The sequence below is a fragment of the Anomaloglossus baeobatrachus genome, chromosome 6 (assembly GCF_048569485.1).
Source record: "Anomaloglossus baeobatrachus isolate aAnoBae1 chromosome 6, aAnoBae1.hap1, whole genome shotgun sequence".
Taxonomy (NCBI): Eukaryota; Metazoa; Chordata; class Amphibia; order Anura; family Aromobatidae; genus Anomaloglossus; species Anomaloglossus baeobatrachus.
This window is the reverse complement of record NC_134358.1, coordinates 565141751-565284794: the sequence shown is the minus strand read 5'-3', so window position 1 is coordinate 565284794 and position 143044 is coordinate 565141751. Positions and strand designations below refer to the sequence as shown.

At 50.0% G+C, this 143044-nt stretch overlaps 1 protein-coding gene across 1 annotated transcript; it reads right to left on the bottom strand.

The window, feature by feature from the left end:
* Positions 1 to 31535: 31535 nt before the first annotated feature.
* LOC142243985 (uncharacterized) lies at positions 31536 to 120556 on the bottom strand. Its single transcript, XM_075316170.1, has 13 exons — positions 120460 to 120556; positions 90634 to 91887; positions 78281 to 78379; positions 68547 to 68672; positions 64137 to 64285; positions 63907 to 63965; positions 61872 to 62026; positions 58440 to 58568; positions 55360 to 55402; positions 43026 to 43063; positions 42863 to 42947; positions 36686 to 36857; positions 31536 to 31725 (listed from the first exon to the last, which is right to left on the bottom strand). Exons 1-13 carry the CDS (start codon positions 120554 to 120556, stop codon positions 31624 to 31626), a joined length of 2508 nt encoding a protein of 835 aa, XP_075172285.1. The 3' UTR covers positions 31536 to 31623.
* Between the last annotated feature and the right edge of the window lie 22488 nt (positions 120557 to 143044).

The window sequence follows — 143044 nt, the reverse complement described above, 5'->3', positions numbered from 1 at the left end:
GTTACCTCCTGTATTATACTCCAGAGCTGCACTCACTATTCTGCTGGTACAGTCAGTGTGTACATACATTACTGATCCTGAGTTACCTCCTGTATTATACTCCAGAGCTGCACTCACTATTCTGCTGGTGGAGTCACTGTGTACATACATTACATTACTGATCCTGAGTTACCTCCTGTATTATACTCCAGAGCTGCACTCACTATTCTGCTGGTGGAGTCACTGTGCACATACATTACATTACTGATCCTGAGTTACCTCCTGTATTATACTCCAGAGCTGCACTCACTATTCTGCTGGTGCAGTCACTGTGTACATACATTACTGATCCTGAGATACATCTTGTACTATACTCCAGAGCTGCACTCACTATTCTTAGATTCCTCAAAGTCCCCCTCTTTTACTTTGATTGCAGAGTACTGTATGAAAAAAGTAGGTGTTGAGGGAGGTATTGTTTTATAATTTTCCTGACCATACTGAATAATAAATAGCAGAATTGTGATTGCAGCTCTGCAGTAAGGGGCACTTTGCACACTACAACATTGCAGGTGCGATGTCGGTGTGGTCAAATTGAAAGTGACGCACTTCCGGCGTCGCAGGCGATATCGTAGTGTGTAAAGTCTTTTTGATACGATTAGCGAGCGCAAAATCGTTGTAATCGTATCATCGGTGTAGGGTCGGTCATTTCCATAATCGTTCCTGCGGCCGCACATTGCTGTGTATGAAGCCGCAGGAGCGAGGAACATCTCCTACCTGCGGCTCACGCCGGCTATGCGGAAGGACGGAGGTGGGTGATATGTTTACGTCCCGCTCATCTCCGCCCCTCCGCTGCTATTGGCCGCCTGCCGTGTGACGTCGCTGTGACGCACCATGACCCGCCCCCTTAGGAAGGAGGCTGGCGCCGGCCAGAGCGACGTCGCAGGGCAGGTAACTGCGTGTGAAGCTGCCGTAGCGATAATGTTCACTACGCTACGAATCACACGATATCGCTGCTGCGACGGGGGCGGGACCTATCGCGCTCGGCATCGCTACAATCGGCTTGCAATGTCGCAACGTGCAAAGCCCCCTAAGTCTCTGGCTCTAGTCCTGATTCCTTGTTGTCTTTGTGCATTTTTTTCTGGAGTAGAAATGGCTTTATTACTGACTTTTCGGTTTGCACTTTACTCATTATTTAATCCGCTACTTTTTTGTAAGTATAATTCTCTAGGTTCCATCTGCTTTGTAGAATTAGAATCACCAGATCCATGTTGTTATATTACCTTTTCTTCTTTTACTATGGTCCCCAACATCAGTATATTCACCTACAATTGACTCATAGTTATATATCAAAAGAAGTAAAGTATATATGTGTATATATATATATATATATATATATATATATATATATATATATATATAAAGTAGTCTCCAAGTGGATTTAATATAGCAATTTATTTTATTAGTAGAAAAATTATGTTTTATATTTTTTTTTGATACACACAGTGCAGATAGTGCTTTATAAAAACAAGATATACGTTAAGGAAAACAACTCACAGGGCCATGTGACCTCGGCTCCATACATAGCAATTACATTGGACCAATTATACATCTCAATACATATAGTGGAACCAGAAATAGATACATTATATAACATCAGAAGAGCAGCCAATTCATGTACAGTGGACCCTTGGATTACCAGTATAATTGGTTCCGGGAGTGCGCTCTTAAACCAAGTTACTCTTATATCAAAGCAAATTTTCCCATAGGAAATAAATGAAACGCAGAAAATTCGTTCCACAACCCATAAATATTTACTATATATATATATATATATAAACTTATTAATACAATATAATATACTGTATTCATATAACATTATTACGGTACACTAATACAAAATACTGTACAGTAAAATCATATAAAACAAATTAAGCTTTACATTGGATTACAATAGAATTGTTGGTGTGCGAGAGGTACAATACAAGTAATATGCTGCACTGGTTATTAATAAGAAAGCACAATACTGTATCCATAAATGCAAATTGATAGACATGCTATATAGTATATACTGTACTGTACAATGGTATACTGTATACAGTACATATGTACAGAAGTTACCTCCAGAGCGGGTCAGAGCGCGGTGAAAGGACGGACCCGGACGTGTGCACGGTGAGGATTTGCTCTTCTTGCAAATCATTGCTCTTAAACCAAGTTACAAATTTGTATAAAGCTTTGCTTGTCTTACAAAACTCTCTCAAACCAAGTTACAATTAATCCAAGGTTCCACTGTATATGCAATATTATATTGAGCAAATAAATATATATATGAATAAAGTGCTTAGTTATAGTGCTTCAATACTGGCCTCACATACTGCCATATTGCACTTTGCCATATTGCACACATCCCCAATGTTGTACAGCAATTATTATCATAGGGGATCTATATGTATGTAAATACACACATATGTATATATTGCACATAGATTAGTCCAATTGCAAACCTGATGTTCCTGCGGGCAAGATGCATTTGCTCCAGTAATGAGCGATTTGAGGCACAAGCATGTGATTTAAAGAAACGTTTTCACTCTCGCCAACATAGGACAAAGGCAATAGAAGATGGATATTTAAATATGATAATAATTGCTGTACAACATTGGGGATGTGTGCAATATGACAAAGTGCAATATGGCAGTATGTGAGGCCAGTATTGAAGCACTATAACTAAGCACTTTATTCATATATATATTTATTTGCGCAATATAATATTGCATATACATGAATTGGCTGCTCTTCTGATGTTATATAATGTGTCTATTTCTGGTTCCACTATATGTATTGAGATGTATAATTGGTCCAATGTAATTGCTATGTGTGGAGCCGAGGTCACACGGCCCTGTGAGTTGTTTCCTTAACGTATATCTTGTTTTTATAAAGCATTATCTGCGCTGTGTGTATCCATAAAAAATATAAAACATAATTTTTGCATCTGTTTTTTGCTTTTTGGGGCGCAGCTTTTTCTTATCCAGATATTTTTGCCTACTTCATCAGTTGTTACATTTCTGGACATTTTGAAAGATTATTTTACTTTTTGCATGAAAAGGAGACAAAAAAGAGCATGTTTGATTACATGCAAATTCATCCACCCGTGTGCCGCATTTTGAAAAAAAATGGCAAAGAATTCCACAAGAGAAAAAGTGAGGCCTTTATTTTACAATTATTGTGAGCTCGATGGCTTTTTATCCCCCTTGTTCCCTCCGGAGCTGCATTCACAATTCTGCTGGTTGCAGTTGGAATCTGACTGTGATGTTTATCTGCTTTGCACCACCAGATCTTTCCTACAGATGTATAGCTGAACTTTGAGCGCTGCTCTGCAGGCTGCAGCTTTGGGTGTGACTAGAATGTGGCACATGATCAGTAAATCTGGAGCCGTGCGATGTAATTACAGAATCTGCGATCAGATCTTCATTTCTAGGTTCAGTCTTCACCCGAAATCCGGACGAGGTGCTGGATTAAAGTCCTCGGATGGCGCAAGGGGCCGTTGTATTTTGCTCCCATAGACAATCTGGATTTATAACGTCCCGGGTTATTCATTAAGTGCCATCCATGTCATTCCGATGCCGATTACCGGCCTCACCCGACGGCAGCGCGACAGGTGGAAACTCGATTAACTCATGAACTGTCCCCAAGGGTCACCGCAGCCGGAGAGATGGTCCTCACCTCTGCGAATCGTCGATCTGACGGACGTCCCCGCCAGTCACAGTGCCACACTCACAGCTCAGCGTGAAATGTTCCAGACTTTGCAATATCTTGGCCTGATCTCTATTGTATTGATTTGACAGATGTAGCAGAGGTGAATGTGTCATTTGGCATGGATGGTGTCATGCTAACTGTGCCGAAGATTCACATCTATACTGCTCATTTCTGCTGTATAATGCCCTATATTCTGCTGCTTTCTAGTCAGTGTTTTATCCCACTCTAGTGTTGGAGTCACATCTACCCTGCTCAGTTCTGCTGTATAATGTCCTCCATGCTGCTGATTTCTATTCTTTTATCTCACACTGGTGTTGGAGTCACATCTACACTGCTCAGTTCTGCTGTATAATGTCCTCCATGCTGCTGATTTCTATTCTTATATCTCACACTGGTGTTGGAGTCATATCTACCCTGCTCAATTCTGCTGTATAATATCCTCCATGCTGCTGATTTCTATTCTTATATCTCACACTGGTGTTGGAGTCACATCTACCCTGCTCAGTTCTGCTGTATAATATCCTCCATGCTGCTGATTTCTATTCTTATATCTCACACTGGTGTTGGATTCACATCTACACTGCTCAGTTCTGCTGTATAATATCCTCCATGCTGCTGATTTATATTCTTATATCTCACACTGGTGTTGGATTCACATCTACCCTGCTCAGTTCTGCTGTATAATATCCTCCATGCTGCTGATTTCTATTCTTATATCTCACACTTGTGTTGGAGTCACATCTACACTGCTCATTTCTGCTGTATAATGCCCTATATTCTGCTGCTTTCTAGTCAGTGTTTTATCCCACTCTAGTGTTGGAGTCACATCTACCCTGCTCAGTTCTGCTGTATAATACCCTCCATGCTGCTGATTTCTATTCTTATATCTCACACTGGTGTTGGATTCACATCTACCCTGCTCAGTTCGGCTGTATAATATCCTCCATGCTGCTGATTTATATTCTTATATATCACACTGGTGTTGGAGTCACATCTACACTGCTCAGTTCTGCTGTATAATGTCCTCCATGCTGATGATTTCTTGTTACATCTCGTGGTTACCCTGTTGCAAGGAATGATGTGGTCTCCCATTCCATGCCTGCCACGAGCCCTCCTGCTCAGCAGCGCCGAAGGTCTGGGAGACTACGCAATGTGCAGAGCTTAACTGCTCAGGGAAGCAGCAAGACTTCCGTTATCCTTGCACATTGTGAAACCGAGGATCCCGCTTCTATGTCCCAGAGGCGGGAAGATGAGCATGTGCACTACGTGGCATGTTCTGATTCGCCCACTGACGTCACACGGTTTGATGACGAGGCTGGTGATGTGGTGAACCCTGACGGGCCGGGCTAGGTCGTCGTGGACCCCGATTGGGCCAAGGCTGTCATCTCCGCCTCGCGTTCGCCCTTGGGTGGAGCTGCGCCTCCTTAAAAGCTCCTCCTGCCAATATGGCGGCGCGTGACCGTCCTCTATTGTTGGATGACTGGCAGTGTGCTACTACGCGGCTGTTCAGGCATTTTTGTCTACTTGTGGGCTTTGCCCTTGCTGCTCCGGCAGTGCCTTGTTTGCAGGCCGTGTTCCTGCCCTTGCTGCCCCGGCAGTACCTTGTTTGCAGGCCGTGTTCCTGCCCTAGGTGAGCTCCTCGGTACTCCTTCGGACTCACCTGGTTTTTGAGGCATACGTGCGTGGGCACCGCTGTGCTAGCCTCGTGCCACGTTTCCGTGACTTTCCTCTGGGCACACGTGCGCGGGCACCACTGTGCTTCCTCGTGCAACAAGTACACCAAGCTGTGAACCCCGTGCCATACAACCCTCACGGGTTAGGGCGGGTCAGTGTACGCAGATCGTCTGTGACGTAGCAGACGATCATCAGCAGCAACCCGCTCACTTTTCAATAACCATAGCAGCGGTCCCCTACACCGCACAGTGGACCTTGACCGGCGGAAGCTGTCTCTATACCATCTTGGCACGCTTCCTCGGGTCCCCCTCGTAAAATTACGGTCGCGCCAAAGGTCTGGCTATGGCTGAAGAGCAGCAGCAGTTGCTGCATTATGTGCAGCAGTGGGAGTCACGGTTGGCAGCAGTGGAGCAGTCCTCCTCCGATAAGGCTGCTCTGGCGACAGTCGCCACCCAGGCGGCTACTCGGGCTGTGGTATTGGGCGGAAGGTCACCTCGCCTTGCGCTTCCAGTGCGCTTTAACGGGGACAGCTCCGAGTGCCGTGGTTTTATAAATCAGGTCACCACCTACTTGGAGTTGGCCGCGACTCATTATGCTACTGAGAAGGCGAAGGTAGCCTTCGTCCACTCCCTGCTCACAGGGAGAGCACTGAAGTGGTCCACGCCGTTGTGAGAGTGCGGAGATCGGGTGGTGAATAACCTTGCAGCTTATCTTGGGGCCATGAGAATGGTGTTCCTTGGGCCTCAAGTCACCCACGACTCCGCGCTGCGACTCCTACGACATCGGCAAGGGTCCGCTTCGGTCGGGGACTTTGCGGTGCACTTCAGGACACTCACCGCAGAGCTGGACTGGCCGGATAAGGTCCTTGTTCCTGTGTTCTGGGAGGGCCTGGCAGGGTTCGTCAAAGATGCACTGGCCACGCGTGAGGTGCCTGCCACCTTAGAGTCTTTGATTCAAGTTGCTTCTCGCATCGATATCCGCCAGGCGGAGCGGAGGCTCGAGGTTTCTTCGGCACCCACGTCTACCCGGCCTAAAAAGCGTCTGGCCCCTATCTTCCACCGGACAGGTCTCCCAGCCAGCTCTGTAGACGACTCCGTGGAATCAACGGAGGTGTCCAAAGCGGCCTCTACCACAAGTCCTCGGTCTTCTGTCATCTGCTTTTCCTGTGGGCAGAGGGGACACATAGCTACCCGATGTCCTAAACCATCGGGAAAAGACAGGGTCTAGTTTCCATCAGGGGGGGACTCTAGACGCTGCCTCTCCCTCTAGGTTGACTATCAGCGCCCAGTTGCAGTTCGGCACTACTGTCTTCTCTGCCCTGGCTAGCTTGGACTCTGGCGCTGATGGCAATTTCATTTCGACCTCCCTGGCAACTCAGTACTCAGTTCCCTTAGTTCTGTTGCCTAAGCCAATCAGGATCCGGGTAATCAACGGATCCCTACTTGTCGATCCCATTACCCAGATCACCATCCCTCTCAGGATGGACGTACCACCAGGACACCAATGAGCAGGTGTCCTTCCTGGTGCTTCCAGAGTGGACGGATGAGATCCTACTGGGACTCCCCTGGTTGAGACAGCATGCTCCTATACTCAACTGGGCAACAGGGGAGATCTCGTCCTGGGCAGGGTCTTGTAGGGAACACCTCGTGACTATCGGACCACCCACTACCATTAGGTCGGTTGGGTCCTCGGGGGAAAGAGGGGGGCCGGATTTACTGGCACCTTATGAGGCCTACAGGGACGTCTTCTCCAAGAGAGCCGTAGATACTCTCCCCCCCCACCGGCCATACGATTGCCGAATAGACCTGAAGCCAGGTTCCGAACCCCTAGGGGCAGAGTGTATCCACTCTCTGCTCCAGAGATGGAGGCTATGTCCAAATATATCCAGGACAGCCTGGCGAAAGGGTTCATTCGCAAGTCTATATCACCGGCCGTTGCGGGGTTCTTTTTCGTGCAGAAAAAGGAAGGGGATCTGCGCCCCTGTATCGACTACAGGGGATTAAATGCAATTGCGATTAAGAACAAATACCCGTTGCCCCTCATTACGGAGTTGTTTGATCGATTCCACGGGGCAAAGGTCTTTACAAAGCTGGACCTACGAGGGGCATATAATCTAGTGCGAGTCCGAGAGGGCGATGAGTGGAAGACCGCCTTCAACACCAGGGACGGTCACTACGAGTATCTCATAATGCCCTTCGGACTCTGCAGTGCCCCCGCTGTGTTCCAAGACTTCGTGAATGACATTTTTCAGGATTTGTATCTTTCTGTGGTTGCATACCTGGATGACATCCTCATTTTCTCTCCCGATCTTGCCACCCATCGGAGGGATGTCATCCGGGTACTCAAGAGGCTCCGCGCCCATTCTTTATACGCTAAGCTGGAGAAATGTGTTTTTGAACATGAATCCTTGCCATTCCTGGGCTATATCGTGTCCAGTCAGGGGTTAGCAATGGATCCATGGAAGTTGGAGACAGTGATGAACTGGCCTGAGCCCCGCTCGCTGAAGGCGATCCAGCGATTCTTGGGGTTCATTAATTATCGCTAGTTCATTCCCAACATTTCGACGGTGGCAGCACCCATTATTGCCCTTACCCGCAAGGGCGCTAATCCCAAAGCGTGGACACGGGAGACGGTAGAGGCTTTTCACACTCTCAAAACCCACTTCTCCAGATCTCCCATCCTTCATCGTCCAGACGTCTCAAAACCCTTTCTACTGGAGGTAGACGCCTCTTCGGTCGGTGCAGGTGCAGTCCTGTACCAGAAAAATGAACGAGGAAGGAAGCATCCGTGCTTCTTTTTCTCAAAGACCTTCTCTCCGACCGAGAGGAACTACTCCATAGGGGATAGGGAGTTACTGCCGATGAAATTAGCATTTCAGTAGTGGCGGCATCTCCTGGAGGGTGTGAAGCATCCATTTGAGGTATTTTCCGACCATAGAAACCTCACATACCTCCAGACAGCACAATGCCTGAACCCAAGGCAAGCTCGTTGGTCTCTGTTCTTCTCCCAGTTCCGCTTTATTATCCGCCACCTGGCCGGTGAGAAGAACGTACGGGCCGATGCCTTGTCGCGTTGTACGGTCGTGCTGGAGGAAGAAGAGGAGGAGACTCGTCTTATATTACCCCCGGACAGATTGAGGATGGTCACCCCCCACTTCTCTGGACCAGGTGCCACCTGGCAAGACCCTCGTTCCCCCTGAGCTACGGAACGAGGTGCTATCCTGGGCCCATGCGTCCAAGGTCGGGGGCCACTTCGGGGTCAAGAGGACCAGAGACCTAGTGGCCAGGCATTATTGGTGGCCAAGATTAGCCCAGGACATACAGGACTATGTGGGAGCCTGTATGTGGTGTGCACGGAATAAGCCGTCCCGGCAGAGACCTGCAGGTCTTCTTCACCCACTGCCGGTGCCGGATCGTCCCTGGGAAGTGGTGGGGATGGACTTCCTGGGAGATCTGCCCAAGTCAGCAGGGCACAGGGTCGTGTGGGTCATCACGGATCACTTTTCTAAAATGGTCCACTTGGTGCCTCTCCCACGACTCCCGACGTCACGTGCCCTCGCCACCTTGTTCATTCGGCATGTATTTAGGCTGCATGGCATGCCTGACAAGGTGGTGAGCGACCGGGGTCCCCAGTTCGCGTCTCGCTTATGGAGATAACTCTGTAAGCTCTTGCAGATAGAGCTTAACATCTCCTCCGCATACCATCCCGAGACCAATGGACTGGTGGAGAGGACCAATCAGACCCTGGTAACTTACCTCCGCCACTTCATCTCCGCGCACCACGACAACTGGGCTAACCTGTCTTGGGCCGAATTTGCCATCAATAATGCGGTCCACGAGTCCTCTGGCCAGACCCTGTTCCTGCTTAACAACGGACAACATCCCAGAATCTCGGTCCCGATGCCCGTAATGTCACCCGATCCTAGAGTGGAGGATTGGGCGACCGAGGCCCGAGAGATCTGGGATAACACCTAGGAGGCCCTTAAGAAAGCTAAAGATCGAATGGTGATGACGGCTGATGAGCACCACCGCTCTGCACCTTCTTTCACCCCTGGAGACCTAGTGTGGCTGTCCTCTAAGAATATCAACCTACGGGTACAGGCAGCCAAGTTCGCCCCTAGGTACCTGGGGCCGTTTAAAGTATTGGAGCAGGTAAACCCGATGGCATACCGACTCCAGCTCCCTGCACGCTGGGCTATAGCCAATACCTTTCATGTGTCCCTTTTGAAACCCGTACGACTTAATAAATTCTCGGGGTCTCTGCCGGCCCAATCCGGCTCCTCATCCGACGACCCTGAGGTAGTGAAACTTGTGGAGACAAAAGTCATATGGGGCAGGAGGTACTACCTCGTGGAGTGGGCCGGAGCATAGATCCTGGGAATTGGAGGATCATATCCACGCCACGGGTTTGATAGCGGCCTTCAAGCACAGGCAGGAGGGGGGCCCTAGACGGTGGGCTAATGTTACACCTCATGGCTCCCCTGTTGCAAGGAATTATGTGGTCTCCCATTCCTTGCCTGCCACGAGCCCTCCTGCTCAGCAGCGCCAAAGGTCTGGGAGACTACGCAATGTGCAGAGCTTAACTGCTCAGGGAAGCAGCAAGACTTCCATTATCCCTGCACATTGTGAAACCGAGGATCCCGCTTCTATGTCCCACAGGCGGGAAGATGAGCATGTGCACTACGTGGCATGTTCTGATTCGCCCACTGACGTCACACGGCTTGATGACGAGGCTGGTGATGTGGGGAACCCTGACGGGCCAGGCTGGGACGTCGTGGACCCTGATTGGGCCAAGGCTGTCATCTCCGCCTCGCGCCCGACCTTGGGTGGAGCTGCACCTCCTTAAAAGCTCTTCCTGCTAATATGGCGGCGTGCGACCATCCTCTATTCTTGGATGACTGGCAGCGTGCTGCTACGCCGCTGTACAGTCATTTTTGTCTACTTGTGGGCTTTGCCCTTGCTGCTTCGGCAGTGCCTTGTTTGCAGGCCGTGTTGCTGCCCCGGCAGTTCCTTGTTTGCAGGCCGTGTTCCTGCCCTAGGTGAGCTCCTCGGTACTCCTTCGGACTCACCTGGTTTTGAGGCGCACGTGCGTGGGCACCACTGTGCTACCCTCGTGCCACGTTTCCATGACTTTCCTCTAGGCACACGTGCGCGGGCACCGCTGTGCTTCATCGCGCAACAAGTACCACGAGCTGTGAACCCCGTGCCATACAACCCTCACGGGTTAGGGCGGGTCAGTGTACGCAGATCGTCTGTGACGTAGCAGACGATCGTCAGCAGCAACCCGCTCACTCTTCAATAACCGTAGCAGCGGTCCCCTACACTGCACAGTGGACCTTGACTGGCGGAAGCTTTCTCTATACCATCTTGGCACGCTTCCCCCCGGGTCCCCCTCGTAACAATTTCTATTCTTTTATCTCACACTGGTGTTGGATTCACATCTACCCTGCTCAGTTCTGCTGTATAATATCCTCCATGCTGCTGATTTCTATTCTTATATCTCACTCTGGTGTTCGAGTCACATCTACACTGCTCAGTTCTGCTCTATAATATCCTCCATGCTGCTGATTTCTATTCTTTTATCTCACACTGGTGTTGGAGTCACATCTACACTCCTCAGTTCTGCTGTATAATGTCCTCCATGCTGCTGCTTTCTATTCTTTTATCTCACACTGGTGTTGGAGTCACATCTACCCTGCACAGTTCTGCTGTATAATGTCCTCCATGCTGCTGCTTTCTATTTTTTTTTTATCTCACACTGGTGATGGATTCACAGCTACCCTGCTCAGTTCTGCTGTATAATATCCTCCATGCTGCTGATTTCTATTCTTTTATCTCACTCTGGTGCTGGCGTCACATCTACACTCCTCAGTTCTGCTGTATAATGTCCTCCATGCTGCTGAATTCTATTCTTTTATCTCACACTGGTGTTGGAGTCACATCTACCCTGCTCAGTACTGCTGTATAATGTCCTCCATGCTGCTGCTTTCTATTTTTTTTTATCTCACACTGGTGTTGGATTGACAGCTACCCTGCTCAGTTCTGCTGTATAATATCCTCCATGCTGCTGATTTCTATTCTTTTATCTCACACTGGTGCTGAAGTCACATCTACACTCCTCAGTTCTGCTGTATAATATCCTCCATGCTGCTGATTTCTATTCTTTTATCTCACTCTGGTGCTGGAGTCACATCTACACTCCTCAGTTCTGCTGTATAATGTCCTCCATGCTGCTGAATTCTATTCTTTTATCTCACACTGGTGCTGGAGTCACATCTACACTGCTCAGTTCTGCTGTATAATATCCTCCATGCTGCTGATTTCTATTCTTTTATCTCACACTGGTGTTGGAGTCACATCTACACTGCTCAGTTCTGCTGTATAATATCCTCCATGCTGCTGATTTCTATTCTTTTATCTCGCACTGGTGTTGGAGTCACATCTACCCTGCTCAGTACATCTGTATAATATCCTCCATGCTGCTGATTTCTATTCTTTTATCTCACACTGGTGTTGGAGTCACATCTACACTGCTCAGTTCTGCTGTATGTTGTGCTCCTTTTTTATACTCTCTATCTAACAAAGTTAATTACACCAAAAGCAGGCAGGACACCGAGGTCTTTACATAATATGTTACTAACATAATACACTGAATACACTGAAGTGTCTCAAGACGTGGGAAGAAGGAGATTTCTGTATTTATTAGTTGTTGGCTTTCCATCCAGTAGAACCATGTCTTGTAAGTCTGTTATGTAATGATAACCTTCTATCTTCCATGTGTATAAGGTCAGTGATCTTCGAGATTCAGAGACTTTGTAACAGGAGGTTATTTTTCCGCAACATAGGTGACATACATGAGCTGCCATGACCAGGGAGAGTAAACAGGGGCATTGAGAGGTAAGAACGTCTCCGGCCCCATAACAGTAGGATATCCCAAGATGTCCCGAGCTTGTTCCCAGCTTGTCACAACTCTATATCACCTGCAAGTGGAGCTTATAGATGGTTTGTGGGAATTACTTAATACTTTCTTTCACCAGAAGAGACAAATTAATGTTCTGCATTTTTCTGCTTTGTAGAAAGTGTTTAATCTCAGTCTAATGCTGGATTCACAGCAACACAATACAACAACAAATGTCAAAAGAGGGCACCGCCTGATGGTGGGATCTTCTAGGTACAAAACCTGTATAGCGCGGAGTTTAGAGGAAAAAATGTACCCAAAACATGGGATCACCACACACAAAATGAGAATTATTTGGCAAAAAAATGTGTATTTTATTTCTGAAAATTCTGATCGTATGGGTCGCCCCTGCGGCCGTGACATGCAGGATCCGGTCCGGATTAGTCAACCGTGTCCCCAAAGGAGAGGTGTTTAATCCAACAGTCGGGGGTCTGGCGTCCATTTCATCTGGCTGTTAATACTCAGCGAATTCCTCCCTCACGGAAAGGTCAGTGCGCCCTCAGGTAGAGGGGTATGGCTGGATAGCCTGGGCATGGATGGGAGAGCGCTGTCAGTTGTGGTCCTTCTCACATGTTAGCATCCCCTGTAGGTGGAGTGAAGTGGCCCAATGGACTTCATGACCCGGTTTGTGCCAGTGTGAAGTGTAGTGATGGCAGGAGAGGCCCAGAGGTGACAGAAAGTGCTCAGGTGCCAGAAAGACGGACTGCATGAGAGGAAAATATGTAAGTGTGCCGCCCCGGTGTTGATCGGGCTGCTCGGATCCGGGATCGTCGTGGCTCTAGGAGTCTGGACCCGGCTTGGCGGACACTCTAATTCGTAAAAGGGGTTATATACAGGGGAAAAGTTTGTGACACCACCTGCGGGTTGCGGTAATGGGAGTACCGCCACTGCTGGAGGGAGGACCGGGGCAGATGGTGTAAAGCAGCAAGGTGTCAGTCCCTCTGCAGGTAAGGAAGCCTCCGAGCTCTGAGGGGATGGTAGATTTTGGAGGACAGGGTGCAGGGACCAGGGTACTCACTGCGGGTAGTGGTGGTGTTGGATGAGGTGGAGAAAGGAGACACACACACTGTAAGTATACCGAAGTCTCTGAGTACAGCTGCTGCTGCCGGGAGCCCGTCCAAGTACCCGGTTCCACCGGTGTCACTTAGTAATTTGGAGCCTGCCGCCATGCATAATTTGTTGTCCTTTGATGGTCCTCGTGGCTTGAAGCTGTTGGGGGCCCTGCTTACTCTGTGTAGTGTAGCCGTGCTCCTAAGGGCTGGCACTTGGGACTTCAGTGGGCTGTTGTGAATACGTTTTCAAGTTTGGGGCTCCCTCTAGTTGTCAGTGATGGCGGTGCAGTTGATTTGTGAAATGAAATCCACACACCTGAGAGGACTGGCAATCAGGGTCAGTCTGGGACTATATAACTGAGTAGTTTTGTTTTGTTACTTGCTCATTGGTCTCCTGTGTGTTAAGGACATTCTGTAACCAGCTCTGCTCACTACCAGAACTTCTCTCAGATAAGTGGTCTTTGTACCTCTGCTGTTTGTTTTCCACTTTCTTGTTGTTTTTTTTTCTGCTTTGATACTAATGCTTGATTCCTATTTTGTCTGTGTGGAGTTCTTGGTGGAATGGGATCATTCCCTGCTGGGAGTGTCTGTATACTTAGCTCCATGATTCTGCAAGGTATTTTGTTTGTCATGCTTGGTATTAATTCAGTCCTTCATCTGTATTAGTGTTTTTGGATCCCAGTAACATTTGAGTGCTGATATAGTGGGGGAGAGGTTGTGTGACCTCAGAATTATTCTATATCAGAAGTGCTGGTATATACTAGGATTTTTTACAGTTGCAGACAGTGCTCCTTCCTATCATTTCCTATGAAGATAGTTTGGGCCTCACCTTTGCTGAATCTGTCTTTTCTAGCTTTGTATTGTGTTTTTCTATATCACCGTAGCCTTTACATGTGGGGGGCTATCTATCTATCTTTGGGGACTGCTCCGAGGCAGATTAGCTTTCTTATATTTCTATCTGTGAGAGTATTTAGTTCTCCGGCTGTGTCGCGATGACTAGGTCACCGTCCTACGGCTACTACTGTGTGTCACGATTAGGTCTGCAGTCTGTTAAGGTTCCAGACACTCTGTTACCATTTGGGATTCTGCATTTTTTGATCCTCCTCAGTCCCTGAATCATAACAGTGGGCTGCTTTGTCCGGAAAACCCTGTCCCCCTCGTTGTGCTGATGCCCTCAGTCTCTGAGCATTTAGGGAAGTCCTTGAAGATCCTGATCCTTGAATTGTCAGGACATTGAATCGGCTCCTGACCTAGGGTCTTGCACCCCGTCGTGCTTGGTACTGGTCAGTGCTGTCGGGCCCTTCTGGTGTCGACAGTCCCTCCAAGACTACATCCGTCACACCCCTGTCCAACGTCCCTGCAACCGGTCCCCGACTCCTCTGGACCCGAATCACTGCTTGTGACCCAACTTCTCCTTACTAGCTCCCTGGGAGATAACACTCCAGCTCCTCTCACTTTGAGAGCTGTCTCTCATCTCCTTTCTGGTCCCTCCCACCAGTCTGCCTGACCCCTAGGTGGGTGGCCCTTTTCCAGCTAGACCATCCCACTGGTGTGTCTGACAGGTCATGATGTGAAGTGTGGGTTGTGATTTGTGGTGCTGATGGGAGTGACACCGGTGTCCTGGGCACCTGGAACCATGGAGGGTGGGTCCTGCACCCTGGGTAAGGATGCAGTTCCCTGTAGCACCCTGATATATTCAGGGGCACTACATAAGGAACCTCTAAGGGCAGAATACCGGTGCCGGTGAAGCGCGGACCGAGATGTTGCGGAAGAAAAAGGAAAATAAAGTTTGCTTGTTTTGAGAAAAGAGACTGTGACTGGACTTTATTTCCTGAGAACATGAATGTGGTGTCGCCTGGAACTGATGCGGAGTCCTCCTATGTGTGGTGCGGCGACGGGAAGGCGAGGGGTTAATGACAGGCTGTCGTTCCCCCTGTACGCATGACTACTACTGCCCCGTGCCCTCCACCACACATATTCCCATGCTGCTGCTTTTTGTGAATGTGCGCTACATAGAGGCAGGAATCAGGAATCCCTCATGTCTGTGTGTGCTGTGAATGGGAGACATCATAGCAGCGAGTGTCCACCCACCAGCTCAGAGACAACTGGAAAATAGACATGGACCCTGCAGAGAGAAAACAAAATGCAAAACATGCACAATACAAGTCATAGTGTTCTTCCTCGCCCACACACAGGACAGATTATTCTGGAAAGTCTCCTGAAACAACAGTTTCACTGGAATAAAGGGTCCAAACCATAGATGAGCAATTCAAAGTCAAACTACCGTGAAGGACCGGACTGAAAGCTGGACCTGGGCAGCGCGGGAACGGCTCATCTATAGTTCAAACTATAGAAACACCTTCATCTGACCGGTGAGCACATGTTGTGTTCTGTCTGTTGTTGGTGACTTTACACATCTCAAGCCGCCACTTGACATTGAGCACACTGATCTCTGGCTTCTGCTTGTTCATAAAATCCTTAGTGCAATTGTCACGGGTGTCAGACAGTTCTGTGGTGTCCGGCTGTAGAAGGTCGCAGTGTTTGTCTACACAAACTGCTCCGTGACCTTCTATTCTTTCTGCAGTGATGTAAATGGTATCCTATGTATCTCTTCTGCTTGGGGTTAATCCCTTTCCTTTTAGGACCCTGCGGATTTCCTCATCCTTTCAGCTGCTAATCATCATCATTTCCCCTTTTGTCCTTAATTACTCACATTTTCCCTTAGGGTTTGCTGGTGATTGTGTTGTTTTCCTACACAAGCCTTGGAAGCAAGCAGCCGGCTTGTCTCGCTCTGAAGTAACACGGTCTGTTGCTGTACATCCCTCCGAGTCATCCTGGAGGTAAGTTGTTCTTATACTTTCCCTGTATGTGGTCTCTGTGTGTTCTTTAGAGCTTAGTGGGGTTGACTCATCCCATCCATTTCCTACCTATGGCCTACTTTAGGGTCAGCCAGGGCCAGTTATCCTGCTTGGCACATAGGAGCAGAACCTATGTAGGGTGGTCAGGGCAGCCAGTGGCCAGCAGAAGGTATGGTCAGAGGTCACCAAGTTCAGCCAGGGCCAGGTTTCCTGCTCGGCGCATAGGTGCAGAACGTATCTAGGGTGGTCAGGGCAGCCAGTGGCCAGCAGAAGGTATGGTCAGGGGTCACCAAGTTCAGAGAGGGCTAGGTTTCCTGCTCGGCGCATAGGTGCAGAACGTATCTAGGGTGGTCAGGGCAGCCAGTGGCCAGCAGAAGGTATGGTCAGGGGTCACCAAGTTCAGCCAGGGCCAGGTTTCCTGCTCGGCGCATAGGTGCAAAACTTATCTAGGGTGGTCAGGGCAGCCAGTGGCCAGCAGAAGGTATGGTCAGGGGTCACCAAGTTCAGCCAGGGCCAGGTTTCCTGCTCGGCGCATAGGTGAAGAACCTATCTAGGGTGGTCAGGGCAGCCAGTGGCCAGCAGAAGGTTTCCTCTTTCCCTTCCCTGTACCTAGCATGACACCAATGCAGTGAGGACCCAGTTTGCCTCATCCTAACGCTGTCCTTGAGGTTAAAGGGAATGGGGAGCTCTAGTAGGGCAGGAATTGGTTTATCTGGCTTGTTGGGTGGGTGGCATCACCAGAAGTTCCCAAAACTCTATCATCTGTGGAGGCTGCATGTTGGATGTTACTGAGACCGGCGCAGATATCACTCATGTCCCTTCCTGAAGCTGTCACTTATTGCAGAACAATGGGTGGCTGCTACCGAAGCTGCAGATGAAGTCCTCATAACGAGGGATGGGAATCGGCCGTTGCCATCAGATTTGGTTGTTAAAATAACTGGGGAGAAGTCAGACCTGTCAATGCTCCTGCATTCAACCGAGGACACATACATTGATTTATTAAGTGCTGATGCCGCGCTTCCCCCCCCCCTGCCACTGCCAGACCCGGGTCCTGGGCAAGGACGCCGGCAGTGTGATGACATCAATGCCCCCAGGGCGTCCTTGGCAGGGGAGACCTGACCTGCATCGCTTGGTGCCAACAGGGGACCTAGGACAGGTGAGCATTGTACGGGGGATTGCGGGGGACACAGGTGTACTACCGTGCAGTGTACTATCATTTTTTTTGGGGGGGGGAGGACACAGTTTAATGTATAAAATTCTGAAATATATATATATATATATAATTTTTTGTGTGTATTATTCTGGGGGACGGTATAATATGATTATATTATGGGGGCACAAAATTATATTTCATCCTGAGAAGAGTTTCGTTTTTTTCACAGTGTATTACATTTATTCTGGAGGTTCAGTGTATTATAGTTTATTCTGGGGCACAGTATATTATAATATTTTGGGGGCAAAGTGTTTTATCATTTATTTTGGGGGACAGTATAATTATATTTATTCTGTGTATGGTGTATGAGATTTTATTCTGGGCACAGCGTGTGACATTAATATATTCAGGGGGCACAGTGTATGGTGGTTTTATATTTACAGAGCACAGTATGTGGCGGAATAAGAATTTCTCCAGGTTTGGTGTGACGCTAGGTACAGGGATGTACCAAGCGAAAGGCGAAGGGGGAGGGAAACCTTGTGTCTAGGGAAGGGGGAGATGGCGACCCCCTGATCAAACCTACCGCTGGACCCTGAGATTCTTCACCACCCTAGATAGGTTCCGCACCTATTTGCCGAGCAGGACACCTGGCCCTGGCTGACCCTGAAGTAGAAGCTAAGTAGGGAACGGATGGGATGAGTGCTTAGTCAATCCCATTAAGCTCTAAAGAAAACACAGGGATAACAAACAGATGGGAAGTAAACAAATAAATTATCTCCAGATGACTCAGGCAGAGGAATTACAAAAAGCACAAAAATTCTCCAGATGTATGCAAGCCACCTGCTTGCACTGATGACTTGTTCAGGGTAGAAGGGCTATCACCAGCATGAAGTAATAGGAAGTGAATGTCTATATAGATAACCAGGGAAGTGCACCTGAAAGGCTGAGGAACTTCACAGGGTCCTTAAGGGAAAGGGATGAAAACCAAGCAGGAACAATAGCAGGTCAGGGAGCAGTTTGTGCAGTCAAACACTGTGACCTTCTATAGCCGTACACCACAGGACTCTGTCACCAGTCACGCACCCGTGGCATTTGTAGGATGAGAATCTGCTAAACGTGAAGAGCTGAATATGTTTAAACAGCAAACTCTATGGAGGTGAGACGCAGGTGGAAGACGTCATGATGGTCCAGACACAACGGATGATAAAAGGAAGGACCGGGACTCCAACAAGACGCCACTGAAGGTCATTGTGTTCTGTCCGCAGCATCAATTGTGAGGTCGACAGCTCTCCTGACTGTGAAGCAACAACTCTCAGCGTCCCTAACCATTGATGAGACCATGCTTGGAGTTGTAGTCTCTCACATGGTAGATGCAGCTATACCGATTACTTGATTGGAAAATTGTAATATTAGAGAAAAAAATATTTTTCACTGCACAGAAGACATCGGTCACGTCAGGAAGCGAACCTTCGCTGAAAGTTAGAATCTCACCCCAATGTTCCAGTAGTGGCTCCAAAGAACACAGAAGAGTCTGGAGGACACAGAGGAGTCCGGAGGACACAGAGGAGTCCGGAGGACACAGAGGAGTCTGGAGGAGTCTGGAGGACATAGAGAAGTCTGGAGGACATAGAGAAGTCTGGAGGACATAGAGGAGTCTGGAGGACACAGAGGAGTCCGGAGGACACAGAGGAGTCCGGAGGACACAGAGGAGTCTGGAGGAGTCTGGAGGAGTCTGGAGGACATAGAGAAGTCTGGAGGACATAGAGAAGTCTGGAGGACACAGAGGAGTCTGGAGGACACAGAGGAGTCTGGAGGACACAGAGGAGTCTGGAGGACACAGAGGAGTCCGGAGGACACAGAGGAGTCTGGAGGAGTCTGGAGGACACAGAGAAGTCTGGAGGACACAGAGGAGTCTGGAGGACACAGAGGAGTCTGGAGGACACAGAGGAGTCCGGAGGACACAGAGGAGTCCGGAGGACACAGAGGAGTCCGGAGGACACAGAGGAGTCTGGAGGACACAGAGGAGTCTGGAGGAGTCTGGAGGACATAGAGAAGTCTGGAGGACACAGAGGAGTCTGGAGGACACAGAGGAGTCTGGAGGACACAGAGAAGTCTGGAGACGTCTGGAGGACATAGAGAAGTCTGGAGGACACAGAGAAGTCTGGAGGACACAGAGGAGTCCGGAGGACACAGAGGAGTCCGGAGGACACAGAGGAGTCCGGAGGACACAGAGGAGTCTGGAGGACACAGAGGAGTCTGGAGGACACAGAGGAGTCTGGAGGACATAGAGAAGTCTGGAGGACACAGAGGAGTCTGGAGGACACAGAGGAGTCTGGAGGACACAGAGGAGTCTGGAGACGTCTGGAGGACATAGAGAAGTCTGGAGGACATAGAGAAGTCTGGAGGACATAGAGAAGTCTGGAGGACACAGAGGAGTCTGGAGGACACAGAGGAGTCTGGAGGACACAGAGGAGTCTGGAGGACATAGAGACGTCTGGAGGACACAGAGGAGTCCGGAGGACACAGAGGTGTCCAGATGAGATAGAGAAGTCCAGATGACATAAAGGACTCTGGATGACACAGTGTGGAGGACACAGAGGAGTCCAAAGGACATAGAGAACTCTGGAGGACACAGAAGAGTTCAGATGACTTAGAGGAGTCTGGAGGACACAGAGGAGTCTGGAGGACACAGAGGAGTCTGGAGGACATAGAGGAGTCTGGAGGACACAGAGGAGTCTGGAGGACACAGAGGAGTCTGGAGGACACAGAGGAGTCTGGAGGACACAGAGGAGTCTGGAGGACACAGAGGAGTCTGGAGGACACAGAGGAGTCCGGAGGACATAGAGACGTCTGGAGGACACAGAGGAGTCCGGAGGACATAGAGACGTCTGGAGGACACAGAGGAGTCCGGAGGACACAGAGGTGTCCAGATGAGATAGAGAAGTCCAGATGACATAAAGGAATCTGGATGACACAGTGTGGACTGTGGAGGACACAGAGGAGTCCAAAGGACATAGAGAACTCTGGAGGACACAGAAGAGTTCAGATGACTTAGAGGAGTCTGGAGGACACAGAGGAGTCTGGAGGACACAGAGGAGTCTGGAGGACACAGAGGAGTCTGGAGGACATAGAGAAGTCTGGAGGACATAGAGAAGTCTGGAGGACATAGAGAAGTCTGGAGGACACAGAGGAGTCTGGAGGACACAGAGGAGTCCGGAGGACACAGAGGAGTTCGGAGGACATAGAGAAGTCTGGAGGACACAGAGGAGTCCGGAGGACATAGAGACGTCTGGAAGACACATAGGAGTCCAAAGGAATAAATAAAGGAATCTGGATGACACAGTGTGGAGGACACAGAGGAGTCCAAAGGACATAGAGAACTCTGGAGGACACAGAAGAGTTCAGATGACTTAGAGGAGTCTGGAGGACACAGAGGAGTCTGGAGGACAAAGAAGAGTCTGGAAGAATCAGAGGAGTTTGGAAGAAAAAGAGGAGGGCACAGAGCAGTCCGGAGGACAAATTGGAATCTGGATGTCACAGAGCAGTCTGGAGGACACAAAGGAGTCTGGAGTACATAGAGGAGTCTGGATGAGAAAGAGGAGAGTGGAGGACACAGGAGTCCAGCAGCGGCTCTCAGGGGACACAGAGGAGTCCAGCAGCGACTCTCAGAGGACACAGAGGAGTCCAGCAGCGGCTCTCAGGGGACACAGAGGAATCCAGCAGCGGCTCTCAGGGGACACAGAGGAGTCCAGCAGCGGCTTTCTCACAAAGAACACGGGAGCGCTCATCCAAGCTGAGCATTCCTGTATATGGGGTGTCGGGGGGGGACCTGTCAGCTACATTCTCTTTCAGCTGACAGCCTTATATTGTGTGTGGGGGGCTTTATTTGGAGTACAGAGGCACCTAATGCTGTAGATTGCTAGCTCTTTGGCCCACAGAATCCCGAGCTGTAATCCTCCAGGTACAGGACTATGATGAGATCGCATTCATGTTTATAGCAGCACATAACAGCCCCCAATCTAGATAACACTGTGTACAACACCCGGTGAAACATTAATAGGGTCAGCACATATTAACTTCCCCCAGGTCAATACAAACTGTGCCTGACGCTCCCGGGGCGAGAAGAGGAAAACCGTATCCAAATAAAGACCGAAAAGCAGCGAACTTCAATCTCAGAGCCAACCCGCTGGAGAACTACAACTCCCAATGTGCCGCGACAGCTACAGAGAGTGCAAATGTTGAAGCGGAAGCGTTAAATGCTCTAGAGCAATTCCTTGTATGAATTTGTGTGAAAGATGAACAATATGGCTGCTAATGTGTGCAGATGTAGGCGGGTGTGTGCGGGTGTATGTGGGTGTTTTCAGGTGTATGGGTGTGTGCAGATATATGCAGGTATATGCAGATGTATGTTCAGTTATATGCATGTGTGTGCAGGTGGATTTGGGTCTGTGCAGGTGTATGTGGGTCTGTGAAAGTGTGTGCGGGTGTGTGCAGGTGTGTGTGGGTGTTTTCAGGTGTATGTGTGTGTGCAAATATGTGCAGGTGTATACGGGTCTGTGCAAGTGTGTGCGGGTGTGTGCAGTGTATGTGGGTGTTTTCAGGTATATGTATGTGTGCAGGTATGTGCAGGTGTATGCAGGTGTGTGCAAGTGTGTACAGATGTGTTCAGGTGTATGCAGGTGTGTACAGGTGTGTACAGGTGTGTGCAGGTGTGTACAGGTGTTTTCAGGTGTATGCAGGTGTCTGCAGGTGTGTACAGGTGTTTTCAGGTGTGTACAGGTGTATGCAGGTGTGTACAGGTGTGTAAGGTGTATGCAGGTGTGTGCAAGTGTGTACAGATGTGTTCAGGTGTATGCAGGTGTGTACAGGTGTATGCAGGTGTGTACAGGTGCGTTCAGGTGTATGCAGGTGTGTACAGGTGTATGCAGGTGTGTACAGGTGTTTTCAGGTGTATGCAGGTGTGTACAGGTGTATGCAGGTGTGTACAGGTGTTTTCAGGGGTGTACAGGTGTATGCAGGTGTGTACAGGTGTGTAAGGTGTATGCAGGTGTGTGCAAGTGTGTACAGATGTGTTCAGGTGTATGCAGGTGTGTACAGGTGTATGCAGGTGTGTACCGGTGTTTTCAGGTGTGTACAGGTGTATGCAGGTGTGTTCAGGCGTGTTAAGGTGTATGCAGGTGTGTGCAGGTGTGTACAGGTGTTTTCAGGTGTGTGTGCAGGGGTGTACAGGTGTATGCAGGTGTGTGCAGGTGTATGCAGGTGTGTACAGGTGTATGCAGGTGTGTGCAGGTGTTTTCAGGTGTGTACAGGTGTATGCAGGTGTGTTAAGGTGTATGCAGGTGTTTTCAGGTGTATGCAGGTGTGTACAGGTGTGTGCAGGTGTGTACAGGTGTATGCAGGTGTGTTCAGGAGTATGCAGGTGTGTACAGATGTGTTCAGGTGTATGCAGGTGTGTTCAGGTGTGTTAAGGTGTATGCAGGTGTCTTTATGTGTATACAGGTGTATGCAGGTGTATGCAGGTGGCAAAATATTAAATGAGAGGGGGAAATGGAGAGAAACAATGGCACAATAAGGAGGAGGCCTCCCCAGGTAAGGACAGATAGTGCAGGGGGTCACACTGACATGGGCTAGACGACATTTTTTGCTACAGCCACACAAAGCTCTGTACAACTGATCTGTCACTTTCTGCTGCTGCAGCAGGTTGTTATCTTTTTGCACTGACACTTTATAATGATTTACCTTCACGTTCAGACAGGGATGCATATGTTGATGTCGTGCTGATATTGTGCTATTGTGGTCTAGCACATGATACATTGTGCACGTGTCAGTGTGACCCCCTGTGCTATATACATTGTGCACGTGTCAGTGTGACCCCCTGTGCTATATACATTGTGCACGTGTCAGTGTGACCCCCTGTGCTATATACATTGTGCACATGTCAGTGTGACCCCCTGTGCTATATACATTGTGCACGTGTCAGTGTGACCCCCTGTGCTATATACATTGTGCACGTGTCAGTGTGACCCCCTGTGCTATATACATTGTGCACGTGTCAGTGTGACCCCCTGTGCTATATACATTGTGCACATGTCAGTGTGACCCCCTGTGCTATATACATTGTGCACGTGTCAGTGTGACCCCCTGTGCTATATACATTGTGCACGTGTCAGTGTGACCCCCTGTGCTATATACATTGTGCACGTGTCAGTGTGACCCCCTGTGCTATATACATTGTGCACGTGTCAGTGTGACCCCCTGTGCTATATACATTGTGCACGTGTCAGTGTGACCCCCTGTGCTATTTGTCCTTCCTGGTGAGGCCGCCTCTGTCTTTTGCCATTGTCTTTATATTACAATAAAGGTATTTCTGTGTTACATATTGGGTCACCACATCGGGTCTTTCCTTTACCGTTGTTTATTGTGTTTTTTGATCTGTCCCACTGAGCCATACAGTCCCTTACACACACTTTGAATAGTTCTTTGATAAACCATTTGTAGGTGTGTGCAGGTGTGCGGCTGTGTGCAGGGTTGCGGCTGTGTGCAAGTCTGCGGCTGTGTGCAGGTGTGTGCGGCTGTGTGCAGGTGTGCGGCTGTGTGCAGGGTTGCGGCTGTGTGCAAGTCTGCGGCTGTGTGCAGGTGTGTGCGGCTGTGTGTAGGTGTGTGCGGCTGTGTGCAGCTGTGTGCGGCTGTGTGCAGCTGTGTGCGGCTGTGTGCAGGTGTGCGGCTGTGTGCAGGTGTGCGGCTGTGTGCAGGTGTGTGCGGCTGTGTGCAGGTGTGCGGCTGTGTGCAGCTGTGTGCAGGGTTGCAGCTGTGTGCGGCTGTGTGCAAGTCTGCGGCTGTGTGCAGGTGTGTGCGGCTGTGTGCAGGTGTGTGCGGCTGTGTGCAGGTGTGCGGCTGTGTGCAGCTGTGTGCAGGGTTGCGGCTGTGTGCAAGTCTGCGGCTGTGTGCAGGAGTGTGCGGCTGTGTGCAGGTGTGCGGCTGTGTGCAGCTGTGTGCAGGGTTGCGGCTGTGTGCAGGTGTGCGGCTGTGTGCAAGTCTGCGGCTGTGTGCTTGTGTGTGCGGCTGTGTGCAGGTGTGTGCGGCTGTGTGCAGGGTTGCGGCTGTGTGCGGCTGTGTGCAGCTGTGTGCAGGTGTGCGGCTGTGTGCAGGTGTGCGGCTGTGTGCAGGTGTGCGGCTGTGTGCAGGTGTGCGGCTGTGTGCAGGTGTGCGGCTGTGTGCAGGTGTGCTGTGTTTCCCAAAGAGAAAAAGATGGACACAAGAAAGTTAATTTCAAATCCTTTTCTTTTATTCAATGTGAAAAAGTGAAGTAGTGCTGTACAAAACAAAAAGTCCGCTAGGAACAACGTTTCGGCCAAGAGGCCTTCCTCAGGTCGGACAGACTAGAATGGACAGGAATGACTGGAGATCAGCACGCAGAATGTATATATGTGCTTACCACCTGCACAAGAAGTATGCGTAATCACGAACAGCGTATAAGTTGTGACATGAAGGAACTGCACTTGTAGGGAAGTGGTAGTGTCATTACACGGTACTATTAGTCAGGGAAGGTCCAAATGATATCTGCACATATGGTTTGAACACGAGTCCCTGTGTGTTGTGGTAGGGGACTGCACACGGAAAGGTAGGTTGTCTAGAGGCTATAGAAATGACACCTCCAGTGACGTAAAAGATCTAGCACGATATGGCACTGTATATAGTATACGGGTCGTGGTTCATAGAGAGGCCGGGGGATCCTGAGAGGTGATTTACCAGAACTCAGAGCCAGAAGGGGGCGCTGTAAGATCCAGGAATAAATGGAAAGTCAGAAGCGTCTAGGGATTAGCTTAGGAAAGGGTCCAGGGAATCTGGCTGTCAAAATCCAGGAAAATCCAGGAAACTGACAAGGGCCCATAGCCACTATCACCATGCCTCGCCACACTAGGATCACCTTACCGGCTGAAAAGGAGACAATTATCTCGCTACCTCTTAGCACCACAAGACCGCTTGAAGGCGTGGAGGTACTGATTGAGCCGCGAACCCCGAGGGAGGGAAAACTGAACCCATTAGTCGCTCGCACTCTGGCTGTCGTGAGGAGGGGAAGGATCCCTGTCCGGCTGAGCAATACGGCTAGTGTAGGCGTCAACCTAGAAGCGGGGACGCAGCTCGCCAGAGTCTACGCCCTACCTACAGAGGTGAATCCCAGGGGCCCCCTCCAGTTTGCCCCATCGACAGAGGGAGACTGGACAGTGACTGTCTCCGCCATGGCCACCGCCACAGATGACACTGAAGCTGGAAAGGAGCTGCTAGAGAAGTGTCAGCTGGATACATCCCAATACTCTAAACAGGAAGTTTCCCAGGTGGAAAAACTACTACAGGAACACCAGGCGTCCTTTGCCCGACATGACACCGACTTTGGATGCACCACCAGTATCCAACACGAGAGCCCTACAGGTAACGCTTCTCCTATCCGTGAGAGATACCGGCAGATACCACCCCAGCGATACCAAGAAGTGAAAAGCCTCCTGAATTCCATGCTCCATGCCGGAGTGGTACGAGAGAGCCAGAGCCCCTGGGCTGCACCGGTGGTAATAGTTAAAAAGAAAGACGGATCCCTGAGGTTCGGTGTGGACTACCGCCGCCTGAATGCTTGCACCATCCGGGACTCATACTCTTTGCCGAGGATCGAAGAATCCCTGACGGCTCTGAAGAAAGCCAAGTACTTTTCCTCCCTGGATCTGGCCAGCGGCTATTGGCAGGTACCCATGAGCGAAAAGGACAGAGAAAAGACCGCTTTCATCCTACCCATGGGCCTGTACGAGTTTGACAGGATGCCCTTCAGCCTGAACAACGCGCCGGGAACTTTCCAGAGGCTGATGGAGCGCTGCTTGGGAGACTTCAATTTTGACTTCACCCTCATCTACCTTGATGACATTGTGGTCTATTCAGCCACATTCGAAGAACATCTACAGAAGCTGGGCCGCGTATTCCAGAGGTTAAGGGAACATGGCTTGAAGTTGAAACCCAGCAAGTGCTGTCTTCTACAGCAGGAGATCGATTACCTGGGCCACAGGATCTCGGCCGAAGGTGTACAACCATCACCGGAGAAAATAGCCGCCGTACTGGACTGGCCCCAGCCCACAACTGTCAAGGAGGTTAGGGCTTTCCTGGGACTGGCAGGCTACTACCGCCGGTTCGTCAAGAACTTCGCCCGGCTTGCCACACCACTGCACGACCTGCTTCGAGGAACCACCAACAGTCCCAGAGGACGCCTCATCAATTGGGGACCTACCCAAGAAGAGTCCTTCCAAGCTCTAAAAGGTGCCTTGACGTCGTCCCCCATCCTGGCATATGCAGATTACACCCTGCCCTTTCAATTACATACTGACGCCAGCTTACAGAGTCTGGGGGCAGTACTCTCACAGGTACAAGAAGGCAAGGAACACGTTGTAGCCTATGCCAGCAGGTCCCTACATGAAGGTGAAAAGAATCCCACTAATTACAGTTCATTCCGGCTGGAGCTGTTGGCCTTGATGTGGGCAATGACTGAGAAATTTGCCGGATATCTGACGGGGACAGAAGTAGTAGTCCTGACTGATAACAACCCTTCGGCCCACTTAGAAAATGCGAAACTTGGGGCTATGGAGCAGTGATGGATGGCTCGGCTCTCCAAGTTTAACTACAAGATTAAATATAGAGCTGGGGCTGAAAATCAGAATGCAGACAGCCTGTCCAGAAGGACATCCCCCTCGCCCACTAAGGACCAGGACGAAGAGCTGGAAGGAGACAAGATGCCTGACTTTGCAAGACTAGCCCGGCAGATGATGGATTGCCGCCAGTATGCTGTGGATGAGGCTGGCACTCCAGTAGGGTCCAAACTGTCCCCACAGGAATGGTGCAGAAACCAGGACCGGAATGCTAAATGTGCCCTACTCAAACAATGGGTGAAGCAGCAGCAGAAGCCGTCCTCTGACACGCGGTCACGACTGTCCACCAGTACCCTGACCCTGCTCAGCCAATGGGATCATCTGATTTTGAGAGAAGGAGTGCTATACCGGAGGATCTTCCTATCCCACATGCTGGAGGAGTGCCTACAGGTTGTAGTGGCGGCTCAAATGGCCCGTGAGATGGTGGGAGAAGCACACAAGAGGAACGGCCACTTTGGAATAGACAAGACCTTCCGGTGGATCCAACAGTCCATCTACTGTCCCGAACTCCGCAAGCTGGTTGAAGATGTCTGCCAAGCCTGTCGCACCTGTGAGCTTTACAAGTCCGCTGAGCAGCGTACACCTATCCAAACAGTTGAGACATCCCGGCCCCTTGAGCTGTTGATGGTGGACTACCTGTCGATTGGGACGGCGAGTGGTGGCTACCAATACTGTCTGGTTATGGTAGACCATTTCACAAAATTCGCAGTTGCTGTTGCTCCCAAAGATCAGACTGCCGAGTCAGCTGCGCGGGCCATCTGTCGACAGTTCATCCAAGTCTATGGGTGTCCGGAGAGGTTGCACTCTGATCAGTGGGCTTGTTTTGAAGGTCAAATTATCGAGGAGCTGCATCGGATGTATGGGATTCAGAAGTCCAGAACCACCCCTTACCACCCACAGGGGAATGGTGCGTGTGAGCGCTTTAACCGGACTCTACTCCAGTTGATCCGCACCTTAGCCGATGACAAGAAAGACCAATGGCCCCAATTCCTCCCGGATCTAGTGTGGACCTATAACAATCAAGTCCACTCCGTGACGGGCTTTACCCCACACACCCTTCTCTTTGGCCGCCCAGGAAAAGGGGTCCATGACCTAAACCTGACCAGTCCTGAAAAAGATACCGGCGGTTCCTATCCATCCTGGCTACACACTCATCGTCAGAAGATGGAAACTGTATACCGACTGGTAGGCCAACAAATCCGGGGCCAGAGACATGCTGACCCGCTCCCCGTACAGGAAGAACCCTTAGAAGTAGGACAGCTAGTCCTGGTTCGTATTAAGAAGCCTCAAGGAAAACTCCGAGCTAAGTGGGAAGCTGAAGTCTATCGGGTAGTTGAGCGCCCCTACCCCGATGGTCATGTGTACAGAGTCCGGGGCGAAGATAGCGGCAACTCTCGCACCTTGCACCGGAATATGTTGCGCCCCTGCCGATCCCAGCCTGACTCCCTGACCATAGTACCCGGTGAGGACGACACTGCTGACATGACTGACACCATTGACATTACTCAGCATAGTGACCTTGTTGACTCCGGGACTGGTTACCCGCCTGCACAGACTGGCCCTCCCTCTAGGGAACTGACGGAGGTAGAGAGTGTAACCGGTGATAGTGGAGGGAAATCAATCTCTGCGGCGTACTACCCGCACCACTGCTGGGGTTCCTCCTGGGCAGTCTTATAGGGACCAGTATGTATGGCCCGCTTCTCAGCCTCCCCCTGCCACAGCCTCAGTCCTCGCTACCCTGGAACCTGTGAATGTTGACAGGGACTGCCAACCTTTCAGTGGGGGGGATATGTAACGAGGCGAGCAGCTCTGACTGTTTTATGACTGAAAAAGACATGGAGACTGACATTACACAGGATGGTGCTGCCACCTTGTGGACAAGTGCTGAAATTGCTCGAGGGGCGGACGCTGTAAAATCTGATCCCCTCCCACAGGCACTGGTTGTACAGGAAGTAAAAGTGCGAGAAAAAAGACACTGAGCTACTGGAGCTGTACCTGAACAGACCTGCCTCGTATTGCCCTCATCGCTGAAGTGTGAGGGATTGCCAGAACTGCTGCAGATGTGATCTTGGACTCAAGGGACCTCCGAACCGTCTCCTTCCTCCATTCCAAGAGACTGTATGCTAGTCCTCTGGTGAGAGGGCTGAAGATCTCCCCATCTCTCTTCCTTGGAGTCGCCATCGTTTACCCGGAGTCCAGGCCTGCTACGTGGGAGCCCTCCTCCTTGTGTTTTGGACTGGTAATATAACCTATAGGGCAAGTCAGGGACAGAATTCTTGTTTATCATTGTTTTTTTTGTGTTCTGTGCCGTGTGTCCGAAGTTAGAGACCCGGATAGCAAACTCTGGTTATGTGTGCTGCTAAGCCAGCTGCGTGTGTCATTGAGATGTTTACTAGTAAAGAAATGTACCCGTGCATAAAATCTGAGCGTGGGGATTTTGTTGGCGCAGATTATGGGAACTCAGCCGCGGTCAGACCCACGGCCACTTCACAGTTCCTTCATGTCACAACTTATACGCTGTTCGTGATTACGCATACTTCTTGTGCAGGTGGTAAGCACATATATACATTCTGCGTGCTGATCTCCAGTGATTCCTGTCCATTCTAGTCTGTCTGACCTGAGGAAGGCCTCTTGGCCAAAACGTTGTTCCTGGCGGACTTTTTGTTTTGTACAGCACTACTTCACTTTTTCACATTGAATAAAAGAAAAGGATTTGAAATCAAATTTCTTGTGTCCATCTTTTTCTCTTTGGGAAACATACAGTGTGCCGGAGTTATTCTTTTCTATACTGACGTTTTTTCTCCTGAGCACCTGTGCAAGGTAATGCGAGGTCTTTCTCTCTTTTTTGTGTGCAGGTGTGCGGCTGTGTGCAAGTCTGCGGCTGTGTGCAGGGGTGCGGCTGTGTGCAGGTGTGCAGCTGTGTGCAGGTGTGCAGCTGTGTGGCTGTGTGCAGGTGTGTGCAGGTGTGGGGCTGTGTGCAAGTCTGTGGCTGTGTGCAGGTGTGCGGCTGTGTGCAGGTGTGCGGCTGTGTGCAGCGGTGTGGCTGTGTGCGGCTGTGTGGCTGTGTGCAGGTGTGTAGGTGTGCGGCTGTGTGCAGGTGTGTAGGTGTGCGGCTGTGTGCAGGTGTGTAGGTGTGCGGCTGTGTGTAGGTGTGTGCAGCTGTGTGCAGGGGTGCGGCTGTGTGTAGGTGTGTGCAGCTGTGTGCAGGTGTGCGGCTGTGTGTAGGTGTGTGCAGCTGTGTACAGGGGTGCGGCTGTGTGTAGGTGTGTTGCTGTGTGCAGGTGTGTTGCTGTGTGCAGGGGTGTGGCTGTGTGTAGGTGTACGGCTGTGTGCAGCTGTGTGGCTGTGTGCGGCTGTGTAGCTGTGTGCAGGTGTGTAAGTGTGCGTCTGTGTGCAGGTGTGTAGGTGTGCGGCTGTGTGTAGGTGTGCGGCTGTGTGCAGGTGTGCGGCTGTGTGTGCAGGTGTGTGCGGCTGTGCAGCTGTGTGCAGGGGTGCGGCTGTGTGCAGGTGTATTGCTGTGTGCAGGTGTGCGGCTGTGTGTAGGTGTGTGCAGGTGTGTGCGGCTGCGTGCAGGTGTGTTGCGGTGTGCGGCTGTGTGTAGGTGTGTGCAGGTGTGTGCGGCTGTGCAGCTGTGTGCAGGGGTGCGGCTGTGTGCAGGTGTGTTGCTGTGTGCAGGTGTGCGGCTGTGTGTAGGTGTGTGCAGGTGTGTGCGGCTGTGCAGCTGTGTGCAGGGGTGCGGCTGTGTGCAGGTGTGTTGCGGTGTGCGGCTGTGTGTAGGTGTGTGCAGGTGTGTGCGGCTGTGCAGCTGTGTGCAGGGGTGCGGCTGTGTGTAGGTGTGTTGCTGTGTGCAGGTGTGCAGCTGTGTGCAGGTGTGTGCGGCTGTGCAGCTGTGTGCAGGGGTGCGGCTGTGTGCAGGTGTGCGGCTGTGTGCAGGTGTGCAGCTGTGTGGCTGTGTGCAGGTGTGTAGGTGTGTGCAAGTGTGGGGCTGTGTGCAAGTCTGTGGCTGTGTGCAGGTGTGCGGCTGTGTGCTGCGGTGTGGCTGTGTGTGGCTGTGTGCAGGTGTGTAGGTGTGCGGCTGTGTGTAGGTGTGCGGCTGTGTGTAGGTGTGTGCAGCTGTGTGCAGGGGTGCGGCTGTGTGCAGGTGTGTGTATTCCGTCTTCACAGGCTGCAGGTGATGGTGCAGTTACAGCAGAGGATCTGTGCTGCTGTCGCGTTGGATGCAACTGCAACAAACCTTCAGCTGTGACAAATATTCAGTCTCTACAGGTCTCTCCCATTCACGGACACCAGGCAGAGATCTTGAAGTTGAACCACAAAGTGTAAAATAATCATTTATTTACAATGTTTGGTCATTATCTCCGCACGGTCATCACAGTCCGTCTTCTCTCGTAGTCGCCCCGGATCGTGCGTCACATCCCGGCGTCCGGCGTCAGTCATGGCTTTGTGGGATAATTTAGAGACGCTTCTGAGTCTCCGCGGCTCCGACTCTCCGGGGTTCTGGGTTGTGAATCTCTTAGTTAATCGCTGATAAAGGATAAGTTATGGCGGCCGTGGTATGAGCTCGGTGCTGAGAACCTCGCTGGGTCTCCAAAGGTTTTCATATGAATGGCCGCTCCGTCCTGTCCAATGAAATGAAAAATTAAAGGTTAATTCAGCCAGGAGGTGAATGTGGAGCTGTCACACTGCTTCCGGGTCCTCTCATTAGAGCTCATGCATATTCACTGATTCTCCCGCCCACTCTCTCTGGCAGACTCTGTGATTGGTTGCAGTCAGACTGCTAGCGACTGTGACTCGTTGTGGAGTGTAAAAATAAATAAATAATTGGGGAAAAAAAGCATAGGGTCCCCCGTAAATTGATACCCAGCGCAGATAAATCAGACAAAAACAGGCTGCAGCCCCCCTCTGTGTGCATTATCTTGTCTGTGAACCAAAATACAAGGGACCCCATCTGGATTTTTTTAAATTATTTAAATAAATAATTTTTAAAAACGGCTTACGGTCCCATCTAATTTTCATACCCAGTCAAGAGAAAGGGGACATGTGGGGCTGATATTCTCAGGCTGGGGGGGCCCATGGTTATTGCCCCCCCACCCTAAAAATAGCAGCCCGCAGCTACCCCGGAATTGTCGTATCTATTAGATGTAATAATTATGGCACTTTACCGGGCTCATCCCGATTGTCCTGATGCGGTGGCAATCGGGGTAATATAAGACGTTAATGACAGCTGCGATGTGTAAAAAAAAAAAATCACAGCTGTCATCAAGCCTGAGATTAGTAATGGGGAGGGCTCTGTGAGAACACCCCCATTCCTAATCTTGTAAGTAAAAAGACATAAACACAAAAACAGAGAAAAATCCTTTATTTAACAAAAAAAACCAACAAAAAATACACCCTCTTTCTCCAACTTATTAACCCCCAAAACATCCCTGCAGGCCAGACGTAATCCACACGAGGTCCCACGACGATCCCGGTTCTGCTACATCTGTTGTCACAGTGCGCGGTCACATTAGAAAACGTGACCACTCACTGCAGATGTCAGGGACACACTGACTGAGCCGCAGTTGTGAGTGGTGACATCACTGACATCACAGCCGTCGTTCCAACGGTACCGCAGCTATGACCTGAGGTGAACTGACCTCAAGTGAAGTCAGTGAAGTCAATGTCGGATTGCCTGATTAGGATATATGCACACGTTCAGTATTTGGTTGAAGACATCTCTGCACCAAATCTGCATCTCCTGGAAAATAAACGTACCAAAGCCGTAGCATTAACACATGCGGTTTTGGTGCAATTTTTTGCCAGGAAAACCTGATTGGGTGCAAAAATGTCTGCACCCAAATACTCAATGTGCACGCATTGCCTAATTTAGTAATCCGGCATTGAGTTCAATGAGTTCACCTGAGGTCACAGCTGGACGTTCCCACTGTACCCCAGCTGTGACCTCAGGTGAACTGACCTCTGGTGAACTCATTGATATCGGTGACATCACCTCAGGTGAAGTAATGGAACTCAATACCGGATTACCAGATTAGACAATGTGTGCACATTGAGTATTTGGGTGCAGACATTTTTGCATCAAATCTGCATCTGCTGGGGAAAAAAACGCACCGAGACTGCATCAAAATGCATGCGATTTTGGTGCTTTTTTTGACAGGAGATGCAAATATGGTGCAGAAATGTTTGCACCCAAGTACTGAACGTGTGCACATTGCCTAATCCGGTAATCCAGCATTGACTTGGTAAGTATAATTCTCCTGTTTTATTCTCTATTTAGCCTCCTTTTAACGCTTGGTGTACAGGCGTGGGATTTCAGAGCAGGAACTACACGTCACAGGCAGAATGTGATGATAATAGGTGGTGAATACGATGCTAAGGAAGTGCAGAGGCAGGGCTATCTTCTGGGGGCAGCATACGCCCCATAGCCTGGAAGAACTCATTAGCATAAAGCGATAAAAGCATATTTCAACAAGGCATCTGCTATGAGGCAGACAGGTAAGACGATTGTTTGCAGCCCGTTACCTGTATGCACATATTAACACATTTAAAAAGGTCAAAGTGGTGACACATTCCCTTCAAAATAAAATATTCTGTCTACCTGCATCCACCACTAGAGGGAGCTCACTGCATACAGACGCCATACAAATATCTGCCCCTCCCCCACATCCAACTCTAGGAGATTCCTCACCTCCCATCCTCCATTCATAGACATTATGGAGTCACTCCGCTATTCTGGAAAAGATTTCTACAAGATTTTGGAGGCGTGTGTGGGACTTTTTGCCTTTTCTCCCTGAACAGCATTTACATTGTGACACTGATGTTGGGTGGAGGCCGGGCGCCATGTTATTAAGGCTGGAAGGGGCTGAGTACCGGTCTCTGTGCGGCCATCAGATCCTTCCACCAAACACCCCCTCCATGTCTGTATGGTTCCTTCCACTTCTCAATACACTTCCAGTATACAGGGAGCTCCCACTAGTGGTGGCTGCAGACAGGATCTTATCATGTATCTCTGTATACAGGGAGCTCCCCCTAGTGGTGGCTGCAGACAGGATCTTATCATGTATCTGTGTATACAGGGAGCTCCCCCTAGTGGTGGCTGCAGACAGGATCTTATCATGTATCTCTGTATACAGGGAGCTCCCCCTAGTGGTGGCTGCAGACAGGATCTTATCATGTATCTCTGTATACAGGAAGCTCCCCCTAGTGGTGGCTGCAGACAGGATCTTATCATGTATCTCTGTATACAGGGAGTTCCCCCTAGTGGTGACTGCAGACAGGATCTTATCATGTATCTCTGTATACAGGGAGCTCCCCCTAGTGGTGGCTGCAGACAGGATCTTATCATGTATCTCTGTATACAGGGAGCTCCTCCTAGTGGTGACTGCAGACAGAATCTTATCATGTATCTCTGTATACAGGGAGCTCCCCCTAGTGGTGGCTGCAGACAGGATCTTATCATGTATCTCTGTATAGAGGGAGCTCCCCCTAGTGGTGGCTGCAGACAGGATCTTATCATGTATCTCTGTATACAGGGAGCTCACCCTAGTGGTGACTGCAGACAGGATCTTATCATGTATTTCTGTATACAGGGAGCTCCCCCTAGTGGTGGCTGCAGACAGGATCTTATTATGTATCTCTGTATACAGGGAGCTTCCCCTAGTGGTGACTGCAGACAGGATCTTATCATGTATCTCTGTATACAGGGAGCTCCCCCTAGTGGTGGCTGCAGACAGGATCTTATCATGTATCTCTGTATACAGGGAGCTCACCCTAGTGGTGGCTGCAGACAGAATCTTATCATGTATCTCTGTATACAGGGAGCTCCTCCTAGTGGTGACTGCAGACAGAATCTTATCATGTATCTCTGTATACAGGGAGCTCCCCCTAGTGGTGACTGCAGACAGGATCTTATCATGTATCTCTGTATACAGGGAGCTCCCCCTAGTGGTGGCTGCAGACAGGATCTTATCATGTATCTCTGTATACAGGAAGCTCCCCCTAGTGGTTGCTGCAGACAGGATCTTATCATGTATCTCTGTATACAGGGAGCTCCCCCTAGTGGTGGCTGCAGACAGAATCTTATCATGTATCTCTGTATACAGGAAGCTCCCCCTAGTGGTGGCTGCAGACAGGATCTTATCATGTATCTCTGTATACAGGAAGCTCCCCCTAGTGGTGGCTGCAGACAGGATCTTATCAAGTATCTCTGTATACAGGGAGCTCCCCCTAGTGGTGGCCACAGACAGGATCTTATCATGTATCTCTGTATACAGGGAGCTTCCCCTAGTGGTGGCTGCAGACAGGATCTTATCATATATCTCTGTATACAGGAAGCTCCCCCTAGTGGTGGCCACAGACAGGATCTTATCATGTATCTCTGTATACAGGGAGCTCTCTCTAGTGGTGGCTGCAGACAGAATCTTATCATGTATCTCTGTATACAGGGAGCTCCCTCTAGTGGTGGCTGCAGACAGGATCTTCTCATGTATCTCTGTATACAGGGAGCTCCCCCTAGTGGTGGCTGCAGACAGGATCTTATCATGTATCTCTGTATACAGGGAGCTCCCTCTAGTGGTGGCTGCAGACAGGATCTTCTCATGTATCTCTGTATACAGGAAGCTCCCCCTAGTGGTGGCCACAGACAGGATCTTATCATGTATCTCTGTATACAGGGAGCTCCCCCTAGTGGTGGCTGCAGACAGGATCTTATCATGTATCTCTGTATACAGGAAGCTCCCTCTAGTGGTGGCTGCAGACAGGATCTTCTCATGTATCTCTGTATACAGGGAGCTACCCCTAGTGGTGGCTGCAGACAGAATCTTATCATGTATCTCTGTATACAGGAAGCTCCCCCTAGTGGTAGCTGCAGACAGAATCTTATCATGTATCTCTGTATACAGGGAGCTCCCCCTAGTGGTGGCTGCAGACAGAATCTTATCATGTATCTCTGTATACAGGGAGCTTCCCCTAGTGGTGACTGCAGACAGAATCTTATTATGTATCTCTGTATACAGGGAGCTCCCCCTAGTGGTGGCTGCAGACAGAATCTTATCATGTATCTCTGTATACAGGAAGCTCCCCCTAGTGGTGGCTGCAGACAGAATCTTATCATGTATCTCTGTATACAGGGAGCTCCCCCTAGTGGTGACTGCAGACAGAATCTTATCATGTATCTCTGTATACAGGGAGCTCCCCCTAGTGGTGGCTGCAGACAGAATCTTATCATGTATCTCTGTATACAGGGAGCTCCCCCTAGTGGTGGCTGCAGACAGAATCTTATCATGTATCTCTGTATACAGGAAGCTCCCCCTAGTGGTGGCTCCATACAAAATCTAGGTACAGATCAGTGGTTGGCCATTACAAATTACAATGCAGGAGGGACACAATCCTATATCTCCTGCAAAATAAAAAAATGCAATAACGCACAATAATTCTCAAGATGTTCCCATAAATAATAGTGGGGGGAACATGACACATGATAAAGCACCAAATCGCTTCGCCATGTTCCACCCCCTAGTTCTCGTATAATGAGACATTTTTAGCACCGGCACATTATTTCGTATTGTGGGGTCACAAACTCACCGGACTGGCCGCCTCTTGGTGGATGTCGGTCAGGACCTTTTGTGGTGGCTCATTCCATTCCCACTCTCTCCTCCATGAAAACTGAGCCCTTGGCAATCGGATGGATGGTTGGGTGGCGGGGATCCCCAGGACTATGCTGTCCATGAACATCGGCTTCTGAGGCTTCTTTCTCCTAGTGGACACACCGGATTGCCATCATTGCGCCCATTAACCCCTCAGCACCCAAGAAGCAAAACTATACCAGCTTTATCATAGCTCTGCTGCACTGCATGCTGGGAAATGTAGTTTCCTCCCGTCCTATGACTGCACATTATCTGCTGAAGTCTTATATTCCAGTCACATCCAAAGTTCGGACTTCTCCCTCCACTACATGTTGAAGGAGATAAAAGCAAACTTTAAATGTAACTGGATTATAAAACTCGATGAAAATCAAGATTATCCAAAACTGTAAGGCATATTCCTGCTAATTTACAAGATATTGATTATATCAAGAGCTACACTGATGAGCAAAAGGGTAACAATGTTTTGATCTTTTGCCTTTCAGTCTCCATATCTCTCCATCCTCTACAGCGCTGAGCGTGAGACGACCTTCATTATATAGACAATCAACTTGGCTTTCTTATACATAAATATGACTTGCAGCTATTCAGCAGACGATTAGTTATGCAGAGTCTTGTCATGTCTCTGCATTGTTACTGTTTTGCTCCTAAATATCTAAATTTTAATTTTTATAATTTAGTAAATCCACTTTTGGCTTCCATCACTGCCTGAATCTTTCTGGGCTCTTGCTCAGATCCAGCATGTCTCCACCAATATCTGATCCCAGATCTCTTCTCCATGTTACCAGTATTGGTGTATACTGGTCAGGTCTCTTCTCCATATTCCCAGTGTTTGTGTATACTGGTCAGGTCTCTTCTCCATGTTCCCAGTGTTGGTGTATACTGGTCAGGTCTCTTCTCCATATTCCCAGTGTTGGTGTATACTGGTCTTGTCTCTTCTCCACGTTCCCAGTGTTGGTGTATACTGGTCAGGTCTCTTCTCCACGTTCCCAGTATTGGTGTATACTGGTCAGGTCTCTTCTCCATATTCCCAGTGTTGGTGTATACTGGTCAGGTCTCTTCTCCATATTCCCAGTGTTGGTGTATACTGGTCAGGTCTCTTCTCCACGTTCCCAGTGTTTGTGTATACTGGTCAGGTCTCTTCTCCATGTTCCCAGTGTTGGTGTATACTGGTCAGGTCTCTTCTCCATATTCCCAGTGTTGGTGTATACTGGTCAGGTCTCTTCTCCACGTTCCCAGTGTTGGTGTATACTGGTCAGGTCTCTTCTCCACGTTCCCAGTGTTGGTGTATACTGGTCAGGTCTCTTCTCCACGTTCCCAGTGTTGGTATATACTGGTCAGGTCTCTTCTCCATGTTCCCAGTGTTGGTGTATACTGGTCAGGTCTCTTCTCCATGTTCCCAGTGTTGGTGTATACTGGTGAGGTCTCTTCTCCACGTTCCCAGTGTTGGTGTATACTGGTCAGGTCTCTTCTCCACGTTCCCAGTGTTGGTGTATACTGGTCAGGTCTCTTCTCCACGTTCTCAGTGTTGGTGTATACTGGTCAGGTCTCTTCTCCATGTTCCCAGTGTTGGTGTATACTGGTCAGGTCTCTTCTCCACGTTCCCAGTGTTGGTGTATACTGGTCAGGTCTCTTCTCCACGTTTCCAGTGTTGGTGTATACTGGTCAGGTCTCTTCTCCATGTTCCCAGTGTTGGTGTATACTGGTCAGGTCTCTTCTCCACGTTCCCAGTGTTGGTGTATACTGGTCAGGTCTCTTCTCCACGTTCTCAGTGTTGGTGTATACTGGTCAGGTCTCTTCTCCATGTTCCCAGTGTTGGTGTACACTGGTCAGGTCTCTTCTCCACGTTTCCAGTGTTGGTGTATACTGGTCAGGTCTCTTCTCCACATTCCCAGTGTTGGTGTATACTGGTCAGGTCTCTTCTCCATGTTCCCAGTGTTGGTGTATACTGGTCAGGTCTCTTCTCCACGTTTCCAGTGTTGGTGTATACTGGTCAGGTCTCTTCTCCACGTTCCCAGTGTTGGTGTATACTGGTCAGGTCTCTTCTCCACGTTCCCAGTGTTGGTATATACTGGTCAGGTCTCTTCTCCATGTTCCCAGTGTTGGTGTATACTGGTCAGGTCTCTTCTCCATGTTCCCAGTGTTGGTGTATACTGGTCAGGTCTCTTCTCCATGTTCCCAGTGTTGGTGTATACTGGTCAGGTCTCTTCTCCATATTCCCAGTGTTGGTGCATACTGGTCAGGTCTCTTCTCCACGTTCTCAGTGTTGGTGTATACTGGTCAGGTCTCTTCTCCATGTTCCCAGTGTTGGTGTATACTGGTCAGGTCTCTTCTCCATGTTCCCAGTGTTGGTGTATACTGGTCAGGTCTCTTCTCCACGTTCCCAGTGTTGGTGTATACTGGTCAGGTCTCTTCTCCACGTTCCCAGTGTTGGTCTATACTGGTCAGGTCTCTTCTCCATGTTCCCAGTGTTGGTGTATAGTGGTCAGGTCTCTTCTCCATGTTCCCAGTGTTGGTGTATACTGGTCAGGTCTCTTCTCCACGTTCCCAGTGTTGGTATATACTGGTCAGGTCTCTTCTCCACGTTCCCAGTGTTGGTGTATACTGGTCAGGTCTCTTCTCCACGTTCCCAGTGTTGGTGTATACTGGTCAGGTCTCTTCTCCATGTTCCCAGTGTTGGTGTATACTGGTCAGGTCTCTTCTCCACGTTCCCAGTGTTGGTGTATACTGGTCAGGTCTCTTCTCCATGTTCCCAGTGTTGGTGTATACTGGTTAGGTCTCTTCTCCATGTTCCCAGTGTTGGTGTATACTGGTCAGGTCTCTTCTCCATGTTCCCAGTGTTGGTGTATACTGGTTAGGTCTCTTCTCCATGTTCCCAGTGTTGGTATATACTGGTCAGGTCTCTTCTCCACGTTCCCAGTGTTGGTGTATACTGGTCAGGTCTCTTCTCCACGTTCCCAGTGTTGGTGTATACTGGTCAGGTCTCTTCTCCATGTTCCCAGTGTTGGTGTATACTGGTCAGGTCTCTTCTCCACGTTCCCAGTGTTGGTGTATACTGGTCAGGTCTCTTCTCCATGTTCCCAGTGTTGGTGTATACTGGTTAGGTCTCTTCTCCATGTTCCCAGTGTTGGTGTATACTGGTCAGGTCTCTTCTCCACGTTCCCAGTGTTGGTGTATACTGGTCAGGTCTCTTCTCCATGTTCCCAGTGTTGGTGTATACTGGTCAGGTCTCTTCTCCACGTTCCCAGTGTTGGTGTATACTGGTCAGGTCTCTTCTCCATGTTCCCAGTGTTGGTGTATACTGGTCAGGTCTCTTCTCCATGTTCCCAGTGTTGGTGTATACTGGTCAGGTCTCTTCTCCATGTTCCCAGTGTTGGTGTATACTGCTCAGGTCTCTTCTCCATGTTCCCAGTGTTGGTGTATACTGGTCAGGTCTCTTCTCCATGTTCCCAGTGTTGGTGTATACTGGTCAGGTCTCTTCTCCATGTTCCCAGTGTTGGTGTATACTGCTCAGGTCTCTTCTCCATGTTCCCAGTGTTGGTGTATATTGGTCAGGTCTCTTCTACACGTTCCCAGTGTTGGTGTATACTGGTCAGGTCTCTTCTACACGTTCCCAGTGTTGGTGTATACTGGTCAGGTCTCTTCTACATGTTCCCAGTGTTGGTGTATACTGGTCAGGTCTCTTCTACACGTTCCCAGTGTTGGTGTATACTGGTCAGGTCTCTTCTACATGTTCCCAGTGTTGGTGTATACTGGTCGCTCTCTTGGGGATGTATACAGCTTTTTCTTCAGCCACAAGTGTTGGATTGGGTTGACGTCTGGGGACTGTGGGGACAATCCAGCTCCTCTACTTCATTGTCATTGACCCATTTCTTCTCCAATCTCGCCGTATGCTTCGGGTCGTTGTGCTGCTGGAACACTATGTCGTCCTTTTCCTATCCATAGTACTCGAGTGTATGAAGTAACTCGTCTTGTAGGATCCTCACATATAGCTCAGCATTGAGACCACCATCCATCCTGGTCAAGTATCCAACACCTTTGGCTGTAAACACCCCAATATCATCAGGCTTCTTCCACCGAACTCGTCAGTTCCTTAAATTTCTCGATCCATTCGCCCCTTTTAAACTTGCTTCTTCCAGACCCATTTCCCCCATCAGAGCCGTCAATTGACTTTGGTCTCAATGGTCCAAATCACCTGTTTCCAATCTTCTACTGACACTTTTCGTACTTATCAGCAAACTCAAGCCGACGCTTCTTATGATGATATTGAAGTTGAGGCTTCTTTACCTTTTTTCGGGCCACCATTCCAGACTTGTGTAACGCGCGTCGCTCGGTGCTCGCATGGACGTCTGTGATGTCACTATTATGGAGCAGACGAGTCGCCTCCACTGCCGGGTGTCACCAGAACTGATAGACCTTGTGATGAGCGACTTGTTGACTCCGATATGTTGCCTGGACGTCACCTCTTGGCTTTTGAATTGACGGATGGACTTGATTTCTTATTCTTCCTGCTGTCATGACCTCACATGAAGCAGTTTGGTAATTTTATTGGCAGAGAGACCGCTATCGATGAGCTGAAAAATACAGCTTCTCTTTTTTTGGGAAATCTTCCCCTTGTCTGTTCCTTGATTCAAATCAGTGACCTTTCACTTGTGAATGAATCTAATAACACACTGAGCTATTAGGGAATGTGAGAACAGGTTGTAATTTGGAGTATACAGGAAGAAAAAGATTTTTCTACCAACAGGAGGAAAATAGTAACAATGCAGTGACATGACAAGAATCTGTATAACTAATTATATGCTTAATAGCTGCAAGTCACATTTATGTATGAGATAGCCAAGATGATTGTCTATAAAATGAAGGTCGTCTCACACTCAAAGTTGTAGTGGATGGTGAGATATGGAGCCTGAAAGTGAAAAGTTCAAAACATTGTTACGCTTTTGCCCATCAGTGTAATGTATAAGACATCTACTTGTGGAGTTACCCTTTAAAGCCATTGAACACGAAGAGGCTTATATAGAATACTCAGGCTCTTTACATAGAATTTGGTTTACGTATAATATCTCATTTGGCTGGGTGGGGTTGCTGTCGGGCCCATTGTGGTCCCTTATGAGACTGAATGTTAAATAGAATGTACAAGAAAGTAACTTTACTTTTCAAATTCCAGGCTGAAACCCCTGCAAGATCCAACATTATATGGAGTAAGAATGGCTCAGTTGTTGATACCTCTTGCTATAGGTGGCGTTTTTAGTATACATTAAGTTATATATAAACAGTGTAAAAAGTATAAACCTCAAGTGTAATTATGTCTTGATTACATTTCCTACATAGAATTTAGTTTACATATAATATCTCATTTGGCTGGGTGGGGTTGCTGTCATGCCCATTGCGGTCCCTTATGAGACTGAATGTTAAATAGAATGAACAAGAAAGTAACTTTACTTTTCAAATTTCAGGCTGAAACCCCTCAAAGATCCAACATTATATGGCGTAAGAATTTTGTATTGATTACATTTCCTACATAGAATTTAGTTTACATATAATATCTCATTTGGCTGGGTGGGGTTCCTGTTGTGCCCATTGTGGTCCCTTAATGTGTAAAGCAGTGATAAGATTGAATACTATATAGAATGGACCTCGGGTGCAGTTATGTCTTGATTACATTTCCCATAAGCTAGGCAAGTTCAGGCATATTTGGTCAGGTCCTTGGAACATCTCTGTTCCCATAACTGTGGCCAGAGCAGTGAAATACCAAAATAAAGTTAGGTTCATAGCTAACATGTGACAAATAGGTTCATTCAACTCAAACTGACACTTTCCCTGTGGGTCGTTCACACGTTCCTCGTAAATATCACCTCGCAGCTGGGGGCTCGAGTGGCATTGTGCAAGAAATCGGGGCCAACGCCAAAATCACTATCAGTGAAAATGGACAAATCTGTCCACTGAGCAAAGTCCAGAGATAAAGCTCAGAACAAAGAAGACATTCATCCCCCGGGAAGAGGAGGCAGGATAAATGTGCAGCTGTACATATAGGGCCTGCGTCCCCCCCCAAAAGTAGAGGGGTTTCTTCATCAGCATCAGCCCCAAGCCTCTGGGAGAAGATGTAAGGACTCACCGGAAGTAAAAAACGAGCAGAGTGATGAGGGAAACCACGAGACCACAACCCACGCAGGACTCCACTATCACCGCCAGGAGGTATGCTAGAAAAAAGGAAGAGTCATTACCTACACCCCAAAAATCCCATCCTAATGAGCCCCATAAGTGACATAATATCTTACATTCATCACAGTTGAAACCACCAAATCCTATTGGACACCTGGAAGAAAAAACAGGATTAAAATAAAAATGGAAAAATGTGTCAATTTCTTAAAATTTGTTCCGGGTTGATTCATCTGAATGGGCTGGGAAATTTGATTCGGACCAAATTGATTTGAAAATGCCGTAAAGTAAAAAATTGCCGTCAATAAAATGTGTGGAACGCCCTGAGGTCCCCTAGGACTGAATCCAACACATTCCAAGACTCATTTCAGAGATAAACGTCAAAGTGATGTGGAAAGATTTGTCTGCGCTCTGTGCCATTCCACCTCCCTCATTCTCGGGGCCGATGACGTGGCACGTGGCACGCTCCTTTCCTTCTCCCCATTTATTGCCACTCTTTGATTTATCATACATGGTTACATCAGGCCGTGCTGAGCCTGCACTGAGCCTGCGCTGAGCCTGCACTGAGCCTGCGCTGAGCCTGCGCTGATTACTGAGGTCCGAGCCTCCGCCCCCTATCACAGACTGAGGCAAAGTGATGGCGCTGGTGGAGTGTAACCGCCATCATCTCACACCCACGATTGGAACATTCCGTCACATTGCAGATACATTTGTGCAGAATCGATCGTTTCATCACTGATAGTGAATAATCGGATCCCAGAGAATGATCAGCAGAGGTCACAAATACAGATCTGATCGGTGTCAGGCAATAAACTAATGTGAAGGGGCAGCCAGAATCAGTGCAGCGCCCACCCCGATCCTAAACACCGCTGAGATGCCACTGAATATAGGGGCACTCTCGGGATGACACTGATTATAGGGCACTCTCTGGATGACACTGATTATAGGGGCACTCTCTGGATGACACTGATTATAGGGGCACTCTCTGGATGACACTGATTATAGGGGCACTCTCTGGATGACACTGATTATAGGGGCACTCTCTGGATGACACTGATTATAGGGGCACTCTCTGGATGACACTGATTATAGGGGCACTCTCTGGATGACACTGATCATAGGGGCACTCTCTGGAGACACTGATTATAGGGGCACTCTCTGCAGACACTGATTATAGGGGCACTCTCTGGATGACACTGATTATAGGGGCCCTCTCTGGATGACACTGATTATAGGGGCACTCTCTGGATGACACTGATTATAGGGGCACTCTCTGGATGACACTGATTATAGGGGCACTCTCTGGATGACACTGATTATAGGGGCACTCTCTGGATGACAGTGTTTATGGGGGGCACTCTCTGGATGACACTGATTATAGGGGCCCTCTCTGGATGACACTGATTATAAGGGTACTCAATAACACTGGATGACACTGATTATAGGGGCACTCTCTGGATGACACTGATTATTAGGGCACTCTCTGGATGACACTGATTATAGGGGCCCTCTCTGGATGACACTGATTATAGGGGCACTCTCTGGATGACAGTGTTTAGGGGGGGCACTCTCTGGATGACACTGATTATAGGGGCCCTCTCTGGATGACACTGATTATAGGGGCACTCTCTGGATGACACTGATTATAGGGACACTCTCTGGATGACACTGATTATAGGGACACTCTCTGGATGACAGTGTTTATGGGGGGCACTCTCTGGATGATACTGATTATAGGGGCCCTCTCTGGATGACACTGATTATAAGGGTACTCAATAACACTGGATGACACTGTTATAGGGGCACTCTCTGGATGACACTGATTATAGGGGCACTCTCTGGATGACACTGATTATAGGGGCACTCTCTGCATGACACTGATTATAGGGGCACTCTCTGGATGACACTGATTATAGGGGCACTCTCTGGATGACAGTGTTTATGGGGGGCACTCTCTGGATGATACTGATTATAGGGGCCCTCTCTGGATGACACTGATTATAGGGGAACTCAATAACACTGGATAACACTGTTATGGGGGTACTCTCTGGATGACACTGGATGGTACTGTTTGGCTGAGTGCTTATTATGGGTTCGTGGACTGGATCTGACCTCCGGCCTCACGTGAACATATTTCTATTATACTTTTCATGTGTATTTGAGTTTATTTCTTTTTACTTACAAGGTTAGATATGGGGGGGTCTCATACACCCCTCCCCATTACTAACTTCAGGCTTAGTGACAGCTGTGATTTTTTTGACAAATCGTAGCAGTCATTAACCCCTTATAATGTCACTGCTCCAGGGCAATTGTGATGAACCAATAAAACCCTGGTACTGTCACATCTAATGGATGCGACAAACTCGGGGCGGCTGTGTGCTGCTATTTTTAGGCTGGGGCGGCCCAATAACCATGGATCTCCCCAGCCTGAGAATACCAGCCCCCAGCTGTCAGCTTTATCTTGGCTGGGTATCAAAATTTATTTAAATAATTTAAAAAAAGCCACATGTGGTCCCTTGTATTTTGATATACAGCCAAGATAATGCGCTCGGCTGGGGGCTGCAGCCTGTAGCCATCGTCTTTATCTGTGCTGAGTATCAATATAACAGGAACCCTACTTACTTTTATTCAATTTTTTTACTCCGCTAAACATATACGTCGGCAGAGAGGGTGCACGGGGATAGCAAGGCTTCAACCAATCACAGACACCGGCACAGAGGGTGGGTGGGGGAAGCAGCGCATATTCATAAGTGTTAATGAGCGGACCAGGAAGTAGTGGCAATAGAGGCAGGGAAACTCTCCTGCTTTAATGACCAGAAGTCTTTTTTTTCCCTCTGCGCCCCCCGATCATAGTAATGTCAGTAACAAAGATGGCTCCAGCATTACTGTGATTGGACGGCAATCCCCACATGTTTAGTGGCTGAAAATCAGGTGCGAAGCATGCAGGAGAGGGGACTCAAAAATCATGAGGCGAGGAGCAAAATACTCGATGAGTAACAGATATCGCGAATTCCGTAATATTTGTGTGAGTAACGAATATATATTCGCTCATCATTAAAAATAATCAATCAGAATCATCCGGGTCCCTCCAGTAACCGGTCAGCCTCTGCTGCCACCTGCTGGACAATGGCCTCAGCTGCAGCTCACGTCAGTCCGGCATTACATGTTTCTGTGGGAAGCTCGGCATTCATTCCTTTCTGTCATCCCTTCTTTTATCTTAAAACAAAACACCCAATACTAGCTTGCCTTACATCATTCTCTTAAAGGGGTATTCCAGATTAAGAAAACCTAAAATAACAAACCGCTCAGTTACTCACCACGGATGCAGCACTGCCTCCCCGCTGTTACTCAGGTCTGCATTTTTGCTGTTCTATTGGTATTGCATTGGCAGTGTGCATCACCACTGCAGCCATTCATTGAGCCAAGTTACTTGTGGCAGCTAAGCTTAATGATTGGCTGCAGAGGTGACGTTATTGGAGCAGCCAAAACACTGACACATGACCGTGCTTGATCCACAGAGGTTGAGTATGTAGAAGGTGGTCGAGGTACCCCCACCCCTACTGAGTATTGTATTGTAATTTGATGATAAGTGTTTTATAAATGTAATGAGCGGCACGGCCACAACATACCAGAGTCGACTGGTTGTAGCGTCTGATGCCACCTAGTGCTGAAACCTGATAAGAAAATTGCTTAGTAAAGGCCGGGCCGAGGACGGCCAGATTTAAGAGGGGAGGTGTGTAAAAAGTGGTCAGTTACCCTCACCCCTACTGAGTATTGTACTGTAATATTATTATAAGTGTTTTATTTATGTGGTGAGCGGCGCTGCTGGGGGAGGATGTGTTTTCCCAACATAGCAGACCTGACTAGGTGTAGTGTCTGATGCCACCTAGCGCTGAGACCTGATAAGAAAATTGCTCAGTAAAGTCCTGGCTGAGGACGGCCAGATTTAAGAAGGGAGGCGTGTAGAAGGTGGTCAAGTTACCCCCCACCCCTACTGAGTATTGCACTGTAATTTTATTATAAGTGTTTTACTTATGTGCTGAGCGGCGCTACTGTGGGAGGATGTGTTTTCCCGACATAGCAGAGCCAACTAGGTGTAGTGTCTTATGCCACCTAGCGCTAAGATCTGATAAAAAAATTGCTTAGTAAAGTCCTGGCCGAGGACAGCTAGATTTAAGAAGGGGGGCGTGTACAAGGTGGTCGAGTTAGCCCCATCTCTACTGAGTATTGTACTGTAATTTTATTATAAGTGTTTAATTTCACTGCTGCGGGAGGATATGTTTCCCCAACATAGCAGGGCTGACTGGGTGTAGCGTCTGATGCCACCTAGTGCTGAGACCTGATAAGGCCTTGCCGAGAATGGCCAGATTTAAGAAGGAAGGGGTATAAAAGGTGGTTGAGTTACCCCCACCCCTACTGAGTATTGTACTATAATTTATAAGTGTTTTATTTATGTGGTGAACGGCGCTGCTATGGGAGGATGTGTTTCCCCGACATAGCAGAACCGACTGGGTGTAGTATCTGATGCCACCTAGCGCTGAGACCTGATAAGAAAATTGCTCAGTAAAGTCCTGGCTGAGGACGGCCAGATTTAAGAAGGGAGGCGTGTAGAAGGTGGTCAAGTTAACCCCAACCCCTACTGAGTATTGTACTGTAATTTTATTCTAAGTGTTTTATTTATGTGCTGAGCGGCGCTGCTGTGGGAGGGTGTGTTTTCCCGACATAGCAGAGCCGACTAGGTGTAGTGTCTGATGCCACCTAGCGCTAAGACCTGATAAGAAAATTGCTTAGTAAAGTCCTGGCCAAGGACAGCTAGATTTAAGAAGGGGGGTGTGTAGAAGGTGGTCGAGTTACCCCCACCCCTACTGAGTATTGTACTGTAATTTAATAAGTGTTTTATTTCACTGCTGCGGTAGTATGTGTTTCCCCAACATAGCAGGGCCGACTGGGTGTAGTGTCTGATGCCACCTAGTGCTGAGACCTGATAAGGCCTGGCCGAGGATGGCCAAATTTAAGAAGGAATGTGTGTAAAAGGTGGTCGAGTTACCCCCACCCCTTCTGAGTATTGTACTGTAATTTATAAGTGTTTTAATTATGTGCTGAGCGGCGCTCCTATGGGAGGATGTGTTTCCCAAAAATAGCAGTGCTGACTGGGTGTAGTGTTTAACGCCACTTAGCGCTGAGAGCTGATAAGAAAATTGCTTAGTAAAGTTCTAGCTGAGGATGGCCAGATTTAAGAAGGGAGGTGTGTAGAAGGTGGTCGAGTTACCCCCACCCCCACTAAGTATTATACTGTAATTTTATTATAAGCGATTAATTTCACTGTTGAGGTTTCCCCAACATAGCAGGGCCGACTGGGTGTAGTGCCTGACAGCACCTAGCAAGGAGACCTGATAATGTATTTGTATGTTTTATGGTATGACTCCATAATGTGCATTTTATAGTAACATAAAGTAGTCCTCCATTGTGTCCTGAGCCTACGGCTCCCCTTGTGTTGGGCAGCGTGGATACCGTACAAGGTGGTAATAAGACACTGGAAACCGCAAAGCTAAAAAATGGGGAAAAGCAGAAGTTTAGACTCCGCTGCTGGAAAGCGAATACCCAGGGCGAGGGACGGACAGGAAAGTGCCCTACAGAACCGTAGCAGCAGAATGAGATTGTCTATACGTTCATTATTATGAGTGGGTCTGTGCGTATTGTGAGACTGTGACCGGGGTTATCTATGACGGCCGGTATGTCTCGCCCCGGTTGTGCTCACTCCATGATAGAAAGTAAATCCACTCTAGGGTTAATCCTGTTTCCCTACCGGCTGAAGGAAGGGTTAAATGGAAACAGGAACGAGGGCAGGTGTGCCGGGTGTGAGGGAGTGAACACAACTCCCTGAGTTCTCTGCTGGAGAGACATGTATATATTGTTGTGGACTTTTTTTTGTTTGGACATTAAAACCGTGTGCTGTGAACCTTAATGCCTGGATCCCGTGTCTTCTGCAGCGCAGCCGACCGTGCTACCTCACATATGGTGGAGAATGCGGGCATGACAGCCGGTGAGGTGTAGCATCCATCCCTGGTGACCCAGCAGCACATGTCCTGGATCCGAGCGGCTATACTACAGCCCAAACCCGGTGACGCCATGGAGGACCTACTAAGGCAGCAGCAACAGACTAATGCACACCTGCTCCGGGCGTTGGAACGTCAGCAGCAATCCTTGCAAGCGCAGGAGAAAAGGCACCAAGAACAGATGGTTCTCCTGGCCAAGTCGATCCGTGCCGGACCGGCAGCAACAACCCCGGGACCGGGTGATGACGGCAGCGTCCGGAAAGCGGTGAGACAAGCGTTGGAAAAGATGACCCCGGGGGATGATGTGGAAGCGTTCCTGGCGGTGTTTGAGCGGGTGGCCGAGCGGGAAAAGCTGCCGACCCCCCAGTGGGCTGAGGTATTGTCGCCCTATCTGACGGGGGAACCCCAAAAAGCGTACCTGGACCTCTGTACCGAGGACGCCATTGACTATGTGACCCTAAAAGCCGAAATACTGGCACGGCTGGGGGTGAATACCTATGTACGGGCTCAGCGGGTAAATCAGTGGTTCTATGAGGAAGCCAAACCCGTACGCTCTCAAGCCTATGACTTGTTGCATCTTGTAAAAAAATGGTTGCAGCCTGACACTCTGAGCCTGGCGCAGATGGTGGAAAGGGTAGTAGTGGATCGTTTTGTGCGCACTTTACCCGTCACCGTTCAACGGTGGGTAGGACAGGGTGACCCGAGTACCCTGGACCAGTTAGTGTCCCTGGTAGAGCGGCATGTGGCTACGCAGGACTTGATACGGGACACTGAGACTTTGCGTACCGCCCGTCGGTCCGGCCCCTCCAAGCCTAGGGCCAAGGACCCACCGCCGACAACGGTGCAGGAGTCCCCTACCGTCCCGCCTGAGGCCGCGGCCGCCAATCCTGAGGTCCGGAAGGTTCTGTACCCTAAACGACAACCCGTCAAGGGGGTTTCCGTCCCCATTAGATGTTGGCGGTGCCAGCGGGTGGGACATATGGAAGCCCAGTGTCCACTCACCACGGAGCCCATGGATTGTGGGGTTACCCGGCGGGGTTCAATGTATGCTCAGGTGGTGTGTACCGCTGACCTGGTCTCCCCAGAGACGGAGCCCCACTTGTGCCAAATACAGGTGAATGGATGTCCGGTTACAGGATTGTTGGATTCCGGAAGCTTAGTGACCCTTGTGCGATCCACCTTGAGGGCTAAAGTAAAGGCCACAGGACGTACCGTGGGGGTGGTTTGCATACATGGGGACCGCCGAGACTATCCCACGGGGATTGTCACCATCACAGCACCTTGCGGTCAGGTGCAACATGAGGTGGGACTTCTTAACACTCTTCCTTATGACGTGATCCTAGGAAGGGATCTGCCCTATTTTTGGACTTTATGGAAGGGACCCCCTAAGTCTCCTCAGATATTGGTCAGTCCGGGACCTGAGCCCTACAATCCTGAATCTGGGACACCTGCCGTAGGGGTCCCCATGATAGGGACAGAATGTGACCCCGATAGGTCGCCCCTAGAGGTATTGGCAGGAGAGGCTGAGACGGTCGAACCCATCCCGGAGTTGGAGGCGTCCCCGGATACGTTTGGGACTGCCCAACTCCAGGACCCTACATTAATACATGCCCGGAGTCGGGTGACAGTAATTGACGGGGTGGCACAGCTGCCCGGTGCCCAGGTAAGGTACCCCCATTTCGCTCTTAAGCAGGATTTACTCTACCGGGTAGATGAAATACGGGGCGTGGGGGTAGAGCAGTTGGTGGTGCCCCAGCCGTATCGTCAGCGGGTCCTCGACTTGGCTCATAAACACCTGATGAGTGGCCACCTAGGGGTCAAGAAAACGCAGGAGCGAATATTGCAAAGGTTCTATTGGCCCGGAGTCTTTGGGGAGGTAAAACGGTTCTGCGAAACCTGCCCGGAGTGTCAGCTTACCGCACCCCTGACCCATTATCGCAGTCCGTTGGTACCGTTACCCATTATAGAAGTCCCTTTTGAACGGATAGGGATGGATCTGGTGGGGCCCCTCGTAAAGTCCGCTCGAGGGCACCAACACATCCTAGTGATCGTTGACTATGCCACCCGGTATCCCGAGGCGATACCTCTCAGACATACTGCAGCAAAGCTTATAGCTCGGGAGTTGTTTGCTGTGTTCTGCCGGGTGGGGTTGCCCAAGAGATCCTTACGGATCAGGGGACCCCATTCATGTCTAAAGTGACCAAAGAGCTATGCCGGCTACTCCAGATCAAGCAGTTGCGTACGTCTGTGTATCATCCTCAAACGGACAGTTTAGTGGAGCGTTTCAATAAAACCCTGAAAACCATGCTAAAAAGGGTGATTTCAAAAGACGGGAAAGACTGGGATATGATGCTTCCCTATTTGATGTTTGCCATACGAGAGGTGCCACAGGCATCCACGGGGTTTTCGCCTTTTGAGTTGTTATACGGGCGACATCCCCGGGGATTGTTGGATCTGGCAAAGGAAACATGGGAGCAAGAGCCCACCCCCCATAAAAGTGTGATTGAACACATTTTGGGTATGCAGAACCGCATAAGCGCGGTCATGCCAATTGTGAAGGAGCATTTACAGGAGGCTCAGGCCGCGCAAAGCGGCCGCTACAATAGACAAGCCACCGTGCGGACCTTTAAACCCGGGGATCGGGTGTTGGTATTAATCCCCACGGCGGAGAGTAAATTCCTGGCTCAGTGGCAAGGTCCCTACGAGATAAAGGAAAGAGTCGGGGTGGTTAACTATAAAGTATTGCAGCCCGGTAGGCGGAAACCTGAACAAATATACCATGTCAACCTATTAAAACCCTGGCAGGAACGGGAAAGCCTGATGGCTGTTTTTTCCCCATCTCCCTCCTCTTCGGGTCGTTCACCTCCGGCTCCAGCGACCTCCGGAGAGGACGAACCGGAAGTAAGGATTGGAGAAGCCCTCACCAAGCAACAGAGGCGAGAGGCCAGACGGTTGGTTCAGCAGAACCCCGATGTCTTCTCCGAGCTGCCCGGTAGGACCAGTCTGATACGACATGATATTGTCACCGAGCCCCACCTGAAGGTACGCCTGAAGTCATACCGGGTACCGGAGGCTCGACGACAAGCCATATCGGAGGAAGTAAAGACAATGTTACGCCTGGGGGTCATCGAAAAATCCCGGAGTGAATGGGCTAGTCCGATTGTCCTAATACCAAAACCCGATGGCTCCTTAAGGTTCTGCAATGACTTTAGGAGACTGAACGAAATATCCAAGTTCGATCTCTACCCCATGCCCAGAGTGGATGAGCTGATTGATAGGCTGGGACAGGCGCGGTATTTTACCACGCTCGACCTGACCAAGGGGTACTGGCAGGTGCCACTGACGGAGTCCGCCAAGGAGAAAACCGCTTTTGTTACGCCGGAGGGTCTCTTCCACTATGTTGTCTTGCCTTTTGGGTTACATGGTGCTCCGGCCACGTTCCAGAGGTTGATGGACTTAGTGCTGGAACCCCACCAGGCGTATGCATCAGCGTACCTTGATGACATCATTATTTACAGCTCCGATTGGCAGACCCACTTGGAACAGGTACAAGCGGTGGTGGACGCGCTTCGAACAGCCGGATTGACAGCCAATCCCAAGAAATGTGCGTTGGGACTCACGGAAGCCCGCTACTTGGGCTATGTGATAGGCCAAGGAGTGATTAAGCCCCAAATTAACAAGGTTGAGGTGATCCAGAAGTGGCCTAGACCCCTGACCACGAAGCAGGTTAGGGCCTTCCTGGGTATCGTGGGGTACTACAGGAGGTTTGTAAAAGATTTTGCGGGACTATCAGCCCCCTTGACGGACCTTCTCAAAGGCAAGAAGTCCGTCATGGTGTGCTGGACTCCGCAGGCCGAGGACTCCTTCCGGGCCCTGAAGGGGGTCCTGTGCGGACAGCCCGTTCTTGTACACCCTGATTTCCGGAAGGAGTTCATAGTACAGACTGACGCCTCAGAGGTCGGCCTGGGGGCAGTGTTGTCTCAGGTGGTTCAGGGGGAGGAACACCCCGTCACCTTCTTAAGTAGGAAGCTCACCCCTCCCGAGCGGAATTATAGCGTAGTGGAGAAGGAGTGCCTGGCGATCAAGTGGGCCTTGGAGTCCCTACGCTATTACCTGCTGGGACGGCAGTTTCGCTTGGTGACGGATCACTCTCCACTGGTCTGGATGAGGTCCGCCAAGGAACGGAATGCCCGGGTTACCGGTGGTTCCTTTCTCTGCAGAACTTCCGGTTTACGGTTGAACATAGGGCCGGTAGGTTGCAGGGCAACGCCGATGCCTTGTCCCGCGGCCCGTGTTTGATGGCGGGAGTTCAACCCCGCACGCTTGAACTGAGGGGGGGGTATGTGAGACTGTGACCGGGGTTATCTATGACGGTCGGTATGTCTCGCCCCGGTTGTGCTCACTCCATGATAGAAAGTAAATCCACTCTAGGGTTAATCCTGTTTCCCTACAGGTTGAAGGAAGGGTTAAATGGAAACAGGAACAAGGGCAGGTGTGCCGGGTGTGAGGGAGTGAACACAACTCCCTGAGCTCTCTGCTGGAGAGGCACATGTATATTGTTGTGGACTTTTGTTTGAGTATTAAACCGTGTGCTGTGAACCTTAATGCCTGGATCCCGTGTCTTCTGCTGCGCAGCCGACCGTGCTACCTCACAATATACACTGACATATGCAAGATCAATTACACTTTGATAACTATTTATAGAAGCATTTGTTGTAGACATGTATAATATCATATTAACTACATAAAATTCGAAACCCTGATTTCTGTAGACTCATCTTCTCACTAAACTGTCCATCTCTTACATATGGGAATTGTCTCCATTTACTGTTGGCACATATATAGTGTATTTATTTCTCACCGCTGTGTAAATGCAGGCTGCCATCTGTGGTAGTGTGGCGCCACCTGCTGGCTGTTCCACAAATTTAACAATTGATATTTATGTATGCTAACATAAGGTTTTCAATATTTTTTGCTACATGGTTTTCGTGATACCGTCTTTCTTATAGGAAATCTATTTATGTCTGTATATGACAAAATTATCTCCATGACAGATAGACACATCTGATCCTATTATACCTTGATGTGTTTATTGTCTGAAAAATTGCTTTATAGTCTGTATGGAACAAACTCAAGTACAGTCACATATCAGATTATCATACAAAAGAGAAAAGAGCGGAGGAAACATTGTATACACATTACTGATCCTGAGATACCTCCTGTATTATACTCCAGAGCTGCACTCACTATTCTGCTGGTGCAGTCACTGTGTACATACATTACATTACTGATCCTGAGTTACCTCCTGTATTATACTCCAGAGCCGCACTCACTATTCTGCTGGTGCAGTCACTGTGTACATACATTACTGATCCTGAGTTACCTCCAGTATTATACACCAGAGCTGCACTCACTATTCTGCTGGTGCAGTCACTGTGTACATACATTACATTACTGATCCTGAGTTACCTCCTGTATTATACTCCAGAGCCGCACTCACTATTCTGCTGGTGCAGTCACTGTGTACATACATTACTGATCCTGAGTTACCTCCAGTATTATACACCAGAGCTGCACTCACTATTCTGCTGGTGCAGTCACTGTGTACATACATTACATTACTGATCCTGAGTTACCTCCTGTATTATACTCCAGAGCCGCACTCACTATTCTGCTGGTGCAGTCACTGTGTACATACATTACTGATCCTGAGTTACCTCCTGTATTATACTCCAGAGCCGCACTCACTATTCTGCTGGTGCAGTCACTGTGTACATACATTACATTACTGATCCTGAGTTACCTCCTGTATTATACTCCAGAGCTGCACTCACTATTCTACTGGTGCAGTCACTGTGTACATACATTACATTACTGATCCTGAGTTACCTCCTGTATTATACTCCAGAGCTGCACTCACTATTCTGCTGGTGCAGTCACTGTGTACATACATTACATTACTGATCCTGAGTTACCTCCTGTATTATACTCCAGAGCCGCACTCACTATTCTGCTGGTGCAGTCACTGTGTACATACATTACTGATCCTGAGTTACCTCCAGTATTATACTCCAGAGCCGCACTCACTATTCTGCTGGTGCAGTCACTGTGTACATACATTACATTACTGATCCTGAGTTACCTCCTGTATTATACTCCAGAGCCGCACTCACTATTCTGCTGGTGCAGTCACTGTGTACATACATTACATTACTGATCCTGAGTTACCTCCTGTATTATACTGCAGAGCTGCACTCACTATTCTGCTGGTGCAGACACTTTATATCACATCATGCACTTAGATACTTCACATTATATGTCAGGATGTAATAGATATTAGTGTTATTCGATATAACAGATGATTGGACGCACATTATTAGAGAAGGTGAGTACAGACCTGTCACAGCCGCTCGCTGTCCGCTGGTATCCGCTTCCACATGCTGCAAAATAAAAGCTGTTCTGTGACACATTGTAGGGGACAACACATGGCATTGTATATGTGTCTGTGTATTGTGAGGCCGGGAGCCCACTCCTTATAAACAGCAGTAAGGAGAGAGCAGAACACAGCTGCTTTCTTTCCAGAACAGCGCCACCCCTTTCCTTTGGTTGTGTCTGGTACTGCAGCTTCCTCCATTGAAGTAAATACTGCTAAGCTGCAGTCTGTCATATAACCTGTGGGCACAGGTGGCGCTATTTTATTCAATGGAATCATTCCTTTTTGCAGGCAGAAGCTGTAAATTTCTCCTGTCCTGACATTTCACATAGCTTCATACTAATAATAGGGGAAAAACTCCTTCCCGCCTCCACATATGGCAATCAGACGAGTTCCCCTTATAGAATCTAGTACCCATAACCCGTAACATTATATTAAGAAAAGCAACCAGGCCTCCATGTACTTATGTAGCGAAGCAATCATTATCACATCATGTGGCAGAGAGTTCCATCGTCTCACTGCTCGTACACTGAAGAATCCATAATCTCACTGCCTTTACAGTAAAGAATTAATAGTCTTTCTTTTTGTACATTAAATAATTCACCATCTCCCCTTTTACCTCTCTTACAGTAAAGAATCCATCATCTCGCTGCTCTTACAGTAAAGAATCCATCTTCTCGCTGCTCTTACAGTAAAGAATCCATCTTCTCACTGCTCTTACAGTAAAGAATCCATAGTCTCACTGCTCTAACAGTAAAGAATCCATTGTCTCACTGCTCTTACAGTAAAGAATCCATCTTCTCACTGCTCTTACAGTAAAGAATCCATCTTCTCACTGCTCTTACAGTCAAGAATCCATAGTCTCAGTGATCAGACAGTAAAGAATCCATAGTCTCACTGCTCTTACAGTCAGGAAACCATCGTCTCACTGCTCTTACAGTAAAGAATCCATAGTCTCACTGCTCTTACAGTAAAGAATCCATAGTCTCAGTGATCAGACAGTAAAGAATCCATTGTCTCACTGCTCTTACAGTAAAGAATCCATTGTCTCACTGCTCTTACAGTAAAGAATCTTATCTGTGTAGAAATATCATCATGCAGATCTCTCTACTGTCCCCTCACATATTTGTATACTGTAATAAGATAACCCCTAAGCCTTTTTTTTCCAGACTCAATAATCCCCAGTCTGAAAACCTGTTTTCTGCAGGTCACCCATTCCCCTAATAACCCGGGGGAGGTCAGATCTGTCTTTCTTAGAAATCCTCATACACTAGTGACTTGTATAGAGGAAAACCTATGTTTTGTCAGGAGCAAATCGGCCTCTTTTATTGCTTCCCATTATTTTGTTAGGCTTGGCAGCAGCTTCCTGACACTGTTCAGTAAAGTTGAGTTTATCATCCACCCATACACCCAAGTGTTTTTTACTCACAGTTTTACCCAGTGTTTTACTATTTAGTACATAATGATACATTTTATTTACTGTGTCCATGTGCATCACCTTACATTTATATACATTATACGTAATTTGCCATTTTTCAGCCCAGCTTATATAAATCCTTCTGTAATATTAAATGATCATCCTCTGTGTGATTACCCTACAAAATTTAGTACTATCTACAAATATTGAAATTTTACTCTGTATGCTTCTTACAAGATCATTAATAAATATATTGAAAAGAAGAGGGCCCAATGCTGACCCCTGATAACTGCAACCCAGTCTGTTAATAACCATTAATAACCAACCTTTGTTTCCGATCATTGAGCCAGTTCTTACCCCAGTTACACATATTTTCCCCTAATCCAATTATTCTCATTTTAAGTACCAACCTTTCGTGTGGCTTCGTATCAAACACATTTGTAAAGTTCATAAAGACAACATCCGCTGCATTTCCCTGGTCTGGAACTTACCTCCTCCGATCCCTCATAAGTCCATGCTCATACTGGGTCATCAGGTTCTTCTTATTGACATCCTCCAGGATAGCGTCTCCCCTCATGAATTCTGTCATCTGAAGATTCACTACAATGGTATAAGGCAGGGCTGGGCAGAGTGCGGCCGGCGGTCACATCCGGCCCTCTGGCTGTCCAGACCACGGACGAGACATCTGAAGGCCTGAAAACAATGGACCGCGGGCTTCCCACGCTTCCCGTCTGCCACCACTACCCAATGTCACCGCTATTTGTATCCAGAGGATGCAGACAGTAGTGAATACATTGGTGGAGGAGGGACCGCCGGCTTCGATTTCCAAAAATCAGCATGAGGCACAGTAGATGCGATGACGTCACATCCGTGTGCTGTGTGGAACATCGGTGCCTCAAAGGCAGAGCAGAGCGTTAGGGGAATGGGAGCGAGGTGAGTATGTGGCGGGTTTTATTTTCACGTGTATGGGATGTTTGTATGTATGTAGGAGGCTATGTGCAGGCTCATACTGTATATAGGAGGCTATGTGGGGGCTCATACTGTATATAGGAGGCTATGTGCAGGCTCATACTGTATATAGGAGGCTATGCGGGGGCTCATACTGTATATAGGGGGCTATGTGGGGGCTCATACTGTATATAGGAGGCTGTGTGAGGCTCATACTGTATGTAGGGGGCTATGTGGGGGCTCATACTGTATATAGGAGGCTGTGTGAGGCTCATACTGTATATAGGGGCTATGTGGGGGCTCATACTGTATATAGGGGGCTATGTGGGGGCTCATACTGTATATAGGAGGCTGTGTGAGGCTCATACTGTATATAGGAGGCTATGTGGGGGCTCATACTGTATATAGGAGGCTGTGTGGGGGCTCATACTGTATATAGGAGGCTGTGTGAGGCTCATACTGTATATAGGGGGCTATGTGGGGGCTCATACTGTATATAGGAGGCTGTGTGAGGCTCATACTGTATATAGGGGGCTATGTGGGAGCTCATACTGTATATAGGGGCTATGTGGGGCCTCATACTGTATATTGTTCTGTAAAAATAATGGTGTTTCTATTCATTGACAGCAAGCAGAAATGTGGAAACACAAAAGTGTAATGTAAGCGCTCACAGTCTCACCTGTACAGGAGCGGTCCGTGGGGCCCACCTTATAATATCCCTGGCGGCACTCACAAGTCACAAGCCCCCCGACACTGAGGCAGTCGCTGGAGGAGGCGTCACACACCTCAAAGTCACAAAGACTAAGCCCTGCAATGTAGACAAGAAGAAATGAGAAGGTGGAGAGTATATATAGTGTACACACAGTATATACAGCAGCCATAGCACAAACCGCCAAAATAAGGTGCACATGATATATGGAACGCCGGGTCAGTGAGTCTTCTGGGGTGTTCCCGGTATACGGCGGGTCTTGTGGGGTGTTCCCGGTATACGGTGAGTCATGTGGGGTGTTCCCGGTATACGGTGGGTCTTGTGGGGTGTTCCCGGTATACGGTGAGTCATGTGGGGTGTTCCCGGTATACAGCAGGTCTTGTGGGGTGTTCCCGGTATACGGCGGGTCTAGTAGGGTGTTCCCGGTATACGGCAGGTCTTGTGGGGTGTTCCCGGTATACAGCAGGTCTTGTGGGGTGTTCCCGGTATACGGCAGGTCTAGTAGGGTGTTCCCGGTATACGGCAGGTCTTGTGGGGTGTTCCCGGTATACAGCAGGTCTTGTGGGGTGTTCCCGGTATACGGCGGGTCTTGTGGGGTGTTCCCGGTATACGGTAGGTCTTGTGGGGTGTTCCCGGTATACGGTGGGTCTTGTGGGGTGTTCCCGGTATATGGCAGGTCTTGTGGGGTGTTCCCGGTATACGGCAGGTCTTGTGGGGTGTTCCCAGTATACGGTGGATCTTGTGGGGTGTTCCCGGTATACGGCAGGTCTTGTGGGGTGTTCCCAGTATACGGCGGGTCTTGTGGGGTGTTCCCAGTATACGGCGGATCTTGTGGGGTGTTCCCAGTATACGGTGGATGTTGTGGGGTGTTCCCGGTATACGGTGGGTCTTGTGGGGTGTTCCCAGTATACGGTGGGTCTTGTGGGGTGTTCCCGGTATATGGCAGGTCTTGTGAGGTGTTCCCGGTATACGGCAGGTCTTGTGGGGTGTTCCCAGTATACGGCGGGTCTTGTGGGGTGTTCCCAGTATACGGTGGGTCTTGTGGGGTGTTCCCGGTATACGGTGGATCTTGTGGGGTGTTCCCGGTATACGGTGGGTCTTGTGGGGTGTTCCCGGTATACGGCGGGTCTTGTGGGGTGTTCCCGGTATACGGTGGGTCTTGTGGGGTGTTTCTGGTATACGGTGGGTCTTGTGGGGTGTTTCTGGTATACGGAGGGTCTTGTGGGGTGTTCCCGGTATACAGTGGGTCTTGTGGGGTGTTCCCTGTATACGGAGGGTCTTGTGGGGTGTTCCCGGTATACGGTGGGTCTTGTGGGGTGTTCCCGGTATATGGCAGGTCTTGTGAGGTGTTCCCGGTATACGGCAGATCTTGTGGGGTGTTCCCAGTATACGGCGGGTCTTGTGGGGTGTTCCCAGTATACGGTGGGTCTTGTGGGGTGTTCCCGGTATACGGTGGATCTTGTGGGGTGTTCCCGGTATACGGTGGGTCTTGTGGGGTGTTCCCGGTATATGGCAGGTCTTGTGAGGTGTTCCCGGTATACGGCAGGTCTTGTGGGGTGTTCCCAGTATACGGCGGGTCTTGTGGGGTGTTCCCAGTATACGGTGGGTCTTGTGGGGTGTTCCCGGTATACGGTGGATCTTGTGGGGTGTTCCCGGTATACGGTGGGTCTTGTGGGGTGTTCCCGGTATACGGCGGGTCTTGTGGGGTGTTCCCGGTATACGGTGGGTCTTGTGGGGTGTTTCTGGTATACGGTGGGTCTTGTGGGGTGTTTCTGGTATACGGAGGGTCTTGTGGGGTGTTCCCGGTATACAGTGGGTCTTGTGGGGTGTTCCCTGTATACGGAGGGTCTTGTGGGGTGTTCCCGGTATACGATGGGTCTTGTGGGGTGTTCCCGGTATATGGCAGGTCTTGTGAGGTGTTCCCGGTATACGGCAGATCTTGTGGGGTGTTCCCAGTATACGGCGGGTCTTGTGGGGTGTTCCCAGTATACGGTGGGTCTTGTGGGGTGTTCCCGGTATACGGTGGATCTTGTGGGGTGTTCCCGGTATACGGTGGGTCCTGTGGGGTGTTCACAGTTTATGGTGGGTCTTGTGGGGTGTTCCCGGTATACGGCGGGTCTTGTGGGGTGCTCCTGGTAACTGCCGGGTCTTGTGGGGTGTTCACAGTTTATGGTGGGTCTTGTGGGGTGCTCCCGGTATACGGCGGGTCTTGTGGGGTGTTCCTGGTATACGGCGGGTCTTGTGGGGTGCTCCCGGTATACGGCGGGTCTTGTGGGGTGTTCCTGGTATACAGTAGGTCTTGTGGGGTGTTCCCGGTATACGGCAGGTCTTGTGGGGTGTTCTCGGTATATGGCAGGTCTTGTGGGGTGTTCCTGGTATACGGTGGGTCTTGTGGGGTGCTCCCGGTATATGGCAGGTCTTGTGGGGTGTTCTCGGTATACAGTAGGTCTTGTGGGGTGCTCCTGGTATATGCCAGGTCTTGTGGGGTGTTCACAGTTTATGGTGGGTCTTGTGGGGTGCTCCCGGTATACGGCGGGTCTTGTGGGGTGCTCTTGGTATACAGTAGGTCTTGTGGGGTGTTCCCGGTATACAGTAGGTCTTGTGGGGTGCTCCCGGTATACGGTGGGTCTTGTGGGGTGTTCTACACAATATTCTGCAGGTTTCATGTTACGGCTGATCAGTATGTGGTGGGAGATCTTCTCACTTGGCTGCTTGGTGAGATTTACACAGGAATGTTTTTTGCTTAAATTTTCTACTGGTTTATTAAGATTTCATAAACCAGGACAAAAATAAAACAAACCAGCACGGCCTGTCCGGCATACAGAAAGCAGACGGCTCTAACAGTCCATACAATGCGGGATCTGCACTGTCAGGAGAAAAGGTCAGTTCCTTCAGTATGAACACAGCTCTGGAGGTCTGCACACCTCCCTACACAGACCCTGAGGGAATGCGCAGACCTTCATGTTACCTCCTGGACCACACCCCGGGGTGGAGATATGCGACCAGCCGTCCCACCCAACTCTTCAGCTGTCCACAAACCGGGCCCTTAATGTGGCCGATTAACCCTCCCAACATCCAACATGTTGGGGCATTTTTCTGGATTAATCACTGAGGCTAATAATCTCAGTGATACATATCTCCCCTCCAGTGACCATCTTACAATATATATATATATATATATATATATATATATATATATATATATATATATATATATGTAGACAGAGATCATCATAGAGGTGACTTTCCTTGATGATATCTCTCAGCTTGGGGCATTATTTACATATACACAGAGGACCCCATTAAAGTGATTGTCTTAATTATTGATGATTATGATATAGGGACATCACAGAGGAGAGCCATTTCCTGACAACCACTGGTGAAGTCATGCTCCCATCTTACCCTGATAGTTGTCACTGGTCAGTGGAGACAGGCAGCCATCATGCGGGTCAGCAAGGAGCAGCGGGGAGACAGTCAGCGCCCTGCACACGTCCTCCTCCGTCACTGGATACAGCGTAGAGAAAAAATGGACGATCGTCACATGGCCGTCATCCAACCTACAGGAGAAAGAGCTGCCATGAACCTCACTGCAAAGAGCGTCTAGAAGTCCTGCATCCTGTGACTTTAACACAGATCTGACCCCTATGGCTCTCTGTATATGAAACCTAAAATCCTTCCAGCAGTGTGAGTTCTGCTTGTATGAGCGCCCTCTAGTGCTCACAGGCAGCGTTTTATATTATTAGCTGCACGTTACCGCTGTGGGAAATGATACTGAGCTCCAAATCCCTGTCACAGTCAGGGGGTGAAATTACGAATTTCTGACTCTCTGTAGCCACCACCAGGGGGAGCTCAGGAGCTGTCCATTGCAGTCCCAGTATGCAGCCTGGGGACATAGTCCAGTTTCTCAAAGAAGACTGTCCACGTGCGTGGTTTGCCGTTGTGGTCTCCAGGGTGAGAGCAGAGACGAAAGAACTGCCTGTGACAGTGCAGCTCCAATGAGGGGCGTCCATCGCCAAAGATTTTGGTGACTCCAGATCCGGAAGCCCAAGTAGAGGAAGACGGCAGGAAGACTGCTTCATCCCTACATGGAGGAGAAGAGGACCGCCGGACTGCCAGTAATAGCGGTCCATCTAGCTATGTTATACGTGGCTCAGGGTTCTCACTCGGCCATGTACATGTGGAGAATGGAGACCAAGATGACCTGGGTCTAAGAACCGTAGTTCAAAGAACAGTGAACAGGATGGAGTCAGATACTGAGGAGGTCCTTGAGGACCACGTATAGATGGGTCTAAGACCAACATAATATAGGACTACTCCAGGTTGAAGCCAAGAATGGCTCAAATTTGTTTGACCCTTTTCCTGTTTATGAGCATGTTGCACCCCCCCCTGCTGATTAAGGGACTTTGAAGCCGTGAGTGGCCTACACACCCTTCACCATGGACTTTGCTCAATCCCAAAATGGACTGTGACCTTCTCACGTGGACAGGATTGTGTTTAAAAAGCACTTTGCCCTTAACATGAAGCACCGCTCCTTCTGAAGGATGGACTGTGTGATACGAGCCCTTGCTATGATGGACTACCCTTACGGGGAAGGACTGTGCCATGTTGTATTGGCCTGAGAAACCCAGATAAAAGGGACCAAACTGACTTGAAGGACTGTGCCAGGTTGCTACAATGTACTTGTCATTTGTGCTACGGGTGTCCTAACCGAGTAGGACCGGCTTGGTGGTGTTCTGGAGCAAGAAGACGTCGTGTGGACTTATCTTATGTGTGGTGTTGTGTTGGTGTTTTCCAGGTTTTCCGGATGGTCAAGGACGACCATCATTAGAGGTGGGGGAAATGTAAGGAGATGGACATATTGCCCATGTCCCTCCTTGAAGATATCAGTGTTGTTGTATAATGTATAGTGTGAATTGTGCTATGTATTGTAGAGTGTATTCTGTCTGACTGTTGTGCACTGCCATGTGAGGAAACTGTAGGTATAGAAAGAGTTAAGTGATGGGACTAACCCCGAGTGGGAGGGGAGAGTGTAGGGACAGAGGATGGATTGCTGAAAAAAAGATCAGACAGGGCCTGGCAGGTGACAGAGACAGACCTAAGGTCTCGGCAGTCATCAAGGCTGCATAAGATGGCTGTCCCTGAAGTGCGGCCTAAAAGGGCATACCGGCCCCACGACACAAGTCCACACACCCATCCAAAACCGCGTCCTTCATGTAGCGTGCGAGGACGTAAGAGAACTACACCTCACCCATGACTACTACCACCCCGCGCCATGCTACACTGCCACAAGACAAGATGAAAGGAAACATTCTCCAGCAACTTATAGGTTAACAGGTTCTGCAATCCTAAAGTGTATCCAAACAGGAACTCTGAATGCAGCTTTGGATGTGACTGGAGGAAACTCATTCAGTGGGGTATTATGTTACTTATTACTCACTGGACATCGGTGACCGACGTAGACACATAACCCGGAACGTGATCGAGAATATCCTGGAACTGAAGGAAAAGAAAAAACATTCTGTAGTCAGATAAGTGTTAGATACAAAGAAACGAGTCATAAAAAGAAACAAACATGGACAAAATCACACCCGAAATATGGAGACACGAAGACCTGGAGATGCCCCAAAATGTGTCCAACTCCTCCCGAATATGACCTATAGTTCTTACCAACATCCGCACTCTGTGGACACCAAGATGGTACTGAGCGGCCTCCATATGTCTGATCTCATCGCCAACAATGCCACGTACAGATGTGTTCACTAATATCCCGTCCCAATATAGCATGGAAATGGGAATCCGAGCGGGGAATGTTCTGGCTTCCAAGAAGAGAAAGCGGAAAATCAACTCACAAGGAAAGATACAAGAACATCTCCACAAATGACATCGATCACAGCAGTACTCATCTACACAAGGGGCAGTATTATAGCAGTTATATTCTTGTACATAGGGGCAGTATTATAGCAGTTATATTCTTGTACATAGGGCAGTATTATAGTAGTTATATTCTTGTACATAGGGGCAGTATTATAGTAGTTATATTCTTGTACATAGGGGGCAGTATTATAGTAGTTATATTCTTGTAGATAGGGGCAGTATTATAGTAGTTATATTCTTGTACATAGGGGCAGTATTATAGTAGTTATATTCTTGTACATAGGGGCAGTATTATAGTAGTTATATTCTTGTAGATAGGGGCAGTATTATAGTAGTCATATTCTTGTACATAGGGGCAGTATTATAGTAGTTACATTATTATAGATAGGGGGCAGTATTATAGTAGTTATATTCTTGTACATAGGGGCAGTATTATAGTAGTTATATTCTTGTACATAGGGGGCAGTATTATAGTAGTTATATTCTTGTATATAGGGGCAGTATTATAGTAGTTATATTCTTGTACATAGGGGCAGTATTATAGTAGTTATATTCTTGTACATAGGGGGCAGTATTATAGTAGTTATATTCTTGTAGATAGGGGCAGTATTATAGTAGTCATATTCTTGTACATAGAGGGCAGTATTATAGTAGTTATATTCTTGTACATAGGAGCAGTATTATAGTAGTTATATTCTTGTATATAGGGGCAGTATTATAGTAGTTATATTCTTGTACATAGGGGGCAGTATTATAGTAGTTATATTCTTGGACATAGGGGGCAGTATTATAGTAGTTATATTCTTGTAGATAGGGGCAGTATTATAGTAGTCATATTCTTGTACATAGAGGGCAGTATTATAGTAGTTATATTCTTGTACATAGGGGGCAGTATTATAGTAGTTATATTCTTGTACATAGCAGGCAGTATTATAGTAGTTATATTCGTGTACATAGGGACAGTATTATAGTAGTTATATTCTTGTACATAGGAGGCAGTATTATAGTAGATATATTCTTGTACATAGGGGGCAGTATTATAGTAGTTATATTCTTGTACATAGGAGCAGTATTATAGTAGTTATATTCTTGACCATAGGAGGCAGTATTATAGTAGATATATTCTTGTACATAGGGGGCAGTATTATAGTAGTTATATTCTTGTACATAGGAGCAGTATTATAGCAGTTATATTCTTGTACATAGGGGGCAGTATTATAGTAGTTATATTCTTGTACATAGGAGCAGTATTATAGTAGTTATATTCTTGTACATAGGAGCAGTATTATAGTAGTTATATTCTTGTATATAGGGGGCAGTATTATAGCAGTTATATTCTTGTACATAGGGGGCAGTATTATAGTAGTTATATTCTTGTACATAGGAGCAGTATTATAGTAGTTATATTCTTGTACATAGGAGCAGTATTATAGTAGTTATATTCTTGTACATAGGGGGCAGTATTATAGTAGTTATATACTTGTACATAGGAGCAGTATTATAGTAGTTATATTCTTGTATATAGGTGGCAGTATTATAGTAGTTATTTTCTTGTACATAGGGGGCAGTATTATAGTAGTTATATTCTTGTATATAGGGGGCAGTATTATAGTAGTTATATTCTTGTACATAGGAGCAGTATTATAGTAGTTATATTCTTGTACATAGGGGCAGTATTATAGTAGTTATATTCTTGTACATAGGGGCAGTATTATAGTAGTTATATTCTTGTATATAGGGGCAGTATTATAGTAGTTATATTCTTGTACATAGGGGCAGTATTCTAATAGTTATATTCTTGTACATAGGGGGCAGTATTCTAGTAGTTATATTCTTGTACATAGGGGCAGTATTATAGTAGTTATATTTTTGTACATAGGGGGCAGTATTATAGCAGTTATATTCTTGTACATAGGAGCAGTATTATAGTAGTTATATTCTTGTACATAGGGGGCAGTATTATAGTAGTTATATTCTTGTACATAGGGGCAGTATTATAGTAGTTATATTCTTGTACATAGGGGGCAGTATTATAGTAGTTATATTCTTGTACATAGGGGCAGTATTATAGTAGTTATATTCTTGTACATAGGGGCAGTATTATAGTAGTTATATTCTTGTATATAGGGGCAGTATTATAGTAGTTATATTCTTGTACATAGGAGCAGTATTATAGTAGTTATATTCTTGTACATAGGGGCAGTATTATAGTAGTTATATTCTTGTACATAGGGGACAGTATTATAGTAGTTATATTCTTGTAGATAGGGGCAGTATTATAGTAGTTATATTCTTGTACATAGGAGGCAGTATTATAGTAGTTATATTCTTGTACATAGGGGGCAGTATTATAGTAGTTATATTCTTGTACATAGGGGGCAGTATTATAGTAGTTATATTCTTGTACATAGGAGGCAGTATTATAGTAGTTATATTCTTGTAGATAGGGGCAGTATTATAGTAGTTATATTCTTGTATATAGGGGGCAGTATTATAGTAGTTATATTCTTGTACATAGGGGGCAGTATTATAGTAGTTATATTCTTGTACATAGGGACAGTATTATAGTAGTTATATTCTTGTACATAGGGGCAATATTATAGTAGTTATATTCTTGTACATAGGGGACAGTATTATAGTAGTTATATTCTTGTAGATAGGGGCAGTATTATAGTAGTTATATTCTTGTACATAGGAGGCAGTATTATAGTAGTTATATTCTTGTACATAGGGGGCAGTATTATAGTAGTTATATTCTTGTACATAGGGGGCAGTATTATAGTAGTTATATTCTTGTACATAGGAGGCAGTATTATAGTAGTTATATTCTTGTAGATAGGGGCAGTATTATAGTAGTTATATTCTTGTATATAGGGGGCAGTATTATAGTAGTTATATTCTTGTACATAGGGGGCAGTATTATAGTAGTTATATTCTTGTACATAGGGACAGTATTATAGTAGTTATATTCTTGTACATAGGAGGCAGTATTATAGTAGTTATATTCTTGTACATAGGAGGCAGTATTATAGTAGTTATATTCTTGTACATAGGGGGCAGTATTATAGTAGTTATATTCTTGTAGATAGGGGCAGTATTATAGTAGTTATATTCTTGTACATAGGGGCAGTATTATAGTAGTTATATTCTTGTACATAGGGGACAGTATTATAGTAGTTATATTCTTGTAGATAGGGGCAGTATTATAGTAGTTATATTCTTGTACATAGGAGGCAGTATTATAGTAGTTATATTCTTGTACATAGGGGGCAGTATTATAGTAGTTATATTCTTGTACATAGGGGGCAGTATTATAGTAGTTATATTCTTGTACATAGGAGGCAGTATTATAGTAGTTATATTCTTGTAGATAGGGGCAGTATTATAGTAGTTATATTCTTGTATATAGGGGGCAGTATTATAGTAGTTATATTCTTGTACATAGGGGGCAGTATTATAGTAGTTATATTCTTGTACATAGGGACAGTATTATAGTAGTTATATTCTTGTACATAGGAGGCAGTATTATAGTAGTTATATTCTTGTACATAGGAGGCAGTATTATAGTAGTTATATTCTTGTACATAGGGGGCAGTATTATAGTAGTTATATTCTTGTAGATAGGGGCAGTATTATAGTAGTTATATTCTTGTATATAGGGGGCAGTATTATAGTAGTTATATTCTTGCACATAGGGGGCAGTATTATAGTAGTTATATTCTTGTACATAGGGGCAGTATTATAGTAGTTATATTCTTGTACATAGGGGCAGTATTATAGTAGTTATATTCTTGTACATAGGGGCAGTATTATAATAGTTATATTCTTGTACATAGGGGCAGTATTATAGTAGTTATATTCTTGTATATAGGAGGCAGTATTATAGCAGTTATATTCTTGTACATAGGGGCAGTATTCTAGTAGTTATATTCTTGTACATAGGGGACAGTATTATATTAGTTGTATTTCTTTATGTAGATGGTAATACTTTTTCTCTCCATGGTATTGATGTTAGTTCTCTGTACCTTTGTTTGCTCTTTTTAGTGATTTCAGTGGAGATTATTTTATTTTGATATTTAATACAATTGCTTGAAGACTTTTTTTTTTTATTTAAAAGTATATCAGATCAGTCATCAGTATATTGACCTGGAGAGGTTTGGTAGATATCATCTAACAGATTTATGTACATTTTTGGGATTTTACCTGCAACGCAGCCCAAGTCCTGATGGAAGAAGTGTCCCAGATGACACTGACACACGTGGAGCGTCCCCTGCTCTGTGCACGCGGTGAAGGGTGGGCAATCTGCATCCTGGAAGCAGTGCAGCGTACCTGGAATCAGAGGAGCGCAGGTGTGTCGCCAGGGGTAAAGGGGATACCCAGAACCGGGCCAAGGGGTTGCTTCTGGAAAGGGGATCACGGTGTCGTGACCCGGTCTGTGCTCCCTGGTTCCACAATAAAAAGGGGGGTTATGTTCGTGACGCCACCCGTGGAATGTGATCAGAGATGACCACCGCTGCTGCAGAACCTCCGGGGTGATGGAAGGCAGCTTGAGATGGGACGGCTCCCCACGGGTAGAGCCTTTTCCCCGGGGCAGTGTGTTAGTCTATGGGGGGAGTGCAGGACACGAGCACAATAAACAGGCAGACTCACGGTTTTGCAGTTTCTTTGTCCTTTACTGATGATGGTATTCAGCAGAGTACTGTCCACGGAGTCTGTGAGGGGTTCAGGGTTTCTCCCACCCAGCCGGGCCGTTTTGGCTTCCTTGCCTGCACTGTGTGTCTGTGGCCCTGCCGCTGTGTGAACTATGCAGCCGGCTCTGTGCTCCTCGGTACCGACATGACAGGCAACTCGAGTCCTTACTAGTATGTTCCTGAACTCTGCGCTTGTTGCTTGTGTCTATGGTACAGGTGAAAGATCTGGAATCTTCACTTCTCTGGTGGTAACTGTGCAGTATGTAACTTGCAGTCTCGGATCCAGCATCCGTTCTGTGTGCTCCACTGGGATAATCTCAGCAATGCTCTGTCTCCCAGGAATGTTCCTCTGTGTACGCTTTCTCCTTTCCTCAGACCCTCAGCTAGGCCTGGAATTGGTCAGTGGATCCTGAGGTGAGCTAAAGCCAGCTTCCAACCTACAGAGATCCTGTCTCCTCAGTGCTCTGCACTGAACTTCCAAACTGAAACTACTTCTGACCATTTCCTCCCCCCCAGCAGAATGTCCAGGGAAGCAGCTTGGTCTCCCCCTTCTGGCCAGGAGGTCTTGGTGTTGTGTGTGGGGAGTTAACCCTTTGTGTTGTTACTGTGGCAACCCTGGGGTGCCACATTCCCCCTTAGTGAAGAACAGTACTCCGGGACTGTGAAACAAACAAACAAGTTATCGCAACAATTATATATATACAGAGTCTCAAAAGGAAAAAATACAAAAACCTTAAAGCTCAAAAAGAGTCCAAAATGTTCAAAAATATATAAGTGTTCATACAGTATAGTCTCTGTAGGTACTGGGCTTTTGGTCTTAACGTTGCAATTAAATAAACATTTCAATCAACAACCACTTCTTAAAGGTGTCTCTACTCTGGTCATAAGTGCAGTAGGCCTCACGGCCCTCGGGCCACCAACAATGTGATCAAGTTGTAACTCTCCGTGCTGCCACCTTACACCACTCTTCTCTCACCTTTTCTGTACACTAAACTGTTACGGTTTTTCATATAAACATTATAACATATGTACATTTTATATGCAATTCCACATTAGTCTTTATATCTTGCTGGTATATGACCCTGAGTACTACGCTGTGATCTGCGTACTGCTGGTGTACTGGGTGTACTTAGCATAATGGTGTGGGTGGAAGTGTACCTATTTGATGTTTCTGGTACTTGTGAGGATGGGGTACTGACTGTAGGACTGGCAAGCCTACTGGGACCAGGAATCTGTTCTTCCTCTACGGTTTCAACTTCCAGTTCTTCATGTCTTGGGACTTCTTGTGGTATGGATTCTGATGTTGGTTCCGCCACTTGAGGGAAGGCGATCATTGGGACTACTACTGCTCCATAGTAATTTGGCCATGTTTTTGGGAAATCTCCTAAGACTGTATGGAATACATCTTCTTCCTTCTTGACAGGTTGTACCTGTATGGGTAAGGTGACTTCTGGTGTCTTCAGGGTTTCAGGACACGGTTTGAGTTGATCTCTTGACACGACAGCTGATGTCCTTCCTTCATCCTTACTGATTAGACACACTTTGGGATTATCCATACTGGATGGTAAGACTGTATATGGGGTGGTTTCCCACTGATTATCCAATTTGTTTGTGCGTCGTTTCCTCTTGAGAACTTGGTCACCAGGTTGCAATGGGGTTGCTAGAGCATGCTGGTTGAAGTTTCTCTCCTGTCTTCCCCTAGCTTGTTGGAGACTTTTCTCTACGCACTCTTGTACTTTGCGATACTGCTGCTGACGTAGGGTATCCCAATTGGATTCTTGAACTTCTGCATCAGGCTTCAGAATTCCCATATCTAAATCAATTGGCAGTTTACCGGGCCTTGCACGCATGAGGTAAGCGGGGGTGCAGTTTGTAGAACTCACCGGGACATGATTGTACAAGTCCACCAAGTCTGGCAATTTCTCTGGCCATTGATTTCTTTCTGACTCTGGTAAGGTCTTCAACAGGTCAATCACAATATGGTTCATCTTCTCACATAAGCCATTTGTTTGGGGATGGTATGCTGTTGTGCGGATCTTTTTACAGCCATACATGTTGCAGAATTCTTGGAAAATCTGTGATTCAAAAGCTGGACCTTGATCTGCAAGGACTTGTTCTGGGTAACCACGGGGTCTGCAAAAGTACGTCTGGAATGCTTTAGCTGCTGTTCTAGCTGTAAGGTCTTTCACGGGTACCACCACTAAGAAGCGTGAGTAATGGTCCACGATGGTTAAGGCATAGACATAGCCGGACCGGCTTGGTGACAACTTGACGTGGTCTAATGCGACTAGCTCGAGTGGTTGCTTGGTTACTATGGACTGGAGTGGAGCTCTCTGGTTCTGTTGATCCTTTCTTCTGAGGTTGCATGGTCCGCATTTCCTACACCAATCTTCAATTGATTTTCTCATGCCAACTTAGTAGAATCTCTCTCTTAAGAGCACTTCCAACTTTTTCCAACCAAAATGACCAGCACCGTCGTGGTAAGCTTCCAGAACCATCTTGACGTCTCTCTTGGGCACGATGATCTGCCAGACCAACTCATGTGTTTTTGGATTGGTGTGCCTTCTACAGAGCTTCCCTTGGTACAGGAACAATTTACCTCTCTCCTTCCAGAGATGTTGCGTCTCAGCTGGGGCATTCTGATTAGGGTAAGCACCTTGTTGTGTAAGCAGTTCTTTCACTAGCTTCACAGCTGGATCGCTGTCTTGTGTGTCAGCCCATCCGTGGTGTGCTAATGGGTTGAGAGTTGCCTGCTGTTGTTTTTGGTAGACACTCGGTTGGTACTGTCCCACCTTAGGACGGTGAAAGGCCGGCAACTCAATTTCTTCCAGTCCCTCCGGTTCCTCTTCCACGTCCCCCGAGTGTGGCATCCGAGATAAGGCATCTGCATTCCCATTCTTATGGCCTGCCCTGTACTTGATGACAAAGTTGTAGTTTGACAGTCGGGCTATCCATCGCTGTTCCAGCGCACCTAGTTTTGCAGAGTCCAGGTGGGTCAACGGATTGTTGTCAGTAAAGATGGTAAATTCTGCAGCTGCCAGGTAGTGTTTGAAACGCTCTGTTACAGCCCAAACTACTGCCAGTAGTTCTAACTTGAAGGAGCTGTAATTCTCTGGGTTTCTTTCTGTAGGTCGGAGCTTCCTGCTTGCAAAGGCAATAACTTTCTCCTTGCCTTCCTGCTTTTGAGACAATACTGCTCCCAGTCCTACGTTGCTGGCATCCGTGTACAAAATGAAGGGTTGATGGTAATCTGGATATGCCAGGATCTCTTCTCCTGTCAGTGCCCACTTCAACGTCTTAAAGGACTCTTCTCTCTCATCACTCCACTGGAAAGGAGGATTTCGGGCTGCAGACTTCTTTGACTGTCCTACCAGGATGTCTTGTAGGGGAGCTGCTAGCTTCGTGAACCCTTTTATAAATCTTCTATAGTAGCCCACCAGTCCCAGGAATTGCCTCACCTCTTTCACGCTGGTGGGTCTCGGCCAATCTCTGATCACGGTAACTTTTTCAGGATCTGGTGCTACCCCTTCTGAGCTCACGACATGTCCCAGGTACTGTACCCTTGGCTTTAGAAGGTGACACTTGGATGGCTTGATTTTCATGCCGTATCCGGATAAGGCTTCAAACACTTCTGCCAGGTCTTGTAGATGCTGTTCATAGGTCTTGGAGTAGACTATGACGTCATCCAGGTACAGGAGGACAGTTTCAAAGTTCTTATGTCCTAGGCAGCACTCCATCATTCGCTGGAAGGTACCAGGCGCGTTGCAGAGTCCAAACGGCATACAATTGAACTCACAGAGGCCCATCGGCGTGGTGAACGCTGTCTTCTCCTTATCAGCCTCTGCCACAGGAACTTGCCAATACCCACTAGTCAGATCTAGGGTGGAAAAGTAAGTAGCGGATTTTAATGCAGCCAATGACTCTTCTATCCTAGGTAATGGGTATGCATCCTTGTGTGTAATGCGGTTGATCTGTCGGTAGTCTACACACATCCTCATGGTCCCATCTTTTTTCTTAACTAGCACTAGTGGGGCTGCCCAGGGGCTACAACTGTCTCTTATTACCCCTGCTTCTTTCATTTCTTTGAGCATGTCTTTGGCGCATTGGTAGTGAGCCGGTGGTACTGGTCTATACCTCTCCTTTATGGGTGGATGGTTACCAGTGGGTATAGTGTGCTCTACCCCTTTGATCTGCCCAAAGTCTAATGGGTGTTTGCTGAATATTTGTTCATATTCATTCACTACCCTGTATACTCCATGCTTTTGATGGGAGGGTGTAGAATCGGTACCTACATGTAGCTTTTGGCACCAATCCTCCAGCTTTCCCTCTGAGCCATTGTCCTCCGCCTGATTTGACGGCTTCAAGGGCTCAACGGTGGTGATGGCGTTGTTATCAACCGTATATAGCTTAGCCATGGTAGCATACTTTGGTAGGGTGACCTCATCTTCCCCACAATTTAGAAGGCGTATTGGCACTCTTCCCCTGTGTACCTCAACTATTCCTCTGGCCGTCAGTACAGTGGGCCTACTGTCTGAGTACACGGGTTCTACCAGGGCCTGATAGTCTCGCCCTCTGATGCCTATTGCGGCTCTACACCAGACCAGCATTTCCGTTTTGGGAGGAATTACAATAGGTATTGGGTCACTTACCCTTGCACTGCCAATTTCACCTCCTGACATTTCTACCTGCTGCTTCAGCATCAAGGCTTTAATTTCCTTCTGCAGGAGTCTCTGTTGCCCAGGTTTGGCAGTCTCGACGATCTGCTGCAAGACAGTAATTACCTCTGCAAAACAATTTTCAATTACATTCATTCCTAGCAGCATAGTTGGTTCACGTTCTCGTCGGTCGACATCAACAATGATAATACCCTGATTCTGCAATTCTACTCTCCCAATTTTAATGGTCATTTCTCTGAAACCAATCTGTGGTACTAATTCACCATTGCTAGCCCATATATTCAATGCAACATTAGATGGACCACTGCTAACGTCTGAATCAGCCCAGTACCTCTTATAAAGGACATGCGGAATTGATGTTATTTGGGAACCAGTGTCCAGCAAGGCGTTGAGTGGAATGCCATCCAGCACGATGGGGATGACTGGACGTCCCCCCACATACTTGTCGTGCCAGGGTGAAGGACCTTGAGAGTTCATTCCTGAGGAGCGGCCCGCCTCCCCAGGGGATCCCCATTTAAAGCACATTCACGGGCAAAGTGACCTGGCTCATTGCAACGGCGGCAAATGGGCTGTCCATCCGGCTGGTAGCGGTCGCCGGGTCGTCCTCTCGTCGCTTGGTATCTCCTAGGCCTCATCCATGGGACATCCTCCTTGCTGGTCGCCAGCTCAATCTTGGGTGCAGACTTGGATCCACGCAGCTCCTGGATGATTCTAGCCATGGAAGCAACAGTGTCTGTAAGGGCTTCAAGCTTTTGATGTAGAGCCTCATTAGTGATCGGCTCCAGGTGGTTAGCAACAGCCGCTGACATGGCCGATGTCACCAGCACTACTGGCTGCTGGGGTGCCACTGTAAGGTGTTGAACAGAGTCTATATCCTGCGGCTCCTCCACCTGCTGGAGGCGGATGGCTCTATCCTTTAGCTGGGCAAATGTTAGTCCTGGATCCTGGATCACCATCATGCTCAGTTGTCCCCGGTGGGAAGGGGATGAGAGTCCATCCAGGAATTGGTCTATCAGCAGCTTATCTGCTCCAGGGGCTAAGGCAGGTTCTGCTACTTTAAGTGCTCTGAGCGCCTCCTGCAAGTTTAAGGCAAAGTCTCTTGCGCTCTCTCTAGGTTTTTGCTTGCATCCAAAGAACCTCATTTTAGCCCGGCTGCCAGCAGTGGATTCAAAAGCTGCTTTTAGTCCAGCTATTATATGCTCTACAGTGTCCTTTGCATCGTCCGGCCAGGATGTAGCCTCCCGCTGGGCATTGCCAGTTAACTGTCCCATAAGCATACCAACACGCTGAGCTTCTGTCAGGGGGTACATGCTGTAGTAGATTTTTAGCTTTCCGATAAAGTCATTAAGTGTGTTGGGCTCACCTGAGTACTGCGGCAGCCACACTGCACCCGGGGTGTACGGCATCAGGAACGGCATGATAGGTGCCGCTGCACCGCCGGGTACAACAGCGTCTCCCTGCTGCGACATCTTTGCGCCCCCTTAGTTAATTTCACCAGTCTTCTTGACAGCAAGCCTGGGACACTTTTCTGCGTTTTCGTTCGGGTCGCAGCACCGAGCGCACCTCCTCTGCAAGCGGTGGGCGGAGTCTTAGTTTAGGCGCGATGTTTTCCCGCGCGTAGCAGGTAATGGCGTGATTAAAGATGGCGCCTGGAAAATTTTACCAATGATGTTTTTGGATTTTTCCAGGTATCTTTGCAAAGTTTAAAGTCCGTTCTTTGTTGCAACAATTCACAGTGCAAGTCTTTTATGCGATGCAATAAGTCTTTACAGGCGCACGTCACCCGGGTTGCAGCCGGGTCCAGTCCGCATCCTGTTCGTGACGCCAAAGTTGTGTCGCCAGGGGTAAAGGGGATACCCAGAACCGGGCCAAGGGGTCGCTTCTGGAAAGGGGATCACGGTGTCGTGACCCGGTCTGTGCTCCCTGGTTCCACAATAAAAAGGGGGGTTATGTTCGTGACGCCACCCGTGGAATGTGATCAGAGATGACCACCGCTGCTGCAGAACCTCCGGGGTGATGGAAGGCAGCTTGAGATGGGACGGCTCCCCACGGGTAGAGCCTTTTCCCCGGGGCAGTATGTTAGTCTATGGGGAGAGTGCAGGACACGAGCACAATAAACAGGCAGACTCACGGTTTTGCAGTTTCTTTGTCCTTTACTGATGATGGTATTCAGCAGAGTACTGTCCACGGAGTCTGTGAGGGGTTCAGGGTTTCTCCCACCCAGCCGGGCCGTTTTGGCTTCCTTGCCTGCACTGTGTGTCTGTGGCCCTGCTGCTGCGTGAACTATGCAGCCGGCTCTGCTTCTGCTCTGCTCCTAGGTACCGACCTGACAGGCAACTCGAGTCCTTACTAGTATGTTCCTGAACTCTGCGCTTGTTGCTTGTGTCTGTGGTACAGGTGAAAGATCTGGAATCTTCACTTCTCTGGTGGTAACTGTGCAGTATGTAACTTGCAGTCTCGGATCCAGCATCCGTTCTGTGTGCTCCACTGGGATGAGCTCAGCAATGCTCTGTCTCCCAGGAATGTTCCTCTGTGTACGCTTTCTCCTTTCCTCAGACCCTCAGCTAGGCCTGGAATTGGTCAGTGGATCCTGAGGTGAGCTAAAGCCAGCTTCCAACCTACAGATCCTTTCTCCTCAGTGCTCTGCACTGAACTTCCAAACTGAAACTACTTCTGACCATTTCCTCCCCCCCAGCAGAATGTCCAGGGAAGCAGCTTGGTCTCCCCCTTCTGGCCAGGAGGTCTTGGTGTTGTGTGTGGGGAGTTAACCCTTTGTGTTGTTACTGTGGCAACCCTGGGGTGCCACACAGGCTGTTACTGTCGGGAATCACAAGGATGACTGCTCATTTAGGAGACTCAGCTGACCACATGCAGTCCCGTCCTCCGCTGCGGTTACACCTCACAATCCAACCGTTTACACCAACCAGCCATGTGATGTGGAATGAGCCGTCTCCAACCGACAGATCTCCAGGTTTGCAGTGATGATAAAACTATATGAACATTTGCTAACTAGTAAATTCTGTTTCCTCCAAAAATAAATAGTACAGTAATGGGAACGGCCTGCACCCCATAGAAGAGATACTACCAATACATTCCTCCTGTGATGAGCATGATGGGGCTGATCCAGCTCTGTTTTTGCGCTTTTTTGTGTTATTTTCTGTGTCTTACATTTGTTTTTTTTGCACCATGTTCATTTTTACACTTGCACCTTTAAGTCACATTTTTTTCTCTTTTTTGGGTGTGAAATTTGAGGCTTTCTATATGTTTTCTCCTGATTTTTCATTTAAGAATGTTCAAAAAGTCGCAAATTTATTGGGTAAATGTGCTCTATTCTCCCCTCCTTTATGTATGCTCAAATTTTATTTTTAGGCAATTTTTGTGCCATATTTTGCAAAAAAATCAAAACAATTTTTAAAAAAAGTTGCAAACTTGATTGGTAAATGTGCTCTATTCTCCCCCCTCGAATAGATTTTATGTATCCTCAACTGTTATTTTTAGGCAATTTTTGTGACATTTTTTGCAACTCAATCAAAACTATTTTTTTTAAATATTTTTAAATTTTAAATATTTAAAAAAAAAATTTAAAAAATGTACCTTATTTTTTTGTCTTTAAAAAACTTTGCAACTTTTTTAAAAAAGTTGCAAAGTTTTTTAAATACAAAAAATAAAGTAATTTTTTTAATTTGCACAAAATGTAGCCGCGTGTGCTATATCAAAGAGATTCATGCAAAAAACAGCAACGATTAAAACCAGTCAAAAGAGTAAAGTTACTGTCACGGGTAACAGACAGTCATGTGGTTTATGGCCATAGAAGGTCACAGTGTGTGGCTGCGCAGAATGCTCCCTGACTTTCCATTGTTCCTGCTGTCAGTATTCATTGGTATAGGTAGCTTCCCTGCTGGATTCATCTCTCCCCCTTTTGGACCCAGCAGGAGCTCACCTTCCCCCAGCTGCTGATCATCAGTATTCTCTTGGTTCTTATATACCCCTTCCTTCCTTTGGACTGTGCTGGTGATATTCTTCGGTTTATTTAAGCCCTGGGTGCAAGCAGGTGGCTTGTACTCCTCTGTGGTATAGATGCTGAAAACTTTCCTGAACTTCTACCTGAGTCATCTGTGGATAAGTATTCCCCCTGTGTGTCCTCTGTGTCGTCTATAGTGTTTAGTGGGGTTGACAAAGACCTCATACAATCCGTTCCCTATTTAGGGCCCAGCACTAGGGATACATGGGGCCAGGTATCAGGTTCCATACCTATGCACTGAGCCGATCTATGGTGGTGAGGGACGCCAGGGACCAGCAGTAGGCTTGGTCAGGGGTCATCATTTCCCCCTTCCTTAGACACAGGTTTTCCCTTCCGTTTCGCCGTGCTCTTGGTACTTCCCCGTACCTAGCGTGACAACTACTTAAACAAACGATCAGTGCCTCTGTCTCCGCTTCTACATGTAGTAAATGCTATTGGCTTTTCTTCATTAGCTATAAATATTGTAAAATGGGGCAACAGGAACCCAACTGACACCTCCAATCAGCGGTAACACTGTCTGGCAGTAATATTATAGCACAGGTGTCATACTTATGAAGGGCGTTCCTCCGGTCGGTAGAGTCGAGTTTGGGGTCCACGTTGCGGGTGTCGCAGTGACGCTGTCGATTGGCTCCAGTGGATTAATAACATCTAAAATGTAAAGATATAATGTAAAATAAAATGCAGCGATCCATATAAATCTCACAATCTATGATATCTGGCACTCTTTACCCCTCCTAATCTCCTATACGCACACTATCTCTGATGGATTTTGGGTTGGATGACACCTTATGATCCTGTTTCAGGTGGCCCTGTTCTGGTATTGTGTAATGTGTTGTCCGCATCCGCACTTGCGGATTATAGCAACGGCATCAGACCCTGTTCACATTGTAGAGTCCGACATGTAACCTGGTTTCTCTTTAATGCTCAGCTCTGCCGGGCGTCGGCTGAGTTGTGTCCACTGCTTACTGCCGTGTAGGAGTTAATCCTTTATAGAGCAGTGTGCGACTCTGCTGAGAGTCAGGTTGCTGATTACCATCCACAGCTGGTTTCTCCCTATTTAAGGCTGGGGAGTTTGTTAAGAGATTGCCGAAGATAGCATCTGCCCTTGGCGATCCTCTTTGGTGACCTGCAAACTGTTGCTAAGGCCTCCTTCACATGTCTGTGCCTCCGGTACATGTTTGGTCCGTTTCCTCACGTTCCGGAGACACGGGCACACGTAGACCCATTAAAATCAATGCCATGGACCGTGTGTACATGTGGAGCATACGTGTGCCCGTGTGCTCCACACGTAGATATGTCCGTTTTTCTCTGGCATCATGGATGTCACACGGAACGCAAACGGGTCACACGGACCGCAAACGGACCACACGGATGTGTTCCGTGTGACACGCACCGGAGAAAACACAAGTCTGCTAGAAAAAAAACAAAACTTTACTCACCTTCTCCAGCCCTGCCGTCTCTGCCGCTTCTGTCACTTGCTTCCGACCACCGCTCATTATGCTCATTGCATATTCACTTCACTGTGGCCGGAAGCAGCAGTAGCAGCGCGGAGTCGGCAGGACCGGAGACCGAAGAATAGCACCACGGACAGCAATGCCAGGGACAAGTGAGTAGAAAGTTCTCGATCTCCATGTGTTATCACGGATAACACACGGAGAACACATGTGAGCCATAAACATGGCACACGGAGGGCAAAATGCACCTTTGACACGTCCGTGAAAAACGTGCGTGATTTTCACGGACATGTGACAGAGGCCTAATGTGGTGTGGACGTGTCCCTTGGTGAGCGTTACTTCCTCCCTTATATTTCACTTCCCCCTGTGCCTTTATTGTCTTCCCTTTTATGGTTATTTACAGAGTGTATGCGTTTCAGTTCTTTCCCCTGTCTGTGTCTTTTTGGGATGGGAGTTATCTCAGTTTCTCCTGCCCACCCCCGGGGGTTAGGTCAGGGCGTGAATAGGAGACAGGAACACGCTGGGGGCCCAGACCTCACTACCCTTAAGGGTATCTCTAGGTTGAGGGTCAGCGTAGGTATCCCAGTCTGAGGGCCAGCCCAGGTCTCCAAGCTAGCCTAGCCCACCTGTGACAGAACATTGTACAATCTATGATGAGGGATCTGTCACGCTGTTACTTAACATCACCGGACCGGCCGTCTCATCAGAAGATGAATCTGAAATAATAAGGCCTTCAGCTGAATAAAACTCAATACAAAGTGATGGATGAGCCACGAAGTCCTCCTACTCATCACGTTTTTATCAGTAAAGTGCACGGGGGGCAAATAATGTAAAATAAGGTCTTACTTAAGACTATTACACCTGACCCGCCAGACAGGAGGTCCTAGCTGCGCAGTCCCTAAATGCCCCCACGGAGACTGAAACAACCCCGACTGGATGACTCAGATGACCACTCGCACCTTCGCTTTGAGAGTTCCACAACAAAGCACCTTAAGAATCCAGGAGAAGGTGCAGAGTAAAATAAGGTAAACCAACAGTCATAATCTGGCAGGAGAAACACAAGACAAGCAGGGTATAGTTCCAAGGAGGGTCCACTTTTGAAAATGGAAGCCTTGGGAGGCTGTAAATAGTTATACCCACCGGGTGATAGGGCAGACTGAATTACTGAATAGGAAACACTTGTTGGCAGAAAGGCAATGAACACCCAAAGTGTGCACACAGAGACAAAGTGTTCAGAACCAGGACAGCGACCGAATCTATCACTCAGTGGAGAGGGAAACAGACCCGAGCACAGGAGGCTGCCGGATCAGATCCAAGGCAAGACAATCAGGACCCGTTCTTTTCTGGATGGATATGGTGAAAACTCCTAACCAGAGGCTCAGCATGGAATCAGAAGCTTGTGCACAAGTCCTCTCCTCAGGACCATAAGGGTACTTTCACACTTGCGTTGTTTCTCTTTTGGCGCCATCCGCCCTTTTGGAAAACAGCGGAATCCGTTAACGGATTCCGCTGTTTCCCATAGACTTGAATGGATGACGGATGGTGCCAAAAGTACCTGCGTTGCTTCCGCTGGGCGAAGCTGCCAAATTCTACAAAAACACCGCACAAATTGGGAATCAACATTTTTGAAACCTGAAACTCTAATGATCCATCAACTAGGACCTTAGGTGGAGGTAAAGAGAAGAGAGGTTCCAAAAGCCACTTACTTTTTTAACAAAGATGTGTGAAAAAAATTATGGATTTTGAATGATGCCGAAAGTGCCAGGTGGAAAGCAACAGGATTAATGACCACAGTAATGTACAGACCAATAAACCCGCTGACTTCAATACAGGTATTCTGAGTTTAATGTTCTTGGTAGGTGATCACACCAGATCCCCCACACACAGGTCCGGACCAGCACACGTCTACAGTCAGCCGCACATTTATAGTGAGAACCCATGTCATGCAAATGTGACGCCCTGGACTAGCCAGGTAGTCACAGGTAGGCCCTTGCACAAACACCCGTCCCCCAAAAAGGTGTCATCAGCCACCCTTAAAACCCTAGTCACCTCCCTCAGGATTTGATGTTCACACCAGGGGGCGGAGCCAGGCAGTTGGCCATGCCCACTGAGGAGTTCACAGGTCCTGAGGCAGGAAAAGTCAGTTAGATGAGTTTTGGAGGGGAAGTAGAGAGGAGTGAAGTTCAAGTGCAGAGGTAGGCTGTGCCCAGGTCTGCCGCAGTCTAACTCTAGGTGTCGGGGTCGGAGCCCAGTCACCTCTGGCTAGGAGGCAGACGGTGGCCTCAGCCTGCAGGATCCGGGAAGACGGCTCGGTGGAACTGTAAGGGACAGGGTAGTGGCCCGCCGGAACCGAACCGGAGGAACCGACTGGAAGCCAGAGCACAGAGGGGGTACTCAGACCCTGAAACGCGGTCCCAAAACTACCGGACCCCATTAATTAACTGATTGAGGTCTGGACTTTAGGTCCTTTCCCACCCAAGTCCCGACTGAAAACAACAGCCCACCAAAAGGGGATAAATGCCACCGCTCAGGCTAAGAGATCCAAAAGGCCAGCGTCAGTGGGCAAACGGGCTCTCCCGACACACAACGCCGGGGAGCGGGACTCCCGTTGCTGAAGCACGGGCTGTGCACAGCTACACAGAAGGTGCAGGAGAAAGGCAGAGACCACCAACCCGAGTGGGGGACCAGACGCAGCCGGCTGCGGGCACCGACCACCATCATTTTGGTTTACCAGTGACTCTGTGCATCTGTAATAGTGAGTACAACTGTGCCCTCGGGCCGCGCATCGCCAAGCACCGACATAATACACCAAACGGGTCCCGGGGCCATCACCCCCGCCCACGGAGGGGTTAACACCAAAGCTGCACAGCATCTCCCCCGGGGTGCCTAGTAAACAGCAGCGGTGGTGCCTACATTCACCACAACCCGTGGGTGGCATCACGAACTCTTACAACAAAAACCCCAGCCTCGGCCGTAACCCTACACCCCCTTCAAAGTGCCAGCCCCTTGCAGAGCAAAGTGACCCCCAGTCCGGAGGCGCTCGAGCCACCGACAAACGAGCCCGGATCCGAGCAGCTCGGCTACAGCCGAGCGCGGGGCGGTACACAAATATTGCTGAACCTTCTCCCATGTAGATGATAAAGATGAAACAAATAACTCCTCCCGAAGTGCCCCTGATGAGTGCTGCTCCTGAAGTGCCCCTGACGAGTGCTCCTCCTGAAGTGCCCCTGACGAGTGCTCCTCCTGAAGTGCCCCTGACGAGTGCTCCTCCTGAAGTGCCCCTGACGAGTGCTCCCCCTGAAGTGCCCCTGACGAGTGCTCCCCCTGAAGTGCCCCTGATGAGTGCTCCTCCTGAAGTGCCCCTGACGAGTGCTCCTCCTGAAGTGCCCCTGACGAGTGCTCCTCCTAAAGTGCCCCTGACGAGTGCTGCTCCTGAAGTGCCCCTGACGAGTGCTACTCCTGAAGTGCCCCTGACGAGTGCTCCTCCTGAAGTGCCTCTGATGAGTGCTCCTCCTGAAGTGCCCCTGACGAGTGCTCCTCCTGAAGTGCCCCTGACGAGTGCTGCTCCTGAAGTGCCCCTGACGAGTGCTCCTCCTGAAGTGCCCCTGACGAGTGCTCCTCCTGAAGTGCCCCTGACGAGTGCTCCTCCTGAAGTGCCCCTGACGAGTGCTGCTCCTGAAGTGCCCCTGACGAGTGCTCCTCCTGAAGTGCCCCTGACGAGTGCTCCTCCTGAAGTGCCCCTGACGAGTGCTCCTCCTGAAGTGCCTCTGACGAGTGCTCCTCCTGAAGTGCCTCTGACGAGTGCTCCTCCTGAAGTGCCCCTGACGAGTGCTCCTCCTGAAGTGCCCCTGACGAGTGCTCCTCCTGAAGTGCCCCTGACGAGTGCTCCTCCTGAAGTGCCCCTGACGAGTGCTCCTCCTGAAGTGCCCCTGACGAGTGCTCCTCCTGAAGTGCCCCTGACGAGTGCTCCTCCTGAAGTGCCCCTGACGAGTGCTCCTCCTGAAGTGCCCCTGACGAGTGCTCCTCCTGAAGTGCCCCTGACGAGTGCTCCTCCTGAAGTGCCTCTGACGAGTGCTCCTCCTGAAGTGCCTCTGACGAGTGCTCCTCCTGAAGTGCCCCTGACGAGTGCTCCTCCTGAAGTGCCCCTGACGAGTGCTCCTCCTGAAGTGCCCCTGACGAGTGCTCCTCCTGAAGTGCCCCTGACGAGTGCTCCTCCTGAAGTGCCCCTGACGAGTGCTCCTCCTGAAGTGCCCCTGACGAGTGCTCCTCCTGAAGTGCCCCTGACGAGTGCTCCTCCTGAAGTGCCCCTGACGAGTGCTCCTCCTGAAGTGCCCCTGACGAGTGCTCCTCCTGAAGTGCCCCTGACGAGTGCTCCTCCTGAAGTGCCCCTGACGAGTGCTCCTCCTGAAGTGCCCCTGACGAGTGCTCCTCCTGAAGTGCCCCTGACGAGTGCTCCTCCTGAAGTGCCCCTGACGAGTGCTCCTCCTGAAGTGCCCCTGACGAGTGCTCCTCCTGAAGTGCCTCTGATGAGTGCTCCTCCTGAAGTGCCCCTGACGAGTGCTCCTCCTGAAGTGCCCCTGACGAGTGCTCCTCCTAAAGTGCCCCTGACGAGTGCTGCTCCTGAAGTGCCCCTGACGAGTGCTACTCCTGAAGTGCCCCTGACGAGTGCTCCTCCTGAAGTGCCCCTGACGAGTGCTCCTCCTGAAGTGCCCTTGACGAGTGCTCCCCCTGAAGTGCCCCTGACGAGTGCTCCTCCTGAAGTGCCCCTGACGAGTGCTCCTCCTGAAGTGCCCCTGACGAGTGCTCCCCCTGAAGTGCCCCTGACGAGTGCTCCTCCTGAAGTGCCCCTGACGAGTGCTCCTCCTGAAGTGCCCCTGACGAGTGCTCCTCCTGAAGTGCCCCTGACGAGTGCTCCTCCTGAAGTGCCCCTGACGAGTGCTGCTCCTGAAGTGCCCCTGACGAGTGCTCCTCCTGAAGTGCCCCTGACGAGTGCTGCTCCGGAAGTGCCCCTGACGAGTGCTCCTCCTGAAGTGCCCCTGATGAGTGCTCCTCCTGAAGTGCCCCTGACGAGTGCTCCTCCTAAAGTGCCCCTGACGAGTGCTACTCCTGAAGTGCCCCTGACGAGTGCTACTCCTGAAGTGCCCCTGACGAGTGCTCCTCCTGAAGTGCCTCTGATGAGTGCTCCTCCTGAAGTGCCCCTGACGAGTGCTCCTCCTGAAGTGCCCCTGACGAGTGCTGCTCCTGAAGTGCCCCTGACGAGTGCTCCTCCTGAAGTGCCCCTGACGAGTGCTCCTCCTGAAGTGCCCCTGACGAGTGCTCCTCCTGAAGTGCCCCTGACGAGTGCTGCTCCTGAAGTGCCTCTGATGAGTGCTCCTCCTGAAGTGCCTCTGACGAGTGCTCCTCCTGAAGTGCCCCTGACGAGTGCTCCTCCTGAAGTGCCCCTGACGAGTGCTCCTCCTGAAGTGCCTCTGATGAGTGCTCCTCATGAAACGTACAGAATTGGAGATGACGACTATAGTCACAAAAAATGGTGATTCCCAGTGGATTCATGACGATTATTAATCACAAATTCAGCTAGAGGAAGGAAAGAGGACCACTCAAACAACCATCAGCACCAGCATCAGTGTCAGCATCATCATCACCATCAGCACCAGTGTCCGCATCAATGACGGTGGCAATATCAGCGTCATAATCAGCATCATCATCAGTATCAGCGTCAGTGTCATCATCAGTATCAGCGTTATCATCAGCATTAAGTATCAGCATCAGTGTCATCATCAGCATCATCATCAGTATCAGCGTCAGTGTCATCATCAGCATCATCATCAGTATCAGCATCAGTGTCATCATCAGAACCAATGTCAGAATCAGCATCAGTGTCATCATCAGAACCAATGTCAGAATCATTATCAGTGTCATCATCAGAACCAATGTCAGAATCAGCATCAGTGTCATCATCAGAACCAATGTCAGAATCAGCATCAGTGTCATCATCAGAACCAATGTCAGAATCAGCATCAGTGTCATCATCAGAACCAATGTCAGAATCAGCATCAGTGTCATCATCAGAACCAATGTCAGAATCAGCATCAGTGTCATCATCAGAACCAATGTCAGAATCAGCATCAGTGTCATCATCAGAACCAATGTCAGAATCAGCATCAGTGTCATCATCAGCACCAGTGTCAGCATCAGCATCATCATCAGCACCAGTGTCAGCATCAGCATCATCATGAGCACCAGTGTCTGCATCAGCATCATCATCAGCACCAGTGTTAGCATCAGCATCAGCGTTATCAGCACCAGCATCAGAGTAAGCATCAGCATCAACATCATCATCAGCACCAGTGTCAGCATCAGCATCATCAGAATCAACATCATCATCATCATCAGCACCAGTGTCAGCATAATCCTCATCATCAGCACCAGTGTCAGCATCAGCATCATCATCAGCACCAGTGTCAGCATCAGCATCATCATGAGCACCAGTGTCTGCATCAGCATCATCATCAGCACCAGTGTCAGCATCAGCATCATCATGAGCACCAGTGTCTGCATCAGCATCATCATCAGCACCAGTGTCAGCATCAGCATCATCATGAGCACCAGTGTCTGCATCAGCATCATCATCAGCACCAGTGTTAGCATCAGCATCAGCGTTATCAGCACCAGCATCAGAGTAAGCATCAGCATCAACATCATCATCAGCACCAGCGTCATCATCAGCACCAGCGTCATCATCAGCATCAGCGTTATCATCAGCATCAACGTCATCATCAGCACCAGCGTCATCATCAGCATCAGCGTTATCAGCACCAGCATCAGCGTCATCATCAGCATCAACATCATCATCAGCACCAGCGTCATCATCAGCACCAGTGTCTGCATCAGCATCAGCGTTATCAGCACCAGCATCAACATCATCATCAGCACCAGCGTCATCATCAGCACCAGCGTCATCATCAGCATCAGCGTTATCAGCACCAGCATCAGAGTAAGCATCAGCATCAACGTCGGCGTCACCATCATAATCACCATCAGCATCGGCGTAAGCATCAGCAGATGGTTAAAAGCTCTCAGCAGGTCACACTTTGGGTGAACCTGTTGAAGCGCCTGCATGCATGAAACAGCCATCGTCCGGCTCCCTGCACCTTATCCCTCTCCCTCCTCTGCATGATGGTAATCACCGCAGCTGTTATTTTATGAACTTGATGAAATAAGGCACATAGTTTTACATACATAAGGAGCGTTACTACTTCTTTGGGATTTTGTGATTTCTCCTCCTGCACTGGGATCAACAAGCGGAGCACCCTCATCTGAATGTGAGGTCCTGGACAGGGATTCATCGGCTTGCGGTGAGTGACACAATATACACCGGGTAGTGCCGACATTTGCAGGCCTTTCTGTTTGCACCTCTCACTAACCCTGAATCTTCCCCCTAGCATTTTAGAGCAACTAATAACAAATTATGAGTCAGGTGGAAGATGGAGGTTGTTAAATTCCGGGGGGTAACCCTATCCTCCTCTTATAACAATCTGTTCACCAGCAGCTTTCCCCCCTTACTTAGAGAACTGGAGAGGGTACCCGGATGCCCCTCACAATTTTGTCAGTGGGTCGTATAGCCTCGGTGAAAATTTCTCTCCTCCTTGAGTTAATCTGTTACTTCGAGACTTTAAACTTGGGGAACTTAAATCTCTTCAAGCCGGTATAATGAGATCCACTTGGAACGACAAACGATAACGAATCTCTAAACAAATCCTCGCTACTCATAGACTACGAGGGTCGGTCCTGGACATCATTAAATATCCCTGGGGGCCTACTTAGGAAGGATCCCATCATGGGCATCATTACGGGCATATAATAAATGGACAGAGATAGAAAAGTTGGGCTTGGCTCCTGTAGGCTTGAACTCCCTTCTACGGTCAGGTCCACCTATTGAGACATCTTCTCCTCTTTTGGCGTTTTCTCTCATCTATGAAACCTTTGGTTCAGCTTCTCTTAGTGCTCCAATGATCTTTCAGTTACCAACCTTCAGTCCCTAGTAGTATGGAGTCAGCGATGGTGACCACTGGACTCTTCAGATAACTTCTTCTCCATAACCAACTGCGAATTCTTCCACCAATTTATGCAGATTAAGCACTTAGTGCTATCGCTTTATGGATCAATGGGGGTCTCTTGGCCAACTGAACTTGAGAAGTTATGTAGGAGGGCTCAACCGGGGGGCTGATTTCAGATATTTATAGGATAATAAACTCCCCTCGGATGGTCTCTCTGAAAACCCTCCTATATGGTCAAGTGGGAGTCATTCCTTGGAAGAGAGCCGTCTGCCCAGTGCCGGCAAGGACAAGGCGGCCACAACCTCTATAGGCGCTCCCTATAAAGAGAGTCAACCCAAGGTATAGATGCCTCAATAACCTTAATCTCCATATTGGATATCTGCTGGCGATGTGGCTTTTCCCGTATCTTTTGGTCCTGTTCTACATTGGCTGGATTCTAGGGTTCAGTTAACCCTTTGATTTAAAGGGAAGGTACTTTTAGTAGAGTATGGGCTGGATCCTGTGGTCTATCTTCTCAAAATCAAGAGGGATGGGGAAGAGGTCACCTAAATGACTACTGCGTATACTAACCTGAGAACGTGCAACGCTCCCTACTGGAAACAGATCAACCCACCTTCTTATCAGGACTCGTTACACCAAATCTCTGATATGCGCAGAATGGAGTATCTGATTGCAGGAGAGGACTGTTTTAACTCAATTCGGACTCCCGAACATGGTGCACGACAGAGCGCACGATGACTCCGTCTGCACCATTATAGTCAATGGCCCTGTCGGTACATACATCTGAATGCCGTTTTGCGGTGGGTTCGGATAGAAGCCACAACATAACCACTGAACGAAGAGAGGGACGCAGTGTGAAAGCCCCCTAAGGCTGAGTTCACATGTCAAGTAGAACAGATCCAGCAGCGATACATTGTAGAATCAAAACTTTTTTTGTCCATTTTGAAAAAACTTATTTTTGCAGGATCCATTTTTTTTCACATTGGAGTCTATGGAAAACGGATCCTGTAACTGCTCTTTAGTCATCCATTTTTCTATTAATTTGTAAAGGATCCGTTTTTTTTCTTACTGGATCGGTTTGAAATGACAGATAAATAACGATCCATTAACAGATCTGTTTTCCATAGACTCCACTGTTAAAAAAAAACAAATCCTGCAAAAAACAAAAACGGATTCCTGCTAAGATCCATTCTCACAGATGATTACTTGACATGTGAACTCAGGCTTAGATAAGTTTCACACAATATGTGATTGCATTGTGTTTAGAATGATTGTTACGCTTTATAAACCTTAATAAAAACTACCTTTTAAAATAAATATAGACATCTATGGTTTGGTTTCTTTGCCTGTGTGGACTGGATGGGTTGTAACCGACATCTAGTGACAATTACATGTCAATATCACCTTTAAAAATATAGGGACCACGGGGGAACACTATTCTCCTTAAGGAGACTTTGCAAGCCAGTCTGGCTGCCAGGTAAGGGGACTTATAGCTGCAATGCCCCTCTGGGAAATATTCAAATTGTCTCTCCAGTAAAGGAGACAAACTCTAGCACAGCGCCACCTATTGGAAGTAGCGATCCTAAAAGTCACAAGTGGATTTTTGACAATCCTTTGCAATATGACTCAGGATATATAAGCCAGATCAGAATCCCAATTTGCAGACACGGTGTTTCGGGGTGCTTGCCCCTCGTCAGTGCAAAGTATGGGGGTGTCTGATCTGGCTCATGAGAAAGCTATGTGGGGACCACGGGGGAACACTATTCTCCTTAAGGAGACTTTGCAAGCCAGTCTGGCTGCCAGGTGCATTGCAGCTATAAGTCCCCTTACCTGGCAGCCAGACTGGCTTGCAAAGTCTCCTTAAGGAGAATAGTGTTCCCCCGTGGTCCCCACATAGCTTTCTCATGAGCCAGATCAGACACCCCCATACTTTGCACTGACGAGGGGCAAGCACCCCGAAACACCGTGTCTGCAAATTGGGATTCTGATCTGGCTTATATATCCTGAGTCATATTGCAAAGGATTGTCGAAAATCCACTTGTGACTTTTAGGATCGCTACTTCCAATAGGTGGCGCTGTGCTAGAGTTTGTCTCCTTTACTGGAGAGACAATTTGAATATTTCCCAGAGGGGCATTGCAGCTATAAGTCCCCTTACCTGGCAGCCAGACTGGCTTGCAAAGTCTCCTTAAGGAGAATAGTGTTCCCCCGTGGTCCCCACATAGCTTTCTCATGAGCCAGATCAGACACCCCCATTCTTTGCACTGACGAGGGGCAAGCACCCCGAAACACCGTGTCTGCAAATTGGGATTCTGATCTGGCTTATATATCCTGAGTCATATTGCAAAGGATTGTCGAAAATCCACTTGTGACTTTTAGGATCGCTACTTCCAATAGGTGGCGCTGTGCTAGAGTTTGTCTCCTTTACTGGAGAGACAATTTGAATATTTCCCAGAGGGGCATTGCAGCTATAAGTCCCCTTACCTGGCAGCCAGACTGGCTTGCAAAGTCTCCTTAAGGAGAATAGTGTTCCCCCGTGGTCCCCACATAGCTTTCTCATGAGCCAGATCAGACACCCCCATACTTTGCACTGACGAGGGGCAAGCACCCCGAAACACCGTGTCTGCAAATTGGGATTCTGATCTGGCTTATATATCCTGAGTCATATTGCAAAGGATTGTCGAAAATCCACTTGTGACTTTTAGGATCGCTACTTCCAATAGGTGGCGCTGTGCTAGAGTTTGTCTCCTTTACTGGAGAGACACTTTAAAAATATATTTACTTAGAAAATTGGTGCCGTGTTCAATACTTATTTCACCCCCCTGTATGTAATAATTAAAGAGTAACCTTCATTGTCCTCTTTATACAAGTAACCTTGTAATATCTGTTTTCAGAGAAATCTGCTTCTTTCTTCTCCTGGCCTGAACTTCCACTCTAAATTCATGGATAAAATCTGTAAGATCTGTATTCAGTGAAGACAGATATTCCCATTCATTACTGAGATAGGAAATGACGGTTAGTGCTTTTAAACTTGTATGGAGGAGGGAGGAGCTAGTAGGAGGGAGGGGCTAGGAGGGGGAGGAGCTATAAGCTGCAAGTTCTCCTTAAAAGGCAGTTACAGTTCTCCGTAGAACATTATAAGCACCAACTGCCATTTCCTATCTCAGTAATGGGGAACACATGAATCAACTGAAGACCCATTTCACCTATAAATTGAGAATATTGGGAGTGAAATATTAGTCCAGGAGGAGAAAGAAGAATATTTATTACAAAGCTTCTTATTTCATGTCTTCTATTGATTTATGAGAAAAATAATATGACGGTCACTGTGAAAGATCTCTCCGTATCGATATAGCAACAATCATCTTCCTGATACCCCTGTAGAATATTTACCAGGATAAGACGTTTTGCCCGTCTCTTGACTGGTGGTAGAGGTTCCTGTGGTCTCCTCGATGAGGTAGACTAGACCGGGGTCCGTGGTAACATTGCTTTGCAATTGCTCTAAAGTACTGTTGGTGGTTCTGATGTAGGTCAAGTCTGATCCAGAAGTAATATTGGAGAAGGAATCTAGAATATTGTTGGGGGTTCTAGATGTCTCCTCACTGGTGTAGCTCACGTCTGGTCTTGTAGCATTATTTGGGAATGCCTCTAAGGTGGAGGTAGATGTTCCAGATGTGTACGGAGTGATATGGGTCCAGTGTGGTCCTGAAGTAACATTACTTGGATAATTCTCTGGAGTATTGTTGAGGGTTGTAGATGTCTCCTTAGTGATGTAGCCCAGATCTGATCCATAAGTGAGGTGTGATTCTGAAGTAACACTTTCTGGCTCTGATGGTAGAGAAGTGTTGGGTATTCCTGATGTCTCCTCAATGACGTTGGTCTGGTGGGATTCTGAAGTAACATGTTCTGGCTCTGATTGTATGGAAGTGTTGGGGATTCCTGATGTCTCCTCGATGACGGTCAGGTGGGATTCTGAAGTAACATGTTCTGGCTCTGATTGTATGGAAGTGTTGGGGATTCCTGATGTCTCCTCGATGACGGTCAGGTGTGATTCTGAAGTAACATGTTCTAGCTCTGATTGTAGAGAAGTGTTGGGGCTTCTGGTTGTCTCCTCGATGACGGTCAGGTGTGATTCTGAAGTAACATGTTCTAGCTCTGATTGTAGAGAAGTGTTGGGGCTTCTGGTTGTCTCCTCAACGACGTTGGTCAGATGTGATTCTGAAGTAACATGTTCTGGGTCTGATTGTATGGAAGTGTTGGGGACTGTGGTTGTCTCCTCACTGATGTGGCTGAGGTCTGGTCCTGTAGGACTATTATTAAGGTAGGACTCAAAGGTAGAGTTGGGCGTTCCAGATGTGTCCTGTGAGATAAAGGTGACATTACTGGGAGATATCTCTAGAGTAATGTCTGGGGTTTCTTTACTGGTAATAAAGACCTGGTCTGGTCTCGCAGTAAAATTACTCCAGGATGTTTCTAGAGTAATATCGGGACTTCTGGATGTTTCGCTGTTGGTGATGTTGAACAAGTCCAGTTCTGAAGTAACATTAACCCTGATCGTCTCTAGGGTGGTGCTGAGGGTTTCATTTGTTCCTTCATTGGTGACGTAGACCTGCTCTGATCCTGTAGTAAAGTTATCCCAGTGTGTCCCTGCAACAGAAGCAAAGAAATCATGGAGCCGTCTAAACCATTAGAAATATATTCTCCATTTCCTAACACCAAAATCAACATCTCATTCTCCATAAAAGCAGTTTATGCAAAGACATACTGTCCTTAGTAATATTATGTATTATAGTCCAGAGCTGCACTCACTATTCTGCTGGTGCAGTCACTATGTACATACATTACTGATCCTGAGTTACCTCCTGTATTTTACTCCAGAGCTGCACTCACTATTCTGCTGGTGCAGTCACTGTGTACATATATTACATTACTGATCCTGAGTTACCTCCTGTATTATACTCCAGAGCTGCGCTCACTATTCTGCTGGTGCAGTCACTGTGTACATACATTACATTACCGATCCTGAGTTACATCCTGTATTATCCTCCAGAGCTGCACTCACTATTCTGCTGGTGAAGTCACTGTGTACATACATTACATTACTGATCCTGAGTTACCTCCTGTATTATACTCCAGAGCTGACATCACTATTCTGCTGGTGCAGTCACTGTGTACATACATTACATTACTGATCCTGAGTTACCTCCTGCATTATACCCCAGAGCTGCACTCACTATTCTGCTGGTGTAGTCACTGTGTACATACATTACATTACTGATCCTGAGTTACCTCCTGTATTATACTCCAGAGCTGACATCACTATTCTGCTGGTGCAGTCACTGTGTACATACATTACATTACTGATCCTGAGTTACCTCCTGCATTATACCCCAGAGCTGCACTCACTATTCTGCTGGTGTAGTCACTGTGTACATACATTACATTACTGATCCTGAGTTACCTCCTGTATTATACTCCAGAGCTGCACTCACTATTCTGCTGGTGCAGTCACTGTGTACATACATTACATTACTGATCCTGAGTTACCTCCTGTATTATACTCCAGAGCTGCACTCACTATTCTACTAGTGGAATCACTCTATACATACTGTAGCATGGTGACTGGTATGTACCACAGACCTGGGTGTCTGTTCTGGTACTTGTAGTGCCACAAGTATTGATAGAGTGTATTAGGGCCAGGTTTACAGATAGCTGGAGAGATGGGCAGGTCTGGCTATCCACATGACCCCCATCGTTGGGTGTTTCTTATCTGTTAACATGAGACTGTTTGTTTGCCACATGGCCAGTGTGGGGAAACTGTGATACCTCCAGGAAGGAATCTTCGGAGAAGGGAGGATTCACTTGTCCTGATGGGTACTGTGCATAGAGGTTGTGATGCCTCTCAAAGGGGTCCTATGAAGGAAGAGGAGATTTGCTTTGTCTGACCAGGGTCAGTGTAAGGAGGTTTGTGATACCTCCGGTAGGTACCTCTAGAGAGGGGTGTGCATACTAACTAGGGTCAGTGAGTGCAGAAGGAGATACCTCCACTGGCATACTTGCTAAGTAGTAATCAATCCTGTGTGGGGGTACCACGATAAAAAGCACTGTAAAACCGTGTTATGCTCTGTGAATCGGGAAGAGGCTTTGTATTATGTGACTGAAGTTTATGTGTTGTTGAATAAATCCACTGAACCTTTAAGTAAGAAGCGTTCCTGTGTGCTACCTCAACCGCAAGTGTCGCGCCCCTGAGGCTTCAGTCGCCACAGAGTAATGCACCCAAATTTGGGTGTAATGCTAAACCTGGATCCTGAGGAGGTCAGTCCCAGTTTCACCACATGACACACACAAATACACACAAGGTTGCCCTGTTCCCACTGGGGACTGGACTAGGGTAGGGTAATAAAGGGGTTGCCTACAGAGTGGCATTTACAGGATGCCCTCACACAGGGGCCCCAGTCCCACTAGCTTAGGACCTGGGAGGGTGGAGGTGCAGCCAGCAGGGGGAGTCAGCAGCCTACACAACAGGTAGATAGTTCGCTAGCAGGAGAGGAAAGGAGCAGACGTGTCTCACGGGTGCTCTGGTAGGAGAAAGGAGAGTTTACACGGTTGACGTGGGGAGAGGGTATCGGAACCGGCGCCACACAGGGCGGCAGGACCCTAGGGAAGATCGTACTCCACAGTGATTTTCCAGAATCTGCCTGGACAGGGAAAGTTTCAAGCTTCCCTGGTCACACAGCGCCCTAAAGCACAGTTCCAGAGAGGATCCAGAGCCTAGGATGATACCAGACCCCATATCAGAACCGCGGCACCTGCAGATAGGGACAAGAGTTCTACTCGTGAAAACCAGGGTCCCCAAGTAGCTTCAAGCCAGGGGATCCACAGACAGGCGTTACAAGAAGGGAACCCACCGAACACCACACAGGACTGATCTCTAAAAGGATTCAGGTTCGACGGATCCCATCACATCAAGTGACCGGCATTACCCGGGTCATCGGCACAGCACAAAGAGTGAGTAAACAACCTGGAACCGCAGTCATAGACTCTTTCTCTTAATTACCGACACCGCCGCTCCGCGTCTAGGCGCCCGCCATTACTACTCCTCTCATCATCCTCCCCGGGGCCCGCTCCACCTGTGGGGAGCGATACCATCCATAGCTGCTACTACCATCTGCCCCGGAGGACAGCGACAGTAGCGGTGGCCAATTCCCTGGCCGCATACGACAGGTGGCGTCATGACATTCACCTCACTACTACCCCCATCATCTCACCCCCGCCATATTTTGTACGCTTCGGGGCAATGGAGCCGAGCTAGGCCGCCCGTGACTGTGACAGTCGAATACCCGGTAACAAGTAGGTTAACCGCCTGCCCCGTGGGGCACTACACAAGCTAACTCAATCACATTTGGTGCTAGAGTGGGGGCAGCATTCCAGGAAGCACATGTAGTTACAGAGTGGTGTTTGCGGTGGTTCGGGGGACCACGAAAATTCGCTACACTCTACAAGATGCTGTTGCACGAAAATTCGCTACACTCTACAAGATGCTGTTGCCGGTAGATCGACGGGTAGACAAAAATTTGCCACAAGCTACAAGGAGCTGTTGCCGGTGGATCGGCGATCCACGAAGACTCCTGGAGCTGAGCAGTGGCCATGCGTGGAGCAAGGCACTCAGATAAAATGGAGGAGCTGTTAAAGTACCTGGTGCATGTCAGTGTGCAGCAGCAGAGGACCGGCAGCCGGAGGTGCCAGGAGGTCCAGCCACAGTACAAGGAACACCAGCGGCAGCAGGGGACCAGCAGTCGGAGGTGCTATGAGGTACGGCGACAGCAACAGTGGGAGCTGTTAGAGTGTCTCGATGAGGCAGCAATGGACCAGGTTGTGCAGTACCTTGTGACTCCAGTGCCCACATGGGCCTGGTACCTGAGAATTCCTTGGGGAGATCGCAGAAGGTACCCCCCCTATACTGGGGTGCTGAAAAAGGGGGTGTTTGCCCAAAAGGGGTTGGTGGCCCAAAAGTGTGGCTACCCAAAAGGAGGCGGAGCGTCCCAAGTCTAAAGGGGGCGACGGTGGTGGAGCTCATGGACTCACTTGGGGACATAACCCGTGGGAAATGTCAGGGTTCAGGACATTTCCCGCAGGGACGACAGTGTTCATTCTGTGCTACGCAAGTCCGATCTGCAGTATAGACTACCATTCCAATGAGGGGCACAAGTGTGTTTCTTGGAGGTGAATGGAGAATGTGTGACTAGAGTGTTAAACTCGGAGAGCTTGGTGACTCCGGTAAAGGCCATGTTCGATGTCTACCTGATTCCAGGAAAGAAGATTCAGGTCAGCTGCAGTCATGGGGACGTTAAAGAATATACAATGCCGAAGTGTTCATTAAGACGGGCAAGGGTATGGTGTACCATGACGTGGATGTAGTCCTGGACTTACCGCAACCCATTATAATAGGCCAAGACTTTTAATTATTTTGGGACTTGTGAAAGAAGGGTTGCTCAGATAAGAGCCGGAAAGGCCCTAAGAAGGCCCACCACAGCGGGAGGCTGAAGGTTTTTTTTTGCTATGTTGGAGGAGATAGCACCTCCTAAGATTGACAGCACTGAGTTAGGGGTAACCAAAGTGAATGGTGGTTCTGCTCAATTTAGGGACCTGACTGTAACAGGAATAAATAGTAGTGTGACCATTGGAAATGGGGTAGCTCCACATAAGGGGGCCGACACCTGGTAAGTGGGGACTAGTTGTTCCAGGGTACCAGGGGGAGTGACGATGACTCCAATGTAGACTGTGACTCTCATAGAGTAGAAAGAGAGTACAAGCAAGAAGGATAAATCCTCCTCCCAAAGCCGGAGACCCAACAAGCGCCAAGAGGTGGGACAAGCTGCACCATCTGATTGTGCAGAAATGGTTGAGCACCTTGCTGAGGAAGGCACATTGCCAACTGTTGGTTTAGAGCCAGACAAAGATGTGCTGCATAAGGAATCGGAGATGGAACTGACACATTGTGAAGATGGAAATCGGCCAAATGAAATCACGAAAAAAGGAGCCGACCAAGGAAAAGATGGTGGTGTCCTAAGATTTCTAAGGATAAAGCTGATGATCTGTCTGGCAAGAGCGCTATAAGAGAAGAAATCCTGGAGAGCGCTGTAGGAGATGAAGTCCTGGAGAATGTTGTAGAAGATGAAATCCTGGAGAGTGTTGGTGGAGGAACAATCCAAGGAGATCAAAAATTGAACCTTGTTGAGGTGTGATACCTTGGTAGAAAAAGAAGAGAAATCTGAAAAGGGAAATGGTGAAGACTCCAAAGAACCTGAGGATGAGAAAACCTCTGAAGTTCTGGATAACCAAGAGGAAATGGAAGGTGATGCTGCAGAGACCCAAGAGGTCCAAGCTGAGGGAGCCACTGAGGAAGTCAAGTCTGGACCAGAGATCTGACCAGACCAGAGATAGGGAGCTGAGAGCTCTACTGAACCTGGTGATAAGGACAAGACTAAAGACAGAGAGATTGACTTGGCTCAGAAATGTGAGAAACCAGAGGCCAAAGTTGACGAGAAATCCAAAGGCTTTGAAACTGCGGCTAAATCTGAGGAGACAGCAACTCAAGAGTGTGCCGCCCCCATGACAGCCGACGGGCTGCTTGGATCCGGATCCGCAGTGGCTCGAGGGGTCTCCAGACCCGAGGCGGGGTCGTGCGGCCGCTTGAAATGAAAAAAGGGGGGAAAAGGTATTTACAAAAGGGGGTGAAAAGGGATTGGATAGTGTTCGTGACGCCACCCACGTGTTGTGGTAAGACGGGATATCACCGCTGCTGCGTTTGTGAGGGAGCGTCCGGGAGCGATGGGATGGCAGCTTGTGATGTTAACCCCTCCGTGGGCAGGTGGATGATGTCCCGGGGCTCGGTAATGGTTGGCTGGGCACCCATAGGGAGTAGAGGGGCACAACGTACTCACACAGTCCAGAGATGCTGACAACGACACCGAGTAAACCAAAGTCTTGAATGCCTTGCAACTTTTGGGTGAGCACGCTGGGTCCGTGCCCTTTTGGCGTTGCTAGTTGGTCTGAAGCCTTGTCCCTTGGCACTGTGTTTACTCTGTGTGGATCCCTTTTGCCTGAAACTATTCGGGTCCCGCTCTCCTGCGTGGCTAGCAGGGTGAGCTTGCTCTCAGGGTTCACGCTTGGGATTTTCTGGACGGATTTGGAAAGTCCTATCCCCCTCGTTGCGCTAGTACCACAATTTTGGAGCAGGTGGAGAATGGTTCATGAAAATTCCGTCCTCGTCGGGTGAATTACTGGGCTGCATAAAGCTCCTTCCCAGCCTAGGGTCCACGTACCCTGTCGTGCCCTGGCCCCTGCCCGGTTGTAGCACAAGGCCGCCGGTCTGCCCTCCGTGGCAGTACCGTGCCCCTGTCACTACCCCCTGCGACCGGAGTTCCAGCCCCTTCGGGCCAGGCCAACGTCTGGCACCTGGGACGGGTACAGGAGCCCAGCTCCGCAGCGTGACCTTGTCCTGTCACGACTCACTGACACTCTCTACTACTCCTGACACTTCTGGCCCTCCTTCTACCATCCCCCCATCTGGGTGGCCCTATTCCCCTCAGGCTGCCCAATGGGTGTCTGGTGGGTGTGGTGCAGAGTGTTCCTCAGGATTTGTGTATACCTGTTCTTAGCAACACCAAAGGGACAGGACCCGTAACCAAGGAGGAGCGGGTACCATGCAGAAGGGCAGATTGCACGGCACCCTTGTGACGACCTGATAGGCCAGGGCGTCACAAGAGCCTTTGGTAAGAAAATAAGTTTATGATGGATTTGAAAGACCCAAGGAATGGTCTGATGGTCATGAAGGTAAAGGAAGCGCATGGTGAATGTGCCGAAGACTTGGGAGAAGCCTGTGCCAGTGAGATGGTGCATCAAGAATTTAAGAAAGCTGTAGAAGCGTGTGAAGTGTATCTTGCCCTCAGGGGATGATTGATTGGTTCTATTGTCTATAAGTGAAGCCACAGAGAAGTGGGGGACTATCCTGAGTGACATGCACTTACGATGGCTTTGTGTGAAGCTGAGGAACCCGTTAATAAATGAAGAAGCCGCCAGACACTTAAGGGCCATTTACACGCTGCGACATCGCTAACAATATGTCACGGTGTTAGTGACGCACATCCGGCGTCGTTAGCGACATCGCAGTGTGTAACACTTAGGAGCGACCTTAAACGATCGCAAAAGAGGTAAAAATCGTTGGTCTGTGATACGTCGTTCAAGCATCAAAAATTGTTGTCTGGTCAGTAGCGAGGTTGTTTGTCGTTCCTGCGGCAGCACACATCGCTGTGTGACACCGCAGGAGCGAGGAACATCTCCTTACCTGTCTCCACTGGCAATGCGGAAGGAAGGAGGTGGGCGGGATGTTCGGCCCGCTCATCTCCGCCCCTCCGCTTCTATAGGACGGTTGCCGTGTGACGCCGCATGAACCACCCCCTTAGAAAAGAGGCGGTTCGCCGGCCACAGCGACGTCGCTAGGCAGGTAAGTGTGTGTGACGGGTGTAAGCGATGTTGTGCGCCACGGGCAGCGATTTGCCTGTGACGCACAATCGACGGGGGCGGATACACTCGCTAGCGATCACAATAGCGATATCACAGCGTGTAAAGCACCCTATAGAATGTACGAAGCAGGTGACCACAGCATTTCAGAAAGTGATGGTAGTTAGGAAAAAGTTAATAGGGATAGCAAAACAAATATTGAGAAAGAACATTCAGCAAGCCAGGAAGGTTCTGGGAATCGCCCCAGTCGTAAAGATATGGTAAGGTTTCAATTTTATGGAGAGACTGTAAGCAGTGAAAAGAGCTCGAAGGTTGTTGGAGTTCATGGATGATTTTTCCCAGAAATCTTGAGGAGAAAGGCATTGGAAGAAATGGAAAGGTCATTCGGGAAATTGTTGATAAGTCCGGAGTGGTGAAAATAGTTCATGATGGTAATGAAGCCAAGATACCCTGTGAGTTTGGTATGGTTCCATTTGTTGTAGCAGGCACTAAGAAGAGTATTGAAAGTGTAAGGGTTCTTCTAAAACAGGGGTGGGGTACCTTTTTTCTGCCAGGGGCCATTTGGAAATTTTTACCATAATTCAGGGGTCGCACAAAATTATCAACTTGAAAATTACCCTGCTATGTTTTGTCAAACAATTAACTCATTGTGGTGGCTGGAGCTTCTGGTTTTTGGTGCAGCTGTGATATTAGGAGATATTGATCTTGTTACTTCTCACAACTGCTTTTCCAGGTTTGGGACTGCTGAATATACATCACAGGAGGGGATAGGGGCATATACATCACAAGAGGGGCTGGGGGCATATACATAAAAGGAGAAGGTTGGGAGGAATATAGATCACTGGAGAGGATGGGGGCAGAGGCATGACTGGGGAGGCTGGGAGGCATAGACATCAAAAGAGACACTGAGGGCAAATACATCCCTGGGGAGGGCTGGGAAGAATATACATCATTAGGAAAACTGTGGGGCATAGACGTGGTGTGGGGCATAGACATCACAGGGGGTAGATACATCAATGGTGGGGAGCACAGACATAGCTGGGAGGGCACAAACATTGCTGGGGGGTATATACATCACTGGGGTACATACATCACTGGGCGGCACAGACATATACATCACTGGGGTGCAGAGACATATCTGGGAGGGCACAAACATTACTGGGTTATATACATAGCTGGGGCACAGACAGCCATGAGGATGCCGTAGTTGCACAGACAGCCCTGGGGTACGCCGAAGGGGCACAGACAGCCGTGAGATGTATAGGCAGCCCTGGGGGATGCTGGGGGGCACAGACAGCTCTGGGGAATGCTGGGAGGCACGGAAAGCCCTGGGGGACGCTGGGAGGCACAGATAGCCCTGGGGAATGCTCAGAAGTACAGACAACCCTGGGCACAAATGAGGAGCCCTGGACAAGCCAGGACGTCACAGGTACTGCAACAACACACCCCACACCCCGGCTAGGCACATCAAAGTCAGACAAAAATCCTTGTTGCCTCCCTCCAGGGGCTGATGTCCACACCAGGGGGTGGAGCCAGGCGGTTGGCCCCACCCGCCGAGGAGTTCACAGTCCTGGAGGCGGGAAAAGGAGAGGAGTGCAGTTAGGGAAGTAGAATAGAGAGGAGTGAAGTGGTAGTGGAGCAGACTGACCGTGTCCGGGTGCGTGGCTCGGGCACATACAGCAAGATTGGCAGACGGTGGTGAGCGTCTGCAGGAGAGGCTGATTGATGTGAACCGTAAGGACCGGGGACGGGCGGTGGCCCGCCGGTACCGGATCGGAGAGCGAAGAGAAGCCAGCACCATTCGGCAGGGCCTACAGACCCCGACCAGGCTTGGAGTCGCCGTAAAACCGGTCAAATCCGTTAGCGAAGGGAACCTCCGGGGTTTCCCAGCAGTCAAGACCCGATTGAAGTCAACTGATCAAACCGTGAAGGGAAATACTGTCACCGCCAAGGCTACAGTTCCCAGGGCCAGAGCCTGCGGGCAAAAGGGGCTCCCTCAGCATCCATCCAAGCTGGGGAGCGGGTTACCGGTGGGAAGCCACCAGAACCGAGAACATAACACAGGTGCAGGGAAAGGCAGTCACCGCCAACCTACCGGGAGAAGAACCACCGCAGCCGCCTGTGGGACCCGTCCATCCAGCCGTTTGTTTTACCGGAGACTTTGCATTCATCATTGGCTGAGTGAGTACCACTGTGCCGTGCGGCACTGCGCTGCCCCCGCGACCCTGCACCTCACCAGGTCCCGTAACCCACCTGCCATTCCTCCCTCACCGAGCCCCGGGACCACCAACCCCCCTACCCACGGAGGGGAAGAACAACATCTAAGCTGCTCCCTGTCATCGCTCCCGGGATCCCCGTCCAGAGCAGCGGTGGTGTCACAACCTCACCACAACCATGGGTGGCGTCACGGACAATAAACCCCCAAAACTATCCCCCCTTTCACTCACGGGCGAGGAGCGCCGCTCGAGTCCCCGGGATCCGGCCCACCGCTCGAGCCACCGACCGAGCAGCAAGCGAAGCAGCAGCAGCAGTGCCGGACCCGAGCGTGGTGAGCACAGCGTCCCCTCCCCGCCCGCGACAACTTGGCGTCACGAACAGGATCTTACCGCTCTGCCGTCTGGTAGAGGTGCGCCTTGTGACTGCCGGAGGTGTCCGGCCGAAAATTTTGAGAAGCCGCCATTTTGGGCGCGAAAAATCCCCGCTCGAGCGTCTCCTCGAGCAGTGGAGGCGCGAAAGCCGAAACCCCGCCCCTGTAGAGGAGGAGCCGGAAAAAGACTAAGGGGGACGAATGGCGGCCGGCCGCATGTGAGCCGCAGCTATAAAAGCGGGGACGCCAGGACCCCGCGGCCATTGTCTGGCTCCTGGATTTTGGAAGAGGCCACCGCAGCGATGCACCGTCCGACCAGCAACACCGTCACCCCCGCGCCCGGCACCGCAGCGTGGGTGGAGGTCCGGACCGCTCAGCTCCTTAACTGCCTGCAGATAAAAGTGCAGCTCCTCCTGGAGGAGTGGGAGGCCGACATGGCGGACGACGTAGCGGCCATACGGAGACGCGAGGTGGAGGAAGTTTTGGAAGAGCGGGTAAGCGACCCACGCCCCTGTATCCCTATTGGGTCGGCCATCGCAGCTGAGGGGCCCGGTCTGCCGCCGCTCGCCCTGCTCCCTCCCCCGTTATCCGTGTTGGCTGTTGCTGCCCCACCACTAGGCCCGCTACCACCGCAACCGGTAGCGGTACCCTGCCTATCTGCCCAAGCGGACCGAACTGCAGCCGAGGCCCGTGGCCGGCCTGAACCGCTTCCGTGGAAGAAGCCAAAGGCTGAGTCCGTCAGTGAAGCCGCCCCGGAGGCACCTGTGACCGTGCCTGGCCCTGTACCGACTCTGGCAGCCCGTCTCGTGCAGGAGGAGGCGGAGGCCCAGAGGGAAAGGATCCCTGTGCCCATTGCCCACGCCTCGGCTGAGGCTGCGCCAGGTCGCCGCTGTGAGGCAGCACCCCAGGCCATGACACCGCGGGACCTCCCACCCAGATTGCCAGTGGTGGGCAGCGTCAAGGAGGTCTCGCGGGGCCCGACCCGTGCGCAGGGGCCCGCAGCAGCCCCTTACTGGGACAGGGAGCCGACACTGCTGGGCCGGGAGATTGCCGAGAGGGAGAGGAGGAAGGCAGAGTTGGTGGCCTGCACGATTGAAGAAAAAGAACGACTCCGAAGAGCCACCTTCCGGGTACGGGGCCCAAGGTATGAAGGGCAAGTGCGCAGATTCGATACCCGTAGGGGGTATGGCTTCATTTATAAACCGGGCCTGGAGGCCGAGATTTTTGTGGCCCGAAGGGACGTGAACGACCACTTGCCGGAGGACCACCCTGAACGCAACTTGCTCCCTGGTGACCTCGTCAACTACACCAGGCACTGTAGGGAGAGGGGTTGGTACGCCCTGGGTGTCCGGCTGAAAGGAGGCCAGGGGCCTCAAGCACCGGCACAGCCCCCTTCCCCGGTCGGTGGGGTAGACCTAAAATGATGGCAGCGGTCCCCTGCCGCAAGTTGTCCCCGTTGGGACCATCAGTACCGTGTTGACTGTATAGATAACAGTTTGAATGATAAGATTGAATCAACCGAAGAAGTTACCCGATTGGAACCGTGATTAAACCGGCCGTTGCCGGCAACTAGTCCCCGTAGGGACTTTCTACAACCGTTGCGTAAGGAACTGCTTACGGACAAGCCCGAGAACTTGCAGAGCAACCACAAACTTGTGGGATGTAAATAAAAATAGTTGGCTTAAACCGTTACCGCCTCCGGAGAGGCAGATTGGAGGAAGGGCCCGCAGCAGAGTAGGCTGGGGCCCGGCCACCAGCTGAACCGGTGGCGATCCTCCGCGGGGGTCAGGGGTCCCCATGGACGCGGGTCCCCTGAAAGAGACCGTACCCGCTCGGGCAGCTTGGTTCTGGATTGGGGTCAAGGGGTGCTGCCCGCTTCTTAGGGGCAGCATCAGGGCCAGGTTGTTTGGGTGGGAGAAGAGCGGAAGCCGTTTGTTAATAGAATTGACTACCGTTAGCAACGTTTAAGAATGTGCCTCCCGTCATGGGAAGTTGACTAAAAATGTTTGTGTCTTTAAATGATGTTTTTTCTACTCTTTTGCAGTTAACAAAAATAAAACCGGTGATGGACGGGCAGCCCGCGGACGGTCTGCATTTTACTAAGGGGGAATGTGGCGCCCTGGACAAGCCAGGATGTCACAGGTACTGCAACAACACACCCCACACCCCGGCTAGGCACATCAAAGTCAGACAAAAATCCTTGTTGTCTCCCTCCAGGGGCTGATGTCCACACCAGGGGGTGGAGCCAGGCGGTTGGCTCCACCCGCCGAGGAGTTCACAGTCCTGGAGGCGGGAAAAGGAGAGGAGTGCAGTTAGGGAAGTGGAAGAGAGAGGAGTGAAGTGGTAGTGGAGCAGACTGACCGTGTCCGGGTGCGTGGCCTGGGCACATACAGCAAGGTTGGCAGATGGTGGTGACCGTCTGCAGGAGAGGCTGATTGAAGTGAACCGTAAGGACCGGGGACGGGCGGTGGCCCGCCGGTACCGGATCGGAGAGCGAAGAGAAGCCAGCACCATTCGGCAGGGCCTACGGACCCCGACCAGGCTTGGAGTCGCCGTAAAACCGGTCAAATCCGTTAGCGAAGGGAACCTCCGGGGTTTCCCAGCAGTCAAGACCCGATTGAAGGCAACCACTCAAACCGTGAAGGGAAGTACAGTCACCGCCAAGGCTACAGTTCCCAGGGCCAGAGCCTGCGGGCAAAAGGGGCTCCCTCAGCATCCATCCAAGCTGGGGAGCGGGTTACCGGTGGGAAGCCACCAGAACCGAGAACATAACACAGGTGCAGGGAAAGGCAATCACCGCCAACCTACCGGGAGAAGAACCACCGCAGCCGTCTGTGGGACCCGTCCATCCAGCCGTTTGTTTTACCGGAGACTTTGCATTCATCATTGGCTGAGTGAGTACAACTGTGCCGTGCGGCACCGCGCTGCCCCCGCGACCCTGCACCTCACCAGGTCCCGTAACCCACCTGCCATTCCTCCCTCACCGAGCCCCGGGACCACCAACCCCCCTACCCACGGAGGGGAAGAACAACATCTAAGCTGCTCCCTGTCATCGCTCCCGGGATCCCCGTCCAGAGGAGCGGTGGTGTCACAACCTCACCACAACCGTGGGTGGCGTCATGGACAATAAACCCCCAAAACTATCCCCCCTTTCACTCACGGGCGAGGAGCGCCGCTCGAGTCCCCGGGATCCGGCCCACCGCTCGAGCCACCGACCGAGCAGCAAGCGAAGCAGCAGCAGCAGTGCCGGACCCGAGCGTGGTGAGCGCAGTGTCCCCTCCCCGCCCGCGACACACAGACAGCCCTGGGGGAGGCTGGGGGGGCATAGACAGCTCTGGGGGAGAAAGAGGGCATAGACTGAACTGGAGGAAACTAGGGGCACAGACAGAGAGCACTGGTGGAGGATGGAGTCACAGAGAGAGAGCACTAGGGGAGTCTGGAGGCACAGAGAGCACTGGGGGAGGCTGAGGGCACAGACAGACCTGGGGAGGCTAGGGTCACAGAGAACAATGGGGGAGCCTGGGGGCACTGAGAGCACTGGGGGAGCATGAGGGCGCTGGGGGACGCTGGGGCAGCCACTACTTTTCTGTGGGACGGGTGCGCATTTCGCATCTACCCCACCCACAAAGTACATCCTCACACTGTCACTGGTGATGAAATCCTTAATGCAGGAATACCTGCGTTCAGGTTTTAGGGGCCGGCAAGACACGGCTGCCACCCCAGCACTGCGGTCCCTGGGAATCTGCCTGGGGGCTGCAGAAAAAGTTTTGTGGGCCCCATACGGCCCGCGGGTAGGAGGTTCCCCACCCCTGTTCTAAAATATCGCCTTGCATACTTTGAAAAAGGAAAACAGTTAAGATTTTAATGTCTTCCAATCAAGGAACAGCTTCGTCAAGTTGGCAGAAGGTGGCAACTGCCTTAGGGCCGTGGCTCAGAGAATGAAGCGTGGTCCATCTGATAAACGTGTTGGCTTAAATGTCAGGAGAAGCAGGAGAGGAGCCGAAGCCACAGGGACCCAATCATACATCGGGCTAGGGTATAGAGTCTGAAGGGTCCAATCCCGCTGAAACAAAATCCGAAACAAAGTCTGGATTGAGTGACTGATCTCTAGCTGAGGACGGTGATAGAAAAATGCTCCGACAGAGACACAGCCGAAGGCCTGGAAGAAGAGGCCATGGTAGATCTGCACAGCAAGGATGCGGAGGATCTAGAATTGTCAAGTCTTCTGTGCGTGTGATGCTGAAGGGCCCAGACAGTAGCCCCTATAGGGTACTCGATAACCCAGAGTCAGACCAGACAGAAAATTCAAGTGTACGTGAATCTCACCGCCCCACTAACCAGAGGAGACAGTCCTGGTGAGGGAGGTCAGACAAAGGTGCTGAGGTGACCTAAGAGCGGAAGCTCAAAGTCACCAGAGAAGACTCTCTGGATGGTAAAGAAAGGTGCCAAGCCCCAGGGCTTTAGGCACAGGGGGAGGTATGTAACATGGCCACCAGTATGTATCACAGGAGGCATGTAAACCTGGATGTCCGATCGGGTACTTGTAGTGTCACGAGTCTTGTTAGGGTGTATCAGGGCTGTTTTACCAATAGCTGGAGACACGTGCAGGTCTGACTGTCCCCATACCTCCACCCATGGGACTGTCTTATCTGTTAAGATGGAAACTGCCACATGGTCAGTGTGGGGAGACTGTGATGTCTCCAGGAAGGAGTCATCTGAGAGAAGGGAGGATTCACTTGTCCTGACAGGGACTGTGTATAGAGGTTGTGATACCTCTCGAAGGGATCCTCTGAAGAAAAGGGAAGGTTTGCGTCGTCTGACAGGGGCCAGTGTATGGAGGTTTGTGATTCCTCCGCAAGACACCTCTGATGAAGGGTGTGTATACTGACCGGGGTCAGTGAGTGGAGCCTGACATAGCATCACTCGGATACTTGTTAAGTGGTATCCGAACCTGTGCAGGTGTACCGCAAGAAAAACGGACCGTGAAACCGTGTTCTGTGAAGCCGGAAGAGGCTTTGTATTATGTGACTGAAGTTCATGTGTTGTTTTAATAAAACCAGTGAATTTTTAATTAACAAGCGTTCCTGTGTGCTACCTCAACCGCAAACAGAGTAACCCCATCACAATACATTACGTCCCTTATCCTGTACTGATCCTGCTTTACCTCCTGTATTATACTCCAGAGCTGCACTCACTATTCTGCTGGTGCAGTCACTGTGTACATATATTACATTACTTATCCTGCTTTACCTCCTGTATTATACTCCAGAGCTGCACTCACTATTCTGCTGGTGCAGTCACTGTGTGCATACATTACATTACTGATCCTGAGTTACCTCCTGTATTATACTCCAGAGCTGCACTCACTATTCTGCTGGTGCAGTCACTGTGTACATACATTACATTACTGATCCTGAGTTACCTCCTGTATTATACTCCAGAGCTGCACTCACTATTCTGCTGGTGCAGTCACTGTGTACATACATTACATTACTGATCCTGAGTTACCTCCTGCATTATACTCCAGAGCTGCACTCACTATTCTGCTGGTGCGGGCACTTTGTAATTGCATTATTTATCCTGTAAGTGCAGCTCTGGAGTATAATAAAGAGGGTAACTCATGATCAGTAATGTAATATATGTACACAGTGATGGCACCAGCAGAATAGTGAGTGCAGTTCTGGAGTATAATACAGGAGGTAACTCAGGATCAGTAATATATGTACACAGTGACTGCACCAGCAGAATAGTGAGTGCAGCTCTGGAGTATAATACAGAGGGTAACTCAGGATCAGTAATGTAATGTATGTGTCGCGGGCGGAGGAGGGGACGCTGCGCTCTCCCACTGCTCGGGTCCGGCTGCTGCTGCCGCTGCTCGGTGGTGGCTCGAGCGGTTGGCCGGCTCCCGGGGACTCAAGCGGCGTTCCTCACCCGTGAGTGAAAAGGGTGGGGATTGATTGTGGGGATTGGATATTGTCCGTGACGCCACCCACGGTTGTGGTGAGATTGGTGACACCACCGCTGCTCTGGACGGGGATCCCGGGAGCGATGACAGGGAGCAGCCTGGATGTTAGTTCTCCCCTCCGTGGGTAGGGGGTTGGTTGTCCCGGGGCCCGCTGATGGGGTAGGGATGGATGGCAGGCAGGTTACGGGGCCTGGCGAGGTGCAGGGTCGCGGGGGCAGCGCTGTGCCGCACGGCACGGTGGTACTCACTCAGCCAATGATGAGGACACAGTTCTCTGTAAAACACACGGCTGGATGGACGGGTCCCTCAGACGGCTGCGGTGTTTCTCCTCCCGGCAGGTTGATGGTGACTGCCTTTCCCTACACCTGTGTAACGTGTACGGTTCCAATGGGTTCCCACCGGTAACCCGCTCCCCAGCTTGGATGGGTGCTGAAGGAGCCCCTTTTGCCCGCAGGCTCTGGCCCTGGGAACGGTAGCCTTGGCGGTGGCTGTGTTTCCCTCTCTCGGTTGGACTGTTGCCTTCTGTCGGGACTTGGCTGTTGGGAAACCCAGGAGGTTCCCTTCGCTAACGGATTTGGCAAATTCACGGCGACTCCTAGCCTTGTCGGGGTCCGTAAGCCCCTGCCGGATGGTGCTGGCTTCTCTTCGCGTACCGGTCCGGTACCGCCGGGCCACCGACCGTCCACGGTCCTTACGGTTAGCTCCAATAGGCCACTCCTGCAGACGGTCACCACCGTCTGCCAACCTTGCTGATCCGTCCAGGCCGCACACCCGGACCAACTTCAGACTGCTCAACTGATACTTCCCTCCTTCCACTGATAGTAGGGTCAGCACATCACTCATACAGTGCTCCATTACGTTAGTCCCTAGCACTACCTTCGGGTTATGATCACTGGGTTCATTCATTATCACAATCATACCCTGGTGTTGCAGTTCAGCTCGCCCCACAGTCATGGCCACTTGCTTGTACCCCACTTGGGTCAATGGGAGTCCATCAGCAGCAATCAGTGTTATACTGGCGTCTGGGGGAGCCAGCTCGTCTTTTCCCCAATACCGTTGATACAGTGTGTATGGTATGGTGGTTACCTGGGATCCAGTGTCCAGGAGAGCCATCACCGGTATGCCGTCCACAGCCACGGGGATGATGGGCCGGGCCCCGATGTACCGGTCCCGCTAGTCTGGGGGGGCCATGGGATTCTACTCCTGAGGATTGTCCCGTAGCCCCAGGGGTTGCTCGTTTAACGGACTCCGTCGGGAGTAGTGGCCGGGTTTGCTGCACCTGTAACAAATTGGGGGATCCATACCGTGAGTCATTGGCCCTTCGCCGCTGCATCCAGGGGACGTCCTCAGGGCTGTCGGCGAGCTGCATCTTCACCGGGGCCTGGGATCTGGTTGGAGGCTGGAGTGCGGCGAGGATCTTAGCGAGGTCCCCATCCATGCGGCGAACCTGAGCAGCGAGTTCTTCCATCGTTCCGCTTGGGGCTGCAGGCACTGGAGGTGCTGGTGGGGTAGGGGCCACCACGACGGGAGCAGTCTCAACCGGCCATGGGGCTGGCTCAGGGGCTTCAGATGCGGGGGGTTGCAGAGCTTTGATGGCCCGTTCCTTTAATACGGCAAAGTCCACATCAGGGTGTTCTAGGGCCCACAGCCTGAGTTGTTTGCGGTCCTCTGGGGACCTCATCCCCTGCACAAACTGCTCACTTAGCATTTTGTTACTGTCCGCACTGTTGATGGTGTCCAGTGTGCGGAGTGCGGTTTGCAGGCGCAAGGCATAGTCCCGAATACTATCTGCGGGCCGTTGCCGGCATTCATAGAACTGCATCCGCAACTCTGCCTTGGTACGGGTCTCAAAGGTGGTCTGCAACTTCTCAAAGATGGTGGCTACAGAGGACCGATCCCCCTCGGCCCAGGTCTCAGCCTCTTGCTCAGCCGCGCCGGTTAGCTGCCCCAGCACTAGCGCTGCACGTTGCTTATCAGTCAGGGGGTGGGTACAGCTCTAGTAGCGGACTAAGCTTTTTCCGGAAAACCTGCAAGGCATCAGGTTTCCCATCGTACTGCGGTAGCCAGACAGCTCCGGGCACATAGGGCAGAGAGAACGGCATCACCTGAGCGAGAGCTGGGGCCGCGGCGCCCCCCGCCAGCGCGGCCGGGACCTGTGCAGGCCCATTCCCATCTACGGGTGCTCCCACGACTGCGTCCGCCACTCCTCCAGCGGCTTCGTCGGGCGCAGACATCTTGTTTCCGTCCCCCTTAGTTTCTTTCCGGCTCCTCCTCTACAGGGGCGGGGTTTTGACCTTCGCGCCTCCACTACTCGAGGAGATGCTCGAGCGGGAATTTTTCACGCCCAAGATGGCGGCTTCTCAAATTTTCCGGCCGGACACCTCCGGCGGTCACAAGGCGCACCTTTACCAGACGGCAGAGCGGTAAGATCCTGTTCGTGACGCCAAGTTGTCGCGGGCGGAGGAGGGGACGCTGCGCTCTCCCACTGCTCGGGTCCGGCTGCTGCTGCCGCTGCTCGGTGGTGGCTCGAGCGGTGGACCGGCTCCCGGGGACTCGAGCGGCGTTCCTCGCCCGTGAGTGAAAAGGGTGGGGATTGATTGTGGGGATTGGATATTGTCCGTGACGCCACCCACGGTTGTGGTGATATTGGTGACACCACCGCTGCTCTGGACGGGGATCCCGGGAGCGATGACAGGGAGCAGCCTGGATGTTAGTTGTCCCCTCCGTGGGTAGGGGTTGGTTGTCCCGGGGCCCGCTGATGGGGTAGGGATGGATGGCAGGCGGGTTACAGGGCCTGGTGAGGTGCAGGGTCGCGGGGGCAGTGCTGTGCCGCACGGCACGGTGGTACTCACTCAGCCAATGATGAGGATATTGGGGGTGTTACTGCTATGGACAATAAGAAACACGCTGCCACTTTAAGAGACAGGAACCTCCCCGTGTCTGGGGGTAATGGAATGTTCTGCTCCCCCTGCAGAAAGTGTGCTAATGGACAGCCCGAGTGTAAGGAGAGAAGTGAGTTTCTGTTTTCCTTTAGATGCATGTGAAGGAACACACAGCCGGTGCGTCTCGGAGGATTGGAGTTTTCTTCTGAATCAAGAGAGAGACTTGCAGATAACAGGGAACAAGCGAGGAATCTGAAGCAAGAAGAAGATTTTGATCTCCTTAACCCGGCCCAGGAGACGTGCGCACCTCCGGATGAGACTGTTGTTGGGGGCCCCCGGGACTGGATCCACGTCCCCAGCATCACTGTGAGTTGAATATTGTGCGCATACTAGGGGCTAAAGTAGGCTTCAGTAGGTAGAGCACGGCATCCGTGTGGCCCGTTTAGCAGAGGCCAGAGAGGTTACGTGCAGAGTAGCATTGTACCTGACTGTTTTTCTGTTTCTTGAACCTGTAATAGTTGGAGCGCCGTGCTATTGAGCGGACCAGCTAGAGAATACAAAAGTGTTGTTAAATCCCGTTTTGCCACTGTATACCCCGTGCCTGAACCTGCCTTCCCCACATCTTTCCCCGCCTGTTAATAAATACACCCTTGTTGTTCGCACCTCGTCTTGTGTACTGTAACCTACTCTGCACTGCGGTGGTCCTCTCGGCCATCGCTTCAAGTGGCGCTGCGAGCAGGGTACGGTCACCAAGATGGAGGCAGCAGACAGCAACGGCGGGGATGCTAATGTGACGCCCTGGGCAAGCCAGGGGTCACAGGTCATCACACCACCACACCCTACACCCCAGTTAGGAACACCAAGGCTACTAAAATCCTTGTTGCCCTCCTCCAGGGGCTGATGTTCACACCAGGGGGTGGGCCAGGCGGTTGGCTCCGCCCACCGAGGAGTACACAGCCCTGGAGGCGGGAAGAACCAGGCAGAACAGTTCTGGAGGGAGAAGTGGAAAGAACAGAGTTAAGCTAAGTGAAGTGAAAGTGAAGTAGTAGTGGAGCAAAGAAGAAAAGAGTAAAAGTGAGAGTAGAAAAGCCTGAAGTTGGTCCGGCTGTGTGCAGGACAGTGTCAGCAAGGTCAGCAACGGCAGTGACAGTCTGGAGGGGGACTGCTCGGAGGTTGCTGGAAGGACCGCGGACGGGTAGTGGCCCGGCGGTCTGGAGCAGTATACAAAGGACAGTCAGCACCAGGGCAGGGGCCTCTCGGATCCCGGCAAGGCTAGGAGTCGCCGTAAATTTGCCAAATCCATCGGTGAAGGGGACGTCTGTCTCCAAACAACCAAGTCCCGATTGAAGGCAACAGTCCGACCGTTACAGAGAGACACCGCCACCGCCAGGGCACCAGTTTCTCAGGGCCAGCGCCTGCGGGCAAAGTAGGGCTCCTCCGGCCCATATCCAAGCCGGGGAGCGGGTTACCGGTGGGAACCCATCGCTACCAACACAGAAACATTAGGTGCAGGACAAAGGGACATCACTGTCACCTACTGGGGAAAGCAAGTGCAGCCGTCCGTGGGAACCGTCTTTCCAGCCGTGTGTTTTACCGAGAACTGTGTCACCGTCTCAGGCTGAGTCAGTACCACAGTGCCGCAAGGCACAGCGCTGCCCCAGCGTCCCTGCGCCCACCAAGCCCTGCATCTCCCACCTCATCACTGGGCCCCGGGATCACCAACCCCTACCCACGGAGGGGCAACACAACAACTGGCTGCTCCATACTATCCTTCCCGGGATCCCCATACAGAGCAGCGGTGGTGTCAACAAATCACCACAACCGTGGGTGGCGTCACGGACAATAAAATATCCCAAATCCCAATCCCCTTTCACTCACGGGCGAGGAGCGCCGCTCGAGTCCCCGGGATCCGGCCCATCGCTCGAGCCACCGAGCAGCGGCAGCAGCAGGCCGCAGTGCCAGCCGGACCCGAGCAGCAGTGGGAGAGCGCGGCGTCCCCTCCTCCGCCCGCGACACTAATATTAATGGGGGTGCTGTGGGCAATGGTGGAACCCCTGCAAGGACACTTCCAATGGGCACCATATTTTGTGTGCTACCAAAATTCGATGGCAATAACATGGCACTGTGTGACTGGGTGTCCCGGCTGCAGAGCACCCTGGAAGTGTATAACATCGGCCCAGAGCTTGAGGTGGACATCGCTTTGACTGCCCTAGAGGGAGAAGCCCGTAGAAACGTCTGTCTACAACCAGAACCCACCCGTAGTACCCTGAAAGAGTTAGTTGGATTCTTGGAAGAGATCTATGGCGAGACTGCTAGCGCGGGACATCTTCGCGCCAAATTTTTTTCGAGGCTGCAGCGGGAAGAAGAAGGGATCTCTCAGTATGCAACAGCACTACAAGAAGTGTTAGCGGAGGTCCAGAGAAAGGAGTCAGATGGACTCGGCGGCATAGGCTCTACCGACCGGATACTCCGGGAACAGTTTATTCTGGGATTGCTTAGCGTATCCTTGCGGTGAGCCCTGGCAGAACGGGTCTGAGCGAATCCGGCTCTTACTTTTCGTCAAATCCTAGCAGAAGCAGTAGCCCGAAGTAAAGAAGAAAGTTACGCATCTGGGGTGGTGCGCGTCCAAACCGCCACCTCCAGAGTGGACCCAAACTGCCAGGTGGCACTGGTCCAGGTGGTGCAAGATTTACAGAAATCCGTTCTCAACGTACAGGAGAAGCTGACCCAGATGGAGCAAAGAATCAGGGACTTGTCTGGTGGAGGGAGAGAGGAGTGCACCACAGCAGCATATGTATATATATGTGCAATAGAGGGGTGCTGGAAGTGCAATGAGAATTATAAATAGGCACAGGGAGAAAAAGACATTGCACACATCCGCACAACCCAATTATAATATACAACACCTTTATTTAGTACACTTGTACACAATAAAAACAATTAAAACGTGAAAAAACACCAACCTGGCACCCACAGATATTATAGTAAAATAAACTTATAACCATGCAGTTTAAATGTATACTGCAAGGGTAAGAAAGGCCTGCGTCCCCCTGTTAAGCAACTCCATATATGAAATCTAGTGCAAATAAAGGATCACATATATAGATGATACAGGACAATGTTATGTCCAGTAACAAGTTTCTACAAAACACAGGGGATTACTATGCCAGAGCATACAAAGGACTCACATTCGAAGTGCATAACAATATATATAGTACTGCCCCAAGATATCCTACAGAGCCATGCAACCAAATGGAACCTGAGCCAATTACAGCCTAGTCAGACCCATACAATAATTTGATCTTAAATAGCTCAGTCCCAAACCAACAAGGTGGCCAATAATCCACCCAGGGTAGTTATACCCCAGAAAAATTGTGCTAGAAACCTGTAAGGTGGCTGGTGAACAGACAGCCACAGTCCATAAGGATAAGAACATGGGTGCACGTGGGTGCACAGGAATTCCAAAGTGTACAAGTGTACAAGTGTACTAAATAAAGGTGTTGTATATTATAATTGGGTTGTGCGGATTTGTCTGGTGAACATCCCTACCCAGCTGCACCCTCCTCCTTCCAACCTGGCCCATCATACTCACTCAATTCCTCGGCTCTACCAATGGGGGACTGGAGGCTGCAGGCTTCCTCTCGTCAGCCACCAGAGGCACGAGGTATTCCCCAGCGAGGAGAAGACATCCACTGCTGGGGATGTGGAGGTCGGGGGCATATTGCCAGGGGGTGCCGGTATAACACTCAAAGCCAACGGAAGCCATCGTTAAACTACCAGCCCCCGCAGTAGTGCGGCACTCTGCGGGGGAGGCGAGAAGGGAGGCCGCTCCGTATCATAACGAACATTTGATCGCTGGTTGTCCCATCCTACGTGCTGAATTCGAGAGTGTCCCAGTGAATTGCTTGATAGATACTGGGTCACAAGTGACGACGATGCCAGAAGCATACTTCAATCGACATTTCCAGACACTGGCCAGGCCAGAGAAAGAGACACTGATCCGGGTGATTGCTGCTAATCAACAACCGATCCCGGTCACAGGAGTTGTGTGGATGAATGTTCGAATCTGTGGGCAAGAAGTGGGGAGAAAAGGGATCCTACTAGTCCCCGAGCCCATCAACGAAGATGTACCTGTAATATTGGGGATGAATGTCCTACGTGAATTAGATCAGATTATGTTCACCAAACGGGGACCCGGATACTGGAAGCAAGCTACTACACATAAGCCTACACAAGAAGCACTTCAACGGCTGATCCGCGTCTGTGGGACGCAGAAGAGTGTGCCATCTCATCAGACGGTAGGGGTCATCAGGGCTCCTGGGAAGGAACCTATAATCCTGCCTCCCGGCCGAGAAAGTATATTACACCTCCCAGTGGGAACCTATCGCAATCTCAATGGGATAGAAGTGATTGTTCAGCCTGTAGCAACCGGAAGAGTGGACCAAGAAGTTATTATAGCTCGTACGGTAGCTGTGGTCCAACAAGGACGCGTTCCTATCAGAGCCTTGAATGTGGGCCCCGGTGAGGCCACCTTGCCTCGAGGGACGGATCTGGCCCTGGTGTACGTACATAAAGGCGAGGTGTTGAGTCATAAAGTGATATCCTTATCGCCGATAGAAGGTGCGGGGTGGACCCTAGCAGTCTCTGCGAGGGCCAAAGAGATGCCATCTCCAGAGTGGAGTGGAAAGGCCATCCTCGATCAGATGGAAGTGGATGTAAAATCGCTGGGCCCTGAGCATGTGCAAGCAGTAGAAGATATGCTGTGGGAGAACCAGGCCGCATTCGCTCGCCACGCTGAAGATTTCGGCTGCACTGAAGCCATCATGCATGAGATACCGACCGGGGAAGCTCGCCCGATTCGAGAACGGTACCGACCGATCCCTCCCAAGATGTACCAAGAGGTAAAGACGTTACTGAAGCAGATGCTGGATTCAGGAATAGTGCAGGGCAGCCAGAGCCCTTGGGCGGCCCCGGTGGTACTCGTCAAGAAAAAGGATGGAACCATCCGGTTCTGTGTAGACTACAGGAAACTCAACGCTTGTACCGTTCGTGACTCATACCCATTACCACGAATTGAAGAATCCTTGACGGCATTGGGGAAGGCCAAGTACTTCTCCACCTTAGATCTAGCAAGCGGGTACTGGCAAGTACCTGTGGCGGAAAAGGACAAAGCCAAGACCACGTTCATCCTCCCGATGGGATTGTTTGAGTTTAACCGGATGCCCTTCGGACTCTCCAATGCTCCGGGCACGTTTCAATGGCTGATGGAAAAGTGCTTGGGAGACCTAAATTTTGAAGCGACCCTGATCTATCTGGATGACATCATCGTGTTCTCGGCCTCGTTCAAAGAACACCTTGACCGGCTTGGACAGGTACTCGGGAGACTACAGGCTCATAACCTGAAGGTGAAGCCCAAAAAATGCCACCTCTTCAAGAGAGAGATCGAGTACCTGGGCCACACAGTGTCACAAGATGGAGTACTACCCTCCGCAGAAAAGGTGGAGGCCATTCAGAAGTGGCCAGTCCCTCGAACGGTGAGAGAACTCAAGGCATTTCTGGGACTCGCCGGGTATTACCGCCGGTTCGTCAAAGACTTCGCAAAGGTGGCGGGTCCTTTGAACGAGCTGCTGAGGGGGACTGCCGGAGTGTCGAAGAACCAGGGCATCTCCTGGGCTCAGAGACAAGATGAGGCTTTTCAGGCTATGAAGAATGCCCTTACTTCAGCCCCGATCCTGGCCTATGCGGACTTCGACCGACCATTCCTGCTGTACACAGATGGTAGCCTTCATGGACTCGGTGCAGTATTGTCTCAGATGCAAAATGGACATGAGAGAGTCATTGGCTACGCCAGTAGGTCCCTGCGGGACAGCGAAAGAAACCCCCACAACTACAGCTCCTTTCGACTAGAGCTCCTGGCCCTAGTGTGGGCCATGACAGAGAAATTTGCTGGCTTCCTGACAGGAACCAAGATCCAGGTCCGGCCAGACAATAATCCTCTGGCCCACCTTGAGAATACCAAATTGGGAGCCTTGGAACAACGGTGGGTGGCTCGCCTTGCAAAGTTTGACTTTACCATCTGTTATCGCCCTGCTACCGAAAACGCAAATGCGGATGGACTGTCAAGAGTGACGGTGGAGACCCCAGTGGGGGATCTCAATGAATGATTAGAGGAGGAAGAAACGCCAGACTTTAGCAAGTTTGGGCCCTTGGTGGTTGTATCTCAGTTAAGTAGGCAGGCTTGCACACTGCCCCGGTCCCTGGGGAGAACGAATGAAGAATGGGGACGTGTCCAAGATGCAGAGGAAGGGCTGCAACAAATGAAACACTGGGTAACTGAGAAGCAGAAGCCAGACAAACAAGAAAGGGCTAATCTGGATGCCGAGATGAAGAGTGTCTTACACCAGTGGGATAGACTGGAAGTTCGAGGATCAGTGTTATATCGTAAGAGACAACAGCCAAAAGATAAAGAAGCAAGATGGCAGGTGGTCATCCCCGGAAAAATGGCTCAAGAGGTAGCTAAGGAAGCTCACGAGTTTGGCGCTCACTTCGGACCTGCAAAGACCTACCAATGGTTACAGCAGTACGTGTACTGCCCCAGGTTGGAGTCTGTGGTGGAAGAGGTTTGCCGGCAATGTCGAGTATGCAACCTCGTTAAAAGCACCGAACAAAGGGCACCCGTTCAGACCATACAGACCAAAGAACCGCTAGAACTGTTGATGATTGATTATCTCCTCGTGGGACACTCCACTCGGGGACTACAATACTGTTTGGTTATGACCGACCATTTCTCCAAGTTCGCTGTAGTCACCCCGACTAACTAGAGATCAGACTGCTGAGTCGGCGGCACGGGCCATCTGCCAAGACTTCATCCGGGTGTATGGATGCCCGAAGCGGATCCATTCCGATCAAGGTGCATGTTTTCAAGGCAAGGTGATGGAGGAATTATGTCGTATGTATGGCATTGAGCGATCTCGGACTACACCGTACCACCCCCAAGGCAATGGAGCATGTGAACGCTTCAACCGAACTCTACTTCAAATGCTGAGAACATTAGAGGAAGATAAGAAGGCATGTTGGCCGGATTACCTGGCAGAACTGGTCTGGGCCTACAATAACCGAGTTCACTCCACTACAGGTTACACCCCATATCTACTGCTGTTTGGAAGAGTTGGGCGAGAAATCATCGAGCTGAATTTGGAGCAGCCAGAGGATTTCATGGAACGAACTGTTACTTCGTGGGTGAAAGAACATCGACAACGATTACAGACGATACGTCGGTTGGCTTGTCAACAGCTACAGAAGAAAGAACATATGAGCCCTAAACCGATTCAAGAGATACCGCTTCAACCTGGAGATCGAGTGTTAGTCAGAGAGAAACGCCCCAAGGGTAAACTGAGTGAAAGATGGGAAGTTCAACCCTACAGAGTAATCGAACGGGTGTATGCTGACGGCCCGGTCTACAAGGTGCAAATTGAGAATGGAGCGTCCGGCCCTAGAGTACTACACAGAAATATGTTGCGACCATGCCGGTCTGAAGCTCTTTCTACGCCAAGATCTCCTGCAATCTCTGCCCCACTCCCTGAACTTACGTCATCCGTGTGTGAAGTCGATGATGACTGGTGGGCAGTCCCCGATGCAGGGGGGGATCCTCAGCCTTCTGGAAACGGAGATCCCATGGATGAGCCACTACCGCCACGGGAAGAAGAGACCAGCCAAGATTCCACTGCAGCTCCCACAGCAAGTGTTCCTCCGGAAGCTAGTCAAGCCGGGCCTGATAGTCAAGATCTTAGAAGATCTCAGAGGTCTACTGCAGGGGTTCCACCAATCCGATATGTTGAACAATTTACTAGGTCTGCTGTACTGCTATTGTTGTCTCCTCTACAGGTTTGAACCTTCCTTCAAAACACAGTGGGCTCGAAGCTGTGATGGCCGAGGACGACCATCATTAAGTGGGGAGGCATATTGGGGGGTGTTACTGCTATGGACAATAAGAAACACGCTGCCACTTTAAGAGACAGGAACCTCCCCGTGTCTGGGGGTAATGGAATGTTCTGATCCCCCTGCAGAAAGTGTGCTAATGGACAGCCTGAGTGTAAGGAGAGAAGTGAGTTTCTGTTTTGCTTTTAGATGCATGTGAAGGAACACACAGCCGGTGTGTCTCGGAGGATTGGAATTTTCTTCTGAATCAAGAGAGAGACTTGCAGATAACAGGGAACAAGCGAGGAATCTGAAGCAAGAAGAAGATTTTGATCTCCTTAACCCGGCCCAGGAGACGTGCGCACCTTCAGATGGGACTGCTGTTGGGGGCCCCCGGGACTGGATCCACGTCCCCAGCATCACTGTGAGTTGAATATTGTGCACATACTAGGGGCTAAAGTAAGCTTCAGTAGGTAGAACACGGCATCCGTGTGGCCCGTTTAGCAGAGGCCAGAGAGGTTACGTGTAGAGTAGCATTGTACCTGACTGGTTTTTTGTGTTTCTTGAACCTGTAATAGTTGGAGCACCGTGCTATTGAGCGGACCAGCTAGAAAATACAAAAGTGTTGTTAAATCCCGTTTTGCCACTGTATACCCCGCGCCTGAACCTGCCTTCTCCACATCTTTCCCCGCCTGTTAATAAATACACCCTTGTTGTTCGCACCTCGTCTTGTGTACTGTAACCTACTCTGCACCGCGGTGGTCCTCTCGGCCATCGCTTCAAGGACACAGTTCTCGGTAAAACACACGGCTGGATGGACGGGTCCCACTGACGGCTGCGGTGTTTCTCCTCCCGGCAGGTTGATGGTGAATGCCTTTCCCTGCACCTATGTAGTGTGTACGGTTCCAATGGGTTCCCACCGGTAACCCGCTCCCCAGCTTGGATGGGTGCTGAAGGAGCCCCTTTTGCCCGCAGGCTCTGGCCCTGGGAACTTTAGCCTTGGCGGTGACTGTGTTTCCCTCTCTTGGTTGGACTGTTGCCTTCTGTCGGGACTTGGCTGCTGGGAAACCCAGGAGGTTCCCTTCGCTAACGGATTTGGCAAATTCACGGCGACTCCTAGCCTTGCCGGGGTCCATAAGCCCCTGCCGGATGGTGCTGGCTTCTCTTCGCGTACCAGTCCGGTACTGCCGGGCCACCACCCGTCCACGGTCCTTACGGTTAGCTCCAATAGGCCACTCCTGCAGACGGTCACCAGCGTCTGCCAACCTTGCTGATCCGTCCGGGCCACACACCCGGACCAACTCCAGTCTGCTCAACTGCTACTTCCCTCCTTCTACTTTCACTTCCAAAACTCAACTCCTCACTTTTCCCGCCTCCAGGACTGTGAACTCCTCGGTGGGCGGGGCCAACTGCCTGGCTCCACCCCCTGGTGTGGACATCAGCCCCTGGAGGAAGGCAACAAGGGTTTTTGTCTGACTTCGGTGTGCCTGACCGGGAGTGTGGGGTGTGTTGGTGTTGTGCTTGTGACGTCCTGGCTTGTCCAGGGCGCCACATATGTACACAGTGACTGCACCAGCAGAATAGTGAGTGCAGCTCTGGAGTATAATACAGAGGGTAACTCAGGATCAGTAAAGTATGTACACAGTGACTGCACCAGCAGAATAGTGAGTGCAGCTCTGGAGTATAATACAGGAGGTAACTCAGGGTCAGTAATGTAATGTATGTACACAGTGACTGCACCAGCAGAATAGTGAGTGCAGCTCTGGAGTATAATACAGGAGGTAACTCAGGATCAGTAATGTAATGTATGTACACAATGACTCCACCAGCAGAATAGTGAGTGCAGCTCTGGAATATAATACAGGAGGTAACTCAGGATCAGTAATGTAATGTATGTACACAGTGACTGCACCAGCAGAATAGTGAGTGCAGCTCTGGAATATAATACAGGAGGTAACTCAGGATCAGTAATGTAATGTATGTACACAGTGACTGCACCAGCAGAATAGTGAGTGCGGCTCTGCAGTATAGTAAAATATGTAAGTCTTGGTCAGTACAGGATAAAACACTTACAGACATGACATAGATCCCACAGAACTAAATACTGATGACAGCGAGGAATTATTTGACGTTAGAAGGATCAATATGAACCAAGAAACAATGACATGTAGCAGAGCTGGATTCGTCATCGGACTTTGGGGCTGTTATTTTATAGGATTGTGACAATTTTTGTCTTAGAGAAATATTTTTGCAGAAATAAAACCACATTTACTGCCTCATTCTATGAATAATGATACTCAGCTCTGCTACATCTAAATCAGATGTGTAGTACAACGAGGACTCACCGTTGTTCGGCGCCGGCTCCTCTGCGCTGATCCGTGAGTTCTGGAGAATAACGAGGCACAAGACGTGGAGCCAGCGGCTGGAGGACCTGGAGGCCATGGTCCCAGAGAGCGGACACCAGCGACAAGTCGCCTTACACTGGACGCCCGCCTGTGGGGTCACCCTCTGCCCCCGTGGTCATGGCGGTGCTGGGCTGCTTTACCCTGGAGAACAGAGTCCATTTCTCTGTATTTGCGGGGAGGAGTCAGCGGTGCGTTCCCCTCACACCAATATCGATCCACCAAAACCTCACTGGGAAAGAATTTGGAGATAAGACGTCACCTGAACGCCGGGGATACAGTATTGGGAAAAGCTATATAAAAGGAAACCGAACATGGACGCCAGAAATCTCCAAAAAGTCACAATCCGGACTCAGTGTATAAAGGAGCGAAATAAATGTGACACATAACACCAGAGATAATGTAGAAATGTCACCTGCAGTCCTATGTAACACCACAGATAACAGTGATATCTCTGAGTACAGATAATGTAGTAGATGTCGAATGCAGTCCTATGTAACACCACAGATAACACAGTGATATCTCTCTGAGTACAGATAATGTAGTAGATGTCGCCTGCAGTCCTATGTAACACCACAGATAACACAGTGATATCTCTCTGAGTACAGATAATGGAGTAGATGTCACCTGCAGTCCTATGTAACACCACAGATAACACAGTGATATCTCTCTGAGTACAGATAATGGAGTAGATGTCACCTGCAGTCCTATGTAACACCACAGGTAACACAGTGATATCTCTGAGTACAGATAATGTAGTAGATGTCGCCTGCAGTCCTATGTAACACCACAGATAACACAGTGATATCTCTCTGAGTACAGATAATGTAGTAGATGTCACCTGCAGTCCTATGTAACACCACAGATAACACAGTGATATCTCTCTGAGTACAGATAATGTAGTAGATGTCACCTGCAGTCCTATGTAACACCACAGATAACACAGTGATATCTCTGAGTACAGATAATGTAGTAAATGTCACCTGCAGTCCTATGTAAAACCACAGATACCACAGTGATATCTCTGAGTACAGATAATGTAGTAGATGTCACCTGCAGTCCTATGTAACACCATAGATAACACAGTGATATCTCTGAGTACAGATAATGTAGTAGATGTCACCTGCAGTCCTATGTAACACCACAGATAACACAGTGATATCTCTCTGAGTACAGATAATGTAGTAGATGTCACCTGCAGTCCTATGTAACACCACAGATAACACAGTGATATCTCTGAGTACAGATAATGTAGTAGATGTCACCTGCAGTCCTATGTAACACCACAGATAACACAGTGATATCTCTCTGAGTACAGATAATGTAGTAGATGTCACCTGCAGTCCTATGTAACACCACAGATAACACAGTGATATCTCTGAGTACAGATAATGTAGTAGATGTCACCTGCAGTCCTATGTAACACCACAGATAACACAGTGATATCTCTCTGAGTACAGATAATGTAGAATATGTCACATGCAGTCCTATGTAACACCACAGATAACACAGTGATATCTCTCTGAGTACAGATAATGTAGTAGATGTCACCTGCAGTCCTATGTAACACCACAGATAACACAGTGATATCTCTGAGTACAGATAATGTAGTAGATGTCACCTGCAGTCCTATGTAACACCACCGATAACACAGTGATATCTCTCTGAGTACAGATAATGTAGTAGATGTCACCTGCAGTCCTATGTAACACCACAGATAGCACAGTGATATCTCTGAGTACAGATAATGTAGTAGATGTCACCTGCAGTCCTATGTAACACCACAGATAACAGTGATATCTCTGAGTACAGATAATGTAGTAGATGTCGAATGCAGTCCTATGTAACACCACAGATAACACAGTGATATCTCTCTGAGTACAGATAATGTAGTAGATGTCGCCTGCAGTCCTATGTAACACCACAGATAACACAGTGATATCTCTCTGAGTACAGATAATGTAGTAGATGTCACCTGCAGTCCTATGTAACACCACAGATAACACAGTGATATCTCTCTGAGTACAGATAATGTAGTAGATGTCACCTGCAGTCCTATGTAACACCACAGATAACACAGTGATATCTCTGAGTACAGATAATGTAGTAAATGTCACCTGCAGTCCTATGTAAAACCACAGATAACACAGTGATATCTCTGAGTACAGATAATGTAGTAGATGTCACCTGCAGTCCTATGTAACACCATAGATAACACAGTGATATCTCTGAGTACAGATAATGTAGTAGATGTCACCTGCAGTCCTATGTAACACCACAGATAACACAGTGATATCTCTCTGAGTACAGATAATGTAGTAGATGTCACCTGCAGTCCTATGTAACACCACAGATAACACAGTGATATCTCTGAGTACAGATAATGTAGTAGATGTCACCTGCAGTCCTATGTAACACCACAGATAACACAGTGATATCTCTCTGAGTACAGATAATGTAGTAGATGTCACCTGCAGTCCTATGTAACACCACAGATAACACAGTGATATCTCTGAGTACAGATAATGTAGTAGATGTCACCTGCAGTCCTATGTAACACCACAGATAACACAGTGATATCTCTCTGAGTACAGATAATGTAGAATATGTCACATGCAGTCCTATGTAACACCACAGATAACACAGTGATATCTCTCTGAGTACAGATAATGTAGTAGATGTCACCTGCAGTCCTATGTAACACCACAGATAACACAGTGATATCTCTGAGTACAGATAATGTAGTAGATGTCACCTGCAGTCCTATGTAACACCACCGATAACACAGTGATATCTCTCTGAGTACAGATAATGTAGTAGATGTCACCTGCAGTCCTATGTAACACCACAGATAGCACAGTGATATCTCTGAGTACAGATAATGTAGTAGATGTCACCTGCAGTCCTATGTAACACCACAGATAACAGTGATATCTCTGAGTACAGATAATGTAGAATATGTCACCTGCAGTCCTATGTAACACCACAGATAACACAGTGATATCTCTGAGTACAGATAATGTAGTAGATGTCACCTGCAGTCCCATGTAACACCACAGATAACACAGTGATATCTCTGAGTACAGATAATGTAGTAGATGTCACCTGCAGTCCCATGTAACACCACAGATAACACAGTGATATCTCTGAGTACAGATAATGTAGTAGATGTCACCTGCAGTCCCATGTAACACCACAGATAACACAGTGATATCTCTGAGTACAGATAATGTAGTAGATGTCACCTGCAGTCCTATGTAACACGACAGATAACAGTGATATCTCTGAGTACAGATAATGTAGAATATGTCACCTGCAGTCCTATGTAACACCACAGATAACACAGTGATATCTCTGAGTACAGATAATGTAGTAGATGTCACCTGCAGTCCCATGTAACACCACAGATAACACAGTGATATCTCTGAGTACAGATAATGTAGTAGATGTCACCTGCAGTCCTATGTAACACCACCGATAACACAGTGATATCTCTCTGAGTACAGATAATGTAGTAGATGTCACCTGCAGTCCTATGTAACACCACAGATAACAGTGATATCTCTGAGTACAGATAATGTAGAATATGTCACCTGCAGTCCTATGTAACACCACAGATAACAAAGTGATGAATAACACAGGGAAGTATTGAACAAGTATGTAATACTTTGTAGAAAAGCCTTTGTTGGTGCTGAAGCTTCAGACTCCTCCTGTATGGAGACACGAGTCGCCTGCATTGCTCAGGTGGATTTTGGTCCATTCTTCCGCACACACTCCTCACATCCTGTATGGAGACACTGGTCGCCTGCATTGCTCAGGTGGATTTTGGCCCATTCTTCCGCACACACTCCTCACATCCTGTATGGAGACACTGGTCACCTGCATTGCTCAGGTGGATTTTGGCCCATTCTTCTGCACACACTCCTCACATCCTGTATGGAGACACGAGTCGCCTGCATTGCTCAGGTGGATTTGGCCCATTCTTCCGCACACACTCCTCACATCCTGTATGGAGACACTAGTCGCCTGCATTGCTCAGGTGGATTTTGGTCCATTCTTCCGCACACACCCCTCACATCCTGTATGGAGACACTAGTAACCCGCATTGCTCAGGTGGATTTTGGCCCATTCTTCCGCACACACTCCTCACATCCTGTATGGAGACACTGGTCACCTGCATTGCTCAGGTGGATTTGGCCCATTCTTCCGCACACACTCTTCACATCCTGTATGGAGACACTAGTCGCCTGCATTGCTCAGGTGGATTTTGGGCCATTCTTCCACACACACTCCTCACATCCTGTATGGAGACACTAGTCACCTGCATTGCTCAGGTGGATTTTGGCCCATTCTTCTGCACACACTCCTCTCATCCTGTATGGAGACACTAGTAACCCGCATTGCTCAGGTGGATTTTGGCCCATTCTTCCACACACACTCCTCACATCCTGTATGGAGACACTAGTCGCCTGCATTGCTCAGGTGGATTTGGCCCATTCTTCCGCACACACTCCTCGCATCCTGTATGGAGACACTAGTCGCCTGCATTGCTCAGGTGGATTTGGCCCATTCTTCCGCACACACTCCTCGCATCCTGTATGGAGACACTAGTCGCCTGCATTGCTCAGGTGGATTTTGGCCCATTCTTCCACACACACTCCTCACATCCTGTATGGAGACACTAGTCACCTGCATTGCTCAGGTGGATTTGGCCCATTCTTCCGCACACACTCCTCACATCCTGTATGGAGACACTAGTCACCTGCATTGCTCAGGTGGATTTTGGCCCATTCTTCTGCACACACTCCTCTCATCCTGTATGGAGACACTAGTAACCCGCATTGCTCAGGTGGATTTTGGCCCATTCTTCCGCACACACTCCTCACATCCTGTATGGAGACACTAGTCGCCTGCATTGCTCAGGTGGATTTTGGCCCATTCTTCCGCACACACTCCTCACATCCTGTATGGAGACACTAGTCGCCTGCATTGCTCAGGTGGATTTGGCCCATTCTTCCGCACACACTCCTCACATCCTGTATGGAGACACTAGTCACCTGCATTGCTCAGGTGGATTTTGGCCCATTCTTCTGCACACACTCCTCTCATCCTGTATGGAGACACTAGTAACCCGCATTGCTCAGGTGGATTTTGGCCCATTCTTCCGCACACACTCCTCACATCCTGTATGGAGACACTAGTCGCCTGCATTGCTCAGGTGGATTTGGCCCATTCTTCCGCACACACTCCTCGCATCCTGTATGGAGACACTAGTCGCCTGCATTGCTCAGGTGGATTTTGGCCCATTCTTCCGCACACACTCCTCACATCCTGTATGGAGACACTAGTCACCTGCATTGCTCAGGTGGATTTGGCCCATTCTTCCGCACACACTCCTCGCATCCTGTATGGAGACACTAGTCGCCTGCATTGCTCAGGTGGATTTTGGCCCATTCTTCCACACACACTCCTCACATCCTGTATGGAGACACTAGTCACCTGCATTGCTCAGGTGGATTTGGCCCATTCTTCCGCACACACTCCTCACATCCTGTATGGAGACACTAGTCACCTGCATTGCTCAGGTGGATTTTGGCCCATTCTTCTGCACACACTCCTCTCATCCTGTATGGAGACACTAGTAACCCGCATTGCTCAGGTGGATTTTGGCCCATTCTTCCACACACACTCCTCACATCCTGTATGGAGACACTAGTCACCTGCATTGCTCAGGTGGATTTGGCCCATTCTTCCGCACACACTCCTCGCATCCTGTATGGAGACACTAGTCGCCTGCATTGCTCAGGTGGATTTTGGCCCATTCTTCCACACACACTCCTCACATCCTGTATGGAGACACTAGTCGCCTGCATTGCTCAGGTGGATTTTGGTCCATTCTTCCGCACACACCCCTCACATCCTGTATGGAGACACTAGTCACCTGCATTGCTCAGGTGGATTTGGCCCATTCTTCCGCACACACTCCTCGCATCCTGTATGGAGACACTAGTCGCCTGCATTGCTCAGGTGGATTTTGGCCCATTCTTCCACACACACTCCTCACATCCTGTATGGAGACACTAGTCGCCTGCATTGCTCAGGTGGATTTTGGTCCATTCTTCCGCACACACCCCTCACATCCTGTATGGAGACACTAGTCACCTGCATTGCTCAGGTGGATTTGGCCCATTCTTCCGCACACACTCCTCGCATCCTGTATGGAGACACTAGTCGCCTGCATTGCTCAGGTGGATTTTGGCCCATTCTTCCGCACACACTCCTCACATCCTGTATGGAGACACTAGTCACCTGCATTGCTCATGTGGATTTTGGCCCATTCTTCCGCACACACTCCTCACATCCTGTATGGAGACACTGGTCGCCTGCATTGCTCAGGTGGATTTGGCCCATTCTTCTGCACACACTCCTCACATCCTGTATGGAGACACTGGTCACCTGCATTGCTCAGGTGGATTTTGGCCCATTCTTCTGCACACACTCCTCACATCCTGTATGGAGACACGAGTCGCCTGCATTGCTCAGGTGGATTTTGGCCCATTTTTCCGCACACACTCCTCGCATCCTGTATGGAGACACTAGTCGCCTGCATTGCTCAGGTGGATTTTGGCCCATTCTTCCGCACACACTCCTCACATCCTGTATGGAGACACTAGTCACCTGCATTGCTCAGGTGTATTTTGGCCCATTCTTCTGCACACACTCCTCACATCCTGTATGGAGACACTAGTCACCTGCATTGCTCAGGTGGATTTGGCCCATTCTTCCGCACACACTCCTCGCATCCTGTATGGAGACACTAGTCACCTGCATTGCTCAGGTGGATTTTTGCCCATTCTTCCACACACACTCCTCACATCCTGTATGGAGACACTAGTCGCCTGCATTGCTCAGGTGGATTTTGGCCCATTCTTCTGCACACACTCCTCACATCCTGTATGGAGACACTAGTCGCCTGCATTGCTCAGGTGGATTTTTGCCCATTCTTCTGCACACACTCCTCACATCCTGTATGGAGACACTAGTCGCCTGCATTGCTCAGGTGGATTTTGGTCCATTCTTCCGCACACACCCCTCACATCCTGTATGGAGACACTAGTAACCCGCATTGCTCAGGTGGATTTTGGCCCATTCTTCCGCACACACTCCTCACATCCTGTATGGAGACACTGGTCACCTGCATTGCTCAGGTGGATTTGGCCCATTCTTCCGCACACACTCTTCACATCCTGTATGGAGACACTAGTCGCCTGCATTGCTCAGGTGGATTTTGGGCCATTCTTCCACACACACTCCTCACATCCTGTATGGAGACACTAGTCACCTGCATTGCTCAGGTGGATTTTGGCCCATTCTTCTGCACACACTCCTCTCATCCTGTATGGAGACACTAGTAACCCGCATTGCTCAGGTGGATTTTGGCCCATTCTTCCACACACACTCCTCACATCCTGTATGGAGACACGAGTCGCCTGCATTGCTCAGGTGGATTTTGGCCCATTCTTCCGCACACACTCCTCACATCCTGTATGGAGACACGAGTCGCCTGCATTGCTCAGGTGGATTTTGGCCCATTTTTCCGCACACACTCCTCGCATCCTGTATGGAGACACTAGTCGCCTGCATTGCTCAGGTGGATTTTGGCCCATTCTTCCGCACACACTCCTCACATCCTGTATGGAGACACTAGTCACCTGCATTGCTCAGGTGTATTTTGGCCCATTCTTCTGCACACACTCCTCACATCCTGTATGGAGACACTAGTCACCTGCATTGCTCAGGTGGATTTGGCCCATTCTTCCGCACACACTCCTCGCATCCTGTATGGAGACACTAGTCGCCTGCATTGCTCAGGTGGATTTTTGCCCATTCTTCTGCACACACTCCTCACATCCTGTATGGAGACACTAGTCGCCTGCATTGCTCAGGTGGATTTTGGTCCATTCTTCCGCACACACCCCTCACATCCTGTATGGAGACACTAGTAACCCGCATTGCTCAGGTGGATTTTGGCCCATTCTTCCGCACACACTCCTCACATCCTGTATGGAGACACTGGTCACCTGCATTGCTCAGGTGGATTTGGCCCATTCTTCCGCACACACTCTTCACATCCTGTATGGAGACACTAGTCGCCTGCATTGCTCAGGTGGATTTTGGGCCATTCTTCCACACACACTCCTCACATCCTGTATGGAGACACTAGTCACCTGCATTGCTCAGGTGGATTTTGGCCCATTCTTCTGCACACACTCCTCTCATCCTGTATGGAGACACTAGTAACCCGCATTGCTCAGGTGGATTTTGGCCCATTCTTCCACACACACTCCTCACATCCTGTATGGAGACACTAGTCACCTGCATTGCTCAGGTGGATTTGGCCCATTCTTCCGCACACACTCCTCGCATCCTGTATGGAGACACTAGTCGCCTGCATTGCTCAGGTGGATTTTGGCCCATTCTTCCACACACACTCCTCACATCCTGTATGGAGACACTAGTCACCTGCATTGCTCAGGTGGATTTGGCCCATTCTTCCGCACACACTCCTCACATCCTGTATGGAGACACTAGTCACCTGCATTGCTCAGGTGGATTTTGGCCCATTCTTCTGCACACACTCCTCTCATCCTGTATGGAGACACTAGTAACCCGCATTGCTCAGGTGGATTTTGGCCCATTCTTCCACACACACTCCTCACATCCTGTATGGAGACACTAGTCACCTGCATTGCTCAGGTGGATTTGGCCCATTCTTCCGCACACACTCCTCGCATCCTGTATGGAGACACTAGTCGCCTGCATTGCTCAGGTGGATTTTGGCCCATTCTTCCACACACACTCCTCACATCCTGTATGGAGACACTAGTCGCCTGCATTGCTCAGGTGGATTTTGGTCCATTCTTCCGCACACACCCCTCACATCCTGTATGGAGACACTAGTCACCTGCATTGCTCAGGTGGATTTGGCCCATTCTTCCGCACACACTCCTCGCATCCTGTATGGAGACACTAGTCGCCTGCATTGCTCAGGTGGATTTTGGCCCATTCTTCCGCACACACTCCTCACATCCTGTATGGAGACACTAGTCACCTGCATTGCTCATGTGGATTTTGGCCCATTCTTCCGCACACACTCCTCACATCCTGTATGGAGACACTGGTCGCCTGCATTGCTCAGGTGGATTTGGCCCATTCTTCCGCACACACTCCTCACATCCTGTATGGAGACACTGGTCACCTGCATTGCTCAGGTGGATTTTGGCCCATTCTTCCGCACACACTCCTCACATCCTGTATGGAGACACTAGTCGTCTGCATTGCTCAGGTGGATTTGGCCCATTCTTCCGCACACACTCCTCACATCCTGTATGGAGACACTAGTCGTCTGCATTGCTCAGGTGGATTTGGCCCATTCTTCCGCACACACTCCTCACATCCTGTATGGAGACACTGGTCACCTGCATTGCTCAGGTGGATTTTGGCCCATTCTTCCGCACACACTCCTCACATCCTGTATGGAGACACTGGTCACCTGCATTGCTCAGGTGGATTTGGCCCATTCTTCCGCACACACTCCTCACATCCTGTATGGAGACACTAGTCGCCTGCATTGCTCAGGTGGATTTTGTCCATTCTTCCGCACACACTCCTCACATCCTGTATGGAGACACTAGTCGCCTGCATTGCTCAGGTGGATTTTGGTCCATTCTTCCGCACACACTCCTCACATCCTGTATGGATACACTAGTCGCCTGCATTGTTCAGGTGGATTTTGGTCCATTCTTCCGCACACACTCCTCACATCCTGTATGGAGACACTGGTCACCTGCATTGCTCAGGTGGATTTGGCCCATTCTTCTGCACACACTCCTCACATCCTGTATGGAGACACTAGCCGCCTGCATTGCTCAGGTGGATTTGGCCCATTCTTCCGCACACACTCCTCACATCCTGTATGGAGACACTAGTCGTCTGCATTGCTCAGGTGGATTTGGCCCATTCTTCCGCACACACTCCTCACATCCTGTATGGAGACACTAGTCGTCTGCATTGCTCAGGTGGATTTGGCCCATTCTTCCGCACACACTCCTCACATCCTGTATGGAGACACTGGTCACCTGCATTGCTCAGGTGGATTTTGGCCCATTCTTCTGCACACACTCCTCACATCCTGTATGGAGACACTGGTCACCTGCATTGCTCAGGTGGATTTGGCCCATTCTTCCGCACACACTCCTCACATCCTGTATGGAGACACTAGTCGCCTACATTGCTCAGGTGGATTTTGTCCATTCTTCCGCACACACTCCTCACATCCTGTATGGAGACACTAGTCGCCTGCATTGCTCAGGTCGATTTTGGTCCATTCTTCCGCACACACTCCTCACATCCTGTATGGATACACTAGTCGCCTGCATTGCTCAGGTGGATTTTGGTCCATTCTTCCGCACACACTCCTCACATCCTGTATGGAGACACTGGTCACCTGCATTGCTCAGGTGGATTTGGCCCATTCTTCCGCACACACTCCTCACATCCTGTATGGAGACACTAGTCGCCTGCATTGCTCAGGTGGATTTTGTCCATTCTTCCGCACACACTCCTCACATCCTGTATGGAGACACTAGTCACCTGCATTGCTCAGGTGGATTTTGGTCCATTCTTCCGCACACTCCTCACATCCTGTATGGAGACACGAGTCGCCTGCATTGCTCAGGTGGATTTTGGTCCATTCTTCCGCACACTCCTCACATCCTGTATGGAGACACTAGTCACCTGCATTGCTCAGGTGGATTTTGGTCCATTCTTCCGCACACTCCTCACATCCTGTATGGAGACACTGGTCGCCTGCATTGCTCAGGTGGATTTTGGCCCATTCTTCCGCACACACACTCCTCACATCCTGTATGGAGACACTAGCCGCCTGCATTGCTCAGGTGGATTTTGGCCCATTCTTCCGCACACACACTCCTCACATCCTGTATGGAGACACTCGTCACCTGCATTGCTCAGGTGGATTTGGCCCATTCTTCCGCACACACTCCTCACATCCTGTATGGAGACACTAGTCGCCTGCATTGCTCAGGTGGATTTTGTCCATTCTTCCGCACACACTCCTCACATCCTGTATGGAGACACGAGTCGCCTGCATTGCTCAGGTGGATTTTGGTCCATTCTTCCACACACACTCCCCACATCCTGTATGGAGACACTAGTCACCTGCATTGCTCAGGTGGATTTTGGCCCATTCTTCCACACACACTCCTCACATCCTGTATGGAGACACTAGTCGCCTGCATTGCTCAGGTGGATTTTGGCCCATTCTTCCGCACACACTCCTCACATCCTGTATGGAGACACTAGTCGCCTGCATTGCTCAGGTGGAGTTTGGCCCATTCTTCCGCACACACTCCTCACATCCTGTATGGAGACAATAGTCGCCTGCATTGCTCAGGTGGATTTTGGCCCATTCTTCTGCACACACTCCTCACATCCTGTATGGAGACTCTGGTCGCCTGCATTGCTCAGGTGGATTTTGGCCCATTCTTCTGCACACACTCCTCACATCCTGTATGGAGACACTGGTCACCTGCATTGCTCAGGTGGATTTTGGTCCATTCTTCCGCACACACACTCCTCACATCCTGTATGGAGACACTGGTCGCCTGCATTGCTCAGGTGGATTTTGGCCCATTCTTCCGCACACACTCCTCACATCCTGTATGGAGACACTGGTCGCCTGCATTGCTCAGGTGGATTTTGGCCCATTCTTCCACACACACTCCCCACATCCTGTATGGAGACACTAGTCATCTGCATTGCTCAGGTGGATTTTGGCCCATTCTTCCACGCACACTCCTCACATCCTGTATGGAGACACTAGTCACCTGCATTGCTCAGGTGGATTTTGGCCCATTCTTCCGCACACACTCCCCACATCCTGTATGGAGACACTAGTCACCTGCATTGCTCAGGTGGATTCTGGTCCATTCTTCTGCACACACTCCTCACATCCTGTATGGAGACACGAGTCGCCTGCATTGCTCAGGTGGATTTTGGTCCATTCTTCCGCACACACTCCTCACATCCTGTATGGAGACACTGGTCGCCTGCATTGCTCAGGTGGATTTTGGCCCATTTTTCCACACACACTCCCCACATCCTGTATGGAGACACTAGTCGCCTGCATTGCTCAGGTGGATTTTGGCCCATTCTTCCACACACACTCCCCACATCCTGTATGGAGACACTGGTCGCCTGCATTGCTCAGGTGGATTTTGGCCCATTCTTCCACACACACTCCCCACATCCTGTATGGAGACACTGGTCGCCTGCATTGCTCAGGTGGATTTTGGCCCATTCTTCCACACACACTCCCCACATCCTGTATGGAGACACTGGTCGCCTGCATTGCTCAGGTGGATTTTGGCCCATTCTTCCGCACACACTCCTCACATCCTGTATGGAGACACTGGTCACCTGCATTGCTCAGGTGGATTTTGTCCATTCTTCCGCACACACTCCTCACATCCTGTATGGAGACACTAGTCACCTGCATTGCTCAGGTGGATTCTGGCCCATTCTTCTGCACACACTCCTCACATCCTATATGGAGACACTAGTCACCTGCATTGATCAGGTGGATTCTGGCCCATTCTTCTGCACACACTCGTCACATTCTGTATGGAGACATGAGTTGCCTGCATTGCTCAGGTGGATTTTGGTCCATTCTTACACACACACTCCTCACATCCTGTATGGAGACACTAGTCACCTGCATTGCTCAGGTGGATTTTAGCCCATTCTTCCGCACACACTCCTCACATCCTGTATGGAGACACTAGTCCCTGCATTGCTCAGGTGGGATTTTGGCCCATTCTTCTGCACACACTCCCCACATCCTGTATGGAGACACTAGTCACCTGCATTGCTCAGGTGGATTTTGGCCCATTCTTCCACACACACTCCTCACATCCTGTATGGAGACACTAGTCGCCTGCATTGCTCAGGTGGATTTTGGCCCATTCTTCCGCACACACTCCTCACATCCTGTATGGAGACACTAGTCGCCTGCATTGCTCAGGTGGAGTTTGGCCCATTCTTCCGCACACACTCCTCACATCCTGTATGGAGACAATAGTCGCCTGCATTGCTCAGGTGGATTTTGGCCCATTCTTCTGCACACACTCCTCACATCCTGTATGGAGACTCTGGTCGCCTGCATTGCTCAGGTGGATTTTGGCCCATTCTTCTGCACACACTCCTCACATCCTGTATGGAGACACTGGTCACCTGCATTGCTCAGGTGGATTTTGGTCCATTCTTCCGCACACACACTCCTCACATCCTGTATGGAGACACTGGTCGCCTGCATTGCTCAGGTGGATTTTGGCCCATTCTTCCGCACACACTCCTCACATCCTGTATGGAGACACTGGTCGCCTGCATTGCTCAGGTGGATTTTGGCCCATTCTTCCACACACACTCCCCACATCCTGTATGGAGACACTAGTCATCTGCATTGCTCAGGTGGATTTTGGCCCATTCTTCCACGCACACTCCTCACATCCTGTATGGAGACACTAGTCACCTGCATTGCTCAGGTGGATTTTGGCCCATTCTTCCGCACACACTCCCCACATCCTGTATGGAGACACTAGTCACCTGCATTGCTCAGGTGGATTCTGGTCCATTCTTCTGCACACACTCCTCACATCCTGTATGGAGACACGAGTCGCCTGCATTGCTCAGGTGGATTTTGGTCCATTCTTCCGCACACACTCCTCACATCCTGTATGGAGACACTGGTCGCCTGCATTGCTCAGGTGGATTTTGGCCCATTTTTCCACACACACTCCCCACATCCTGTATGGAGACACTAGTCGCCTGCATTGCTCAGGTGGATTTTGGCCCATTCTTCCACACACACTCCCCACATCCTGTATGGAGACACTGGTCGCCTGCATTGCTCAGGTGGATTTTGGCCCATTCTTCCACACACACTCCCCACATCCTGTATGGAGACACTGGTCGCCTGCATTGCTCAGGTGGATTTTGGCCCATTCTTCCACACACACTCCCCACATCCTGTATGGAGACACTGGTCGCCTGCATTGCTCAGGTGGATTTTGGCCCATTCTTCCGCACACACTCCTCACATCCTGTATGGAGACACTGGTCACCTGCATTGCTCAGGTGGATTTTGTCCATTCTTCCGCACACACTCCTCACATCCTGTATGGAGACACTGGTCGCCTGCATTGCTCAGGTGGATTCTGGCCCATTCTTCTGCACACACTCCTCACATCCTATATGGAGACACTAGTCACCTGCATTGATCAGGTGGATTCTGGCCCATTCTTCTGCACACACTCGTCACATTCTGTATGGAGACATGAGTTGCCTGCATTGCTCAGGTGGATTTTGGTCCATTCTTACACACACACTCCTCACATCCTGTATGGAGACACTAGTCACCTGCATTGCTCAGGTGGATTTTAGCCCATTCTTCCGCACACACTCCTCACATCCTGTATGGAGACACTAGTCCCTGCATTGCTCAGGTGGGATTTTGGCCCATTCTTCTGCACACACTCCTCACATCCTGTATGGAGACACTGGTCACCTGCATTGCTCAGGTGGATTTTGGTCCATTCTTCCGCACACACTCCTCACATCCTGTATGGAGACACTGGTCGCCTGCATTGCTCAGGTGGATTTGGGCCATTCTTCCGCACACACTCCTCACATCCTGTATGGAGACACTAGTCGCCTGCATTGCTCAGGTGGATTCTGGCCCATTCTTTCGCACACACTCCTCACATCCTGTATGGAGACACTAGTCGCCTGCATTGCTCAGGTGGATTTTGGTCCATTCTTCCACACACACTCCTCACATCCTGTGTGGAGACACTAGTCACCTGCATTGCTCAGGTGGATTTTAGCCCATTCTTCCGCACACACTCCTCACATCCTGTATGGAGACACTAGTCGCCTGCATTGCTCAGGTGGATTTTGGTCCATTCTTCCACACACACTCCTCACATCCTGTATGGAGACACTAGTCGCCTGCATTGCTCAGGTGGATTTTGGCCCATTCTTCCACACACACTCCTCACATCCTGTATGGAGACACTAGTCGCCTGCATTGCTCAGGTGGATTTTGGCCCATTCTTCCACACACACTCCTCACATCCTGTATGGAGACACTAGTCGCCTGCATTGCTCAGGTGGATTTTGGCCCATTCTTCCACACACACTCCTCACATCCTGTATGGAGACACTAGTCGCCTGCATTGCTCAGGTGGATTTTGGGCCATTCTTCCGCACACACTCCTCACATCCTGTATGGAGACACGAGTCGCCTGCATTGCTCAGGTGGATTTTGGGCCATTCTTCCGCACACACTCCTCACATCCTGTATGGAGACACGAGTCGCCTGCATTGCTCAGGTGGATTTTGGCCCATTCTTCCGCACACACTCCTCACATCCTGTATGGAGACACTAGTCGCCTGCATTGCTCAGGTGGATTTTGGGCCATTCTTCCGCACACACTCCTCACATCCTGTATGGAGACACGAGTCGCCTGCATTGCTCAGGTGGATTTTGGCCCATTCTTCCGCACACACTCCTCACATCCTGTATGGAGACACTAGTCGCCTGCATTGCTCAGGTGGATTTTGGGCCATTCTTCCGCACACACTCCTCACATCCTGTATGGAGACACGAGTCGCCTGCATTGCTCAGGTGGATTTTGGGCCATTCTTCCGCACACACTCCTCACATCCTGTATGGAGACACTAGTCGCCTGCATTGCTCAGGTGGATTTTGGGCCATTCTTCCGCACACACTCCTCACATCCTGTATGGAGACACGAGTCGCCTGCATTGCTCAGGTGGATTTTGGGCCATTCTTCCGCACACACTCCTCACATCCTGTATGGAGACACGAGTCGCCTGCATTGCTCAGGTGGATTTTGGCCCATTCTTCCACACACGCTCCTCACATCCTGTATGGAGACACTAGTCGCCTGCATTGCTCAGGTGGATTTTGGCCCATTCTTCCACACACATTCCTCACATCCTGTATGGAGACACGAGTCGCCTGCATTGCTCAGGTGGATTTTGGCCCATTCTTCCACACACACTCCTCACATCCTGTATGGAGACACTAGTCGCCTGCATTGCTCAGGTGGATTTTGGCCCATTCTTCCACACACACTCCTCACATCCTGTATGGAGACACGAGTCGCCTGCATTGCTCAGGTGGATTTTGGTCCATTCTTCCGCACACACTCCTCATATCCTGCAGGTCCCGGCTTCTTCTATGATCTTTGAGCTTTAGTTTCTTCCAGACGTTTTCTATTGGATTCAGCTCCGGTGATCGGCTCGGCCATTCTAGCAGATTTATTTTCTTCCTCTGAGACCAGTTGGTAGTCTTCTTGGCCATGTGTTTGGGATCATTGTGTTGGTGAAATGTCCGCCCTCGTTTCATCTTCGTCATCCTGGTAGATGGCAGCAGATGTTTATCGGGAATATCTAAGTACATCTATCCATTCATCCTTCCTTCAATTATATAAAGTTTGCCAGTGCCGTCTGCTGAAAATCAGCCCCACACCATGATGTTCCCACCTCCAGACTTCACGGTTGTTGGTGTATTCTGGTGATTTGCTTTTTGGCCTCCAAACATGATGTGTATTATGGCCTCCAAAGAGTTCAATTTTGGTCTCATCTGGCCAAACTATCTTTTCCCAGTATTTCACAGGCCTGTCGAAATGTTGTTGTACAAATTTTAAACACTCGTGCATCTGCTTTTTGTTTAGCAATGGAGTTTTGCGTGGTGGGCGTGCATACAGGAGCGTGCATACAGGAGCGTGCATACAGACTATGGAGGGGGAGTGCATTACTTATTGTTTTCTGTGAAACCATTGTACCTGCTGATTCCAGATCTTTCTGTAGTTCTCCACAGGTGGTCCTTGGCTCTTGGACAACTCTTCTGATAATTGTTTTCACTCCTTTGTCTGAATCTTGTGGGGAGCTCCTGGTCGTGGCCAGTATATGGTGAAATTATGTTGATTTTTCTTCCAGATTATGATCCCAACAGTGATCACTGGAAACTTCAGTAGTTTACAAATTCTTCTGAAACCAATGTCATCAGTATGTTTTGCAACAAAAAGGCTGCAAATGTATTAAGACAGCTCACTGGTTTCACCCATCATGAGATGTTTCTTGTGTGGCACCTGGGTAACGAGACACCTTTTTATAGGCCATTAATTGAACCAGCTGATGTTATTTTCCACTAAGTGGCAGGATTGCTTTCTAATTACTGGTAGATTTCAGCTGGTGTCATGGCTTTCCATGGCTTTTTCCACCTCTCTTTCTTCATGTCTTCAACAGTTTTTCACTGTGTAATTTCTCATTATTACAGCTCACTAAATGTATGGACATCTATGGTTTCATTTGAAGGCAGGGCACAGAGATGGGGATATGGGTGAGGGCAGGGTACAGTGATGGGGATGTGGGTGAGGGCAGTGATGGGGATGTGGGTGAGGACAGGGCACAGTGATGGGGATGTGGGTGAGGGCAGGGGCACAGTGATGGGGATGAGGGCGAGGGCAGGGGCACAGTGATGGGGATGTGTGTGAGGGCAGGGGCACAGTGATGGGGATGTGGGTGAGGGCAGGGGCACAGTGATGGGGATGTGGGTGAGGGCAGGACACAGTGATGGGGATGTGTGTGAGGGCAGGGCACAGGATTGGGATGAGGGTGAGGGCAGGGCACAGTGATGGGGATGTGGGTGAGGGCAGGGCACAGTGATGGGGATGAGGGCAGGGGCACAGTGATGGGGATATGTGTGAGGGCAGGGCACAGTGATGGGGATGAGGGCGAGGGCAGGGGCACAGTGATGGGGATGTGGGTGAGGGCAGGGGCACAGTGATGGGGATGTGGGTGAGGGCAGGGGCACAGTGATGGGGATGTGTGTGAGGGCAGGACACAGTGATGGGGATGTGTGTGAGGGCAGGGCACAGTGATTGGGATGAGGGTGAGGGCAGGGCACAGTGATGGGGATGTGGGTGAGGGCAGGACACAGTGATGAGGATGTGGGTGAGGGCAGGGCACAGTGATTGGGATGAGGGTGAGGGCAGGACACAATGATGGGGATGTGGGTGAGGGCAGTGATGGGGATGTGGGTGAGGGCAGGGCACAGTGATGGGGATGTGGGTGAGGGCAGGGCATAGTGATGGGGATGTGGATGAGGGCAGTGATGGGGATGTGGGTGAGGGCAGGGCACAGTGATGGGGATGTGGGTGAGGGCAGGGGCACAGTGATGGGGATGTGGGTTAGGGCAGGGCACAGTGATGGGGATGTGGGTGAGGGCAGTGGCACAGTGATGGGGATGTGGGTGAGGGCAGGGGCACAGTGATGGGGATGTGGGTTAGGGCAGGGCACAGTGATGGGGATGTGGGTGAGGGCAGGGGCACAGTGATGGGGATGTGGATGAGGGCAGGGGCACAGTGATGGGGATTTGGGTGAGGGCAGGGGACAGTGATGGGGATGTGGGTGAGGGCAGGGCACAGTGATGGGGATGTGGGTGAGGGCAGGGGCACAGTGATGGGGATGAGGGTGAGGGCAGGACACAATGATGGGGATGTGGGTGAGGGCAAGGCACAGTGATGGGGATGTGGGTGAGGGCAGGGCACAGTGATGGGGATGTGGGTGAGGGCAGGGGCACAGTGATGGGGATGTGGGTGAGGGCAGGGCACAGTGATGGGGATGTGGGTGAGGACAGGGCACAGTGATGGGGATGTGGGTGAGGGCAGGGGCACAGTGATGGGGATGTGGGTGAGGGCAGGGGCACAGTGATGGGGATGTGGGTGAGGGCAGGGGCACAGTGATGGGGATGTGGGTGAGGGCAGGGCACAGTGATGGGGATGTGGGTGAGGGCAGTGATGGGGATGTGGGTAAGGACACGGCACAGTGATGGGGATGAGGGTGAGGGCAGGACACAATGATGGGGATGTGGGTGAGGGCAGGGCACAGTGATGGGGATGTGGGTGAGGGCAGGGCACAGTGATGGGGATGTGGGTGAGGGCAGGGGCACAGTGATGGGGATGTGGGTGAGGGCAGGGCATAGTGATGGGGATGTGGGTGAGGGCAGTGATGGGGATGTGGGTGAGGGCAGGGCACAGTGATGGGGATGTGGGTGAGGGCAGTGGCACAGTGATGGGGATTTGGGTGAGGGCAGGGGCACAGTGATGGGGATGTGGGTGAGGGCAGGGGCACAGTGATGGGGATTTGGGTGAGGGCAGGGGACAGTGATGGGGATGTGGGTGAGGGCAGGGCACAGTGATGGGGATGTGGGTGAGGGCAGTGATGGGGATGTGGGTGAGGGCAGGGGCACAGTGATGGGGATGTGGGTGAGGGCAGGACACAATGATGGGGATGTGGGTGAGGGCAGGGCACAGTGATGGGGATGTGGGTGAGGACAGGGCACAGTGATGGGGATGTGGGTGAGGGCAGGGGCACAGTGATGGGGATGTGGGTGAGGGCAGGGGCACAGTGATGGGGATGTGGGTGAGGGCAGGGGCACAGTGATGGGGATGTGGGTGAGGGAAGAGTCACAGTGATGGGGATGTGGGTGAGGGCAGGGCACAGTGATGGGGATGTGGGTGAGGGCAGGGGCACAGTGATGGGGATGTGGGTGAGGGCAGGGCACAGTGATGGGGATGTGGGTGAGGGCAGTGATGGGGATGTGGGTAAGGACACGGCACAGTGATGGGGATGAGGGTGAGGGCAGGACACAATGATGGGGATGTGGGTGAGGACAGGGCACAGTGATGGGGATGTGGGTGAGGGCAGGGCACAGTGATGGGGATGTGGGTGAGGGCAGGGGCACAGTGATGGGGATGTGGGTGAGGGCAGGGCACAGTGATGGGGATGTGGGTGAGGGCAGAGCATAGTGATGGGGATGTGGGTGAGGGCAGGGGCACAGTGATGGGGATGTGGGTGAGGGCAGGACACAGTGATGGGGATGTGGGTGAGGGCAGGGCACAGTGATGGGGATGTGGGTGAGGGCAGGGCACAGTGATGGGGATGTGGGTGAGGGCAGGGCACAGTGATGGGGATGTGGGTGAGGGCAGGGCACAGTGATGGGGATGTGGGTGAGGGCAGTGGCACAGTGATGGGGATGTGGGTAAGGACACGGCACAGTGATGGGGATGAGGGTGAGGGCAGGACACAATGATGGGGATGTGGGTGAGGGCAGGGCACAGTGATGGGGATGTGGGTGAGGGCAGGGGCACAGTGATGGGGATGTGGGTGAGGGCAGGACACAGTGATGGGGATGTGGGTGAGGGCAGGGCACAGTGATGGGGATGTGGGTGAGGGCAGGGCACAGTGATGGGGATGTGGGTGAGGGCAGTGGCACAGTGATGGGGATGTGGGTGAGGGCAGGGGCACAGTGATGGGGATGTGGGTTAGGGCAGGGCACAGTGATGGGGATGTGGGTGAGGGCAGGGGCACAGTGATGGGGATGTGGGTGAGGGCAGGGGCACAGTGATGGGGATTTGGGTGAGGGCAGGGGACAGTGATGGGGATGTGGGTGAGGGCAGGGCACAGTGATGGGGATGTGGGTGAGGGCAGTGATGGGGATGTGGGTGAGGGCAGGGGCACAGTGATGGGGATGTGGGTGAGGGCAGGACACAATGATGGGGATGTGGGTGAGGGCAGGGCACAGTGATGGGGATGTGGGTGAGGGCAGGGGCACAGTGATGGGGATGTGGGTGAGGGCAGGGGCACAGTGATGGGGATTTGGGTGAGGGCAGGGGACAGTGATGGGGATGTGGGTGAGGGCAGGGCACAGTGATGGGGATGTGGGTGAGGGCAGGGGCACAGTGATGGGGATGAGGGTGAGGGCAGGACACAATGATGGGGATGTGGGTGAGGGCAAGGCACAGTGATGGGGATGTGGGTGAGGGCAGGGGCACAGTGATGGGGATGTGGGTGAGGACAGGGCACAGTGATGGGGATGTGGGTGAGGACAGGGCACAGTGATGGGGATGTGGGTGAGGGCAGGGGCACAGTGATGGGGATGAGGGCGAGGGCAGGGGCACAGTGATGGGGATGTGTGTGAGGGCAGGGCATAGTGATGGGGATGAGGGCGAGGGCAGGGGCACAGTGATGGGGATGTGGGTGAGGGCAGGGGCACAGTGATGGGGATGTGGGTGAGGGCAGGACACAGTGATGGGGATGTGTGTGAGGGCAGGGCACAGTGATTGGGATGAGGGTGAGGGCAGGGCACAGTGATGGGGATGTGGGTGAGGGCAGGGCACAGTGATGGGGATGACGGCGAGGGCAGGGGCACAGTGATGGGGATGTGTGTGAGGGCAGGGCACAGTGATGGGGATGAGGGCGAGGGCAGGGGCACAGTGATGGGGATGTGGGTGAGGGCAGGGGCACAGTGATGGGGATGTGGGTGAGGGCAGGACACAGTGATGGGGATGTGTGTGAGGGCAGGGCACAGTGATTGGGATGAGGGTGAGGGCAGGGCACAGTGATGGGGATGTGGGTGAGGGCAGGGCACAGTGATTGGGATGAGGGTGAGGGCAGGGCACAGTGATGGGGATGTGGGTGAGGGCAGGGCACAGTGATGGGGATGTGGGTGAGGGCAGTGATGGGGATGTGAGTGAGGGCAGGGGCACAGTGATGGGGATGTGTGTGAGGGCAGGGCACAGTGATTGGGATGAGGGTGAGGGCAGGGCACAGTGATGGGGATGTGGGTGAGGGCAGGGCACAGTGATGGGGATGTGGGTGAGGGCAGTGATGGGGATGTGAGTGAGGGCAGGGCACAGTGATGGGGATGTGGGTGAGGGCAGGGCACAGTGATTGGGATGAGGGTGAGGGCAGGACACAATGATGGGGATGTGGGTGAGGGCAGTGATGGGGATGTGGGTGAGGGCAGGGCACAGTGATGGGGATGTGGGTGAGGGCAGGGGCACAGTGATAGGGATGTGGGTAAGGACACGGCACAGTGATGGGGATGAGGGTGAGGGCAGGACACAATGATGGGGATGTGGGTGAGGGCAGGGCACAGTGATGGGGATGTGGGTGAGGGCAGGGGCATAGTGATGGGGATGTGGGTGAGGGCAGTGATGGGGATGTGGGTGAGGGCAGGGCACAGTGATGGGGATGTGGGTGAGGGCAGGGGCACAGTGATGGGGATGTGGGTGAGGGCAGGGGCACAGTGATGGGGATGTGGGTGAGGGCAGGACACAATGATGGGGATGTGGGTGAGGGCAGGGGCACAGTGATGGGGATTTGGGTGAGGGCAGGGGACAGTGATGGGGATGTGGGTGAGGGCAGGGCACAGTGATGGGGATGTGGGTGAGGGCAGTGATGGGGATGTGGGTGAGGGCAGGGGCACAGTGATGGGGATGTGGGTGAGGGCAGGACACAATGATGGGGATGTGGGTGAGGGCAGGGCACAGTGATGGGGATGTGGGTGAGG

Excerpts from the sequence above, each read along its gene's own strand:
- LOC142243985 (XM_075316170.1), bottom strand. The coding sequence starts at position 120,556 with ATGGCCTCCAGGTCCTCCAGCCGCTGGCTCCACGTCTTGTGCCTCGTT. Across the intron at positions 63,966-64,136 it reads TCCACAGAGTGCGGATGTTG|TTCCAGGATATTCTCGATCA; the intron begins GTAAGAACTATA and ends CTTTTCCTTCAG. Across the intron at positions 36,858-42,862 it reads CTGCTCGTTTTTTACTTCCG|GAGAAAGAAGCCTCAGAAGC; the intron begins GTGAGTCCTTAC and ends TGTGTCCACTAG.